The 144,179-nt window shown below is 42.0% G+C and overlaps 2 protein-coding genes and 1 long non-coding RNA gene across 5 annotated transcripts; 2 read left to right on the top strand and 1 right to left on the bottom strand.

Moving 5' to 3' along the window:
* The first annotated feature begins 881 nt into the window (after positions 1–881).
* On the top strand, positions 882–67,884 carry AGPAT2 (1-acylglycerol-3-phosphate O-acyltransferase 2). The gene is made up of 6 exons (XM_063432857.1): positions 882–2,040; positions 41,819–41,952; positions 49,247–49,422; positions 53,019–53,114; positions 65,043–65,115; positions 67,350–67,884. Exons 1-6 carry the CDS (start codon positions 1,853–1,855, stop codon positions 67,511–67,513), a joined length of 831 nt encoding a protein of 276 aa, XP_063288927.1. The 5' UTR covers positions 882–1,852; the 3' UTR covers positions 67,514–67,884.
* A 4,498-nt stretch (positions 67,885–72,382) lies between these two features.
* EGFL7 (EGF like domain multiple 7) lies at positions 72,383–104,924 on the bottom strand. Of its 3 annotated transcripts, none has more exons than XM_063432860.1 (11): positions 104,725–104,924; positions 102,630–102,686; positions 97,937–98,027; positions 91,593–91,774; positions 87,968–88,090; positions 87,154–87,266; positions 85,260–85,355; positions 83,986–84,165; positions 82,284–82,348; positions 79,028–79,187; positions 72,383–73,654 (listed from the first exon to the last, which is right to left on the bottom strand). In XM_063432860.1, the coding sequence occupies exons 4-11, from the start codon at positions 91,670–91,672 to the stop codon at positions 73,632–73,634; spliced, it is 840 nt and encodes a 279-aa protein (XP_063288930.1). In that variant the 5' UTR covers positions 91,673–91,774; positions 97,937–98,027; positions 102,630–102,686; positions 104,725–104,924; the 3' UTR covers positions 72,383–73,631. The 3 variants fall into 3 exon arrangements, with proteins under 3 accessions (XP_063288930.1, XP_063288931.1, XP_063288932.1); XM_063432861.1 differs by having other exon boundaries at positions 97,933–98,027; XM_063432862.1 differs by lacking the exon at positions 97,937–98,027.
* On the top strand, positions 97,570–98,898 carry LOC134573246 (uncharacterized). The gene is made up of 2 exons (XR_010085311.1): positions 97,570–97,697; positions 98,418–98,898. It is a non-coding gene; the product is annotated as an uncharacterized LOC134573246 (long non-coding RNA).
* Positions 104,925–144,179: the final 39,255 nt, after the last annotated feature.

The raw sequence follows: 144,179 nt of genomic DNA on the forward strand, positions 1-144,179 counted from the left end.
CCTCCTTATACACAGCAACCCTCTCTCAAGAGACTGCTCCCTCCCTCCTTATACACAGCAACCCTCTCTCAGGAGACTGCTCCCTCCCTCCTTATACACAGCAACCCTCTCTCAGGAGACTGCTCCCTCCCTTATACACAGCAACCCTCTCTCATGAGACTGCTCCCTCGCCATCTTCCAGTGCACTCTCTCTCCTTGTCATTAGACTGCTCCGTTTTAGTATTTAGACAACCCCCTCCCGGTAACCTCCCCTCCATTACAATGTAACCTGCCCTTCCCGCTGTTACAATGTATCCCCCCGGTAACCTGCCCTCCCCGCTGTTACAATGTACCCTCCCCTCCCGGTAACCTGCCCTCCCCGCTGTTACAATGTACCCTCCCCTCCCTGTAACCTGCCATCCCCGTTGTTTCAGTGTATCCTCCCCTCCCGGTAACCTGCCCTCCCCGTTGTTACAATGTATCCCCCCGGTAACCTGCCCTCCCCGCTGTTACAATGTACCCTCCCCTCCCGGTAACCTGCCATCCCCGCTGTTACAATGTATCCCCCCGGTAACCTGCCCTCCCCGCTGTTACAATGTACCCTCCCCTCCCGGTAACCTGCCCTCCCCGCTGTTACAATGTATCCTCCCCTCCCGGTAACCTGCCCTCCCCGCTGTTACAATGTACCCTCCCCTCCCCGCTGTTACAATGTATCCTCCCCTCCCGGTAACCTGCCCTCCCCGCTGTTACAATGTATCCTCCCCTCCCGGTAACCTGCCCTCCCCGCTGTTACAATGTACCCTCCCCTCCCCGCTGTTACAATGTATCCTCCCCTCCCGGTAACCTGCCCTCCCCGCTGTTACAATGTACCCTCCCCTCCCCGCTGTTACAATGTATCCTCCCCTCCCGGTAACCTGCCCTCCCCGCTGTTACAATGTAACCTCCCCTCCCTGCCCCTTCCTCTCCCCCTCCATGTGTTCTCCTCCCCATGTCCTTCCGTGATCAGCATGGACAACTTTGAGAACTGAGTGCTTTTATTTTTGTTTTTGACAGGACTAGAAGAACCCCGGGGATTGTGAGAGAACACCCCCCATGCCCCCCACCTCTCTCCGCAGTGACCTTTCTGCCCCCTAGGGGGATCTGATATCTTCTGCTTTGCAAGCTGCCCCATGTGACTTAGCTCTTGGACCCTGCAGGCTGCCCATGTGATTTACCCTCTTGTGTCCTGCAGGCTGCCCGTGTGATTTACCCTCTTGTGTCCTGCAGGCTTTCAATGTGACTTACCTCTTGGACCCTGCAGGCTGCCAATGTGATTTACCCTCTTGTGTCCTGCAGGCTGCCCATGTGATTTACCCTCTTGTGTCCTGCAGGCTGCCCATGTGATTTACCCTCTTGTGTCCTGCAGGCTGCCCATGTGATTTACCCTCTTGTGTCCTGCAGGCTGCCTATGTGATTTACCCCCTTGTGTCCTGCAGGCTGCCTATGTGATTTACCCTCTTGGACCATGCAGGCAGCCCCATGTGATTTTATTTCTTGTGCCCAGTAGTTTTCCCTAAATGCTGTTTTATACCATACACTCTACCCTCAGTGGGGTTTGTTTCCTGTACCCTGTGAAGTGCTCCATTACTGCTCTCAGTACCTGAGTTTCTGTACATGTCTGCAGTGCACACCTTGCCTCACCTGCCTTTTGTCTCCTCCTAATTTACACCCCCATCCCTCCCCAACTTACCAGCTCTGTCTGCCTTACTTAGCAATACCCACAAAGTTCTACTGACACTCCTTGCTCTATCTGTGGCTCTTCTGACCAAGTCTGGTCTCATCCCTGTTCCCCTGGGCACTTCCTCTCTCTCTCACTTTGTATGGTTCCACCACCATGGACCTCTGGTGGGTTTTCTGGGTGTCTATGATGTTTCTTGTTCCTTTCCTGCTTATGGAAATCAGTCCTGCTTTCAAATTTCATTTTAAAATCACCTCTTACTGCATTCTCTGCCTCATCCTTTCTGCGTTAGCAGCTCCTGTGTGCTTACTCAAAAGTGGCGGCAGGAACGTCAATAATATGAGGCAAGTTACACAAAATCCGAATAATATTTTTATTACTATATTTAGTGATCAATTTCTGGTAGAATGCGTCATTCTTCTATGTATGTACTGTAATTCAAATCATAGTTTTTTCTAGTCTGCTGTTTTTTTAACAATTTTTATTTTTTACAATTTATTATAGTTTGTTCTATTAATCATTCTCCTAGCATACATATTAACAAAATATGATTTGCTATGTGTCAGAGACATAGATTTTTTTTTTTTTTTTTTAAATTTAAGCTTGCGGAAAACTATGCATTACGCAAAGATAATTCTGGCATACATAACCGAGTTTACAAAAGTTTGGACTGTTATCCTCAAATGAGTTGTTAGGCTTGTGAGCTTACAATCTAGTAATTTTTAAGTTGCACCCGTTTTATTGCCCTTGAAGAATAACTTGTATAACATTGGCAAATATTCTGTAAAAAATAAATACAATTGACAAACATGGCTGGCTTGGTTGCAAAGGTAATTTTTGTATTTTAGCATAACATGGCTTAAAGAAAAAAATATATAATAATAATAATTTATTATAAACAATATAAAAATGCTAACATTTTTGAACAAATAAATATATTTGGAGATTTGCTTCCTAAAAGATAACTGTGCAGATCTCTACCTAATGATGTGCCTTATGAATTGTGCAAATTATTATTAAATTATTCAATATTTTGACATGTCCAGCAAGTTGTGAACGTTGCATTGTGATTTTTAGATTCCACGCCTATAACAGGAAATGACATTCGTGCCAATGACACAAGATGCCATCTCCCACACATAGCTGCCAACTTTCTTGAATTATCGTATTCAGTCCCTGATTTTGTACGTTTAGTCGGTACACATTCCTGAATGTTAAAAAGTGAATATTAAAGGGGCACTGCCGCGTCTCTAGAATTTACATGGCCCGTTTCACCTACTGTTCCCTTGTGTCAAACATGTTTTGTTAGCATTTATCGTATGTCTTGTTTTATCTGTTGTACGGCACTGCGGAACATGTTGGCGCTATATAAATGTAATTTTATTAAATAAAACCATTGAAAACCATCTGTAACCAGGAGTATCCTCCGAAAACTAGCTGTCAGATTAATACACCTTGCTCTTCCCAAAACATTTTAATATCTTATCCGGTTCGAATTTGTATATAATTTGTTTTCTATAGTTGTGTGTGTTCTGTATTGTGTACACACTGTTCTATGGGGTTTATTTGAAAACTGCATGTTGTGTCGACTTAAAAATAGATGTGCAAAGTATGGTCAGGAATAGAATAAAATGTCCTTTTCTGTTGAATTGCAGATATTTTTACAGTCACGCTTTTAGGTGTTAAATTTGTGTATTGTTCCCAAACGCAAACAAAGCTTGGTATTTAGTAAACAGAGCGTTGTGACTGGGCCCTATTTAGCATATCTATTTCAGAGTATTTTCTAACAGACAGCTATAGTGCCTTTCAAAGGCCCAACCAGAAAAGCCTAGTCAGAGGAAAATCTAACTCGCATCAACCCAACTCATATTGACTTCCTCTAGTGTGCTGGTTAGTGAATGAACCTGTATTAAAAAAAATAGATAGTTTATGGCAAAAAAAAATGGAATTGGATATTCACAGACAAAAAGCCACGAAACCGGCCAAAAACAAGAGCCAAATTGTGCCTACTACCTCCACAATCGAGATGGGGCGCAAAAACAGAAAATCAGCCTACTCAGAAAGCCTTTACCAACCTGACATCCGAAGATCCTTCGACGGACAGAGGCCTCAGGCCCAATCCAAGATGGCCCCCAGCAGACCACGAGACTCCAGCACTTCGGAGGGCTCCGAGGGGGAAGATGGATCCGTGGCCTCACAGGCGAATAGCGGAGTGCACTGCAGGGCGGACTCAGACGCCGACACAACCCCAGCCACTAAAGGGGACATTAAGAGGCTGTTACTGGACCTCCGCGCAGTGTGGAAGACAGACCTAACTGGAGTGCAGGCGGAGGTCGGCGCACTAAGTCGCCGTGTGGATGAAGTAGAAACGAGAGAGGGAGACAGGGACAGCCGGCAACTTGGGACCCAAGCACAGCTGGAAACTATGGCCCAACAGATCCGAAACCTGACCAGGACAGTCACCGCTCTCGAGGCCCGGCACCGCAAGAGAAACGTGCGGATGCGAGGGATTCCGGAGACTGTGAACCCGGAGGCCCTAATGGACTTCACTGATAAGGTCGCCAGGGCTCTGGGCGTACGGGGGGACAACAAAGCACCTCCACTGATAACAGCATTCAGGGTGCGGAAAGCTCCCACCGCCCCTGCTGACGCACCACGAGATACAATAGTGGTGACGAGAGACATTGCGGTCAAGACGGCCATCCTCACCCGATCCAGAAGCCAAGCCTCAGTGACCGTGGACAACTGCCAGATTAAAATATTTGAAGACCTACCTTTCGCAATACTGGCAGAACGGCGCCGGTTCCAGCCGGTCACCAGAACACTACGAGACCATAATATCAGATACAGGTGGGGAGCATCTGGAACCCTAGTAGTGCCCCACGAAGACACAGTGCTGATCCTGTCTGCAGGGGAAGACCCTGCAAAGCTCCTCAACACGTTACAGCTACCGCCTGCAGCGCTGCCAACACAGGGAACTGCCGAAGCTGCCAACGCTAAGACCCAGATACCGAGAAGGGTGACCCAGAACAGAGCTCGCAACTCGCCACAGAATGGCCCGACAGACGGAGAACAACCCCCGTGAATAAGAGAGGGGCCCCGCATCCCGCACAGGTACCGCACGGACAGCATGAGAACTCTGGTACCTACCCTGTGGCCCACTGGGACTTGACTCTTTTGTCCGAGGCCCTTACCCCTGAAGACTCACCCGCCAAGCTGTTAAATGTGAGCAAAGTAAACTTTGCAAAGAGCCAGACTAGCTATAAAGGCAACACATAACTGCCCCTTACTGTTTTAGTATACTGTTCATCACTTATCGATTGCTCTAAACGATGGTTGCTGTTTTTTCCTTTTCATTCCCTTTTTCTTTTGTTACTCATATATGTATATCTAGCATTATATATGATGTTGGTCATGCGGATGCAGGGGGGGGGGGGGGGGGACAGAACACGTAGCAACACACATTGAGATGCCCAGTACCCCCCAAATAGCACACCAAGGCACACGTTCTCACGCCCGCTGAACATAGCCGGGCTCAAGCCGACAATCACACCATGGATATTCCACATAGCGAGGGCAAGCCCCAAACTGGTGGGATCACCCGCACTACAGGGTAACGCTTTATACATCAAATTTTTATTTTTTAAACCCGTAACTACAGGCACGCAGAGCAGTCTTTCCGATGTCACTGCAGCCGGACTGCTAAATATAGTGATACCGGAGAAACTGACGGAAGCCAAGCACAGAGAGATGGACACAGGTTTCTTCAGGAAGGAAGAGATTCTTTATTGGATCACCGATCGGGACTCAGAGGGACTAGCGTCACCAAAATACAGCAAAGTCTGAGTACTGAATACATAGAGTACATTCCTTATATAGCACTGTAGCTCCTCCCACAATTAACTACACCCACACATACCCTTAACCTATTTAATAAATAGAGTCTAAACTCATCCATCCGGTCTAACCACGTGGCTCATCTGATACAAAGGAGAGGGACGCGTAATTCCAGTTCTTACATTCCTGCACCTGGTCAGTACAGTGATAACAGTATCTTAGCTACGTGTAATTAACTAACTGATACTACAAACACATATACATACATATGCCTTGTGGCAATCTTAGCCTGCTAAACTTGTATTTTACTGGAATTACATCACATTCCCCCCTTTGATGCCTCTGATATTTCACAATTACTTGAGGCATCACTTAACCTTGGTTTGCATATACCTCAGGTTACCATGAACCAGACCAGACTTATCTTATGATGTGAATCTTTTAACACTCATCTTCCTGCATTGGTTCTCCTTGATCTAGAGCCTTATACTTATATATCGCCATTATCTGTGCAGCAGCCTTCCTCTCTGCTATACTTCCTATCAGGCTTTGCACAGACCTAACTACTAAGGGTATAAGACACGGTAGGAGTAGACACAACAGTAAAATCAGTAGGACTCCACCTACCACTGCCTTAAGCCCTCCAAACCACTCATACCAGCTACCAAACCAACTACTTGGATTGTACCCTTTCCATACCTGAGTAGGCACATGCACTAGTTTAACCATATGGCTAGTAAGCTCAGCTATTGCTTGCCCTTCGTCATCTATTTGAAGACAGCAATTGCTCAGGTTAAACTTCCCACATACACCTCCCTCTACTGCCAAAAGGTAATCCAAGGCTAATCTATTTTGGTACACTGCTGTCCTCATCCTGGTATTATGCTTCGCTAGAAGATTGAGTGCTTGTGAGGTCTCATTAGTAATAATCTCAACCACCGCCTGTAATCTTATAATACGGTTGAGCATATAAATTGGGGTTCTATAACCAAAGGTACCATCTTCTGCCCACGTGGCTGGCCCATAATAATCTATGATACGCTGGGGAGGCCATTCATTATCTTCCCAGGTGCCTATCTCTAAGGGTCCCCTTTTCTTCCTATGATTCACATCATACACTTTAACACCTAAAGTCTCACCTGTTTCAATCGGTAACAAGAAGAAGGATGGTTTGAGCATACCCAACACACATGCCCCTTCCCAGTCCTGTGGCAACTCCGAATAGGCTTTCTTACCACAGATCCAGTACAAATTTGCTGGGGCTCTCCAGGTAGATGTGATGGATAAATCAAACCACACATCCTTTAAACTGGCATATCTAGCAAACGGGTTAGATGGTTCTGAGACATTTGAAGCCGACCACCAAGTTGTATTTTTAGTATCATCATCATAAGCTTTTTGCCCTAGACAAGTTAATTCTCCTACAGAAGTATTATACATTATTCCTTTCCTTGCTATGCAAACATAACCTATGATGGAGGTCTTTAATCTCCACTCAGATTTACCTCTAACACTCAAATGATAATCGGCTTGTGTAGATATTAGTTGGTCAACTGCCTCAGAACCGGACATTACCTCCTTTGCTTCCCAAGGCCATTGGTCTCCCATGTTAGTACCTCCACACACATAGCAGTTGGTAACATTAAGACTACCGGCAATACTTTCAGCTAGGTCAATGAACAGGTTTTTAGCGTTATGGGGGATCTTATTATCTATACTCATCTCTTCATAAAAGGAATGGTATACTTGATGAGTCTGGGAGGATACCGTATCAGTCTCTATTCCTATAAACAATAATGTCCCAGGATCTAAACCCGTCCCGTATATCTGAAACCCAAATAAATTTCCATACTTATCTAGGAACTTGTCGGGGTTATTAATAAGTATATGGACTGGGTTGCATTCCATAGACTTACAATAAGGGCTAGTCGGCAACTTAGTCACTATCATGTCTTTATCTACTGTCTGTCCCCAAGTCGCCCACCCCACACAAGACCAATATGGACAAAAGTTATAGTCTTTATTTGGGCATCTAGGACTCACATATTTATTTTTACTACTGGGACAAATATATTTATCATTAGACCCATACGTCCTCTCCCATCTAAGATCCCCACATACATTCCACGGTTTTCTACCACTTGATATCGCCTTACATGCATCAAATAGCAGAACACCCGAAGAATGTACGGATTCTAACACCGTCTTATTAATTAGGGTCCCCTGAGGATCTCCATTCCTGAGAGTCAACCAAATTGTACGAGGTTGATACTCTGGACTGAAGCACTTAGGTTCTCCTACTCCTAAATGGCACACACTATAGTCTATATTTAGGTATCTACATCTTGATACCTCTCCTTTACATTCGTATTGTGAATGCCAAATTAGGGTTTGGGAAATATGGTTACCTGTTCTCGTAGTCTTAATGCATACCTCACAGCTAGGAGTGTCGGTACCTCTACCTTCCTGAATATAAAAACACATATAAATAAACACAATCAAAAGCACATCTTTCGCCGTCATCCTCAGTCTTCGTCCGTGCGATGGAACCTCAGCTTCCAGGATGTGAGGGCTGCAGGGAATGGAGTTCTGCTCGTCTTCACAGGTGTCCCTTCGAGACTTTCCTGGCTTATACACTATGTGTTGGTAAGCGGACAGGCTTTATTATGGCCTTCTCACTCACACCTGTAACAATAAAATTTGTAATCCACAATAATTCCTCGTTACTCCGACTGAGTAGTGCGTTTCAACCGGATCTTGCAGGGATTCTCTGGATCTGCTGTAATTTGCCAAGAATCGACTGCTGCTGGTTTAACCCTGGAGTGATGTATCCACGGAGTTACTTCGGCTACTTTTATCGCTGTAGGGGTAGACAAAAGAACAACATAAGGACCTCTCCACTTGGGCCCTAACGGTACATTATTCCACTCTTTAATCCACACTTGGTCTCCTGGATGATAACTATGAACAGGGGGATAAATATTCACAGGTAATCTATCTTGTACCCATTTCTGTACCTCCTCCATAGTCTTACCCAACTCTACAACCTGCTGCCGGGTAATTCCTTCTCCCAACTGACTCAAGTCCCCCCTTAAGTTACCAAGTACGGGAGGTGGTCGCCCATACATGATTTCAAAAGGAGAGAGGCCCATCCTTCTGGTAGGGGTACTGCGGATTCGCAATAAAGCTATGGGTAAGAGAACGTTCCACTTAAGTTGGGTTTCCTGACACATTTTAGCCAACTGGTTCTTTATAGTTCTATTCATTCTCTCTACCTTACCAGAACTCTGGGGTCTATATGCAGTATGAAGCCTCCACTTTATACCAAGCATATGAGTCAGTTGTTGTAGGCACTGATGAACAAAAGCTGGACCATTGTCCGATCCTATAGAACAGGGTAGTCCATATCGGGGTATTATTTCTCGTAGCAGGAATCTTACAACTTCTCCTGCTTTCTCTGTACGAGTAGGACATGCTTCTACCCAGCCTGAATAGGTGCACACAATTACCAACAGGTAACGATGTCCACCCGATTTAGGCATTACTGTAAAGTCTATTTGTAGATCGGACATGGGGAGTCCCCCCATAAACTGGACTCCTGGTGGCTTTACTGGTCCTTGTCTTGCATTATTCTTAGCACACGTTACACATCTGCGTACAATGGCCTGAGTCAAGTTGGACAATCTTGGTATGTAGAAATGTTTCCTGAGAGATTCTTCAGTACTGTCTCTCCCAGAATGTGTCCCGTTGTGATAATTTTGGACAATTTCTACCGCTAGTGATGCTGGTATGACTATTCTTCCATCTTCTAGCTGATACCACTTGTTCTCCAAATACTTTCCCGGTTCAGTCTTTAACCACTCCTCTTCTTGAGCTGTATAAACTGGAGTCCATTGGGACAGTGGAGTTGGTATAAGAGCAGCTATATGCCCCACATACTCCTGTCTTCCTGATTCAGCAGCACGCTTAGCTGCACTATCTGCCATCCGATTTCCCTTGGTTACATCACCATCTCCTCTCAGATGCGCTCGACAATGTATGATACCGACTTCTTTCGGCTCCCACACTGCTTCCAATAGTTGTAGGATTTCAGCTGCGTACTTGATTTCTTTGCCTTCTGAATTCAGTAGTCCTCTTTCTTTATACAAAGCTCCGTGGGCATGAGTGGTTAAAAACGCATACTTAGAGTCCGTATAGATATTTACTCTTAAACCTTCAGCCAATTGTAACGCTCGTGTTAGTGCTATTAATTCTGCCTTTTGTGCTGATGTTCCTTTCGCCAGTGGCCGAGCTTCTATCACCTTGTCTATTGTTGTCACTGCATATCCTGCATAGCGGATCCCTTCTTTCACATAACTACTGCCGTCGGTGTAATATTGAACATCGGGGTTCTGGATGGGAAAATCACGAAGATCTGGTCTACTTGAAAATACTTCATCCATTACTTCCAAACAATCATGTTGACTTTCAGTAGGTTGCGGCAAAAGGGTAGCTGGATTTAAGGTGTTTACAGTCTCTAAATGCACTCTTGGGTTTTCACACAACATTGCTTGATACTTGGTCATACGGCTGTTACTAAACCAATGATTTCCTTTGTAATCCAACAACGTCTGTACTGCATGTGGGACTCGTACATAAAGTTCTTGACCCAGAGTGAGTTTATCGGCTTCAGCTACTAGCAGGGCGGCTGCAGCTACGGCTCTTAGACAAGGTGGAAGTCCGCTGGCCACTGCATCCAGTTGCTTAGACATGTAGGCAACAGGTCTTTGCCATGATCCCAAGTACTGTGTCAATACTCCCACAGCCATTCTTCTTTGCTCGTGTACATATAAGTAGAATGGTCGTGTGTGATCAGGTAGACCTAATGCTGGGGCACTCATCAAAGCCTTCTTCACATCTTCAAATGCCGTTTGCTGTTCTTGGGTCCATAAGAAGGGGTCGTGCTCTGTACCTTTGATGGCTGCGTACAGAGGTTTTGCCAGTATCGCATAGCTGGGAATCCATATCCTACAGAAGCCTGCTGCCCCCAAGAATTCTCGCACTTGTCTTCTATTCTTGGGTATTGGTATTTGGCAGACAGCTTCTTTTCTCTCTGGCCCCATAATCCTTTGACCTTCAGAGATATGGAATCCCAGATACTTGACAGTTGGCAAACACAACTGAGCCTTCTTCCTGGACACCTTGTATCCTGCCTTCCAGAGAATATGTAGTAGATCGTGCGTTGCTTGCTGACATTTTTCTTTTGTAACTGCTGCTATCAACAAGTCATCTACATATTGTAACAATACACATTCTCCTGGGATAGACTCGAAATCCAGTAGATCTTGACTTAGAGCTGAACCAAATAGGGTAGGTGAATTTTTAAACCCTTGGGGCAGTCTTGTCCAAGTCATTTGGCGTTTTGAGCCCGTTACAGCGTTCTCCCATTGGAAAGCGAAAATACATTGGCTTTCTGCGGCAATTCGGAGGCAAAAGAAGGCATCTTTGAGATCTAAGACTGTGAAGTAAGTAGCCCCGCCCGGAATTAAAGCAAGCAGGTTATATGGATTGGGTACAACTGGATGTATGCTAACAACCGCATCATTGACTGCTCTTAAGTCCTGTACAGGTCGATACTCATCTGTACCGGGCTTTTGAACAGGCAGCAATGGGGTGTTCCAGGGGGAAGTACAGAATTTTAGGATACCATACCGTATGAACTTATCCAGATAGGATTGGATGTTCTTCTTAGCCTTCTGCGGAATGTGATATTGTCTTAGGCTCACTGGATAAACCCCATGTTTCAGTTCAATTTTTATTGGTGGAATATTGCGGGCCAGTCCTGGTGGGTTGTTCTCTGCCCAAACTCCTGGTATGTTAAACAATGTCTCATCACTCCTAGGGTTTTGGCTAGTCAACACTGTATAAAGTCGCCACTCTTCTTCCTTTGGTACGGATAAAGTCATAATACCTGAAGGTCCATTAAACTTTAAGGATGTTGTTCCATTTGGTAGGAACGTAATCTGCGCTTGTAATTTTGATAGCATATCACGTCCCAGCAATTGGACTGGACATTCAGGCATATAAAGGAATTGGTGTTTTACTACGTGGCCTCCCAATGTACAGAGTCGACTTTTAAGAACCGGTTTTTCAGCACTTCTTCCAGTTGCTCCTATCACAGTAATAGTCCTTCCAGATGGAGGAGCAACTAGATTAGTCACCACTGAATGTTCAGCACCAGTGTCGATCATGAACGCACTCCTTTTCCCCCCTATTGATACATCGACCATAGGCTCCGCTCGACCAAGGGGGATGGAGCCCGGTCGGTATCAATAGTCCTCCATGACAGTGTCAGCCAATCCTACAAAGTCCCTACCTTCTCTATCGCGGGACCTTTGCGCTGCTGGAATATACCTGTCTTCCCTAACACTTCCTCTGTTCCCATTACTCCCTCTATAACCATTACTCCCTCCGGGGCCTCCTCTACCTCTCGCTCTACCTCTAAAGTTTCCGTAGCCTGCCCTGGGTTGGTCTCTCTCGTACTGCTCTCTTTGCGGACATTCGTTCCTCCAATGCCCTTCTTCCTTGCAATACGCGCATTGATCCCTACTCAAAGGCTCCCTACTCCATCTATTATTGCCTCTATCTGGGCCCCGTTTATCTACGCCTGCGATCGCTACCGCTAGCATATCAGCCTTTTTACGCATCTTGCGCTCTTCCTCTTTCTTACTTTCTGTATCCCTGTTCATATAGACCTTATTTGCTACCTCCATTAGTTGGGTGATGGACATACCTGCAAACCCTTCTAACTTTTGTAGCTTGCGCTTAATATCTCCGTATGCTTGGCTGACAAAGGCGGAGTTAACCATTCGGGAATTGTCTGCGTCTTCCGGATTAAAGGGGGTATACAAGCGGTATGCCTCCAATAATCGGTCATAAAAGACACTGGGCGCTTCATCGCTTTTCTGGATCACCTCAACTGTCTTCGACATGTTAATGGCTTTCTTTCCTCCGGCTTTCATGCCAGCAATTATAGCGTCTCTATAGGCTCTGAGTTGAACCATATCAGCACCATTTACGTTCCAATCGGGATCGGTGTTGGGATAGTGTGTCGCGGCCCATGCTGCTGGATTGGCTTGGTTCAAAGCACGGGCTCTATCCTCTAATGCTTTAATGGCTGCTTGATTTATTCTTGTCCTTTCCTCATTGTTAAATAAAGTCATTAGTAACTGCTGGCAATCAGCCCATGTCGGATTATGCGTCTGTACTATTGAGGTGAACAGATCAGTCATAGCTTGTGGTTTCTCAGTATACGAGGAATTATGGGTCTTCCAGTTTAAAAGATCGGTTGTGGTAAATGGGACATATACGAAGACTGGGTCAGCGTGTGCCATTTGACCTGCGGCATCGATATAAGCTGACCCGGGATTCAGACGAAGAGGCATCTGATAGTGCTTTAATTGTTGGGCACCAGTCAACTGTCGGGTTTGGATGGGGCTACGTAGAGAGGCGTCAGTCATGGGTTCCGGTCGGGGAGAGATAGGGTATGGGGATGTGGGAGGTCGGTTTTGGGAAAAGGTCGTAAATAAAACACTTCGAGCCGAGCTAGATGAAGCTTGACCGGAAGTCTGAAGTGGCGCCAAATCAGGATATTCGTTTCTAATGGGGGTGGATTCTGGTTCCGGAAGGGGAGATTTAGTACGAGGGGGGGTGGATCCTGTACTGGAGGAGGAAGCGGAAGTGGATGAGGGTAATGAGGGGAGGGGTGCAGGACTTCCTGCGTTTGCGTCACTTCTTCTTAACGGAAAGTAAGGGGGCGGCAAAGGGATCTCGGACTCAGGGGGCGTGTCCAAAATGGGCCTAACACCAGTCCTAGTGGACGAGCAAGTCCTAGCTACCATGAGGCGACACTGCTCCTCGTGGCATGTCTGGAGCCATTTTGGCGAGTCATTTACGGCCTGTCTCCAACAGTCAATATAAGGAAACTGGCCGTAAAGTTCAGGCCTACCCGATACAGCCACGTGTAAGCGCTGTACCAGAGTTGGATCCAAACTGCCACGTGGCGGCCATGCCGCAACCAAAGTAGGCCACTCCCTAGTACACAAAGTGACCAAACGTACAGGAGACATCTTTACCCCAAAATCACAAACTTTGAATCCCTTTTTAAAATTCTTAACCATACATCCTAAGGGATCCGGAATCGTTGACTGCGACGCACCCATACTTAACAATGGAACGTCGTCGACAACGAATACTATACACGCGTACTATTCAACAGTCACACCCGTTTCCTCTGGCAACAGCACCACGTGGTACGGTTACCAAGTGAAACGTACACAATAACAATAAACACTCAGGGAATTCCCGTACACACACAGCTGTTACACCAGTCACTATATAATCAATATTATGCCCTTTGGCGTAACTATACAGTCACCCACGCTATAATTCTCTATATACGAATTACCCGTCTATAACACACCCCAGTAACATCGTCTTTTACAAATAGCGGTTACAGTACGGTTAGCATAGGTCAAAGCACAAGTTAAGGTCACAATACAATTATTAGTGGTTATGGTGTTAAACATGCAATGGACGACAATGATTAGTACTTATTATATAATGTCAGTAAATATACAGGGTTATGGTACCGTGCACTATAATACAGCAACACACTATTAACACTCTCGCTAGACGGCTGAGCTCGCGCTATCTAACAAGATATACACTTTACTAAAACAATCGTTAACACATTTACAATTCCCAACTAAACTATTGGCCAGTACCTTGAATGGACTACCTAAAACTATATACACCCGTTTTGGTTAGCCACACTGCCCAATCACCACATATATAGCGAGCTAGAGAACCGAATTTACACAGGCGCCTCTTAGTCGCACTATCAAAAGTCTAGTGGGTTCCAAATTTACACGCCTTCCCACTTAGCCCAGATAGGATGAGAACTAGCGAACCGAATTTACACAGGCGCCGCTTAGTCTCCCGGTCCCTCCGACCTAGCGAACGTAATATACACCCTAGAACGCTAGTCTAGACAAGACACCGGTGTCCGGCTAGGGCTATTTACACCAGGACCCCGCCTGACTAACCAAATCAAACGGTCTGACTAAAGAGCGTTCGATCGAGCGGTGCGCCTTCGCTCCTTCCCTCCGACAGAGGGGGCAGATACACAGATTCAAAACCCCTTTGGGCCTACCGCACAATCGGTATACCCCTAGTGGGTCCTGCCGTCTAAAACAGCAGTTGTCTTACCTCCTCGTTCCTGAACCTGAGTTCACACTCATCGACGGGGACACCCCAGCACTTCTCACGTAGAGGCCGATGATCTCCTGGACAACAGACCAGTGGCGCCGAGACGAAGGGAGGTCCACGCAGAAGTTCAGGGGTGCAGCCGTAGAGAACGTGGGCAAAGATAGACCGTCTCACGCCTCTGCCTCTCAGCTACCGTTGAACGATGAGCTTCCCGGCCAATGCACCAAATGATACCGGAGAAACTGACGGAAGCCAAGCACAGAGAGATGGACACAGGTTTCTTCAGGAAGGAAGAGATTCTTTATTGGATCACCGATCGGGACTCAGAGGGACTAGCGTCACCAAAATACAGCAAAGTCTGAGTACTGAATACATAGAGTACATTCCTTATATAGCACTGTAGCTCCTCCCACAATTAACTACACCCACACATACCCTTAACCTATTTAATAAATAGAGTCTAAACTCATCCATCCGGTCTAACCACGTGGCTCATCTGATACAAAGGAGAGGGACGCGTAATTCCAGTTCTTACATTCCTGCACCTGGTCAGTACAGTGATAACAGTATCTTAGCTACGTGTAATTAACTAACTGATACTACAAACACATATACATACATATGCCTTGTGGCAATCTTAGCCTGCTAAACTTGTATTTTACTGGAATTACATCACAATAGGAACCACTACCCGAGACAGGTCCTCCTAGACGCCACACTATGTTTGCTTTGCTGTAAATAGGCTTAATCTGCAACATAATTTAATATAATTTAATGTAATTTAATTTAAGAAGACAACATACCAATGGCCACAAGAGATGTATGTGGCCCCCAGTTGAAAGCAGGCCTATAGCCCTTATTAGATAGCCGTAGGCATCGTACTGTGCCCACCTACCAGCCATGATTAGTCTATCATGACCGACCTTAATACTATTGCATTTTACACACTTGAGGTCATTCAGAGTACATATTATCTACCCTAACTTGTGACAACATAATTAGACGTATAACCAGAAATACGAACTGAAAATGTTTTTCAATGTGTATAACGTTTAGAAAGATTCGAGCTTTCCGTGCTTACAATGATGTTAATACTTCATAAGATATATACATATATCTAGTCAACATTTATTTTATCCTATGCATTGTCATTACTCACCATTTAAAATGTCTGACAATTTTGCTTATATCCATTTATAGTTCACTTTTTAAAAAAAAATGTGCACAGCTATCTTTATAACATGTTATGTACTGTTATCCAATGGCTTACTGCAACTGTTGTGGTTCAGAAAGCCAAAATGTTATATCATGCACTAACAAAAATAAAGAATTAAAAAAAAAAATAAAAAAATGGAATTGGAGTAATCTGTAGACTTGGCAATTCCCAGTGTTTATTCAGCCCATAACTCTTATTACACACAGCCAGTGGTAGAATGAAATCTAAGGGTGCTGGAGCAAATGTTTCACAAGATTCTCCCTCAATTATCTGCCATTTAGGAGTTTAAAGGATGCAATTTGTTTTGATGGGGAGGGGGGAGGATAGGAACATGGAAGGTCTTAGATTCTAAGGCAAGAGAAAGGGGGTAACCCTGAATAGAGAATAACAAATCGTATTAATTTAGCTAAAGCAGAGCGTTTTATATATTAAAATATTGCTATTAGTGAATCAAAAGTTACCAATATTTTTAATTAATATATTAAACGTTATGTTTTAGCTAAATTGATACTATTCGGCAACTACTTCTCTATTTGTTATTAAAGTGATCTTGGTGTAGTGTCCCTGCCCCACTTAGTCCTGCAATGTTTACATCGCAGTACTAAAGTTTCTGGGAATTTACAACTTTGTATTCCTAACTCTATGGTATCTCTTTAAACTATTTTGAATATGTTGCCCTAGTCACACCTCCGTACATGCGACTTTCACAGCCTTCCTAAGCACTTCCTCTAAAGAGAGATCTAAGGTTTAAACTTCCTTTTTTATTAAACATTTAGTTTAAAGGGACTCTCCAGGCACCCAGACCACTTCGGCTCATTGGAGTAATCTGGGTGCCTTGCCCCTCTCCCCTTAGCCCTCTTGGTCAAAACACTGTGGTTTTAGAGAAACCGCAGTGTTTTGATTACAGGGCTAATCCCACCTCTAGCTGCTGTCTCTCAGACAGCCGTTAGATGGTGCTTCCGGCTTCTTAGAACACAAAAAGTGTTTTAAATGACGCAGGACGTCCTCACGATATGCATGAGGACCTCCAGGGTCGCCGGAATCCCCATAGGAAAGCATTGAATAATGCTTTCCAAAGGGGAGGCCTAATGCACGCGCGTGGCCTTTTATGCGCATGGCCATTAGTAGGAGTCAAGTCCTGGGGAATAAAGTGTGGGAACTCACTCGAGTTCCACCCCCACCCCACCACCAAAAAAAACCCAAACCTTGTATGCATATATAAACGCGTACACACAGACACATACACAGGTGCACACATACACTTACAGACACACAAAGACACACACAAACACAGACACACACACACAAATTCACAGATAGACACACACACACAAATTCACAGATAGACACACACACACAAATTCACAGATAGACACACACACACACAAATTCACAGATAGACACACATACACTCACAGAGACACACATACACTCACAGAGACACCCATACACTCACAGACACACCCATACACTCACAGACACACCCATACACTCACAGACACACACATACACTCACAGACACACACACACTCACAGACACACACACATACACTCAGACACACACTCCCAGACACATATACACACACACACATACATACACTCACAGACACACAAATACACATACATACACTCACAGACACACACACATACTCACAGACACACACACACTCCCAGACACACACACTCCCAGACACACCCACACACACATACACTCCCAGACACGCAACACACACACATATACACAAGAATTATTTGTATATTTTTTTTAAATTTAAAAATGTCCACCCAGCCTCCCTACCTGGAGAGCTGGCGTGGACCTGTCCCTGGGGTCCAGTGGGGCTTCAGTGCGGCCGGCTCTTGTCTCTCTCTGTCAGACGCGGCGAGGGAGCTGTGTTCTCTCTGCTCCCTCTTGCCGCGCGGGCTGTCTGCTGATGCCGGGAGCCGGAAATTACGTCATATTCCGGCTCCCAGCATCAGCAAACGGCGCGCGGCGAGAGGGAGCAGGGAGAACACAGCTCCCTCGCCGCGTCTGACAGTGAGACAAGAGCCGGCTGGGGGGTCCTTCAGGTGGCCATTAGGCCACCTCTTGGGCCCTCCATGACAGGGGGAACACAGGGGCATTTGGGGGCGGCATTTTTTGCCGCCCCCTGAGTGCCTGCAGGACCACAAACGGGAACGGCGTTCCTGCTCTAAAAAAAGTGCAGGAACGCCGTTCCCACGCGTTCCTGCATGACTCGAGCCCTGGATTAGACCCTGCTCATCGCAGGACAGGAGGAGGCGGAGCTTCGACCCAGCGCTGAGAGGCATCAGCGCTAGGATCAGGTAAGTAAATATAGGGTTTTAAACCCTTTATTTACCCGGGAGGGAGGTGGGGAGGCAGAGGGATCGGTAGTGCCAGGAATACAGATTTGTATTCCTGGCACTACAGTATCTCTTTAAGTTAGAATTGTTTGTCTCTGCCTTCTAGACCCTGCAGGAGTCTCCTGTGTGTGAATAAAGTTACATTTACAAAGCAGGAGATACACATTTCTAAAGTAGGTTAAGATGTGATTTAAAATTATACAGTTTTTTCATGCAAGCTGCATACCTCCTAACTCCGGTGTCTTGAAAATTGGGATGCCGGTGGGAGAGAGGTCAAGGTGTTGGTCCCAGTGATGCAAAAAATGGATAGGTTTGGAAAGGTGATATGTCTGCCCAAGTTAATGGCAGGTCAGCATGGTGTGAATGCAGTCCGGCCCACTGAGGACAGACTCAGTGCCCTTGTGCGAGCACGTCTATTGATGCGCTCATGCTATGATTGTTGGGGACAGTTACCTAGTGTTCCTAAACGGGACACCAAGGAAGAAAGGATGGTGCGGCAATCCCCCCAGTTAATTATTTTGTTGGATACCCTATCATGGGGGACCTGTGCCAGGTCCCACTTTATTGAATTAGTGAGTCACTAGTTTTTTTTTTTTATGACCGCGAGCAGCCACTTACTGTTTAGTAGACATGCCCCTACTCACGGCACAGTGGTTAGGGGCAGGAAGGCAGATTTTACCTCCTTTATACTAATATAATATAGTGAACCCCATAAGCCTAGTGAAGTGAAGTGAGACATGTAGAGATTTAGGAAACTTCTATTTTTAAAGGAACACTATAGTCACCTAAATTACTTTAGCTAAATTAAGCAGTTTTAGTGTATAGATCATTCCCCTGCAATTTCACTGCTCAATTCCCTGTCATTTAGGAGTTAAATCACTTTGTTTCTGTTTATGCAGCCCTAGCCACACCTCCCCTGGCTATGATTGACAGAGCCTGCATGAAAAAAAACTGGTTTCACTTTCAGATGTAATTTACCTTAATTGTATCTCAATCTCTAAATTGAACTTTAATCACATACAGGAGGCTCTTGCAGGGTCTAGCAAGCTATTAACATAGCAGGGGATAAGAAAATCTTAATTAAACAGAACTTGCAATAAAGAAAGCCTAAATAGGGTTCTCTTTAGAGGAAGTGTTTATGGAAGGCTGTGCAAGTCACATGCAGGGTGGTGTGACTAGGGTTCATAAACAAAGGGATTTAACTCCTAAATGGCAGAGGATTGAGCAGTGAGGCTGTAGGGGCATGTTCTACACACCAAAACTGCTTCATTAAGCTAAAGTTGTTCAGGTGACTATAGTGTCCCTTTAACTATTACAAGGTGGGAGCCGCCAGCCAGTCTGGTAGTCCTCACTTTATAACAGACCTGTTTAACGTTGACTTGGGGCTTACGACCAGCTCTCTTGCGCGGGGATTAGAGGGATTCCCCACGTTAGAGAGCTGGTTTATACATAGAAAAGAACATAGACAAGTATACTAGAGCAGGTCAGATTGGAGGTATTCCCTGCTCTGGTGCGTTTGTCTATTTTTCGGGGAAATTTCCCTGAACATAGACCTGCACTGGTGCACATGCTCTGTATCGAATTCTCACTTACCGACCAATTCGTTTTACAACCGAGTAACTGAAATGAATGTATGAATGAACAGCTTGTACAGATATAATTTTGTCCAATGAGCAATTCGTTCTTCGATTAATTGGCAAGAGTTTCCATTTGTCTTTCGCACAAATGGACGAACTGCAAAAGATTCTAAAATTTTGAGTTTTATGCTATAAGCCAGGCATAATATTTGCTCACCACTGCCAGGTTGGAGGGTCGGTGGCACACTTATCAGGGTGGAAAGTTAATTCTCACAGCAAGCGGGCGAGTGGACATTTTGAGTGTAACATTTGATTTGTAAAGGGTAAAAGCAATCTATGCAGACCGTGTTTACAAAGCCGCCAGCGGTTATTCTGCAATACATTAGACTTCCTGTCTATAACAATCGTTGGTTAAAATGTATTTAATTTAAATCTGCACAAGGCAACCCTTCCACCCTCCAAATGTGAGTGAGAGGGGCTTGCAGGGAACGGCTGGACTTTGACAGAGTTGTAGAAGAATGCAAGCTTTGTTTTGTCAGAAGGGTGCAGCGTGCGGAGCCTGTTAGGTGACAGTTTGAAAAACAGTCAGAGTAGTGATATATCACAGGAATGCTGTGGAGATGTAAGTGTTGCTATGACAAAATGTCACAGCGCTCTAACAGTGGAGCAATCATTGTGGTGCCAACAGAACATTTTTTGCATGGGTATCCATGGTAACTGTATAATATATATTACTGTTGTGCATCACTGCATATCTCAGGAAACTTTAGAAATCGAATTTACACAACACAGTACCTCCCAACTGTCTCTATTTAAAAGGGGCAGTCCCTATTCTAGCCCCAAATCCCTCTATTCTTCTTCTCCATCCTAATGTCCCTCTTTTCTAGGAGCTCCATGTTGTTGGCGCAATAATACTCCCAGTAATGTGTCTTAGTGTATAACAGAGCTCCACAGAAATAATACTCCCAGTAATGTGTCTGAGTGTATAACAGAGCCCCACAGCAATAATACTCCCAGTAATGTGTCTGAGTGTATAACAGAGCTCCACAGCAATAACACTCCCAGTAATGTGTCTGAGTGTATAACAGAGCTCCACAGCAATAATACTCCCAGTAATGTGTTTGAGTGTATAACAGAGCTCCACAGCAATAATACTCCCAGTAATGTGTCTGAGTGTATAACAGAGCTCCACAGCAATAATACTCCCAGTAATGTGTTTGAGTGTATAACAGAGCTCCACAGCAATAATACTCCCAGTAATGTGTCTGAGGGTATAACAGAGCTCCACAGTAATGATACTCCCAGTAATGTGTTTGAGTGTATAACAGAGCACCACAGCAATAATACTCCCAGTAATGTGTCTGAGTGTATAACAGAGCTCCACAGCAATAACACTCCCAGTAATGTGTCTGAGTGTATAGCAGAGCTCCACAACAATAACACTCCCAGTATTGTGTCTGAGTGTATAACAGAGCTCCACAGCAATAATACTCCCAGTAATGTGTCTGAGTGTATAACAGAGCTCCACAGCAATAATACTCCCAGTAATGTGTCTGAGTGTATAACAGAGCTCCACAGCAATAACACTCCCATTAATGTGTCTGACTGTATAGCAGAGCTCCACAACAATAACACTCCCAGTATTGTGTCTGAGTGTATAACAGAGCTCCACAGCAATAACACTCCCAGTAATGTGTCGGAGGGTATAACAGAGCTCCACGGCAATAATACTCCCAGTAATGTGTCTGAGTGTATAACAGAGCTCCACAGCAATAATACTCCCAGTAATGTGTCTGGGTGTATAACAGAGCTCCACAGCAATAATACTCCCAGTAATGTATCTGAGGGTATAACAGAGCTCCACAGCAATAATACTCCCAGTAATGTGTCTGAGTGTATAACAGAGCTCCACAGCAATAATACTCCCAGTAATGTGTCTGGGTGTATAACAGAGCTCAACAGCAATGCTCCCAGTAATGTGTCTGAATTTATAACAGAGCTCCACAGCAATAATACTCCCAGTAACGTGTCTGAGTGTATAACAGAGCACCACAGCAATAATACTCCCAGTAATGTGTCTGAGTGTATAACAGAGCTCCACAGCAATAACACTCCCAGTAATGTGTCTGAGTGTATAGCAGAGCTCCACAACAATAACACTCCCAGTATTGTGTCTGAGTGTATAACAGAGCTCCACAGCAATAATACTCCCAGTAATGTGTCTGAGTGTATAACAGAGCTCCACAGCAATAATACTCCCAGTAATGTGTCTGAGTGTATAACAGAGCTCCACAGCAATAATACTCCCAGTAATGTGTCTGAGTGTATAACAGAGCTCCACAGCAATAATACTTCCAGTAATGTGTCTGAGGGTATAACAGAGCTCCACAGCAATAATACTCCCAGTAATGTGTCTGAGTGTATAACAGAGCTCCACAGCAATAATACTCCCAGTAATGTGTCTGAGAGTATAACAGAGCCCCACAGCAATAATACTCCCAGTAATGTGCCTGAGTGTATAACAGAGCCCCACAGCAATAATACTCCCAGTAATGTGCCTGAGTGTATAACAGAGCCCCACAGCAATAATACTCCCAGTCAGGGCCGGATTAACATAGGGGCTGATGGAGCTGCAGCTCCAGGCCCAGGCCCATGGAATAGGCCCATTGATTTAAAAAAAAACAAAAAAAAAACATTTTTTTTTTTTTTTTTTTTTACACACTACTCTTAGGGATTCCACCTGGCTTTTATTTTATTGGCACAGCCAGTATTTGAGGCTGCCTGGCTGGTTCCAATATTACAGTGATACTGGCAATACAAATGCTGGTATTTTTCTCAGTATAAACAAGAGATTACTATGCAAAACCAGCACTGGCCAGTAGGGGTCGCTGTTTATGGAGAGAGGCAGGGATAGGAAGTTCCAGCATATCCCTCCCTGCCTATCTCTAATCACTGATCCGCAGGGGAGCAGCTACAGAGAGTCCAGACAGCAGCTCCCACCCTGCAGAGACAGCCTACAGCTCAGGGAAGTAAGGGATGGGGGGAAAGGCTGCAAGGAGACATACACTGAGACACTAAGGGACATTGGGAGACATTATGACACAGAGACACATGGGGACACAGAGTCCCCATGTCTCTCAGTGTCCCCATGTCTCCCAGCCAGTGTCCCTGGCGTCTCAGTGACCCCTAGTCTCCCAGTGCCCCCAGTCTGCCAGTGTCTCACTGTCCCCATGTCTCCTAGTGCCTCCATGTCTCCCAGTTCCTCAAGTGTCTCAATGTCCCCATGTCTCCAAGCTAGTGTCCCTAGTGTCTGTGGCCCTGGTGTCTCAGTGTCCCCATGTCTCCCAGTGCCCCCATGTCTCAATGTCCCCATGTCCCCCAGCCAGTGTCTCTAGTGTCTGTGTCCCTGGTGTCTGTGTCCCCATGTCTTCAAGTATCCCCTATTTTCCCAGTGTCCCCATGTGTCCCAGCCAGAGTCCCCTAGTCTCCCAGTGTCACTGGTGTCTCCGTGTCCCTTGGTCCCCCCGTGTCCCCAGGTCTCCCCGTCTTCCTAGTGTCCTAGTGACATGGGGACCCTGGGATACATGGGGACACAGGGAGACATGGGGCATTGAGACACTGTGATACATAGGATCACTGGGAGACCTGGGGACACGACACTAGGGACACTGGGAGACATGGGGCACTGAGACACTGATACATAGGAACACTGAGACCTGGAGTAATCGACACATGGGGGCACTGGGAGACATAGGGGCACTGGGAGGTATCCATCTAAACAGCAGAATCAAACTAAGTAGTTTTTTTGGTGATTTTACAGCATTTTCTCTTATGTCACTCCTTGTGATTTACATCATGTGATGTCACCCATACATATTTAATTATGCAAATTAGCAAGGCCGATATGTTTTTCCAAGAAAGGTGGCAACCCTAACTACTTTTCACATACTCTTACTTAAGTATGGAAACTTAAGAGGGATGCATGGGAACAAAACTTGTGTGGACTGGCTGACAATGAATATAGTTAAAGGGGCACTATAGTCACCAGAACAACTATAATTTATTGAATTTGTTCTGTTGAGTAGAATCATTACCGTCAGGCTTTTTGCTGTAAACACTGTATTTTTAGAGAAAATGCAGTGTTTACATTACAGCCTAGTGATAACTTCACTGGCCACTCCTTAGATGGCTGTTAGAGATCCTTCCTGGGTCATGGCTGCCTAAAATGTATCCAAACATTCAGTATCTCCTCCCTCTGCATGCAGACACTGAACTTTCCTCATAGAGATTCATTGATTCAATTAATCTCTATGAGAAGATACTGATTGGCCAGGGCTGTGTTTGAATCATGCTGGCTCTGCCCCGGATCTGCCTCTTTGTCAGTCTCAGACAATCCTATGGTGAAGCACTGTGATTGGATCAGGCCACCACTTCTAATGATGTCAGCAGACTGCTTGTTTTTCTGAGTCTAACAGCATGCAGAGTTACAGCTTCAGGCTTGAATACAGTAAGATTTTGCTATATTAATGGAGGCATGAGGGGCTCAGGGGGGCTAGATGGTGGTGTTAACACTATAGGGTCATGAATTCATGTTTGTGTTCCTGACCCTATAGTGATCCTTTAAGGTAATGCAGACGTTGGTCTCTCTAACACTGTGGCATGTTCCCTTTCACTACATACAGCTTTTCTCTGTCCCAGACTATATACCAGGAGCTTCTACCTGCTAGTAAGAAGGTAAGGAGACAAGTGGACCAGCGAGTGCTAGGGGACAGTCTCTAGAAAGCGTTGAGCGAGCGCATCATTAGATGCATTTATGCCAAGCTCGGGTGCTGTCTGCAGAGTATGCCCTTAGTTGGCCAGCTGCATGATTGTCAGGCAGCCTGACATGCATTCATGCCAGGCTGGCCTAATTCTTTGGGCAGACATGTCCTCTTTTTGGGCATGTTCGCCCCTTTTGGCAGGTTACGTGATTTGTGTCAGTGGCACACCCTTTTACCGTGCCCATTGACTTCCTGCTTGACTGGACACTGCTGTTAGGGGTTATGGATTTGCTTGAAAGATGAAAACATAAATTAGTGAGAGATTAGCCTAGGGTATGTGTTTTTTTATAGCTGCTGTTTTCTTTCTCTCCAGCACCATCTCCATCAGATACATGACGCTTGGGAGTGTTTTACTGTTTTTGGTCGATATGATCCTGTAATTAGGCCCATCATAATTGTCAGCACCAGGCCCATTGGGCTCTTAATCTGGCTCTGCTCCCAGTAATGTGTTTGAGTGTATAACAGAGCTCCACAGCAATAATACTCCCAGTAATGTGTCTGAGAGTATAACAGAGCATCAAGTGCAGCCTTCATTCTCATTACATTCCTGCCCGTTACCACACCCCCACGCACACACACACTAAAATTAAAGCGTCTCTATTTGTCCATTTGAATGTTGGAATGTTATACGTCTTTATCAAAATTCCCAGCTTCACATTCGCAGTGTTTACTAACTCTGAATGGAGACGCTGAATGTTCCCAATAGAGATGCAGTGATTCAAAGCATCTATGCAAGGAGAAGGTGAGTGGTACAGCATGGTGTATTGCTGCGCATGTACAATAGCCTCACAATGCTTTCCTATAGGGAGGGAGGGGGTGAAGCAAAGGTACGTTTAACACCTTTTTAAAAAAATATTTTTAGAAAAGCTATTTGAGTGGTCCGGTGAGCTAAATAATTAGATTAACATTATAGTGGTCTGTGGTGGACCACCTGGTTCCCCGACTTGGTACCTCCGCCAAGCACGCTTCCTAGCTATCGCCAGGACACCATACCCACTCACAGCCCCTTAGCCACTACAGCTTGGCTGGGGTCTGGCTGTCTCTTCCCACCCTGGATCTGTGTCCTGGATCCAGCTCCCAGTGGTCAGAACTCTCCTCCAGAGAGTATTGCAGTAATTATCGCCAGTATCGTATATCCCCCCAAATGAGCCGAGGCTTAATGCTGGGAAGGCACAGTCACAGAATTTTTACAAACCGTAAACTCCACCCCTGTGCCTGTGAGATAATTGAGTCAGGAACTGTACTCTATTATCTCCAGGTACCGAAAAACATACAATTAAATACACCTTAAAAGTACCCCCAAAATCAATTGAAACCCCACAAGAGTCATATCCTCGGATAGCCCCAATCTGAAAAACCAACATATCCAAGAATCACTCAGATCAATTCAGTGGTTCGGATTTTCCATGGAAGTCAACTTTTGACTGACCACATACGTGGCTTCTGCCCAAAATAGTTCCAAAAGAAAAGCGGTAGCGGTCGGTCAATTTTGGGAGGGTGAAACTAATAAACTATCAAATGTAATCCATAGTTGTAATGTGGAACTTGTTTACCTAATCCATGCGAACAATTCTACCAAACAGTGTCCTTCGAAGATGTAAAGAACCGAATGCAGGAGATGATGGAAGTTCAGTGGTGTTCGCGAGGTCGAGTGTCTAATTTTAGTTCCATGCACTCGACGACCAAACACAGCTGCCTGCGTTAGTGCGAACAAGATGGCAGCGGCCACCCAGACAAACACTTAGAACACTGAGGTGTTAATCGTTAAAAGGTATCATTATGGCTTAACAATCATCTGGGTGGTCCTTAGTTCGTGGGTGTGTTCCCGAACCATACACAGAAATTCTACGAACAAAGTCTTTTAGCATGTTATTTACAGAGCCTATAATCCTTGGGCAGGAGGCTAGCCAGCCATCTGGGCAGTGTAGCGCAGGACTGATCCATGCGTACTTGCCAATGTTCCCTGCCCATCTTCTGGGACAGATGTGGACTGGGAAGCGAGCAGACTCCACAGCGTACTCTGCTAGGGGCATGCCCACCTATCCCCCCCTAGAGAGTGTGGTCATGCTTTCAGCATGCCCCCTCAAAGGAAATCATACATAGAGCAATGCTGAGGCCCTCTGTGCATGGTCCTAATCTCTACTAGTGCCTCAGTTGTTGGATATGCTCTAGCTCGTCATATTATTGTTTATGCCAAGTTTTTCGCCATTACCACCCATTGCTCAACTTCCTGCTGTAATCTCTTGAGTTCTTTTAGGATTATAATCTCCTGCCTCCTGCCCTAACCTGTGGATTGTTTATCACCTCGGACTGCGATGCTACCTCTCTTACCCAAGCATACGATTCGGTTCCATTCTTCCAAATCCCTGCAGTGCATGCAGTTAGCCCAAAATACCTTACAATGCAATCTTTTCTCAAAAATGGCAGCCTTACATAAGGTGATCATTTTCATTTTAATTATGCTTTCCTTTAATTTCTTTATTAACTATCTTATGGAGTGGCATCTCTGTTCTTCTCGGGTTCTTTTATGTTTAACGTGTAGTGTGTCCCATGACCGATTCTTCCAGTGTGCAATTAAAGACATCGCCTTGTAGATAAATGTTCCGTTGTGTGATCATTGCTTGCATGCACGCTCTCCTTTATACCTGTAACTGAACAGAATAGATAGACAGGTCTAAAGTCAAGACTGGCACACCAAAAATACTCTAATGAATATCATGGGGAGATAAGGCTTAACCGTAGAATATTAATGAGACCTCACATTCTAGATTTCGCCCAATGGGACTGTAAACGCTTTCAAGATTTTAAGATTAAGAACGCTTGAGGCAACAAGGATTGTAATCATTATGCATAGTAAATACATTCTGTATCCTTGGATACATTCTAGAAACCTCTTAATTAATGCGGACATTGGGAGTTAAATTTAATCCATAATGCAGTTTATTATGCATGACAGTTTTTTTTTTTGTCCCTGGTCTTATCTAATATCCAGGATAGCGTTATGTCTATCCCACGTAGAAACATAGATTGTGACGGCAGATAAGAGCCATTCGGTCCATCTAGTCTGCCCAATTTTCCAAATGCTTTCATTAGTCCCTGGTTGTCTATGCTAGTTAATACGTAGTTACATGAATGTTGCGGTTATCCTTCTGTGAGCATCCATGAAACTGGCGATTCAAGATAAGGGACTCCCAAGCAGGATATTCCTAATGGTTTGACTACTTAACGGGAGGGCGCCAGGGCACATCTGGAACTATAACCACTGCAGCGAGCTGTAGAGCTTATGATGCTTTGGAGTGTTCCGTTAAATAGTGGCAATTTAAGAATGTTGCTGAAATTCTTGCACTTAAGGGTATAGATTATTTTATGGAAGGCTCTGACAACTTCTCGTTGCCAGTCATAGAAATTCCACGGCCGTAGTAGTTGTTCTCGCGCATGCCCATTTGCGCAGTGATGTAACTGGTGACATCACATGTTCAAAAGTAACTCCTTAGGGAAAAGCAGCAACAAATAGGGAGGCATTACAGAGTGTCACTCCGGGTAGACGGGGTGACCACGCCAGCAACACTGTAACCAAAAACAATGGAAAATGAACACAGGAAATGTACTCAATTTTCAAACAAATTGCAAATTTTAGGCTAAAGTTGAGTTAAAGAATTGTTCCAAAATCAACTGTTTTGCCCAAATATGACCATTCGGTTTCCCGTTTTAGTACAATTTGATGTTTAGTAAAAAAAAACCTAAAGTGTAGCACAGGTCACTTTGAACTCCCTGCTTGTAGTGTAACATTTACACGACTTGGGCGATGTTGAACTGATTTGTAAGAATTCCTTATTGAAATAATTGAATCTGCTAATTTTTCTAGAACTAGGTGGGTTCATCTATCTACCAAAATGCCTGCACAAAAGGCAAGTGGGCGTTTAAGAAATTCACGATCTAGAAAGGGCTGTATATCTGATCAGTGACAAAACTCCCACGTAACCTTTCTGCCCATTGTACCCAATTAACCGCAGATATCTTATCGATTCCACAACCTTTGAAATCTGTCCTAAGGGTTGTACTTCAAGATTCTCCCCTGGAAGACAGATTAAATGTTATTTGGTTTAGATACAATATCTGTATGACCCGCCCATTTCTGTGAAAACATTTTTTGGTGTCATTTGTCTTAAGGTTTCTTATTTAATCATTTCTCGTGCTTCTATTATCACTAAGAGTATCTCTCCACACCCATTAAGCACTTGAACATGCTGCCTTCTGTGTGAGAAGTATCCTATCTTAATTGCATTTTATAAAACGGTCTGTTTCTGTGAGAAATCGGCCCTTCTATCAAACGACTAAGTAACACCTCCCTGGCTGTCAGTCAGAGAGCCATGGACGATTTTCGTTAGCTCCACTGAGGTGTCAAGCATACTTATGTCAAGCATGTTATAGTCGTAGTGAACTTGTGAGCGCAAGTCTGCAGGCTCATTATATTTTGGGTCTCCATCTCTTAAAGGTTCCTCTGGCTCGCTTCCTCTTCTGGCCCTTCCCCGTCGCCGCACACCCTCGTGACTAGAACTCAGAAGACTTTGATTGGCCATTTCCCAGAACAAACTGAAAGTCTTGACTGGGTAAAATAGAGGACAATAAGAGCTTCTGTTTTTCCAAACTTTTTTTTTTCCCCACCCAATGGACTGTTCCTTTCATATTCTGCCCATAGTAACACTTTCCTGTAGCCAAGTCTACAGCATTCCGATAAATATTTTCTAGACTGGTGCATCCAGTTTCAAATGAAATTGTAATTCATCCAAAATTTTGTACTCCGAATCACAAAACTGAGAAAATGTTTAATTTATTTCTCGATTCATAGCAGTGTCCGTGCACAACCGAATTTTGCACTGTGCACAAGTCAATTATTGTCATCTAACTTCACATTAGTAAGGTGGGCTATAATATCCTTATAAAGTTGCAGCCAATTAAAACCTGGAATTCTTATGAGTGAACTAATTCTTTCCCAGAATACCAATGTAAAATTTGTGACTTTTGGTTCTTTTAGTTTACTGTTAAAAAAAAAAAAAAAAAGACTCCAACAGATATAAAATTGATAAACACAAACTTCATTTACTTAATTGTCAGGAATTCAAAGTGAAGTTAAAATTTTATTCCGATTCCAAAATAGCTGAATTGCAAATTGGTGGCTTGTTTTTTTTTGTTTTTTTGTTATTGTGGAATAACATTTTAGATTCTTGACATTTCACACGTTAGTGTATGTTCCTATATTCCTGCACATGTTGAAATTAATGCTTTCTCTACAGATTATAGAGGCTGCAGGAGGGAAGGGCAGGCATGTAACAACAGATTATGTTCTTTATATAAGATGATTTCGCTGATCTTCCTGTTTTGTGGCTTTTCTCTGTCTGCTGAGTAAAACATTGTGTTTTGAAGTTACTGGATCCCATCCAGTTATAGATTAGACGTGCGCACACAAAAGTTATAATTCCTTAAATTGACCTTCAGATCTCACGATGGTCTCCTATATTTTAGGGATATTCTATGCAACATAAGTACTACAGTTTATACTTAAGTTTAATATCAAACTGTTAAGTAAACTGGCTCCAGATCGTCTTAGCTGCACTGATAATGTATAATTAACAGTTCTGTATGATCTTGTCCATTTTGACCAACCTGGATGGCAGTGATTGGCAAAGAATGCTGTGGTGGGTTATCCTAGCAATGTGTAGGGGCTATATTGAGCAGAGTGCTCTTTTAAGATAATTTTGATGCCTGTTTGTAGTGTAGGACACGTTTTGTGATGTTCAATACTCTTCCAGGATGTTTTGAATCTTCCAGGTGTCATGGTAACACCGTCACTATAGCAACGGGTACCCATTCTGCCATGATGAGTGGGGTCTGCAGAATCTGTATATGCAAAGTGCTATTCTTTCCACACAACTGTGCTTCAATTGTAAATTACGAAAACAACGGCCTATCCTATGGAATAATTACATCTATATTTGAAAATGAGATAGTATGGTAGCTTTACTACTTAAAAACAGACCAAAATATTAAGACATCCGGGCTGTTCTCTAAAAAGCCCAGCAGAGATTGCGCCCGCTATTTTGAGAATACGATAAATTCTCATGAAGATTTGCGTCTTTTAGTAAATAGTTTATTTTTTTTTAATTTTTGCTCGTCTGTTTCATCCAAGATTCAGTACCGGTTCAGAAAAATTAAATATCTAATGGTCATTTACAGAAAGTAATTGGCAAACATACCTCTGCCAAGTGTCTGCAAATTTACTCAGCGTGAAGGGAATTATTTGGTCGGCAATTAATGTTTCGCGATTTTGCAATTCTTTGCAATGGTTTCATACGGAGTTCTTCACGTATTTCGAAAAGGCTGATAAAACACACTAGGAATTCTCAGCTGTGTAATAAAGCAACCTATGTCTACAGTGTTTGTGTGTGTGTGTGTGTGTGTTTGTGTGTGCGTGTGTATAGTTTTTGCAAATTATATGTGCTTTCTGCATAGTTCGTGGTGTAAGGAACTAAATTTCTCCATCCATCTTCATTCAATTCATTTATTCCTGGAGTGAAGATGTCTCATGCCCCCAATGACGTAATAAAGGAGGTTATTCCTTACTTTGACCGTATAAGCAGGCAATGATTTGTCCAGTTTTTATCATAGGTTTATATTAGAGGCTAACAGCACTGTAAACATGCGCAGAATTTCTTCCATTAACAAACGAAACGTAATTGCAAGCAAAGAAAAAAAACTGTGTTGTGGCTTGTACTAGCTTTCTAAGTAGTTTCATTCATATGTTTTCATGAAAAAAAGTACTACTCACAACTGCTTAACGATATATCCACTGCACTTCTACTGGGAAGGGAAATTGCACAGCTCTGTCAATGAAATGTAAAGGAACACCAGGGTTATCTGCTATAACTGATCCAATTCCTGATCTCTAATATCTGCACAAGCTGAAAACTTGCTGCAAAGAGATAAAGCTTTTCAATGTTCTTTTGTTAAAGGAACACTATAGGGTCAGGTGTCAGGGTACCTGAGGCCTCTACCTCTAAGGGAGGTAGAGACTTGGTGGTGTATCCGTCCAGGCGAGCTGTCCCCTCCGTTCCTCGCGGTTCATCCAGTCACTTAAACACCGGCCGCGAGGAATCCACGTCCTTTTCTAGCAGGACGCTCAATACGTGACGTCATGACGCTAGCACGAGCTATCTGTCACTCAAGTGTCCGATATCCAATCGGTACTTGTCAGAGGCGTGATTACCATCCAGAGCCAGGGTATTTAAGCTTACTTCTCACTTCAGCTCATTGCCCTGTCGTGGTTCTAGCTTGTCTAGTCACTCAGTGCTCTGGTATTCTAGTTTGCTCTATTTGGTTTTGACTCGGCTTGTTGTACTACCCTGCTTCTCTGTTATCCCTTGACCCGGCTTGTCTCTCGCTTATCTGTCTTCCCGTTCCCTCGACCTTGGCTTGTCTCTGACTATTCTCTATTACTCTCGGTACGTTAGTCCGGCCATTCTAAGGCCCGGTATACGTACCTTTCCACTCTTTGTACTCTGCGTGTTGGATCCCTGTCCCGATCCTGACATTACGACAGGGCCAATGGATCCTGCAGGTACAAACAGTCAGCTTGGTTCTTCGGATCCCAGGTTTGACGCCATGGAGCATAGGATGGATCAGATGGCTTTGGCACTACAGGCACTTTTGTCTCGTGCTAGTAATCCACCTGAGGAGACACGTACTCCTTCTATCTCTCCTACAGTCTCAGGTCTAGAGGTAGCCACTGTAGGTGCTTCTTCCCGTATTACCCCACCAGTACGTTATGGCGGGTCACCGGAGAAGTGTCGTGGCTTTCTGAACCAGATTAGCATCCATTTCGAATTACAACCCCGCTCTTATCCTACAGATAGAGCGAAGGTTGGATTTGTTATTACTTTACTCATTGAGAAAGCTCTGAGATGGGCCAATCCTTTATGGGAGAATGATAATCCACTAGTCTATAATTATAATGCCTTTGTAGCTGCGTTTAGAAGAACTTTTGACCCTCCTGGTAGAAAGGTCAATGCAGCTAGATTACTGTTGCGCCTTAGACAGGACAATCGAACACTTGTGGATTATGCACTAGAGTTCAGGTCCTTGGCGGCAGAAGTTAAGTGGAACGAACAGGCTTATATAGATGTGTTTCTGAATGGGTTATCAGATATAATTCTTGACGAGGTCGCTACTAGAGAACTCCCTGAGAATTTGGAGGATTTAATTTCTTTTATATCTCGTATTGATGAACGCTTAAGAGAGAGGCAGAACACTCGAGATAGGACCCGTAGACCCTCCTTTAAACTAGCGCCTACCTTTCAAAATTCTGAGTTCGAGGACTTACGTATTCCTGAACCTATGCAGATAGGCAGTACTCATCTCACAGAGAGGGAGAGACAGTACAGGAGAAGGGAGGGTTTATGTATGTATTGTGGAGTCAGAGGTCATTTACGCCTAAATTGTCCCAATCGTTCGGGAAACGCTCGCACCTAAGTTTCTCTAGAGGACAGGCCTTGGGTGTTTCTACTTTGTCCTCTATTCACAACTACAAAGAGCTCAGGCTTCTGTTACCCGTTTCTTTAAAGTGGGAGAAGGGAGTAGTTAAGACTATGGCACTAATCGATTCTGGAGCTGCTGAGAGCTTTATAGATCAGGGTTTTGCTGCCAAGCATGCTATTCCATCCCAGTTAAAAGAGACACCACTGGCTGTTGAGGCCATCGATGGTAGACCGTTACTTGAGCCTGTTATTTTCCATGAGACCATACCGATTAACTTAACTGTTGGCATCCTACATAGAGAGGACATATCCTTACTGCTCATTTCTTCTCCGTCTATTCCCATAGTCCTGGGGTACTCCTGGTTGAGGAGACATAACCCTATTATTAATTGGGAGTCAGGGGAGATAGTTTCGTGGGGACAGAATTGTCAAGAAAAATGCTTGCGGAAGGTCTCACCTCTCGGATTAACCAACACATCGGCTAACTCTGACAATCCTACAGAGACACAAATTCCGCCTCAGTATCTAGATTTAAAGGCAGTATTTGACAAAAAGAAAGCCGATACCTTACCTCCACACAGGTCCTTTGATTGCAAAATTAACCTACTCCCTGGTACCATGCCCCCCAGAGGTCATGTATACCCATTATCTACGAAAGAGAACTCAGTTCTAGAGGAGTATATTCACAAGAATTTAGACAAGGGATTCATTAGGAGGTCCTCCTCCCCTGCCGGGGCTGGATTTTTTTTTGTTAAAAAGAAGGATGGTTCTTTGAGACCTTGTATTGATTATCGAGGCCTAAATAAGATAACCATTAAAAATGCCTACCCGATTCCCTTGATCACCGAACTCTTCGATCGTTTGAAGGGCTCTACAATTTTCACCAAGTTAGACCTCAGAGGGGCATATAACTTGGTGAGAATCCAGCAGGGACAGGAGTGGATGACGGCATTCAATACTCGCTATGGCCACTATGAATATACGGTTATGCCTTTTGGGTTATGCAATGCACCAGCTGTATTCCAAGATCTGATAAATGAGGTTCTTAGGGAATTTCAGCAAGAGTGCGTCATTGTGTACCTAGATGATATACTTATACATTCTAGTGAGATTGAGACTCATCACAAGCAAGTCAGGAGGGTTTTGCACAAGCTTCTTCAGCATGGCTTGTACTGCAAGTTGGAGAAATGTAGCTTTGATCAAACCCAGGTAACCTTTCTCGGCTATGTGATCTCTGGGGAGGGATTCAAGATGGATCCGGATAAACTCCAGTCCATTCTAGAGTGGCCTTTACCTAAAGGACTTAAAGCCGTACAGAGATTTATTGGTTTTTCTAATTATTATAGGCGCTTTATTAAGGGCTATTCTTCAATTATCGCACCTATCACTAATATGACCAAACAGGGGGCTGATACTAAGAATTGGACTACTGAAGCTCTTCTTGCGTTCAAAACTCTCAAGGAGCTTTTCGCTTCCGCTCCAATTTTAGTTCACCCCGACACTTCCCTGCCTTTTCTACTTGAGGTAGACGCATCAGAGACTGGTTTAGGTGCTGTCCTATCTCAAAGGTTGGGTGTTGACAAACCATTACATCCATGTGGATTTTTCTCTAAAAAATTGTCCGGTACTGAGAGCAGATATAACATTGGTGACAGAGAATTACTGGCGGTTATCAAGGCTTTGAAAGAGTGGAGACATTTATTGGAAGGTACTTTACATCCTGTTACCATTCTAACAGACCACAAAAATTTGTCTTATATTGGAGAGGCCAAGCGTTTGTCCTCCAGGCAGGCTCGTTGGTCGTTGTTTCTTACCCATTTCAATTACGTTCTGACTTACAGACCTGGCTCAAAGAATTCTAAAGCCGATGCGCTATCTCGCCAATTTGAGCCTTCTGCTTCAGTTGAACCACTTGTGTCCTCCATTGTACCCAAATGCAATATTATTGCTAATACCAGTCTTAAAATTCATTCTCCGCTACTTGACCAGATCTTGAAGTCACAACATCTAGCTCCCGGAGACACTCCTGAGGGAAGAAACTTTGTTCCTCCTGAACTTCAACTGGAACTCTTACAATGTTTTCACGAAAGTAAAATAGCTGGGCATCCTGGTATTCGCAAGACATACTCTCTGATATCCAAGGATTTCTGGTGGCCTTCACTTCGAAAAGATATTGAGGAGTTCGTCGCAGCTTGTGAGACTTGTGCCAAGACTAAACTACCTCATGCTTCTCCATGTGGCCTGTTACACCCCTTGGACATTCCTGAGAAACCTTGGTCCTGTTTGTCCATAGACTTTATCGTTGATTTACCTGCTTCCAAGAGACAGACTGTTATTCTCACGGTGGTGGATAGATTTACTAAGATGGCTCATTTCGTGCCATTACCTAAACTTCCGACTTCTCCTGAATTGGCGGAGATTTTTGCGAGAGAGGTTTTTCGCCTACATGGGATTCCTTCGGAGATTGTTTCTGATAGAGGTTCTCAATTTGTCTCACGTTTCTGGAGATCCTTTTGTTCTCAAATGGGTATCAAATTGAACTTCTCCTCTGCCTATCACCCTCAGTCTAACGGAGCTGCTGAACGTACCAATCAAAAGATCGAACAGTATCTACGATGCTTTGTTTCCGAACACCAGGACGATTGGGTCGGTCTGATTCCTTGGGCGGAGTTCGCACACAATAACCTTGTTTGTGATTCAACTCGCTCTAGCCCTTTCTTCATGAACTATGGCTTTCATCCTTCGATTTTTCCTTCGGTTTCCTCTTCTCAGGGGATACCGTCGGTTGATGATCATGTCGCCAACCTGAAGAAATTATGGGATCAGACTCGGCAAATTCTGTTACATAGTTCTTCATTGTTCAAGAAACACGCTGACAAGCATAGAAGAGCGGCTCCTGTTTTTGTTCCTGGGGATAGGGTATGGTTGAGTACTAAGAATATTCGCCTAAAAGTTCCATCTATGAAATTTGCTCCTCGCTACATAGGTCCTTACAGGGTTCTCACTCGTATCAACCCGGTTGCGTATCGCCTTGCTCTGCCACCTGCCTTACGCATTCCTAACTCTTTTCATGTCTCCTTGTTGAAACCCCTTATTTGCAACAAATTCTCCTCTAAGGTCTCCTCGCCTCGTCCTGTTCAGGTGGAGGGTCGGGAGGAGTACGAGGTCAGCTCCATCATTGATTCCAGAATTTCAAGGGGAAAATTGCAATATCTGGTCAACTGGAGGGGATATGGTCCTGAGGAGAGGAGTTGGGTACCTCAGGAGGACGTTCATGCTTCTCGCCTTCGCAGAGCATTTCACCTCCGCTTCCCATCTCGCCCCGGTTCCTTCCGCCCGGTGGGCGTATCTGAGAGGGGGGGTACTGTCAGGGTACCTGAGGCCTCTACCTCTAAGGGAGGTAGAGACTTGGTGGTTTGCCCGTCCAGGCGAGCTGTTTCCTTCATTCCTCGCGGTTCATCCAGTCACTTAAACACCGGCCGCGAGGAATCCACGTCCTTTTCTAGCGGGACGCTCAATACGTGACGTCATGACGCTATCACGAGCGACCTGTCACTCAAGTGTCCGATATCCAATCGGTACTTGTCAGAGGCGTGATTACCATCCAGAGCCAGGGTATTTAAGCTTACTTCTCACTTCAGCTCATTGCCCTGTCGTGGTTCTAGCTTGTCTAGTCACTCAGTGCTCTGGTATTCTAGTTTGCTCTATTTGGTTTTGACTCGGCTTGTTGTACTACCCTGCTTCTCTGTTATCCCTTGACCCGGCTTGTCTCTCGCTTATCTGTCTTCCCGTTCCCTCGACCTCGGCTTGTCTCTGACTATTCTCTATTACTCTCGGTACGTTAGTCCGGCCATTCTAAGGCCCGGTATACGTACCTTTCCACTCTTTGTACTCTGCGTGTTGGATCCCTGTCCCGATCCTGACATCAGGAACACAAACATGTATTCCTGACCCTATATTGTTAAAAACACAATCTAGCACCCCTGGTCCCCCCTTGCCTCCATAAATATAGTCAATTCTTACTTGTATTCAAGCCTGCAGTTGCTGCCTCTGCCCCTGACCTGCCTGCTTGGCTGACATCATCAGAAGTGGTGCTCTCAGCCAATTGGAATGCTTCCCCATAGGATTGGCTGAGCTTGTCAATGAGGCTGATCAGTGGCAGAGCCAGCACAATTCAAACACAGCCCTGGCCAATCAGCATCTCCTCATAGAGATCCATTAAATAAATGCATCTCTATGAGGAAAGTTCAGTGTCTGCATGCAGAGGGTAGAGAGACTGAATATTAGTCACACTATGCAGCACTGCCCAAGGAAGCACATCTAGCAGCCATCCAAGGAGTGGCCAGTGAAGTTATCACTAGGCTGTAATGTAAACAACGCAATTTCTCTGAAAAGACAGTGTTTACAGCAAAAAGCCTGTAGGTAATGATTCTACTTACCAGAACAAATGCAATAAGCTGTGATTGTTCTTGAGACTATAGTGTCCCTTTAATCGTATTCTTTGGAGTTGTTGTAAAGTGGGCAACAGCTTTGAGTGGCGTGTAATAATCTCAACACAACAAGGCCAAACACAACTTTCCAGCACAGTTTTATGACCAGTAGCCAACAGATAATCCCACTTCCTTAAGTTTACACATCCCATGATGCATTGCCATCTTATATCATTGTTGATGTAATTATTGAACAAATGCAGAGTTGATCTGCTGGCGTGTTAATCCTATTTGGATAATGTCTGAACAATAGGGCAAGTTATCTGCGTGTTTAGCCAATCCTCAGCTATATTGATTATTTCCATTTTATAACTTTTTAAGCCCTTCAGGGTGTGTATCTAAATGTGGCTATGCCTGTCTCCATATTATTATTATTATTATTATTATTGCCATTTATATAGCGCCAACAGATTCCGTAGCGCTTTACAATATTTTGAGAGGGGGGGATGTAACAATAAATAAGACAATTACAAGAAAACTTACAGGAATAATAGGTTGAAGAGGACCCTGCTCAAATGAGCTTACAGTCTATAGGAGGTGGGGTATTAGAAACATTATGAATGGTATATGTTCATTTATCCTTTTACTCTGTGCCGAATTAGTCACTTTGCAGTTATGCCAATCTTTACAAAACGATGGCGTGGAACAAATATTGTCTGGTTTTCTAAACATTTGCTTTATATACACTGATCAGCCTCAACATTAAATCATCCTGCATAATGACATGTAGGTCCCCTAGCGCTGCCAAAACAGCTCTGATGTGTCAAGTCATGGACTCCACAAGACCTCTGAACGTGTCCTATGGTACCTGGCACCAAGACATTAGATGCAGATCCTTTAAGTCCTGTAAATTGCAAGGTGGGACCTCCATGGATCAGATTAGTTGATAGAGCGGATTGAGATCTGGGGAATAAAGAAGTTGAGGCCACAACTTGAACTCTTTGTCATGTTCTTCAAACCATTCCTGAAGAATTCTTGCAGTGTGGCAGGGTGCATTATCCTGCAGAAAGAGACCACTGCCATCAGAGAACACCATTGCCAGGAAGGAGTGTGCATGGTCTGCAACAATGTCTAGGTAGGGGGTATGTGTCAAAGTAACAACCACATTAAAGCCAGTACCCAAGGTTTGCCCAGAGTATAACACTACCTCTGTCGACCTACCTCCTTCTTATAGTAGATCCTGCTGCCGTCTCTTCCCCGGGTAAATGACGAACATACACCTGCTATCCACCTGATCTAAAAAACATGAGTTATACAAACAGACAACCATCTTCCATTGCTCTGTTGTCCAGTTCTGATGTTCATGTGCCCATTGAAGGCGCTTTTGGCAGTTGGCTGAGGTCATCACGGGCACTTTGAGCAGTCTGCGGCTACTTATCCCCATACGCAGAAAACTGTGATTCACAGTGTATTCTGACACCTTTCTATCATGGCCAGCATTACATTTTTCAACTATTTTAGCCTTGGGCGCCCATGACGTCGGTTCACAGGTTGTCCATCCTTCCACCACTTTTGGTAGGTACTAAACACTGCATATCGGGTACAACCCACAAGACTTGTCGTTTTGGAGATGCTCTGACCCAGTCGTCTTGCCATCACTATTTGGCACTTGTCAATGTCACTCTTGTCAGTCTTTTCGCTTGCCCATTTTTCCTTCTTCCAACACATGAAATTCAAGAACGGACTGTACACTTGCTGCCTAATATATCCCACCCCTTGACAGGTGCCATTGTAACGATATAATCAATGTTACTCACTTCACCTGTCAGTGGCTTTATTCTTGTGACTGATCACTGTATAAATTAAACCTAAACTATTTAAATGTAAACATACCAGGAATATGGGAGATATTTGCTAAACGAAGGAAATCATGTTTTTAAAACTTTTGTAATTGCTTTCAAGTTGATCAATAGGAATCTACACTGAAAACGTCAATTTTCACACTTTCATATCTAAATTGTTGGCAAAGCGTCATGAGAGGTTTTGTCCTACAATAGCTGGGACGATTTACTGGGGTGAAGGAACAAGGAACCGTCACGTCTCCAAAAGGGACAATTTCTCTTTAGCCCTTAATAAAGTTGGAAAAATGTGTGAATCGCTTGTGCAATATTCCACTACTGCAAGCACCTATTGTCCTTTTAAATCGGGGGTGCCCAAAAGGTAGATCCCCAGATGTTGTAGAACTACGACTCCCATGATGCTTTGCATGTCTTTAGAATGACATGGTATCATGGAAGTTGTAGTTTTGAAACTTCTGGGGATCTAGCTTTTGGGCACCCCTGCTTTTAACTACAGATGTTGTTATATTCCATATTGAAGGGTGTTTACCCGGTTTGACGTGTTCTTGCTTCCCTCACATCTGCAGATGACTCAAACAGTTCAACTCAGGTCAGCGTTAAATTATTTCACGTTTACCTTCCTTTCACTTGGAATATAGTTAGCAGAGTTTAGACATTGGATGCAGGCCATAGTGCTTGGGGTTCCAACCTGCGTGTGAACGAGTGATTTGCGACATTCCAGCATTGAATCATAAGAATTTGGGGCTGCTCAGGGCTGTGTGTGAATTGCATTGACTGATATATATGTAATGTTTTATACGTTTTGTCTACAGTAGACAAATACGTCCTAATTGTCCCTATTTGGTAGGGGCAGTCCATATTTTGGGCCAAAATTCCTCTGTCTCTCTTTTGTATCCTAATGTCCCTCTTTTCTAGGAGCTTCATATTGTTGGTGTGTCTGAGAGTGTATAACAGAGCTCCACAGTAATAATACTCCCAGTAATACTCCCAGTAATATAACATATAACAGAGCTCCACAGCAATAATACTCCCAGTAATGTGTCTGAGTGTATAACAGAGCTCCACAGCATTAACACTAATGTGTCTCAAATTAATTTCACCCCAGTAAATACATAAATCGAGTTAACAGGCTGAATAAACTACAAATAGAATTAAAAAAAAACAAAAGAAACAGAACGTAGCAAAGAATTAGAGATGCTAGCATTCTCATGCACAAACTACAAGCAACTCAAACACAAAATCCACCTTGGAGTACAAGTGTATCTACATAAAGAGTAGGAATGTGCATGGGCAAAAAATTAGGTTTGGAAATTCGTGTAAGTAAAAAATTGTGTCTGCTTCGGCAATTCAGACCAATGTCGTTCGGTTCAGAAATGCCCAACGGTTTCACTTCGTAACTTCAGCACTTCGGACATTTGTAAGCATTCGAATGTCCGAATGGCATGAAATTCGCATACATGTACATTCGTAACGAAACGAATTGCACATGTCTACTTTATATATCCTATATAATAATTGGTTATGGATGTTTGTCCAATGCAGTCATGCGGAATAGAGACTGCGAGAGACTGCATGGGACAAACATCCCATGCCAGACAGCGAGGGAACAAAGTACTTACTGTGCTCTTGCACATTCCTCAGGGACGGCTGGCATCCGCTATGTGACGCGTACATGATATGACATCATTGCACAAAAGGAATTAGTTTATTGGTCAAGATTCCTATCATCATTCACGTAATTGTCCCTCCCTCTCTCTTGTTTTGCCACTTTTCAGAAAGCTGAATTGCTTCGGCACTAACGAACGTTGGACATTCATAAGCATCTGAATGTCCGAATGACATGAAATTTGGACAAATGTACATTCAAAACAAAACGAATCGCACATGTCTAATAAAGAGTGACCTTTTTATCTTCCATAAAAACATGTTGGGTGTAACATACTTCTCGTAAGGGATTAAATGGATAAATAAATATTTAGGGAATAGATGGATGATTAGATTAGAGGAGCAGGGTCCTCTTCAACCTATTGTTCCTGTAAGTTTATTTGTAATTGTCCTATCTATAGTTAAATCTTTCTCATAATATTGTAAAGCGCTACGGAATCTGTTGGCGCTATATAAATTGCAATAATAATAATAATAATAATAATAATAATAGATATTTACACTGCTGTTAATGTCCTGCCACAAAAGACACCTATCATGAGAATGTAAATTCACTTTAACCGTTTCTCTTTCACAGAGTAATCAGTATGTTTGTACGTACCATGAAGTATGTCTTTGGGCTGCGTTTCGAGGTAAAAGGTCTGGAGAATTTTAATGTTGATGGCCCATGTGTCATTATATCCAATCACCAAAGTATCCTTGACATGATGGGTAAGTAGAACACATACTTTTTTGGGGGGGCAAACTGGAATGTGTTGTTGGGTTTGAGAATATTATTTTATTTTAACATTAACGCTTCAGACTGACATCTTTTATCCTTTACTCCCCTCCCCCAGCTTGGCATATGCAAATTGCTTATTTGCAGAGAATCATAGGACATTAATATCCTGGTACACATGTTTACACACTGGGATAATGGCAGCACTGATCATTCCAAAAGTAAACCAAAAATACAACACAATTGGCTTACAAAAAAAGGAGATTTCAACTCCTATCCTCTCCTAGAACACGACTTTTGAAACAAAAATAAAGGGATATGCTCTATATATTATTATTATTTTTTTTTTTCAACAAAATCTTGGCCATTCATCTGCTATTTTACTGCATGTTATTCTGGTTAGCATGGGATTGTGGCTTCGTGCAACATCCCGAACGCCATGTAATGATCTGTTTTAACTTGCTAAGCACTGTATTTCCATTCGACCTATTTTGTTTATTCTGTTTCATAAATATTCAGTAAGAGAATTTATTTAGATGCATCTTTAGTTATTCTGCTGGTTTCCTTAATATCCCTTCTATTATATTGAATATATTTAGCGAAAATATATTGTCTGCATGAGTAGTTTTAGAACATGTCGCTGATTGCAACACTCACCTGGCAGATTATGACTCATCCCTATTTTTATTTTAAAACCACAGAAATAATAATTTTATTTTATTTTTAAAATATTCTTTTGAAACCACTGAAAATGCTTACGAGATGAGGCCAATTACATGTGCAATTATATGGTAGGAAACTCATTTCGACTTTGTCCTATTTTACAAGCGGAAGGGCCATCTGCGCACCTTATTGTGTTTGCACGAATCCGCAGCGCTGTGATGTAAAAGCCATATGCGCACAGATGTACTGAACAATAAACTTGAATTTTTTTTTATCACTGCAATGGTTTTTAGATAAGATTCAATGTTTTGGACTATTAACCCCTTTGAGGGCTAAGAATCTCAGATATTGCTTGGCTTTTGGGAATAGAATCAATCACGGGAGTAAAATCCATTTTTAAGTCCAGTACTTGTTTTTTTGTTTTTTTTCATAAAACCGATATTCCTTTTCATCTAATTAAAGTAATCTAAAATTAACTTTTGCATTTGTTATGAATTGAATACTAGTGTCTTGCTTTACACACAAATCCTCCCATGTTTGCTGGTCGTCAGTGTGTCTCCATTGAAAGATCCCTTGAAAATGTAGATCCTTTATAGTGTAACATCTGCTATGCAGTTTAGACTGGGAAGTGCTGTATATTAGCAAAATTTAAGTTCTACTTTAGCCAGCCCTGACGGGATTTTCTGTAGTGTTGCATTGCTAGCGGCCCTAATCCACCCACCATGCAGAAATCAAATTTGAATCCCGAGTCTGGTATCTATAAAAACTACTGATACTTTAAAGAATACACGCTAATCACCACAATCACTACAGCTCATTGTAGTGGCTATGGTGCTATACGTGTGCATGCACCATCCCCTGGTTTTCGGTGAGGCCATTTTTGGAGCGGTTTGAGGGAAACATTCTCTCTTGCACCCATACTATACTCCCTCTGCAACTGGTGTGGGAAGATGGTATCCCCGATACCTAGTGTAGGGGTGGACTGTCTTTGAATGATTTCCTCCCAGCAGTAATCATGTGAACTTGTGATGTCATATACCCTGATACTCTGGATTCTTGTTGGTCAGACACTGAAGCTGTCTCTGCTCCCAGAGCATGCAGAGAAAGCTTTATACATTGTAATATCGAAGGCAACAACACAGTCAGTTGAGATCTTTTGATAATCCCTGGCAGGTCCATTCTGCACTGCACATACCTTCCTTTCCATTATGACCATTCTACCGAATAAGTTATTAATCTATCTTAAAACCCTACATATTACTAAATTAGAAACTGAATCACGTTTTTGAGTGAATGAAAAGGTTTATACTTTTTTAATAAAATTGCCAGCTGTGGTGGAGTATACAGGGCTGATTTATTTTTATTTTTTTTGGAAATCTCGAACGGTTTAGAATTTATTTAAATTATTTTGTAATATCCGCAGGAAGTCAAAGCTAGATTCATGTTTTACCTTATTAAAGCTCCAGAATAGAAATGAGAATTACTTAAATGATTAACCCAAACACTGTGACCACAGCAATGATTTAAAGTGGTCATGGTGCCTGGAGTCTGTATGTGCACATACAGAAATTAACACCTTTGCTTCTGGAGGTGCAACATCAGGCAAGGAGGATCGGGCTGTGGGGAGAACGTGGGCTCCACAATGCAGTGTAGGTGAGTGTTAGCTTCTGTTTGTTTATTTTTTTACCCGATTGGCCGATCACCTCCAAAAGGCTTATTCTAACCAAAACCAGTGTTTTTTTTGTTTTTTTTGTTTTTTTGTAGTAACGCTTTAAAATAACTGGGCTTACTGCATTCTTTAATTACAACTTAAATCATGACTTAAAAGTAATAAAATTAAAACTGAAATATCTTTTTGTTATATTGTAACATTTTGCTACTAACTATCCAGTTATCTGAGGATAAATTATTATGCTCTTTTAATGCAGATTTTTTTTGCTAAATTTGTTGAGGCTCGATATATAAAAAATAAAATAAACACTTCACTATGTATATTCTATTGAAATAATGGTGATCAAGCAAAAAGGTTAACAAGTAGTTATGTAGAAATATGCTCCTAATCTGTCATCTTTGTTTCTAATTGTACACAATAGCTGTCACCAAGGCACAGCGGGAGTCTATAAGAGGGCCCTCGGGATGTGTGTTTACATTCAGGCTGATATATTGACAGAACAGTGAAATGGGGCATGAATCTGGGGTCATTAAATAAAAGCACGGAGGTTATTTTTAATGCCTAAAGGTACACTATGTCCCAGAATATTGTGCTAGGCTGGCAGAGTGTCAAGGGAAACCATTCACAAACATATGTGGTGTCAAGGCCAGCTGTCACTGTCTGGTTTATTCACTGAAATGTATATTGCAGGGATTTCAAATCGTAAGCCACAATATCCAAACTAAAAATGATTTCCATGTCATCTGTGTTTTAACGTCGCCTGAAACTTTTAAAATTCACTTTTGTGTTCACACTTTTAGTGAATAACCGTGCCAGTGTTTACGGAGCCATTTTGTCTCCATAAGCTCCGCCCCTTGTCTTTTCCATCAAAAAATTTCCCCACCAAGGTTTTGGGTTAAAATATCCAAACTTTGAATACCGGACCATTAACACTTTGCTGAAGACCCCTGTTGTATTCTAGATGAATACATTTAATTTGTTGTACTATTTACTGTAAAATTTAATATTGAGTAATTCTCCAGATGACCTGTTTTTCGAGTTTGACTATTTTAGCCTAGATCTTCAGTCCCCAGTCATTTTACCACCATTTCTAGTTGAATAACTACATCCTTCAATGTACCTAGAGATGAGACTGTCCCTCTAGCTTCAAACGTTCCTTGTTTTGGATTGTTAGAGGCTCTAAAGAAGATGCTATATTGTAAACATTACTTTTTGGTTTCTTTCATTCAGAATATGTGTAGATCACCTTTGTGTAAGTGATGCAATCGTTGGTGGTTGTAGTATTGGATGTGAAAACACACACACACACACCCCAGCCCTGAATTTGAAAGGATTCTAAAGTTCCAATAGTAACAGTTTGGTCATTTTAGTTCGATTTCTGCCATTCTCGTTGGCCTTGTGCACAGCAAAAACATTTGTACAGGGATACGCTATGGGCTAAACACACCTGTATGGACCGCCACTAAGCACACCTGTACGGACCGCCACTAAGCACACCTGTACGGACCGCCACTAAGCACACCTGTACGGACCGCCACTAAGCACACCTGTACGGACCGCCACTAAGCACACCTGTATGGACCGCCACTAAGCACACCTGTACGGACCGCCACTAAGCACACCTGTACGGACCGCCACTAAGCACACCTGTACGGACCGCCACTAAGCACACCTGTACGGACCGCCACTAAGCACACCTGTATGGACCGCCACTAAGCACACCTGTACGGACCGCCACTAAGCACACCTGTACGGACCGCCACTAAGCACACCTGTACGGACCGCCACTAAGCACACCTGTACGGACCGCCACTAAGCACACCTGTACGGACCGCCACTAAGCACACCTGTACGGACCGCAATTAAGCACACCTGTACAGACCGCCACTAAGCACACCTGTACAGACCGCCACTAAGCACACCTGTATGGACCGCCACTAAGCACACCTGTACAGACCGCCACTAAGCACACCTGTACGGACAGTCAGGTTTAAATTACTCCTACATTGCAAGACATTGAATGTCCTATTATGTTGCTTCGAATGCTTTCCACCATAGATAAGCATTGGATCCACTGATTTGGAATAGCATACTGTGCAAATACTGCGCATGCATGGAGAATTTAGGGGGCTGCCAGGACTGTGTCGCAGCACTGGAAAATAAGTAAGTAGAGGGTTGTTATCTTTGAATTTTTGGAAGTAAAAGGTGAATACGTTAATGATTACACAGACCTGTTTAATCATAAAGAAAAAATGTACAATACAAACATCATTTTTCACACTACAGTTTCCATTTAATGTAGCAACTGTAACGCCTGTCCCGACTGCAGCTTTTCCCAGTAAAGTGAACTGTGGACTCGTTTCCAAGGTTGTCGGTCAAATTTAGGCATTGCGCAATTAGATTATAGACAGCAGGCAGGCAATTGTAGCTCAAACGTGCCGACTAGTTTCTTTGGTCAAAACTTGCTTGTAACTTCTGCTCGATACCTGTCTGCTTCACTGATCGCTTCCAACGCTTGGCGTTCACGGTTATGCAGCTTGAACGTATGTCACGAAAAAGGCAGGTATTCAATTCATGACTATAACAACTCCACCAGGAATTTTTAAAAACCCTTGGTAGCTGCTAGTTACCTGTCTCTAAACTAATAACATTTTGCAGCAAGGAAAATGGCAGTAACCGGAACATTAGAGACATCTATTTTAATAATTAACAACTTGTCACTAAATGTTACAGACAACCATGGAAACTAACACCAAAATTATTAAATAGAAGAACATGTGTCTATATATTATTATTATTATTATTATTATTATATTATTTACATAGCGCCAACAAATTCCGCAGCGCTTTACAATGGGTGGACGAACAAACATGTAGTTGTAACCAGACAAGGTGGACACACAGGAACAGAGGGGTTGAGGGCCCTGCTCAATGAGCTTACATGCTAGAGGGAGTGGGGTAAAGGGACACAAAAGGTAAGGCTAGTATTAGACTAGTCAGAAAATGGGTAGAGGATCAGCACTGAGTGATCTAAAGGGAAAGGAACAAATTGAAAGCTGCAACCTATGGGTATGAGGTTCCCTCCAATGTCCCCAAAGAAGAAATAGCAAAAAACACAAAAATAGGTCGCGCTAAACAGAAAAAGTAAATAGTAATCACATATATTAGAAGTATCAATATAGAATAAAAATAAACACAAATATGAACAATATAGTCCTGATATGTAGTAGGCTTCTTGTGGGTTCCAATAGGCTAGTAGAGACTTGAGTATATAATGTATTCAGTGGGAAGCTGGGTCTTCTATGGCTTGGGAAATCTTGACTCAATGATGGATATGCAAATGAAAAAAACAGAGAAACTCCAATAGTGCAAACTGTGTTTGAGTAAACAAAATAGGATAAATATTAGGGAGATATTGCACTCACCTATTCGAGAGCATATACTCGCTCAAGTGTGATAAGCATTCAGTGGCGTTTTCCCCCCACTGGTGGGATATAGGTGTAGATAAATCCTCGGTATGAAAGAAAAATAAAAGCCAAATATAGTGCTCACTGTATAAGTAATAAAAATGAGTCTGTAAAGTAAATAAAGTACTCACATTTGTATGAGCAGGATATACTGCTCAATATGATGGCATGGGTGGTATAATCCCCACCTAGGATTCTTTGAACGGCTGTCGGCTCCAAAGTGACTTGTGACCAGGTAGAAAAATAGATTAAAATAGAGGTATAAAAATAAAAAGTATATGGCAAGTATATAGTGTAAGAGCCAATACTACTTTATTAATTTAGTAAAAATATATAAAAATAGCCAAAACTTTGCCAGTTGATAAAGCCCTGTGTGGCGAAACGCGTTTTGGCTATTTTTATATATTTTTACTAAATTAATAAAGTAATATTGGCTCTTACACTATATACTTGCCATATACTTTTTATTTTTATACCTCTATTTTAATCTATTTTTCTACCTGGTCACAAGTCACTTTGGAGCCGACAGCCGTTCAAAGAATCCGAGGTGGGGATTATACCACCCATGCCATCATATTGAGCAGTATATCCTGCTCATACAAATGTGAGTACTTTATTTACTTTACAGACTCATTTTTATTACTTATACAGTGAGCACTATATTTGGCTTTTATTTTTCTTTCATACCGAGGATTTATCTACACCTATATCCCACCAGTGGGGGGAAAACGCCACTGAATGCTTATCACACTTGAGCGAGTATATGCTCTCGAATAGGTGAGTGCAATATCTCCCTAATATTTATCCTATTTTGTTTACTCAAACACAGTTTGCACTATTGGAGTTTCTCTGTTTTTTTCATTTGCATATCCATCATTGAGTCAAGATTTCCCAAGCCATTGAAGACCCAGCTTCCCACTGAATACATTATATACTCAAGTCTCTACTAGCCTATTGGAACCCACAAGAAGCCTACTACATATCAGGACTATATTGTTCATATTTGTGTTTATTTTTATTCTATATTGATACTTCTAATATATGTGATTACTATTTACTTTTTCTGTTTAGCGCGACCTATTTTTGTGTTTTTTAGTATTAGACTAGTGACAGTTGCAGAAGAAGAATCAGTTGGGAGCTATTAACAGTTTAATTGATACGCTTTTATGAAGAAGTGGGTTTTTAATGATTTTTTTGAAGAAGTGGAGACTGGGCGAGCATCTAATGGAGGAGGGAAGTGAGTTCCATAATATATAAAATGTATGCGTTTTTTCATGCTAAATTGCATTCAGAACTGAATGAGCACCTTGATAATTTTTTCTTTTACCAAAACACCCCTCAAAATTGGGCGCAGTGTTGCTTCTAATTAGCGGTGCTGGCTTGGCTTTCTATCTGGCCTCGTTACTGTATATATCGCATATATTGCCAGCGAAGCAGCTGATGCAGCCCTTTTCTTTAAGCAACGATATTGTCTCTCTGTTTTAGGTTTGATGGAAATCCTGCCAGACCGTTGTGTGCAGATTGCTAAAAAGGAATTGATGTTCGCCGGATCCGTGGGCCTGATCACCTATCTCGGAGGCGTCATTTACATCAACAGGAAACGAACAAGTGATGCCAAGAGTATAATGGCAGATGTTGCAAAGGCCATGATCGATGATAACGTACGTACTGCCAAATGTTAACCGCAAGATGTACCGGCATGCTTTAATGCGAGCATGCATCAAACATTCTAAGCTGCATCACTTAATTACGTAAAATGCTTTCCAAGTGCCTCTTGTATCCCATAGAACAAAAAGTGAGTGTGCAGGAGAGCTACTGATAAGCTGATTTAGATCTGTGGTTTAAAGGGGAACGTGCATGGAAATGGGGTCTTTTCATAGGTTGTGGAGTGAGCTGATATTGAGGGTTTTAATTCTCCCTTCTAGTCTCTCTTATGTCTGTGTCCCCCCCTCTAAGCAGTGCAAATACGGCTGCTGCCACTGATTCAAACAGTTAGACAGACTGCTGTCTGTAGAATACTCGGGAAACACAAAAGCTCACGCTTAAGGGTGGGCAATTAACCAAAACCACAATATATTTTACACTGAATGGACATGGACATTACAATGTAATTGCTTTCTGTAGAATAGTTGGTGCACACCGTATCTTTTAAACTGAAAGTCAAAGCCTGATGCACATGCGCGGCAAGGGTCACACGCGTGCTCAATGTTACTCTTAGAAAAAGATTAAATCCAATGCTTTCCTATGAGCGACCACGACACGTGACCGACACATCGATCAGTGCAGTGTAAGCACCTCTAGTGGCTGTCAATCTAACATAAATACTTGCAAAAACATAACATACAGGGATATAATTTCTAATTAGTGGGGTAATAACTGCTTGATCCAAGGAGACATCTGACTGCTATTTTGGGGTCAAGAATTAATTCTTCCCTAGTTTGTTGCAAAATTGGAAGCGCTTCAGGCTGGGTTTTTTTTTGCCTTCTTTTGGATCAACAGCAAAAACATATGTGAGGAAGGATGAACTTGATGGACGCAAGTCTCTTTTCAGCTATGTAACTATGTAATGTAACTATCCATTTGAGCCGTATTTTACACTTTAGGGTAAACATTGTCCTTTTTTTTTTTTGCAAAACGGCAGTGTTTTACCTTGGTTGGTAAACATACAGGACCACTGCACCCAGACCACTTCATTGAGGTGAAGTGGTTTGCTTGACTTTAGTGGTCATTTAAACAAACCACACAGGTAGTGGACTGTGTTACTTTTTTATTGTTTTATGTTTACATTTAAATTATTGCACTCCAGTGTCACAACTGCCTTCTAAAAAGTCAAGCTTAAAATTAGTTGAAGGACCACTATAGTCACCCAGAGAGTTTCAGAGAAACTGCTACGCTTACATTGCAGGGTTAATCCAACCTCTAGTGGCTGTCTTCCTGACAGCCGCTAGAGGCACTTCCCAGACGCTCAATGCAAAAATCGCATTGAGCACGCAGAACGTCCATAGGAAAGCATTGAGAAATGCTTTCCTATGAGCATTTTTAATGCGCACGCGGCTCTGGCCGCACATGCACATTCGGCTCCACTCGGGAGCTAACGTCGGAGCGGGAGGAGAGGTCACCAGCACCGAGGGAGCCGGCGCTGGATAAAGGTAAGTGGCTGAAGGGGTTCTAACCCCTTCAGCCCAGCAGGAGGGAGGCCCTGAGGGTGGGGGGGGGAAACCTAAGAATTATATAGTGTCAGGATAACGGATTTGTTTTCTTGACACTATAGTGATCCTTTAATGCAAATAACTGCTCCATAACTCCCAGTTGATAGGACGCTCCCGAAGTTCAGTCTCCATTGAAGTCAATGTGGACACATCTCCTCAACATTCTGGAATTGTCACCAAGTGTGTTGGAAACCACCATCAATTAAAATGGCAGCATCCCGTTCATTACTCAGGAGATGTTTGATTTTCTAACGTCTCATGCTTGTTATTTTAAAACCAGTTATGTTTACATACTTTTACTAGGCCGTGCACACTACAAAATATCCAGGGTGCCAGCAGCGGAACCTCTCCTTTCTGCTATTAACAGAAACAAATTAATGAATTTCGTTTCATAATCTCTTCTCTTGAAATGGACTTAAAGATTAACTAATAAGCTCCTTCAGAATTTCTTTCATGTCCTTGAAAGAGCCATGCGGGGAGGCAAGCGAAAATCGCTAAAATTCTTTTTACATTTCTTTAATCCTTGCCAGATATTTCTCCAAATGAGGGCCCGTTGGGTTGCACTTCTGTGGAATTAGGCATGTAAAAAGGCATACTATTCTCCATTGTAGTGAATTCGCATCGGTTGAACCGTACTGGCCATCTGCATGAAGCCGTGTTTTTTGCAGAAACTGCAAATATGACTTACGGCCAGTAGGAACTTTCGTTGACTTTCTCCTCTGCTAAGCAAGTGATTAAGCCCCTTTCTAATACGCCTTCGACACTCATCAACTTCAAATAATGAATGAATTGAATTGAAACTGCCTGCAAAGGTTCCTTGTTTGTAGTCTGTGGATGCTGAGGCTGTCCATATAGGCATCTTGCTGTTACCCCTTACTCTTGCCTTGGATGTCTATAACACCATGTGCAGATTACGCAGGGATTGGCTGGGGTTTCTCAGCTAGTTGTTTACCCAATGTGTAGCATATACCCAGAGAATTGGATAAAAACAGGGGGGTAGGTAGGTGCAGCGCTTCAGTAATCCTTGACAAGGTATATGTGAAGAGAACCAGAGAAGGAATAATAGTGTAGTATTTAAAACTGTAGTGGTGATAAATAAAATAAAAGATGTGCACTCACACTTTCCTAGAGCTTCAATACAGCTCCAGTGTATGCGCCTAGGCGGAATAATCCCCCGTCTATGGATCAAGTGGAGAGGCAATTCTTCAAATTATAAAAAAACAAACAAATAAAAATCGTATATGGTGAAGTATGTAGAGCTATGAAGCAAGGGTAGGTAAAAACTATAAAATGTGCACTCACGTGTAATGGAGCAGTAAAACCTGGCTCCTCTGATAGCGCTTGAAGTGGTATGATCCCCACTCAAGGATACAGGTGTAAAAGCAAATTCTTCCCTCCGTGTATATGTGGAGATAAACAAACAGAACTTCCGCGCTGAATTTATTTTTGTGTGATTATATATCCAGAGAAACCTACAAAGTTGGGACAATTAAAGGGAAGTATCAGGAAGCCACAGCAATGATGCAGTGATGGCTTTTATAATATACTTTCTATTATAATTACTATTTTTTTTATAGTCCATTTTTTTTTTTAGCAGAGTGCATTTTAGTATTAACAAAAGTGCCCCAGTTTTCTTTACAGTCACTATAACTGTAATTATGTATCCGTTAGCATAAACGTTTAGCTAATGAAATGATTTTTTCAAATCTGGTCAGTTTATTTTTATTCATTTTTTTCTTCTCAAAAATGTGGTTACCTCTGCAGTGTAACTTGACAGGTGGCTGAGTTGGCTAACATTTACATAATATTGGTTCTAAGGAAAGAAAGCGTAATCCCTAGAACACAATTAATGTTTTTATTACTGGGCCATCTTGAGGTTTCAGAAAGCATTCTGATGAGATAATCGTTATAATAATAGTTGTAAAATAGCATGGCAAGATTTTAATGAAGAATTGGATCATACCAAGTTCTAAAACCCCAAAGGGCTGCTTTAAAATCGCTGGTCTTTGAAATAGTCACTTTGTCTAATTACCTTTCTTTTTTTGTAGTTAAAAGTCTGGGTCTACCCCGAAGGAACAAGAAACAACACCGGAGACTTGCTTCCGTTCAAGAAGGGGGCTTTTCACCTGGCACGGCAGGCAGAGGTAAATCAACATCAACATTTCACAATTTACTGGCACATTAACACTTTCAAAAGATCTTAAAGGGATGCTGTAAGCAGTTTTAGTGTAAAGATCATGGCCCTGCAGTATCACTGCTTAATTCTCTTTAGGAGTTAATTCACTTTTGTTTCTGTTTAGGCAGCTCTAGTCACACCTCCACGTCCGTGACTGACACAGCCTGCATGAAAACAAAATGGTTTCCTTTTTTAATCAAACGTGTCAGCACAGTGTGTTTCCTTTAGATGCTTTTGTCTCCTGCTCTGTGAATTAAACTTTCATCACATACAGGAGGCTTCTGTAGGGTCTAGACCGCTTTTAACAGAGCAGGAGATAAGAAATTCTAAATTAAACAAAATGTGAAATAAAGGAAGTATAAACATTACATGACTGTTACAGGAAGTGTTTAGGGAAGCTGTGGAAGTCACATGCAGGGAGGTGTGACTAGGGCTGCATAAACAAAGTGATTTAATTCCTAAATGACAGAGTATTGAGTAGCCAGACTGCAGGGGCATGATCTAGATCAGGGGTAGGCAACCTACGGCACTAGTGCCATGCACGGCACTGGAGGTGTCTTTGCACGGCACTCAAGGCTGCAAGAGTCAAACAGGCTCTGGCCTATCAGGAGTCCCAGTGAAACTTCAGATATCTGCTAATACAAAGAGGTAGTGAAGGACAATCCTCAATTTATGCATTGCAGCACGTAGAGGTAGTGATCTCAGATCACTTCCTCCCAGCACTTGTGAATAGGAAGCCACACTGTAGTAGAGCAGCTCACAGTTGCTGTTGCAGCTCCTGTCCTTGACCTGTACCTGGCCAGCCTGGTCCCCACTGGAACCCAGGGAAGCCACCCACACTGCTAGATATACAGAATCTTGCATTCCTGTGTAATCCCTCATACAAATAGTATGGACAGCCCACACACAAACATATACATAATCCACACAAACGCAACACCACTAACAATCTACATATATGCACACAACCCCACATGCAGTCTCTCACATGCAATACCTCAAACAGCCCCCACACACACTACCTAACACACAATGTGACATATCCATTCACACAATTCCACAAGCAGCCCCCATACACAACTCACATTCATATGTATCATACACAATACCATAAACTACTCATGAACATATACAATATAATAGCTAATATACACAGGGCCGTCTTTAACGCGGGGCAAACTGGGCAGCTGCACCGTGAGCCCCGCTGGCCTCAACTATTTCTAACCCCCGGCCGGTAATCCGCACACTAAGGAGGCCCACCGGGTGGCCCGTGCACAAAGGGCCACCCGGTGGGCTTCTGTCAGCAGGGGCCCGGTCACACGCTGAGGTGCTTTAACAGCGCGAGCAGGCCCCTTGCTTTTTGGCAACAGGCTGGGAGGAAGTGACGGCCGTGCATCACTTCCTCCCACAAAGAGAGGAGCGTGCGGGAAAGAAGAGTAGGCAGAGTGGAGGGGGGCTGGCCGAGAGAGCCAGACCTCAACTCCCAACACCTTCAGCCACCAGCAGGAAAGGTAGGAAACTGGAGGGTGGGTTTAAAAGTGTAATTTTTGTGTGTGTCAGTATATCTGTGTGTGTGTATGTCTGTGTCAGTATGTCTGTCAGAGTGTGTGTTAGTATGTCTGTGTGTCAGTATGTGTGTGTGTCGGTATATCTGTGTGGGTCAGTATGTGTGTGTCAGCATGTCTGTGTCAGTATGTCTGTCTGTGTGTGTGTCAGTATATCTGTGTGTCAGTATATCTTTGTGTGTGTCAGTTTGTTTGTGTGTCAGTATATCTGTGTGTGTGTGTCAGCATGTCTGTGTGTGTGTGTGTTAGTATGTCTGTGTGTGTGTGTCAGTAAATCTGTCTCAGTATATCTGTGTGTGTGTGTGTCAGTATGTCAGTATGTCTGTGTGTATGTTTCAGTGTGTATATATCTCTGTGTGCGTGTATATGTGCATACATCTCAGCATTCACACACTAACACTACACACAAATACACCCCGACATTCAAATTTCAACACTACGTACAAACACATGTCTGTGTTACACACCAAAATTATATGTAAATACACCCCTGAATTCAAAAACCAACACTACACAAATACATGCTTGCAGTCACGCCAACACCACATACAAACATATTCCATCTTTACATTCGAACACACAAAAACCGCTTAGTGCTAAGACCTGGAAACATGGGTAAATGGTAGAGCCCCAGCACTCAATGCATTACTGGAGTTGCATGACAGATGGGGATCTACCTTTTAATCACTCGTGCAACAGGGAGGCCCAAAAAAATTCTTGCACCTCTCTACTTTAGGTCCGCCACTGCGTTGAGGTGGAGGACGTGATTGCACGCCTGGGGAGGGGGGACAGGGTCCAGGGGGCCCCAAAAAAATGCTTTGCCCAGGGTCCAGTCAATATTAAAGACGGCCTTGCATATATCCACAAACACAACGATACAAAGCAATTACAGTAAAAATAACACAAGCAGGATACGGCAGCATACACACCTCATTTTTTTTTTAAAATAGGACCGGCACTCTATGGGACATCACAATCCTATATCGGCACAGTGCTGCTAAAAGGTTGCCTACCCCTGATCTAGATAGATGTCTGTAGGGCATATTGAAGATACTGCACATTTTTATATTTTTATGTCAAAAGGCAAAACACATATCTAGGTACTACGTTGTATTGCCACTGATACTCAGAGAGGGTCATCTACACAAGATAAGAGGTATCTATAGAGTAATATGTGAAAGTGAATATGCGAGTCATCGTAAGTTTTAAGAAGAGAATGTATGCATGCTGGAGAAAGGTTAGACTAATTAAAGGAAGAAAATTTGCCATGCATAGGTTAAAGGTAACATGTCGGGCTAAATGACCACGATAGGTGTGCCACTGAGACCTCCTGCACCAACTTGTCACTGCTCTGCTCAAAGTAATCCTTTCTCATACCCTCCAAACTATAATGGAACTGCCCCAAATTATAAATATAGAAGCATAAACATAACAAAAAGAGAGTTCACAACATATAATAAGTGTATGCAAAGAGATGTCAAATGGCGTCAGTGGTCATCCATGAGACTTGATAACATCCCTGGTAGTAGGCCTTGGAAGGAAAGTCCAGCATCAGCTGACACCAGTACTTGGGAACCAACGAAGGCGGTTAAGCTGGATTGCGAGCCAGGAGCACATGAAGGCTTACCTCCAGCCCCAGGCCTTGCTGAGGGCCCGTGTATTTGAACTACTGACTCGGTAACTCGTGGCTGAGTCCAAGTTTTTCTTGAGGAGGAGAGCGGAAGCTCCGCGTGTTCCGTCTCCATCTGCGGCGGTGGTGCTTCGGCCTCTGTGGTCGACGCAGATGGAGTGTATACCTGCTGTCTCTCAGCCCATTTGGGCTAGTGTGAGGAGGGGCCCACCTACTCCTCGCCCGTCTCCATCCTGCTCCCTTTTCCATCTCCAAGCTGGTGCTGCCAGCATTCGGGCTTGTAGCTTCGCCCAGAAGTGATCAAAAGTCTAATCGATGCGTTGGATCAGTCGATCAATCACGCTCTGTCGGGGCCATACCGTTTGTGTTGGCCTGTGCTCCTGAGATAAGTCTGCCATCTTGTTTGCCTCTGCTTTGTCAGTGGCTTGCAGACAGTCAAGGCAGGATAAGTGGGTCTGTGGGCACCAGGATAACCCCCACCAGTCCGAAGGGGGGAGGGGGTACAGCTAGAGACAGGGATCACACTGCTAGCCATAGAGCCGTGAGAGCGACCGTCTCCCCACGGCTCAGACTTATGTAGACAACAGGCCTCAATTCGGACTATCTAGCACATCCGGCCTGCCAGAGAATATTGTTTTTATAATACAGTTTGCATACTAAACGTTTCAACACTGAATCGTGGATGTTCAGCTCATAATTTCTGGGAGGCATGCCTTGCGAAATGTGATTCTTTACATCAAAGTCGATGGTGAAATTCACAATTTTTTTATTTTTCGGTGTATAGTTTATTGAAAATTGTTCAAAATATTAAAACATAACAAGTATAAAAAAAAAATCTATACTTGAGAGAATTGTCATTACACAATCGAAAGGAATACACGATCACATATCATTCATAAATCAACAATTGCTGGAAGTATTGTACAGACAAAGTAGGAAAAAAAAGAAACTGGGATTATGGGCAGTGTTTAAAAATAATTAAAACCGTGAAAATCGAGAGAAACTCCTAAAACAGTATGAACAAAACATCAATACAGCCATGCTAAGATTGCGAAGAAATGGAATTAATACAAAGACAGTGTTGAGGAACATAGAAACAAAATAACTATCTATGAATATATAAGACAAAAAGCCAGTGGAGAGGAGGAGAAGGGGAAAAGGAATGTTTGTTTTTTGGGATGAATGTAGTGTCTCTAACCCTGATAGTGAGGAATTTTCCCTTGCCATGGTCTTTTGTATCAATTTGCAACTCTGTATTTCTCCTTGTCCCCAAATCATACGGTGAGACGCCCCCAATGAACGATACAAGACAAAGTAAGGTTCAAAGTGACTTCTGAGCCTTTAATGAGCCGTGTAACAGGTTTATACAGCAGGAAACGGGGGTGGTCGTTACAAGCATTATCCAATCCTAATAAAGTCCTCTATCTTATCTTAACATCTTAACCTATAGCAAGCTTGCAGGTGTATCTTCATGTTCGGACCTTGCTCAAAGCTAAGTTTCACTATAACTACGCACTTCAAACTAAAATGCATGCGCACTACGAATTTAAAGATATTTACTACTAAGTTCTAAATTAGACATTACTATGCAGTTATGATCAAAGGGAGAAACACAGGAAATAAGGCCGACAGACAGAAGAATACAGGATATAACACCTTTTACTTGATACATGATGTTCTACAGCACTTAATTGTCTAGGGGTATATTCACTAAGCATTGGATATAGATAAAGTATATTATTGCAAATAGCTGACATGTTAACCAATTTTAAACAGACTGGCCAGCCGGTCATCTGTATCGTAAGCAGGGCCGGCCTTAGGCATTTAGACACCCTGTGCGAAAAATCTTCACAGCGCCCCCCCCCCCCCCCCCCGTCATCCATGTATGCTCTAATGTTTGTGTTGTCTGTGTTTGTGATAGTAGGTGTGATGACTGTGTGTGATATGTATGCTATGTGTGATATTTGTAATGGGTGTATTAACAGTGTGTGATATGCGTGTATTGGTTGTATGTGACACACACACACACACACACAGAGTCAGACGGCCATACACACACACACAGGAAGACATCCACACACACAGGCAGACAGTCATACACACACACACAGACGCACAAAGGCAGACAGTCTCACAAACACACACAGACACACACAGGCAGACAGTCAGTCATACACACAGACACAGACAGTAATACACACAGACACACAGAGGCAGACAGCCATACACACAGAGGCAGACAGCCATACACACAGAAGCAGTCATACACACAGAAGCAGTCATACACACAATCACACACACAGAGGCAGACAGTAATACACACAGACACACACACAGAGGCAGACAGTAATACACACAGACACACAGTGGCAGACAGTCATACACACACACAGACACACACATGCAGATAGTCATACACACAGAGGCAGACAGTCATACACACAGAGGCAGACAGTCATACACACAGACACACACACAGAGGCAGACAGTAATACACACAGTGGCAGACAGTCATATACACACACACACAGACACACACAGGCAGACAGCCAGTCATACACACAGACACAGACAGTAATACACACAGAGGCAGACAGTAATACACACAGACACACACAGTCATACACACACACACAGGCAGTAATACACACACAGAGGCAGACAGTCAGACACACAGAGGCAGTAATACACACAGGCAGACAGTCATACACACAGACACACAGAGGCAGACAGTCATACACACACACACAGACAGTAATACACACACACACACAGGCAGACAGTCATACACACAGACACACAGAGGCAGACAGTCATACACACAGACACACAGAGGCAGACAGTCATACACACAGACAGTAATACACACAGACACACAGAGGCAGACAGTCATACACACAGACAGTAATACACACAGGCAGAGAGTCATACACACACACACAGACAGTAATACACACAGACACACAGAGGCAGACAGTCATACACACACACACACAGACAATAATACACACAGGCAGAGAGTCACACTCACCTGACAATCACACAGTTACCTGTGGAGTTCATTGTGGAGGCAGTGCAGCTCCTGGTGACTGTTTGGTGGGGAAGCAGGGACTCCTTCCTGCTTCCCCTGCAGCAGTTTTCCGGCGCTTTTAGCTCCGCCCCCGCCGCACGGTAAGCTCCGCCCCCGCTGCAAATTAAAAAAAAAAACTTTTTTTTTTTTTTTAAATCCCTGTGCGGCCGCACGGCGCCCCCTGCTCCATGGCGCCCTGTGCGGCCGCACAGCTCGCACACCCCTAAGGCCGGCCCTGATCGTAAGCCCTGGGTAAATATAGGCAAAGTGTATTATTCCCATTTCCCAACAAACCCAAAGAAAGAGAGTGGATCCAGAGCAAACACAGATAAGAAACCGAGACATTTCATATTTTGGAGAAACGTCTTGTAATGTTTATAAAATCCTCTTTTTTCCGTGATAAATGCTGAGCCTCAGCTGCCATCCTAGTTACTGAGTGTTTCCAGGCTCAAACTTGGACAACTGCTTAGAGAGGCTTTGGAGGAACTTGTCTGAACTTTTGGATAAATGACCAGCAAATGGGGAGGAGTCACATTGCACAGGCAGTTAGACGGGTTAATGCAACTGCGGAATGGTATAGAGGGAGCTGTGTTTAACCCTGCAATGCAAAGCTTATATAGTCTATTTCCTGTACAGCCGGGTTCTGAATGCCTAGTGGTGCCCACTGTTACCATTAAAGTACCCGGGCACCCGGCGCCGGCTGACATAATTTGTAAATAGGTAAAAGAAGAAAAGTCTTCCCTACTGATTTCCAAGAACCCCTAAAAGGGCCACAGTTATTCAAATAATGAAAATGTAATAGAACCAAAGTATTTACATATTCCTTTGAAAGACTACCTTTAAGTTACAGTTTAATCAGCGTATGCAACATATTTTACCATTTACATACCATACCATACCAGTGACATCACTGCGATGAATCTCCATGCTATACGCACAGAAAACATCAAGAAAATCTGGTTAGATGGCATATTTCTTTCTTTCAGTTTTGAACGTTCTTCATTTCCTTGCCCCCACATTGCCTGTTAGGGAATTCTTGCATTACTTTAGCTATGACTCCCTTGTTTTAGCTATAAAAAAAATAATAATAATTTGACATCTGGAACTGCCCTGACGGCAAAATTATTTTACTCCGGCGGCTCTTTGAAATGTTTCTGAAAAAGAATACGTAGTGTATAAAATTCACACTGGATGTCATGATGGCCATCATTGGCCAATGTTTGGTTACAACTAGACTTCTTCTATGTAATTGAAAGAGACTGGGCTTCGTTACCGTATGGGACCTTCTAAGAGAAATAGTGTTTTTAAATGTCATTCCAACAGACAGATGGATGGATTTAATAGGAAAGAGGACGTTTCCTTTCCAGTCAAGCCTTATGTTGCCGTGGGAGAAACTCCAAGAATTCTATGAACTACGGGAAATTTGAGCCAAAATTACCTTCATAAGCAACAAATCTAGAAAATGTTCCAAGCGAGCTGCTCTAACATTGTATCTGTGAGGTGTTCATGTAATAAACGTAGTTCCTAATTGCAGGGATTGGTTAATGCATGGCCCGTTGGCTCGATGTGCGAACCAATGCCTTTTTTATAGCTCCCAAGCTCCATGTAATGTGTCGTTTGTAATATCCTCGTTCTAAAAGAATTCTAATGTTCAAAAAGTCAAAAATGTTATGTAATCAGCTGCCACATAAACTGTTCTTTACTTTCCTGGTTTTAAATATGCCTCATACCAAAAGGCATGAATAATATCTTAATCTAGCCCAGTTATTATAAATTTAGCTGAAATTGTTGCTTCAAGAGCTGACGGGTTTCAGAGTAGGAGTGGTCACCTTGGAATTGCAAGCTTTTTATAATTCTATGTTTGCCGACTTTTGTCCAATACAAACCATTAATACAAAAATATGTAATAATGCATAGAAAGAATAAAATAAAAAAAGAAATACAATGTGTCGTAATGCAACATTCATGGGCGAATCAACTATGTGGTACCATGAAAGAGTAAGCAAAGTGAAAGTACTATTACTTTCACAGAATACACTAAAAAAAAGTTAAACATTAGGTCAAAAACTTAGCATGTGGGGGGCGGAGCTAGCAGCCAAACGGAGCGGCCACACTTTTCCCGAGCTCCGAGCTACGGAACTAAAATAAAGCAATAAACACACGGAAAAGAGCCAAGAACCGACACCAAGCTATCACATGCCCACATAAGAGTGTGATGGGTCGGAAAAACAAAAAACAGAGGGCGGATAGAGGCCCCTTTTGCCATGATATCGGTGAGATGCTGCGAGGCCCTCAAAGACAAACATGGGACAAAATGGCGTCTGGAGACGAAGGTTCCTCATATTCCTCTGAAGATCTCTCTTATATCCCTGGGGTGGGGACCTCAAACGATCAGCCAATAGAGCCAAAAGTTAGACCACCGGCTGCCAGTGACCCGGTCACAGCTGCCCAACTTAAGGACATGCTCTCGGAACTGAGAGCGAATATAGCGGCAGATATGGCCCATTATAAAGACGCCATAGACGAAGCAGTGCAAAAAATAACCCTACTGGAGGTAAAGACAGACACACATGACTCACGACTCACGGCTGTGGAACACGCACTGGCGGAGCTTCAACAGAGGCAAGACGCCACAGCGGACAGAATGGAAGCCCATGAGGAACGCAAGAGGCGCACGAACCTGAAAGTATGGGGCATCCTGGACTCGGTGAGCTCGACAGATCTACCACACTATATAAGACGCCTGCTTAATACCCTGCTGCCGCCGAAACAGGCCAAGGCAGTCAAGCCAGAGAGCATGTTCCGACTGTCGAAACCACCTACCGCACCAGCGGAGGCGCCAGCAGACCTGATCATCAGGTTTCAATCGTTACAGGACAAGATCTCGATCCGTGCAGCAGCCCGAGGACACACTCCCTTGGTGTTTGAGGGGTCCACCCTATCACTGTACCCGGACCTCACCAGAGGCACCATCACATGGCGCAAGACCCTGCAGCCACTATTACAGACACTAAGGGCCAAGGACATTCCTTACCATTTCATTCACCCATCAGGGCGAGACATACAGGGCAACGACTCTCCAGGAGCTGGACCAACACATGCAACGCCTGAGCCTGAACGGACCGGTGAGATCCGCCACGACGGGTCTGGCGGGTATAAACCCCTCCACCATCCAGGAGTTCACCCCTCGCACAGCGCAATGCAAACTGCATGCCAGAGGAGAAACCTGAAAAACACAGCTCTAGTAGCTGAACTCTCTACTACATACCAGGTCCACAGACTGATTAAACTAGGTTCTGAACTCAGATCTAAGATACCGCAAAATGTTAATGTTACTACCTTTTTTGTTGTTGTTTGTCTTGATGCCCCGCACCACTATAGGTGCAACACGCCTCCCCACCACACGTAACTTGCTATATACGGTCGTGCCCATTTCAGACCCACCACTAAGACCCACAATGTACCCGCATTAATAGGGGACCAGCCCGAGAACCACGATGAGAGCCCTCCCGAATCAAACGAAAAAGCCACCACACCTCCACCTCGACCCAGGAAGGGGACTTACACTATTCACACACGTAGGGACTTTGCCACACAAGCCTACTGATTCACCTGAGGGAACTCACTGAGACCCCCCCTACATGTGTCTCACATGTAACGTTCATGTCACATCCACCCGCCAGTACAGCCTTGTGCCCCTGGAGACTCCGTTACCAGGCACCCCTATAGCCCTAAACCAAGGTCACACTAGCCATATTATACTAAAACATAAAAAAAAAAAATATGCCACTACCTAAACTGCATGCACCTGTCTGAATACGCTGTTGTGGCATCCTGACGACGACGATGCAATTGTTGATAACCCTTTGCAGTTAATGCAAACAATTTCTACCCGACTAGACATATTTGTCTGGTTTACTTATGTCTTTTTCAAAACAAAAATGTGCAAACCTTTCATGTCATGGTTTATTCTATGTTTAAATACATAAGCACGCTGTTGTGGCGTATGACTATGCTTTGTAATCACCTGCACGACAAAAATAAAGAATTGAAAAACAAACAAAAAAAAAAACTTAGCATGTATTAAAAGCTCACTAGTAGTAACAGACAGATATCTTGTCTGTCAATATTACAAGAAATTAAATGGGAGAAAGAGGGGGTCAGATGGTACAAAAAGACGCATAGAGACATTAAAAGGGGAAAACGAAGGGGAAAAAATGGGGTGAGAGAGAGGGCTTAGGCCCTAAAAGTTGTCCAAGGGAAATCCCAAACTTTTGAAACTTTCAGAGTTTCTAATTTTTTTTATTTATTTTTTTTATGGGTAGCTAATCAGAACCTGAGATGTTCGTAGTTGAACGGATTAACTCCAACATTCCACCATATGGGAAAGAGATAATCTTAAAAAATTTAGTTTTTAATATATTGATCAATACTTAGTAACAATGTAAACTGTCCCTACCTTGTGTTGATAGAGGCACTGCAGCACTGCTTTCTTGTTACAACATGCTGTCATGGTAGCTGTTACCCTTACACACAGGAAACAGGATACCCATAAAGTGTGGGTCCAAAAGCCGTATTACTGGGACTTATCGTAACAGACAGAATCAAAGTCAGGAATAGCCAAGGTCAGGAATACAGAAATTCGGATATACGAAAAACAAGCTGGGTCAGGGAACCAGAAATACACAAATTAATATACAAGCCGGGTCAGGATACCAGAAATACACAAATTAATATACAAGCCGGGTCAGGATACCAGAAATACTGAGGTCAATAAACAAGCTGTCTCAGATATCAGAAATACACAGGCTGGGTCAGGATATCACAGGCCAGGTCAGGATACCAGAAATACACCGGTCAATCTATAAGGTCAGGATATCAGAAGTACACAGGTCACTATACAAGCCAGCTCAGGATAACACAAAGTCAATATGAAGCCAGGGTCAATAACGGGAGATTACAAGAGAGTTGCTGAAGCACTTAACGTGTAACTGTACAGAAACCACGATAGGGCAATGAGTAAGGGCCTAAACAGCCCTTAAATAGGTTCACATGTGTTCTGATTAGTCCACGTCATCTCTGCGCCTCCAAACAGCATAGGGTCTACTAGATGACGTGGCTCCTTTAAGGGTGTGATATCATAGTTTTTAGGGATGTGCATGGGCAAAATCTGGGTTCGAAAATTCGGGTAAGTAAAAAAAATTCAGAACTTTGGAATTCGGAACATCTGTAGGGCTCCATAACCCTACCCTTAACCCTTTTTGTCATTTGTCTGCCTTTTGTCATTCATTTTAATTTATATATTGTTTTTAAATAACTCTACATATATCTTTGGAAGTACACGTGGTATTTGAAGTAATTTTGAGTGTGAGAAATCCACTTATTTATAACAAAGTTTTTACTTCATAATGTGACCTTAGAATAATATTGACATTAGTTGTGTGCATTATAATAATTATAGACAGACGTTATTGATGTTATTGTTGTGCTTCACAACTGGATGTTTGTATTTTATTGATGCTAACTCTGTTCACCCATCTAATTTCCCAGACAGATTCTGAAAAAGTCATCTCAAATTCCTACCAAATATAAAACACAGCGAGACACAACCTCTCTTTGTTTTTATTTTAGGTTCCCATCATCCCAGTAGTTTATTCATCTTTTTCCAGCTTTTACAACCAAGAGAAGCATCTATTCACAGGAGGTATGTAAATACACGCTACCCAGATGCCATGAAAGCTTGTGATAGCAGAAGGGGCTGTTTTTAGCGGTTAGATTTTTAAGCTTGTTTTCTGTACAGCATCTGCTTGCTTTATCTCTAGCTTATGGTGAATCAGAGATTATCGTCTCTTTGCTGCGGTGTGGTCCTGGAAACGTTATAACGCTTTAAGCTGCTCCGGGTAACCTGCAATGACTCGCCTTGCACAAACAGAAAACAAACTGACTGCGATGGGGCAGCTCATGGGTCCCTTTTTGTAGACACTATAGCCGTGTACTGAGTTGTTATTGCCACCTACTGGATACAATTGGTATTAATTTTTTTAACAAAGTTTAATGTGGTAACAAACCTTGAAATGGGAAGCCATAATGGTGAAATGATCCCCTACGTTTTAATGCATTGTATAGATAGTGAATTAAAAAAAAATGCAAAACATGAAATGGATAAAAAAAAAAATAGGTTCTATTTAAAGTTCCCCGCAGATACAATCAGGAGTGTCTTTCTGGTCTATGGAGTATGTTCTTGTCCTAGAAGTATAAGATTCTTTATTCAGCATGGGTTTAGAAGATGATGATTTCCACTTATCACATGAGTGAGAATGCTCTGTAAACCGACAGTGCCGTACATTTATACTGTGCAGTGTAAATACCAGACTACAGAGACGGATTGGCTAAGCCATGCATGTGGAGTTTTAAGATTGACTCTCTTTCTGAGAAAGTTCAACTCAAGTTGTGTGTTGGACATGCTGGTTACCTGAGGAACTGTTTTTATACTGGTGGTGGTTTATTTTTTTTTGCTGCAGTTATTGGCCGCGCAGAGCTGTGAGTGTGTGCATTGAATACAGACATCAATGGAGTCAATTGAGTGCTAATACTCCAGGGTTGATTTATTAATTTATTTGTACTTTTGTGTGTTTCTTTAGGGCTGTAAAATTTACAAAGCCTTAAAATTAAGTTTAAGCTCAAGAGATATGGGGTTTGTTATATACAGTAAATTGCTACACTTGGCTTCTGCTCCTGGCATGCACACCTAATGTCATAACCACCATATAAATACTATGCCGTGCCCCCTTCTGCAGCCGTACAGATACCATGCCGTGCCCCCTTCTGCAGCCGTACAGATACCATGCCGTGCCCCCTTCTGCAGCCGTACAGATACCATGCCGTGCCCCCTTCTGCAGCCGTACAGATACCATGCCGTGCCCCCTTCTGCAGCCGTACAGATACCATGCCATGCCCCTAGTGCAACCGTAAAGATACCATGCCCATAGTCCAGCCGTACAGATTCCATGCCGTGCCCCCTTCTGCAGCCGTACAGATACCATGCCATACCCCTAGTGCAACCGTAAAGATACCATGCCCCTAGTCTAGCCGTTAAAGATACCATGCCATGCCTATTACTCTAGCTGTTAAGATACCATGCCATGCCTGCCCATTTTGCAGCTGTACAGATACCATGCTGTACCCCTACTGCAGCCGTAAAGATACATTCCGTACCCCCTACTCAAGCTGTTAATATACCATGTGGTTCCCCCTACTCCAGCCGGGCAGATACCACGCTGTGCCTACTACTCTAGCTGTTAAGATACCATGCCATGCCCCCTTCTGCTGCTGTACAGATACCATGCTGTGCCTCCTACTGCAGCCGTTAAGATACCATGCCAAGCCCTGTACACCAGGCATGGTATTTGTATGGGTTTACAGAAAATTCTTTACTTGTCGAAGTTCATCTTTCTAACTTGAGAGACTCCAATCAATGACTTCTCTGGTCCTTATGCAATATTGCCATTACAACAATTTTTAGAAAATCTGGATATTAGCCTACTGCATCACTGACATAGATTCTAAAGTATTTTCTGGCCACACGTTTTCAATGCATTATCAATATCAACTCCATATTGCCAAATAAACACAGAGTACGAAACTGGGAAAGAAAATTTAAAGATACACTCTAGCATTTATATATATATGGAAAGAAATGCCAAATAATAGCTGCTCACCGGTCTTTTAAAATCCAAAAGTTTTATTAAATCATATTAAAATCTGTGACCAACGTTTCAGTCCCCGCTCGGGACTTTCCTCATATATATATACTAGAATAGATAGGTTGCCTCTTAAATTGGTCTCTATACCTACAGGCCGTTTGATAGATCAGCGATGGTTTTGTTGAAATTGCTTTGTTAGAGTAATGTTTAATGACAGATACTCGCATTTCTCCAGGTACCATTAAAGTTGAAATCCTTCCAAAAATAGACACATCCGTCATTAAAGAAGAAGACGTCTCCGTTCTGACGGAGAGATGTTACAATACTATGCGACAAGTGTTCTTCAGACTCTCTAACAAACCATATAAAGTCAATGGACAGACTTCCTCAGGACTCTAGAATATGCCAAATATCCCAGAAAGGCAACGTACCAAAGATTGAGCTTATTTTCCTAAGGGACATACTTTGGACTCTAGAAGACCCTATTTTTCTGCTATTTTGGTAAAAGATTATATATGTACAAAAAGAAAATCACATTTTGTACAAGTATTGGTTATATCAGATTGTTTGTGCTGTTTAATAAGTATAAATATTAAGTACTTAAATGTGTTATGTTCTAAAATGACCTAAATATGTTCTGTACTCTAGAACCATCAGAATAGTTTTCTTTGCTTTTGCCCAAATGTGTAGTAACACTGGTCTGTGGGGTACATCAATGTCTTGGCAACAGACAAAAATAATTATCAACAAATTGCATAGAATCCCTTTAAGATTTTGTTGTGTATTTTTGGGGGGGGGGGGTTTTCGCCTCCTTAATTTTTTTCCGTCCTAGGTGACTTGTACTTGTCCTGATGCTCCCGATACAATTCCAAAGCACTTCATTTGCAGTAGATACGTTAAAGACCTCAGGAAATAAGCAAAACTGGCTTCAAAGTAAATGATGCCAGTGACGGATTATTGCTACAATTCATCTAACAAAAACCGCGCGCAGCGCTACCACCGCCGTGTGGCGGCCCCATTGTTTGGTAATGTTTAGAACGGCTTCAAACACAGATGTTGCTCCTGTTGTTTTTAATACTCAACCCTACAAAACAGATGGAGAGATATGATCTCCCCCCAACAAAGGATATAAAATAATCTCAAAATCTCACAGAAACATGTTATAATTGACACGTACATATTACACCACGCAAACTCATGCAGTTTGCTGGCACCACATTAGTTCCATGGGTAAAAAAAAAAGTAATTAAAATTTTTATTTGATCTATTTATTTGTCTAACTGATGCCTGCAATTTTTTTTATTTTTTTTTTAATTATATAAAGATTATTGTGTACATAGTTTGATTGAAGAAATGGCTGCTGATAGCAGCTTTTTTTTGTTTGTTTGTTTGTTTTAAAGCGACATTATGCTTGCATATTTTAAAAATGTTCTTTAAACCAAAGGATACCTGTAGCGGGATTACATTTTTCTGCAAAGAAAAAAAAAAAAAAAGATAAAATATCCTTCTTTCAGTGTTTTTGATTGGTTGCTTTTTTTTTTTTCCCGTTCTCGTGCAAATCCGGGTGTGTAAAAAATAGTGCCTTAATTTTCTTAAACAATGTCTGTTATTCTATAGAGCAGGTCTGTGCTCTACATTTTGTATGATGTTATGAACATAAATCCCCATAATTCTCTGCCATGCACAGTTTATCTGGGTAATGTTTTTTGTTGTTGTTGTTGTTGTTTAAATATATATATATTTCTACAAAGGGATTAACCATGATTCTCTGGACACATTGTTTGCTACAACAATATTTCTATTGTTTTTGTTTTCAAAGACCAAAACTGCTATGGCAAATCAAATTCTTGTTGAAATGGAATATTTTGAAGAGGAAAAAAAAAAAAGATGAAAGGCGTTCAAATCCAGTTTCTAAGGTTTCCTTGCAGAAATTGAAATCAATAAACGGTTCTCCTAAGAGCAGTCTCATAACTATTTCTTAAATTGTTTCCCTTCTATAAATCACAGTATTTGTTCAGTATTTTGTGAACAATTTAAGTTTTTTCCCCCTTTATTATATTTTGAGGAATTATGCATAAAAAGCCACTGTGAGACAAAGCTCTGATAGTGGAGCAATTGTCGTGGAGACAGTTGGAATGTTCCTGTTGTTTCTCCATCCTAATGGTTGCCATGGCAATTGGACCACTTTTTAACTTTGCTTCCGTTTGCTCTTTATTAATAGCCCTTACTGGTTTTAAAATGTATGTGGCATGTAATACTGAATAATATAATGGAGCGGCATGCTCTGTCTGTGCCTTATATTTGTTCTTGGGTTTGTTTGTTTTTTATAGACAGTATTATTGAGTAGAACGTTAATTCTAACTCACAGCCAGACTAGTGTTCCAGGTTTTTGATGCTTTGTACTTTCGGTTCTATGCTGTTATGTAGCATCCCAGCAATTTCAATGCACCGTCAAATAATGATACCAAAGATACATGTGGTTTTGCCAAAGAATTTACTGTATTTGGCTCAATTGTTTTCTGCCTTTTTTTATTTTTAATTATTGTTTGCAAACTATACTCACAAGGTATGATGACTTACCCGAGGTCCTCAAGGTGCTCGCTGCTGTCTCCTCTGCAGACTGAGGTTCCTTCAATGAGCTAAACCCAGCGGTGCAGCTCAGTTAACCTAATAGAAGCTTTTTGCAGGAGCTTTCTGTCCCAGGGGTGACACCGTGACAGCAATGCGTGACTGGCGAGTTCCAGGTAACTTGTCAAACTGTTCTAAAATGTTTTGACTACTTGCTCTGGGTGGGCAGCAGAGCACTCCTGGTACCATGACCACTACAGCGGGTTGCAATGCTTATACTGCATTCGAATGTTCCTTTTAATGATTTGTCTTTTGCACTGTTATAGGAATCATTATGCACACAGTCATTGCTTTTCAACCCGTAAACACTTTAAATAGCTCGGCACGTTTTTACTTTTTTTTACTTTTTTTTTTAATGAGGCTATTTCTGCAATACATTAAGCCCTGTGTCTAACCAGCTTGATCCGTTTAATAAGTCTGTCTTTAACCGAAGCATTTGTGCAGTTTATACTTGGCTTAACTCCAGGCGTGAGATCCTGTAGACTTCACGCAGGCTCACACACAGTACCTTCTGATTCACGTTGTATAACTCATCACTCACACGAACAATCTCCCAAAGCACCACAAGGGATGGTTGCTACAAGCTGAATTTTACAGCCATGTGGAGATTTAATAAAGGCCTGGGATGTAATCGCAGGTGATAATTCTATAACATGTTCCAACAGGTGGTTTCTTATAATACTCTGTAGTTCCATGATATAGGACAGAGGTAGTCAATCTTCGGTACGTTAGATGTTTTTGACTTTATCTCCCATTATACTTGTACAGTCCTAGTCCTGGCAAAGCATCAAGGAAGATATAGTCCACATCATTTGGGGTGATGACGGCCGGCTTCCCCGATAGAGTACGTTGCAGACCCAAACTCCTAAACTATGAAGAAGATAGATGTTAGAATGTTAGAAAATACTAAAGTGTTTTATTCATTAAAACCCTATAGGGTTATTCTGTTAATTGTGAATTGGTTGGAACAGAAAGAGACTTTCACATTTTAGACCTCCTTGGCAAAACTAAAAACCTATTTAAACGGAAAATCTCCTCTAAACCAGGATGTTTCGTAGAAGTAATTTTATCTACCATTTCAACTGAAATAAAATAAAAAAGATTGCCAAAGGTTGCCAAGAGAATTGCCACTCTAAGGCCAAAATAGCCCTTGCCATTTCTTCACAATTCCTACATTCAGTATTGTGATATTCCAGATCCTACAGCTGGCCATATACATGTGTGAACAACTTGTTATGAATGTTCATATACATCTATTTGTACGCAGACATTGGCTATTATTAAAATGAACCTATAGTCCGGAAAAATCAATAGTTTTTTGGGGGACTTTAGGTTCCTTTCTATCACTGTGACCACTGTCCACCCCTTTTGCCTAGTACAATTGTAAATTAGATTAAGATTACTTGCCTTATTTCCATCAGGAAATGCTGGTGTCTTCTGTGATTCCATCCAATTCTATGCTTCTCAAAGAGAGGCATTGGTGGGTGAGCACCATTTGATTGCAGGACAGAGTTTGACTCAAGTTCTAGAGTTGAAGGCACCTCTAGTCATGACGACAGCCACCAGGTGTGTGTTTAACACTTCTATGTAAACATTGGATGGTTAAAATGACAGGACCACTTCGTTGGGATGAAATTTTCTGGGTTACTTTAATGTCTGTTTAAACATTTTATCTTTACATCGGTTAATTGAATGACTGTTAGCAGTGCATTACAGTGTACATTTATTGAATTTAATTCTAACCTTTGCACTCTTCCTAACACCCGGCTCTTTTTAAAATTTCTATCCACCCATGTACGCTGTATTTTAGTTCATTGTAAACACTGTAACGTTTCTATATTACATCTCATCCTGTTGATAGTAATTAAGATATGTTTGTTTGAAGGTAAGTGTTTTATTCTTTATCTGACAGACACTTGAAATCTGTTTTAACGTATTCCATTTTATCTCTGTCTATAAACATTCAAAGAGTCCGTCTATTTGTCATCAACTGATCCGCACCTCCTAGATATTTTGTTGGTTTTGTTTGTGTAAATCTTATCTATAATGTAGGCCTGTTTTTTGTTTTGTTTTGTTTGTTTAAATTAAACACTTTGAAAATTGATATTTTTCTGGTTATCTACATCTTTTATGGCTTTGATCATAATAAAAATAGTTTTAAATAAATTTATTTGGAAACCCTAGAGGTGTTTGTTTGTTTTTCTTCTTCTTATGAACAAATCTTGTCCTCCCCCCCCCCCCGCAAAAAAAATAGATTTACCGGGTAAACTACCTGGAAGTAACAGGTCTAGATATATAATTATAAAATTAAGAAGAGGACACATTTTCACATATAAATCATTGCAGCAAGGTCTTCAAATATTTAAAGGTTTTTTTTTTATTGTGTGTGTGTGTGTGTGTGTGTGTATATATATATAAATAGCGAGGGCTTGCACTCCTGGTGTAACATGTTTTGTCCTGATGAAAGCTCCATGTGGGAGCTGAAACGTTGACTTTTTAAATGGATTGAATAAAAGTTCAATTTTATTTGAAAATCTCTATAAAGTCCTTGGAGTGCGGTCATTTCTGCTATGTCTATATATATATGTGTGTGTGTGTGTGTGTGTGTTTTTTTGTGAACACAGCATCAAACACAAACTGTTTAATTGATTATTTTTATTGTGTAGTCACACATAAAACAGAAAATTACATATCATTCAACTTGCAATTGCACTTCATAGAATACTTTACTATCACACTTTATTGTACCATTGAATATTTAACAAAGAAAATATTGTGTGCTTGGAAAAAAAATACAGTATCAATGTGAGTAAAATCACATTCCGCTCTATGGAATCATGAGAGACCTCGATCAGCTCAGCATTAACTGAAACAATGCAGTACAAAGAAATATGGCCGCCCTACAGAACATCAATATGATGTCAATGGAAGGGCAGTTCAGAGTTTTTGGGGGTACATATGGCCAAATACACGTAATCAGGTGAATACCCTTAAAACAGCTAACTGTATCTTTTGATAGTCAATGAAACTCCAATGGCATATCGTTGTGACACAGGTCAATTTTTAACAATTACAATCAGAAGAACTCGGAAACTTGGGATTTTCAAAACTAAATCTAGTTTCAGAAACCTTTTTGTATTTTAACTAAAGGAAATCCCAGGAGATGACAGGCACTCTCTAACCGTTAAAGAGAGAGATGATTGGATGGTTGTCCGCACCTTTGTAGATACTATCAAAAATGACCCTTAGGATTTTTGGAAAATTTTCCTCTAAAAGACTACCTGTTTGCCTATATAGAAAAACCACAGATGACCATGGTATAATAAGAGAAGTGTTGGCCTTATTCTGGATATTTTGTCTGATGATGAGCCGTAAAATCTCAATGAGAACTTCAACCATAACAACCAGTTACGCTAGTGAAAAGCACGTATGTGGATTTGCTAGTAAGTGCCAAGAGGTAACTATTGCTGGATGTTTTCAAGCTGATAAATAGTACATTATACCTCAAATAAAACAGAATCTGTGGGCATTCAACAAGGTTTCAATCTTAAGACGCGCTACAGAACCACCCGATTTAGATGCAAAAACAAAAAAGGGATTTCTTGAGCAACATCAAGAATTTTTACTCTTTAACTTTTCACTTTTGAGTAATATTCTTGTGGTTTAGGATAAGAGCTAGATAGTTCAACAACGATCCCAATGTCACCGCAAGATTGTGATCGATAATGTAGTAGAACCCATCACAGCCAAAACCCATCAAAAATTCTCTGCTCATCCTATGGTTGTGAAATGGAAGACCTGTATTCCATGTCATTATTGTTTATATCATGACAAAGCCAACTTCTCCTGTAATCAATGTGACATCTGCCCATCTTGCACTGGCATCCAATCAAAGTGTGTTCTTGCATGAACCTAGTGGAAAGAAGATAATAAATCTGTATTACATGTGTTCTCATTTGATAAACATGAGCTATGCAATAATGACTTACCGTATATACTCGAGTATAAGCCGACCCGAATATAAGCCGAGGCCCCTAATTTTACCCCCAAAAACTGGGAAAACTTATTGACTCGAGTATAAGACTAGGGTGGGAAATGCAGCAGCTGCTGGTAAATTTCTAAATAAAATTAGATCCTTAAAAAATTATATTAATTGAATATTTATTTACAGTGTGTGTATATAATGAATGCAGTGTGTGTATGAGAATGCAGTGTGTGTATGAGAATACAGTGTGTGTATGAGAATACAGTGTGTGTATGAGAATGCAGTGTGTATGTATGAGAATGCAGTGTGTGTGTATGAGAGTGCAGTGTGTATGAGTGCAGTGTGTATGAGTGCAGTGTGTATATGAATGCCGTGTGTGTGTGTATGAGTGCAGTGTGTGTGTGTATGAGTGCAGTGTGTGTATGAGTGCAGTGTGTGTATGAATGCTGTGTGTGTGTATGAATGCTGTGTGTATGAGTGCAGTGTGTGTGTATGAGAATGCTGTGTGTATGAGTGCAGTGTGTGTGTGTATGAGAATGCTGTGTGTATGAGTGCAGTGTGTGTGTATGAATGCAGTGTGTGTGTATGAATGCAGTGCGTGTGTGTATGAGTGCAGTGTGTGTGTATGAGTGCAGTGTGTGTGTATGAGAATGCTGTGTGTATGAGTGCTGTGTGTATGAGTGCTGTGTGTGTGTGTATGAATGCAGTGTGTGTGTATGAATGCAGTGTGTGTATGAATGCAGTGTTGTATGAATGCAGTGTGTGTGTATGAATGCAGTGTGTGTGCATGAATGCAGTGTGTGTGCATGAATGCAGTGTGTGTGCATGAATGCAGTGTGTGTGCATGAATGCAGTGTGTGTGCATGAATGCAGTGTGTGTGCATGAATGCAGTGTGTGTGTGTATGAATGCAGTGTGTGTGTATGAATGCAGTGTGTGTATGTGTGTGTGTAATGCAGAGTGTGATGCAGAGCCTTGGTGGGGGGTGGGCATTTTTATTTTTTAATTATTATTTTAATATTTTTTTTTGTTTCATTACATTTTTTTTATTATTATTATTTTTGTATTTTATTATTATTTTTTATTTTATTATTATTTTTATTTTATTTTTATTTTTTTTATTATTATTAATATATATATATACACATTTTTTCGTCCCCCCTCCCTGCTTGCTAGCTGGCCAGGGAGGGGGGCTCTCCTTCCCTGGTGGTCCAGTGGATGGGCACTGTGTAGGAGGGGGCTGTGGGGGCTGCAGAGAGATGTTACTTACCTTTCCTGCAGCTCCTGTCAGCTCTCTCCTCCTCTGCCGGTCCGTTCAGCACCTCGGTCAGCTCCCAGTGTAAATCTCGCGAGATTTACACTGTGAGCTGACAGAAGAGCTGAACGGACCGGCAGAGGAGGAGAGAGCTGATAGGAGCTGCAGGAAAGGTAAGTAACATCTCTCTGCAGCCCCCACAGCCCCAGTCTGTATTATGGCAATGCAAATTGCCATAATACAGACAATTGACTCGAGTATAAGCCGAGTTGGGGTTTTTCAGCACAAAAAATGTGCTGAAAAACTCGGCTTATACTCGAGTATATACGGTATTTGTTTTTATTATTTGTAGAATCTATGCACTATCCTCACTGGCCATGTTTGGCCAGAATTGGACAGATGACCTTAATGGAACATGCTAGCGTTAGGAATACAAACTTGTTTTCTGAACACCATAGAATCCTGTAGATGTTAACGTGTCCACCCCTTGCGCCTCATTGGCTGAGATGATCAATCTTGATGATCTCAACCTATTCAGTGCTTACCCGAAGGGAAGCATTAGGAGGCTACTGCGCATGCAAGGAGCAGCATTTAATTTAAAACAGAGTTTGACTTGGTCCTCACAGGGGAATCACCTCTAGCGGCTTTTAGGAAGATATAGAATTTTAAATAAAAAAATAGCGAAATTGGAAAAATGATCCCTTGCAGGCATTTTTGTTTGTTCTGCTGTTTAGGTATAAAATTAAGAAATTTCCATGTAAATTTTCTACAATTCCTAGATAAGCAGACATTCCCCAAGGCAGACTGTTTCTCAACGTAAATGAAAGGAGAAAATATATCGAACGAAAAGAGACGAATGCCCAGGAAGGGTTTTTACAAAGTTTCGTATCATCTGTGGATACAAGTTTATCTCCCCTCTAACTCTGTAACACTGCATACAAGGTGAATTTCTTGGTTTGGATTAAGTTTGCCCTAAAAATGACGGATTTGCGTTTTTCGGGATGTGGTTTGGCGCAGTGCATCAAATGGGGGATGTTTAATAATTGGCATAATTAACGAAGCTTTCAAGGTTATTATAGCTCATAGGTGTATGCAGATAGCAGCAGTCAGATACATCTACATTTTTTTTCATTTTATTTTTTGTAACGTGTCCAAATTAGCTGGAAATAAAACCTGATTTATCTTGAAGAAACAAAACTGAATACAATCTGTGAAAAAAAAACACTTCTTTTGAGCAAGCTGGCAAAATGTAATTCTAATGACAAAGGGGATTTAAATAATAAGCCAAATTCCTCCCTGTGTTCCCTAGAACACTAAATATTAATATACATTTCCATATACAAATAGATAACTTGTATTTTCATCTACTGAACAATCATTTTCCATCTGAGCGTTTATTTTCCTACTGCCGGATTGAACATAGAGATGTCTGTCAGTTGTAAGCGTCAAAGAATTTAATGTGTAACTGTTCGAAAATTAAAGTGAATATACAGGGGGGTATTTTCATTTCCGAAGTCTATCGTGAATCTGCAACTTAGCACAAACATCCATCTGTATTACAGGGGTCATTTACAATTCGCAAAAGCAATCTATGAATGAGTGAGCTTCCTACCGGCTTCCTGAGTATCATAGGATATGTATTTCACAATGACCTGTAGTACCAAAGTTGTAGCTGTGTACCAGTGGTTCAATTAATTAAACAATACTATATACTAATTAAACTATAGTCACAAGACCAACTACAGCTTAATGTAGTTGTTCTGGTGTGTACTGCCTGTCCTGCAGGCTGGGTACTGTAAACGCTGCCGTTTCCAGAGAAAAGACAGTTTTTACATTGCTGTCTAGTAACACCTCCAGTGGCTGTCACTCAGACGACCACAAGAAGGGCTTCCTGAATCAGTGCTGCTCTGCATAGAGGTGCTGAACGTTCCCCTTAGAGATACATTGATTCAATGCAACTCTACGAGGAGATGTTGAGTAGCACAGTGGTTTGCTGCGCATGTGCAATAGCCTCCCAATGCTTTCCTATGTGAAAGCATTGGATTGGCTGAGATCATCAAAATTGAACATTTGAGTAAAATCTCCTTTTCAGCGCAATTGGAACGGGGTTGGGGGCCTACACAGCAACGCCAGGACTGTAGTGTCAGGAATATATGTTTGTGTTCCTGGCACTATAGTGTTTCTTTAATCTCAAAAGATTGGCAGTATTTAGTTAGAGTTCATATCCGGTAGCAATGTCCGACATTACGCTGAATGGCTAATGGCTAGCAATGGCTAAATGGCAAATCTGTCCTAAATGAAGAAACCATTGTTCATGGGAAAACTGGACAACGATTGTGTATATGAAGGGCCTTGTTTGGAAATGTGATATCCTATAAATATAATCACAACTTAGGCCGTGGTTGAAAACCATTCAACGCTAAATTCATTTTTCTTGGTTAAAGAATTGTATTGATTTATTTTTGCTTTAATAGAATTCTGTAGAACTCCTGTTGCTAAATATTTAAGGCCGTCCCATGCTGTCACAGGTCAAGTTGCTTAAAGAATATTTATACTACTTTCCTTTTTAAGGACATAGAGCAATAAACTGCATTCCTGTAATGTTTCTCTGAGAATTAAGAATGCACATTGTCTATTTCCCTGGAGTGTTTTTTGGGGTGAGATCTGAAATCTCAGAGGAGAGGTTTGTGAGTTTATTGCAGTAATACATTTAAAAATTAAACTGGTGGGAATGAATCACTTTTTTTTTTTTTTTTTTTTTTTACACAGTGCTTCTTGTGGTCAGACCAGCCTTCGGCAATTAGCAGAGCCCTCCTACGGATTTTATTCCCACAATGCAGAATATTCATGTAATTACTTAACTGTAAAGCTCCCAGAGAGTTCAAAATACCTTGTCTCATTACCAGGTTTTAAATGACAGCCTTAATAAAAAGTGATTATGTCATGAAAACCAACAATGGTGACATTTCTGCCTAGATTCTGGCTGAGCGTCCTTGGGAGTGTAGTTTCCAAGAGTCAGCAATGCCAAGGTTAACCATGAACGCCAATCTGCAATGCACCTATTGTTGGAATCAAACTCCCATTACTCTTTGCAAAGGCCAAGATTAATATTCATATAGCTGCAGCTGATTCAGGGCAGTATAAAGAGCCGTTATTTATTCACTAATAAGGGAATTGAAGAGAATTAAAGGAACTTTATAGTGTTAGAAAAACAAACCTGTATGCTTAAAGGGACACTGCAGGCACCCAGACCATTAGCGCACGCTCGTCGCAAGACTTCAGAGGAGGCGGAGCCAAGACCAAGTGCTGAGGGACATCGCGCTGGGGTACGGTAAGTAAATAAAGAGTTTTTAACTCTTTATTCATGTTGGTTGGGGGGGGGGGGCCAGGGGTGGAGCGCGAGGCAGTTATAGTATTTCCTTTAACGCTATTGTGTTACTGTCCCTATTTAGTTTAGTCGTCCCCTTCTGTTCGTCATAAATATAATTTAAAGAAGGATTGCTGCTTCCCTTTTTTCCAGTGCCGAGACTCGCTGGGTGCTGCTCATCTCTCTGATGATGGTCTAGAGGAGGCGAGCACATCCAAGCTTCCCCATAGGAAAGAACTGAATTCAAGCTTTTCTACAAGCTTCAATTGATGACATTCGACGCCGAACACCACCTGTCCCTGTTTTTACACAGTGAATGCAGCAGACGCACCTCTAGCGGCTGTCAGCAAAACAGCAATGTTTTAACTTGAAGGGTTAAAATGACAGGACCACTACACCCAGACCATTTCATCTCAATAATTGGCCTGATTGACTTTAGGGGTCCTGTAACAATCATATTGCAAATGTTAGGCCCTAATAGCAAAGCTGGAAAAATGTGCAAATCTACAATTCTATTGTCAATTTTCCAGAATTCAGACGTTTTAGAAAACAACCTCCCAGTTCGCTGATTTTTACAGCACTGTGATCTTCTCTAGTGTCACTGAATAGAGGCAGTTCAATGCCAATCTCAGTGTGGGCACCCATGATCCCATTTGGCCACCACCCATAGCATACTCACAGGTCCCAAGTCGTTCCTCCAAGAAGGAGATCTGCTCACTGAGAGAGTCTATCCGGTCCAGCTGCTGGAAGGAGTGCGTCAGCAAAGCGATGGGATCTGTGCCGCCTTCACTAAATAGGCTGGTGAGGCTGGTAAATGGTGCCAAGATCAGCTGCAGCTTCTGTACAGAAAGGACAGAGGAAACGTCAGGTCACAACACAGGAAACAAATTATTGTATCTCATTATTTTACAGAGGTAAATAATGGATTCTAACCACTCTTAATGCCACTGCTACATAACCAGATTCTATATCGGGGACAGCCTTTCAGTGGAAGCAGTAAAAGCTAACAAAATATATACAAAAGGTAGTAGATACCCGGAATGGCCTTCCAGTGGAAGGAGTAAAGGCTAACCGTGATGTAGAAAAGGTAGAAGATACCTGGAATAGCCTTCCAGTGGAAGCAGTAAAGGCTAATACTGATATAGAAAAGGTAGTAGATACCTGGAATCAGTGGCGGATCCAGAGCCTGATCTCGGGAGGGGCACTTGTAGATTATTTAAATAAATAATCCAGACACAATAACCACTACAGCTCAGTGTAGTGGTTATAGTGCCAATAATGCCAAGACCCCCTCCCAGAGTAAGTAGTCAAACTGTTTAAGAACTGTTTGACAACTTACCTGAGGTCCTCTGGGGAATGGGGCTGTAGTAGGGCAGAGGAGCAGTGGTATGTGTGAGTGGTGCAATGTGTGAGGGGTGCAGTGTGTGTGTGTGTGTGAGGGGGACAGTGTATTAGCAGTGTGTGTGTGTGTGTGAAGGTTGCAGTGTGTACGTGAGGGCGGCAGTATATGTCAGGGGTGCAGTGTGTGTGTGGGTCAGTATGTGTGTGTGACAGTTACAGTGTGTGTGTGGGGCAATGTATGTGTGTGGGGCAGTGTGTTTATGGGGGGCAGTGTGTGTATGTGGGGCAGTGTGTGTATGTGGGGGCAGTGTGTGTATGTGGGGCAGTGTGTGTATGTGGGGGCAATGTGTTTATGGTGGGCAGGGGCAATGTGTGTGTATGGGGGGCAGGGGCAATGTGTGTGTATGGGGGGCAGGGGCAATGTGTGTATATGGGGGGCAGGGGCAATGTGTGTGTATATGGGGGGCAGGGGCAATGTGTGTGTGTGTATGGGGGGCAGGGGCAATGTGTGTGTGTGTATGGGGGCAGGGGCAATGTGTGTGTATGTGTGTGTATGGGGGGCAGGGGCAATGTGTGTGTGTATGGGGGGCAGGGGCAATGTGTGTGTATATGGGGGCAGGGGCAATGTGTGTGTATATGGGGGGCAGGGGCAATGTGTGTGTATATGGGGGCAGGGGCAATGTGTGTGTATATGGGGGGCAGGGGCAATGTGTGTGTATATAAGGGGCAGGGGCAATGTGTGTGTGTGTGTGTATGGGGGGCAGGGGCACTGTGTGTGTATGGGGGCAGGGGCAATGTGTGTGTATGGGGGCAGGGGCAATGTGTGTGTATATCGGGGGCAGGGGCAATGTGTGCGTGTATGGGGGGCAGGGGCAATGTGTGTGTGTATGGGGGGCAGGGACAATGTGTGTGTGTATGGGGGGCAGGGGCAATGTGTGTGTGTGTGTATGGGGGGCAGGGGTAATGTGTGTGTGGGGGGCAGGGGCAATGTGTGTGTGTATGGGGGCAGGGGCAATGTGTGTGTGTGTATGGGGGGCAGGGGCAATGTGTGTGTGTGTGTGTATGGGGGGCAGGGGCAATGTGTGTGTGTGTGTATGGGGGGCAGGGGCAATGTGTGTGTGTGTGTGTGTGTATGGGGGGCAGGGGCAATGTGTGTGTATGTGTGTGTGTATGGGGGGCAGGGGCAATGTGTGTGTAGAAGAAGGATAGGGGGGGGGGCTTTTTTTTTTTTTTAATGTGTGTGTGTTTTTTTTTTTTAAACATTTAATTAAAATTAATATATAATTTATGTCCCCCCTCCCTTCTTACCTTTACTGGGAGGAGGGGGGACATATTTCTTTCCCTGGTGGTCCCAGTGGGGATTCCCTGGTGGTCCCAGTGGTAGGAGTGAACTCTAGCCCGCGCTCCAGGGCTAGAGTTCACTCTCGCGAGATTTGGAGCGTTGCCGTGGTAACCGCGGCAACGCTCCAAATCTCGCGAGAGGAGGACCCGGAGGAGCTGCTGGTAACAGCTCCCGGGTCCTCTCTCCCTCCCCTGCCGGTCGGCTGTCAGTAATGTGCCTGCAGACCGGGGAGGGAGATCACTGATCTCCCTCCCCGGTCTGCAGGCACAATGCAGGGCTGGCACTTGGGCAATGTCAGCCCTGCACTAGCCGGCAGGGGAGAATCTCGGGGGGGGGCAATTGCCCCGTTGCCCCCCCCCTGGATCCGCCACTGCCTGGAATAGCCTTCCAGTGGAAGCAGTAAGGGCTAACAATGATATAGAAAAGGTAGTAGATACCTGGAATAGCCTTCCAGTGGAAGCAGTAAAGGCTAACAATGATATAGAAAATGTAGTAGATACCTAGAACAGCCTTCCAGTGGGAGCAGTAAAGGTTAACAGTGATATAGAAATGGTAGTAGATACCAGGAATAGCCTTCCAGTGGGAGCAGTAACAATGATATAGAAAGGGTAGTAGATACCTGGAATAGCCTTCCAGTGGGAGCAGTAACAGTGATATAGAAAGGGTAGTAGATACCTGGAATAGCCTTCCAGTGGAAGCAGTAAAGGCTAACACTGATATAGAAAAGGTAGTAGATACCTGGAACAGCCTTCCAGTGGGAGCAGTAAAGGCTAACAATGATAAAGAAAGGGTAGTAGATACCTGGAACAGCCTTCCAGTGGGAGCGATAAAGGCTAACAATGATATAGAAAGGGTAGTGGATACCTTCAACAGCCTTCCAGTGGAAGCAGTAACAGTGATATAGAAAGGTTAGTAGATACCTGGAATAGCCTTCCAGTGGAAACAGTAAAGGCTAACAGTGATATAGAAAGGGTATTAGATACCTGGAACAGTTTTCCAGTGGGAGCAGTAAAGGCTAACCGTGTTATACAAAGGGTAGTAGATACCTGGAGCAGCCTTCCAGTGGAAACAGTAAAGGCTAACAATGCTATAGAAATGGCAGTGGAAGCATTAAAGGCTAACTATGATATTGAAATAGTAGTAGATGCCATGAATAGCTTTCCAGTGGAAGCAGTTAAGGTTAGTAATGCTGTGTATTGGGAGGACAGGCATAGTGAGGGACTTTTAAAAAAAAATCAATTTCTAGATTTACCTGTTCTAAAACCTCGATCTTGTTCTGGAGTTCTTTCATTTCTTCTCTGACAGTATCTGAAACAGCTGAGTCAGAAGAGAAGAATATTTAGCAAGGGATGTAAGATCTGGGCAAATCTCATACTATCGTCCGGATATGTACATTGTATCATCTTGAAATACATACATTAAAGAGATAAATCAGCTTTGTACGTCATCAACACAGTGCAATGTTAAGATTCCATTTCAATTGCAGGATTCACAAAACACTGAATTATGGGGAATCAAGAAATTTAGAATTGCAAATACAGACTAAATTAGTTGAGCTGTGACTCTAAGAAGATTTTTTTAAATCCACTATTTTTGCCTTAATTTTGCTATTGGGATTTCAATTCGCTACAATTCAGAGTTTGGTGAAAGCCGTGTTGGAGGCGCGTTAGCAGTATCCCTGAAATGACAGACCCATAGAGATTCATGCGCTGTGATAAATTCTAGCGCAGTGTGTGCATTTCACATTAACATTGAAACTCTACCAGAGAATAAAACCAGCTCTCTGCTTATGTAAATCCAAATCCAAATAAAAGTCCTGTTAGTGCAAACGTCCCTGACGCGTTTCGATGGGAGAATTAGCGTCTGCGCATTATTACTCACGGTACGAGTTTGATGTGTCACAGCGCGTACCAAAAGTAATAATGAACAGCCACCAACATATGACGAGAGTTCTTTCATTCCGCAGGGGCGCGTCAATCCGGGAAGACACTTTCTGAATAGTATAAATGCAATTAAGTGAAGATACCTCTGTTGGGGTCAAGAAGTTAATGTTAAATAAGAAGAGAGAAGTTTTAATTTCCTTATTTTCTGTTATTAGCAAACTGTGACATTGAAATCTAATCACAAATTTAAAAAAATAAATTAAAAAAATGTAAATTGCAAAAATTCTTATGATTGGAGAGATTAAAAAAAATCTGAAATGCAAATGGTTTGTAGAAAAAAACGATATTTCATCGTGAGGGATATATTCCGACTTTTAATACAAATTGCATGGAGCCAGCTTTAAATCCTAACCAGATGGGCTGAAGATGAGGTGACAGATACAATTTCTTCAAGTCATTTTTATACCCGATTCTCTATGCATACATAAATCCTGTCCTCGTTTTCTAAAGCTTAGCATGTATTAAGACTGGTATATAGACAGGCTAGGGCTGAATTTGTAATACGTGCATTGTTACAGTATCATACATTTGGATACAATGTCTGAAAGGCTCAGAAGCTTATGTTTTCCAACCAAAGAGCTTGCAATTACATTTTAACAAGCAGCCAATGAACGGTTCTCTGGTAACCTGTTTATTAACAGGACCCTACAAAGGGCAAAAGGTCACCTGTTTTGACTTGAAGAAAGGAGATTTTCTTACAGTAAGAATGTGTGAAACACATTAATCAGATTAACTAATAGTTGTTTGGTTTCACCTCTCCCCATGATATCTCGCAGGCATGAGCATTGGGTCACAGCCATCCCATGATGCCATGCATGAGAACCCATGCATTGAGCACATAGGATCTTAATGGCAAAGCATGATAGTAGTTGCAGTTTTACAACATTTGGGGATATCACTTTTGGCCAAGCCTGCAGTACACTGCTATGGTAGTAACGTGAAAGTAGGTTTGCCTTATGACCACTAGGAGGAGCTAGACTATTAGGCTTAGTGTAGTAGCTCAGCAGTTACCTGTTACATTCTTTGTTGGTGGGACAGTGAGTGCTGGCTGTGTTGGAATTTCCACTTCGAGACAAGTCCTTCTGTCCTCAGCGAGCGTGAATCCGTCCAGACACTGGCAGCGGAAGCTCCCAGCTGTGTTAATGCATTGCTGGGCACACAAAGTGCTTCCAACTCGGCACTCGTCAACGTCTGAAAAAAGGGTTTAAAATGCATAAGCACCACTTACTAGACATGGCTCCATACCAAAACAAAGTTCGCAGAGATCCACTGATCACTAAGGACGACTGCAAGAACTCAAGTAGACTGAAGTACGCCGAGCACTAATACAACAAAACAAAGCTGGGGACGTACTGCAGCCAAAACACATCGCTTTCCCCTCAAGATGTTCAAATTTAATTTTATTTACTTTAATTCCCATGATACAGTGCTACAGAATATGTTGGTGCTATAAAAACAATAATAGTGACGAGACACTATGGTCACCAAAACAACTTTAGCTTAATGAAGCAGTTTGAGTGTATAGATCGCGCCTCTGAAGTCTCACTGCTCAATTCTCTGCCATTAAGAAGTTAAATCACTTTGTTTCTGTTTATGTAGCCCTAGCCACACCTCCCCTGGCTGTGACTGACACAGCCTGCATGAAAACAAAATGGTTATATTTTCAATCAGATGTAACTTAATTTAACCCCTTAAGGACCAAACTTCTGGAATAAAAGGGAATCATGACATGTCACACATGCCATGTGTCTTTAAGGGGTTAAATGGTTTTATCTCCTGCTCTGTAAATTGAACTTGAATGACATACAGGAGTCTCCTGCACTTACTAGCAAGCTATAAACAGAGCCAGGGATAAGACATTGTAAATCAAACCCAATTTACAATAATGTAATGTAAATATTAGATCTCTCTTTACAGGAAGTGTTTAGGAAGGCTGTGCAGGTCACATGCAGGGAGGTGTGACTAGGGCTGCATAAACAAAGCGATTTAACTTCTAAATGGAAGAAAATCGAGCAGTGACACTATACATCAAAACTGCTTCATTAAGCTAAAGTTGTTTTGGTGACTATAGTGTCTCGTTATGATTGATGTAAGACTCTGATCACGAATTAAACATACACTCAGGCACACACATGCCACGCTGAGCAGGTCTGAATATCCATGATGTCATCACTGTATAAAAGCTATACCTCAGGCAGTCACATGGACTGAGATCGGTCAATATGTTACAACATTGAACACAAAATGCGCACTCACACGCTACATGTAAAGATGGCAAAGCGTACCTGTCTGGCAGAATCTCCCAGTCCAACCAGCGGGGCACTGGCACTGATCAAACCCAGAACATTTCCCTCCATTCAGACATGGTGACTGGCACGACACTGAAAATAAAAGTGAATTTTTAAAAAAAAAAAATTAGTAGTCGGCTAAAGAGTAATATCACACAAACAACCACTCCGAATAAAGAGGAACCACGAGGACTCGCACTTGGAGTGTATGATCCAAAATAAAACAGCAAATGAAGGGAGAATTGGACGGGAGCAGGAGCAGAATCGTCTAGCATTTTGTCTATAAATTCACTATTTACTGAATGTTCTATTCGGTAGCTGAAATAGTGCTACAGCTGGCCTGCATGAATTGAGTTTACAGGAAAGCCTCAACAGGGCACTTCAAGTACCAGAACCACTGCAGCCGATAGTGGCGCAACCCCTGGTTATGGCACTTGCCGGCTCCTGGTACCATCCCCACTGTTTTTGAGCAGTTTGACGCAAAGTAAAGGTCCTCCTGCCACGATGAACTCTTAGAGAGATGTATACATTACTAATTAGCCAACTCCCATCGTTACAGACAGGACGATACTTTATTAGATACATTGATACTAACAATACAAGAGGAAATATGGGACCTAGGGTTACCAGATCTGCCATATTTTCCTGGAAACCTATAGCATCTTTAAGATTATAGACATGATATGAATAGTGCGGCCCAGCAGTATGTAGCTTTATGCTGGAGGCTCCCTCTTCCATGAACGATGACCTGATTTCCTTCTGCCCATTACGATGTATAACTGATCGGGTGTCCATGAAAATAATAAGGATCCCGCAGCCGTAACAGCTGAACGCCAAGAGTAACAACGTAAACCAGTCTGTATTTTATTTTATCTACTCTGTAATTAACCTGACATGACTTCCTCTCTCTGACTGTGTAGTTCTGAGAAACCTGGTGGCACCTTCACCTTCTTAAACGCCTTAAGGACACAACTTCTGGCATAAAAGGGAATCATGACAGAATATTTGCGGCATGTGTCCTTAAGGGGTTAACAACTAAGGAAAATAGTAGCTAAGGTACAGGATGGTGGTTTTATGACCATTTCCACTCTATAATCATCCACTGCTGTTCTACATAAACATCAAAGCCTTGTCCAGTCAGTCTACTGGTGGAATAAATGTGCCATCACCACTGAGAACACGGACCTTCAACGCTCGAGTAAACACTCAATTACAAGAGTCTGCAATCAGAAAATGTGATAGGGGCACATTCAAATTCAAACTCCAACTGGACTATAGTTTAAAGGGACACTATAGTCACCCAGACTACTTCAGCTCAATGAAGTGGTCTGGGTGCCAGGTCCCTCAGGTTTTAACCCTTCAGATGTAAGCATAGGGTTAATTGCAGGGTAATCCAGCCTCTAGTGGCTCTCTTCTTGACAGCCGCTAGAGGCGCTTCTGCAATGCTGGATGCAAAATTCGCATCCAGCGTGCAGAACGTCCATAGCAAAGCATTGAGAAAGTCTTTCCTATGGACTGTTTGAATGCGCGTGCGGTTCTTGCCTCGCATGCGCATTTCGCTCCACTCGGGAGCTGACGTCGGCGGGGGACGAGAGGTCACCAGCGCTGAGGGAGCCCGAAGTTGCATTAAGGTTTTAACCCCTTCAGCGCCAAGGGAGGGGGACCCTGAGGGTGGGGGAGTCCTAAGGGTGCTCTAGTGTCAGGAAAACGAGTTTGTTTTGTGGACTGTCGAGAATTAACAGGGAAATTGTACATTTAGGCCAAAATAGCATTGGAGAAATATTTTAATGCAGTTATTTTTGCCTTAAGTCAATCCCACACAATACATGGACAGTACATATGTTATGGTTTTTTTATTCTTTTTATTTTTAATTCAGCCTGCGGCTGGTACCTTTTTGGCAGCCGTGGGTGTGGGCCTCAGACCTCCTCCAACCGGGACAGCAAGAATAAAGTGGAAAAGATGTCTTTTTAGCCATTTGTCTGTAAGAAACTTTATACGTTGTTCTGGGGGGAAAAAAAAGAAACACATAGAAACAAGATAAATATAACAACTCATTTAAAAACGATTTCTCTCGTAGGTGCTGCATGCCTTGGCAGAGCCGTACATAATTAACGCAACAATCTGCTACAGCGCCGAGGAGAACAGACGACAGACGTAAAACCACGATTCTCTAATACAGGGAGTTGGGAGACATACATATTGTTCGGAGGAGGGATTGCGGGGGGGGAGTGGGGGGAGTATTTATGGCCTGCATACGGCAGCAGCGGTAATCAAGCCAGGCAGTGCCTGTTTTAGGGATTTGTCCTTCAAGTATTTTGAAACATCAATCTGGTTCTACATTAAATTTGTTTTATTTAAGAGCAGCTGAGATAGTTTATCTTCCTTAAGAATTACATGAAGTGGGAGATAAGAGCACTTTGCAAGTCACTGTACAAATCCAGTTTCATATGATATTTACATGTAAATTTATAAACCATCTACTTTAACCCCTTAAAGACACAGCTTCAGAAGCAGAAGGCCCGGCATGACGGAAAATTTCCGTCGTGTGTCCTTAAGGGTTTAAGAAGTTTGATAAATCAGGGATATTGTTATCTCATAGTTGCCAAAATTCCCAAATCCAGTGAGACAGTCACAATTTCAGACCCTGTCCTGCCATTTACAGTGTGTGATGCAAATTGTGGGTAAATAAAAAAAACAAACAAACCTGTACGTACTGCAGACCTTTTGTCCTTCGCACATGACCATTAGTGGCTTATACACGGGCTGAACAAACGATTGCGTCACTGACACTGTCTCAGGCCGAGCATTGGACGAGCAAATCCTGCGACTTAAAATGAGAAGAATGCATTATTAAAATAATAGACTAACAGCTTCAGAATATTGATTGTTCATTAAATCCCTCAGAGAAGAAAAACACAAAAATACTCAAATCCAAAAACCTCACGTTAGTCGACAAAACATACAAAATAGTCTACAAACAATCTCATTTGTCCATCCACTAATTAACTACTTTTGTTGTTGTTGTCTAAAAGAGAGGATTCTGGGAAATGTAGCAAAACAACAGCTGGCGGGTCAAAACACCTATGGCCTAAATGTAGTATTGAACTTTTTTTGTTATGTCTTTTAATTTGCATCTGTCTCTTCTGTTTGCAGTATCATATATTTCAGCAAGCATTTTTGTAATTTTTTTTAACAGGTGCAAGACTCTGGATTATATATGTGTTGGGCTATATTTACTAAACACCGAATGTCATGGAGTTGAAAACAAACGTGCCAAAATTTAAACAAACTTGCCAAAATGCAAACCAAAATAGCTATGATATTAAATAATGTTCAACTCATTCAAAGTAGGGGTCTTTTTCTATCATTATTTGGATAACATTTTGGAAGTTTGCCAACTCACTATATTTTCTCATCGAAGGGTGTATTTACTAAAACCCAAATTGTAGCAAATTAAAATCCAAATGGCAAAATGGAGGCTTAAACAGACAAAGATCCCTTTTGGAATCAGATATGTTTGCTTGAATTTTTCCATTTGGATTTTATTTCAATTCAGAATTTAGTGAACAACTTTCTCGTGAATATATAGACAAGTCTAAAATGTTCTGGGAGAAGGCATCAGGTCTATTTGTAATAATTTGTATATAACTCCATAAGAATTGCATGTTTGTGTGTGTCTGTGGAGTGACAATTGTGAAGGAGTTAAAACAAAGACACAGTCGCAAACTGAAGACAGGTCGAAACTCATCATTGACCTGACTTTCTATATGAGCAAAAAAACACAAGTCTCCAGACATATTGTATGTTTCTCATTTAGAGTGGTGTCCAATCGTGTTGGCCATCAAAATCCTTTTAAAAACCTCTGTCTGTCTTGTCGTTTCCCAAAGACTTACTGCTGAAACCCTGAATGTGTAATGTTAAACGACAGTATCAGATTCCAGTTCAACGCCAAAATCTAGCCAGGCTGCTCTAACAGACTAGGCCCTCCACCGATATTATGGAGTGATGGCGAGGACTTAATAGAAAGACATATCTGAATCTTTACATTGTTCTCACGGACGACAAAACAGTTCATCTGCCTGTATAATAATTTAAAATATAGGTGGCTTCAGTTTCTTGCAAATCGTGTAGTAAAGCTCGATTTATTGTCATCTTATGAGCTAGCGTAATTATGAGAACTGGATGGATTAAGGCAATATATCTAAAATAATGCACATTTCTAAATGCATACACAAAGCTATATGTTTCTACTTCAATAGCCTTTACATCTGTAACCGTTTAAAGAGGAATGCATGCCTCGATTAATATACGGTATTTATTTACACAGAGTGAAGGTATCTGAATCAATCGCCATTCTTTTTTCGTACGCCGGGTAATATTTTCTGACATTTTACGGATAGAAAATGTGTGATGACCAATCAGAACAACAAAAAAAATAAAAAAAAATGTAAAAACGGAACAGATGTGGCGTTAACAGGTTGTAGCACTTAACCCTTAGCCGTTGGACCAGCCATTAACACGCTGAGATGATTACTTCGATAGTTATTCTTCCCTTAGTGCGCGTTACACTGCCGTTAATTAACACACGTGTAATCAGCACAAATTTGATGTAATTATAACGTCGCTTTGTAAACTCTTTCCACTCAAGTATCCATCAAGGCAAATAAATATTGTCCGATAAGCGTACATCGGAAATTAGTCGCCATCAGTGGTAATTGCGTTCATTAAGTAGTTTTAATTATGGGGAAAAAAAATCCCTCTGTAAAAATTAACCGGTTAGTACCAAGACAGTAATCAGAGGTCAAACGAAAAGGTTAACGTTTTGTTTACTGCTTCATATTTTTTCTCTTTGGTTTCAAAAATTTTATTTTTGTGTTCTATTTAGGTTTAGAATGGTAAATGTCCACTTTATTTACTTACGTTAACACGTATCCCCATTAACCCCTTAAAGACACATGACATGTGTGACATGTCATGATTCCCTTTTATTCCAGAAGTTGTGGAGCTCTGTTATACACTCAGACAGAATACTGGGAGTATTATTGCTGTGGAGCTCTGTTATACACTCAGACACATTACTGGGAGTGTTATTGCTGGGGAGCTCTGTTATACGATCAGACACAATACTGGGAGTATTATTGCTGTGGAGCTCTGTTATACACTCACACACATTAATGGGAGTATTATTGCTGTGGAGCTCTGTTATACACTCAGACACATTACTGGGAGTATTATTGCTGTGGGGCTCTGTTATACACTCACACACATTACTGGGAGTATTATTGCTGTGGAGCTCTGTTATACACTCAGACACATAACTGGGAGTATTATTGCTGTGGAGCTCTGTTATACACTCAGACACATTACTGGGAGTATTATTGCTGTGGAGCTCTGTTACACACCCAGACACATACTGGGAGTATTATTGCTGTGGAGCTCTGTTATACACTCAGACACATTACTGGGAGTATGATTGCTGTGGGGCTCTGTTATACACTCAGACACATTACTGGGAGTATTATTGCTGTGGAGCTCTGTTATACGCTCAGACACATTACTGGGTGTATGATTGCTGTGGGGCTCTGTTATACACTCAGACACATACTGGGAGTATTATTGCTGTGGAGCTCTGTTATACGCTCAGACACATTACTGGGTGTATGATTGCTGTGGGGCTCTGTTATACACTTAGACACATACTGGGAGTATATTGCTGTGGAGCTCTGTTATACACTTAGACACATTACTAGGAGTATTATTGCTGTGGAGCTCTGTTATACACTCAGACACATTACTGGGAGTATTATTGCCGTGGAGCTCTGCTATGCACTCAGACACATTACTGGGAGTATTAATGCTGTGGAGCTCTGTTATACACTCAGACACATTACTGGGAGTATTATTGCTGTGGAGCTCTCTGTTATACACTCAGACACACCAACAATACAGAGCTGCTAGAAAAGAGGGGCAGAGGGAGGGATTTTGCCCAAAAGAGGGACTGTCTCTCCTAAATAGAGAGGGTTGGGAGGTGTGTATAAGATATGTTGATCTTGTTTGGGGTCTGGAAATTGAAAACTGAAATAGGCTTTGGGAAACTCGTCAGCTATTTCAGTCTAAATATTGCAATCTGTATATCAATTTACCAGAACTCCTGATCCGGTAAATTAAAAGTCAGCTCTCAAACAAAAGGAAATAAAGTCTGTAAGAGGGATGGAATAAGCGAACTTGCCCCTGTGTTTTGTTCTGCAGACCGGCTGTTGTTTAATGAGTTCATTAAGGTCTATCGGTGGGATCTGAGCGAGTGTTACGTAAACAAAGAGCAGGCTTACCCTGAGTGATAGAAATGATCTGTGCTGGCGACTCCAAGGACCACGAGGCATCCCGCCAGCAAACAGCTGACTCCCCACATTCTCTCTTAGCCTTGGGGTTCCTGCTGGGAATTATTGTCTGCAAGCGAATTCGCTGCCCTCTCCCCGTCTCGCTGCTATATCAAAAACTTGTGCGGAATACCCTGAAACACCAAGCACAAAAGCCAGTTAGTTAAATTCAAATTTACCCTTGTTACATGTTGTTTCTTTATAGACCCCAGAGGTATCACTTTATTCTGCTTTATATTAGCACTGTGAGGTAAATAAAATAATGTAAAAAAAAAGTATCAAATGGTTACACACAAAGCAACAACATATATCACTGCGCTAAAGAATAGAATTTAGTTTAAGCGTTTATCGTAAGGTAAGTATGTTCTATACCAGGGATAGGCAACCTTCGGCTCTCCAGATGTTTTGGACTACACCTCCCATGATGCCTTGCCAGCATTATGTGTGTAAGAGCATTATGGGGGATGTAGTCCACAACATCTGGAGAGCCGAAGGTTGCCTACCCCTGTTCTATACCTACCTCTACTGCACTTCGCACCTTACTAAGCACTTGTTAAGTGTTTTTTGAGGTGAGAAAATGAAGAGAAATGCTAGTTCCTTTACAAGGAGCAGTTGTGGGGCAAATTTATAAAAGTGGAGCAGTCACCATGGAAACTGCTGAAATGTTCCTGCGAATTGTTTAACTTCTAGGACACGTTCCCCAAAATTGCTCTGTATATACAGAAAAATTGCCAGAAATTTGCAATGCATTTACGCATCTCCAATAACTGGACTCGTTATCAGAATGGGAGTGATATAAAATGGTCGCAATACAGAACAACAAACTGGCGTAGCATTGCATTGTGGGAAAGTAAAAACATACAAACATGAAAATACAAGGTACTATTTGAATTAACAGGGGGTATACTTACTAAACAGTAAGTTAACACGAGAGAGACGAAAATAGCCAATATGAAAAAATTATCTGATTTAAAAAAACCTGGATATTTTTTTTCTAACTCTATTTTGGCCTTACTTTTAAAAGCCAATTCGCAAGCCAGCAAATTCCACTATTTAGTGAAAAATCTCCCTAATATGAGGACAAAAGGCCCTGCCGTGTCTTCTTTTCGCATGTATAGATGCAGTTCATGCATTTTTAACCATAAAAGAAAGCAAACATTCTAAAATGAAGGCTTAGGGGCCCATGCGTAGCGATGAATTACCTTCAAAATGAACTTCTACGAGAACAGGCAGAAGTAAAAAAGAAAAGGCCATTAAAATTGACCTTCGTGGAATAGTCTAGAGATTAGCAGGATTATCTGTGGCATTCGAGGAAAGACTTCATTTTATGGCTCATATAACAGATAATGAAAGGGAGCTAATTCAGGGCACAAGCACAATGATGTTTAGGTTCTAAGCTCTCAGAAAAAAAAAAGAGATCATTAAATCCCAGTTTAAATAGGATTCAATTGCCATTAGAGATATTCTGTTTATAAATAGGGTTATGCATTAAACATGGATTCCGAACCCCATTCATCAGGGTTTTGGCAGAATTTTTTTAAATGATGATAATGAACACGCTTTGTTTTGGTACGGTAGGTTTATTTACTACTGTGTGCATTTTAACCCCTTAAGGACCAAACCTCCGGAATAAAAGGGAATCATGACATGTCACACATGTCATGTGTCCTTAAGGGGTTAAAAGTGAATTTCAAATGTTAGGCCAATATACCCAAAGTTGGCTATTTTGGCTTAACATTTGATATTCACTTGGAAATTCTGGCAAGTCCCAGTTTAGTACATAGCCCCGATAGCTCTGAGAATGTGCGAACCATCTCTAACTGTGACAGATAGCATTATTTAAGAAAAGTGAGGATTCAAAGTGGATTTCTAACGAAAGCTGGCAGAAGCGTTCCATTTCTTCCCTTTTGGATATTATTACCTTAAATTTGAAATTCGCGTTGAATTTTCACTTTGATAAATAGTTCTGCAAGTTGGAATATCTGAAGATTTCGTAACCAGACCTGACGTACCTCTCTATCTATACAGGTGGTAAAACCATTTGTGGGTTGGGTTAGGCAAGTGGGAGCTCTCCAACTGCTAGAACGTTTTTCTAATGCTTGTAAGGCTTGTAAGACACATTTACCTCAGATTTACTTAGAGATGATTGGGATCACCTATTCACAAGATGTCTTATATTCATGTGTATTTGGAGACTGTATTCTTAAAAATTTGTCACATGCACTGAATCATGGGAAGAAGATTAATTTACATCAGATGCCAGGATGTGCCTTGCATTCACTGTAATTAAAAAGCTACATAATACAGCTAATTTCTTAGCGGTGGGACCCCTAGAGGAGTGTAAATCTAGAACACTAATTTATCATTATGTAACACTAACACACACTTACACTTTTGTAAAAAAAAATTATTTAAAAAGGAGAACATTTAAGCAACATTACTGAACTTGTGTATAATTCAATCCATGATTCATATTTGAGATGGTCCCATGAATTAGATAATATCTTGCCAAACTGGCCATTGTTTTAAGCTATAAATTCACTATGCTGTTGGACAGCAAATGATAATTATATCAACTCACCCTTTTATAAAGGGATGTAAATGTAGAAAAATCTAGAGGGAATAAGATATAATGGAAATAATGGTGTAGTATATCTGGACTGTGTGGGTAAGGAGAGCAGAGTTATATGATAACAAACTCACATGGTACAGAGCCTGAAAGGGATAGGCTCAAATCATAAGCGCAGGGGTATTATAAAGCAAATACCAGGCTTCTTCAATAGCTGTATGTCAATCCTCAGAGAAAGGGAGAAAGAAGGACAATGGACCAAAGTCCTAGTGTATTATCCTCAATACAAAACTGGATCTGAACAAATACAGAAACTTGCTCACCTTTAAAGGAGCCAATCCGAACTGGGCTCTCAGTTAAATGGACAATGTGCCTTTAAGAGGGCACTGCTCTTCTTGTTAGCAGGAAAAGTGGATGCAGGTCAAGGACTCAATAAAAAATAAATTTATTGTAAAACACTTACATAAAAATCAAATAAAAAGCTTGACCTGCATCCACTTTTCCTGCTAACAAGAAGAGCAGTGCCCTCTTAAAGGCACATTGTCCATTTAACTGAGAGCCCAGTTCGGATTGGCTCCTTTAAAGGTGAGCAAGTTTCTGTATTTGTTCAGATCCAGTTTTGTATTGAGGATAATACACTAGGACTTTGGTCCATTGTCCTTCTTTCTCCCTTTCTCTGAGGATTGACATACAGCTATTGAAGAAGCCTGGTATTTGCTTTATAATACCCCTGCGCTTATGATTTGAGCCTATCCCTTTCAGGCTCTGTACCATGTGAGTTTGTTATCATATAACTCTGCTCTCCTTACCCACACAGTCCAGATATACTACACCATTATTTCCATTATATCTTATTCCCTCTAGATTTTTCTACATTTACATCCCTTTATAAAAGGGTGAGTTGATATAATCTTTAGCGCTCCACTGGGTCCTGTTTGTTGTGACCTTTCTACTCTCATCACCCCATTATTCTGCATGTTATTGTGTTAAGGTTTGGAGGTACCTTCACGTGTGTTGAGCTGCTTAGTCAAATTAGATTCTTCATTTTACCATTGTTTGAGCGCCTCTATAGCACGGTTTTTTGTTACCAGCAAATGAAAATTGCTGCCTGCAGTACTGTTTGTTATTTTGCGGGATGAAAATTAAAGAATGACAGCTCAGTGGGACAGTCTCTGTTATCCATTAATTAATTTGTTGCTTGATTAGACTTTTAATAGATCCAAACTGTTGATTAAAAAAATAACAAAGACCACAACGAAAGTCAGGTCTTACTTTTTGAGTTTGCATGTTGCGATGCATTTGAAGGGTTAATTAAAGGTTAAAAGGGTTCGCAAAGGGTTGTTTTTGGCATCTGTTCAACATAACAGGCCAATTAAAATCCCAAGATCCAAAGGGAACCTGACACCTCTGTGTTAGCCATTTCACACGACGGTTTACTTAGGAGAAAATAATTGCTCGCATTGCACTATTGAAACGTGTGTTATTAAATATGATAACAGACTGACATCACGGATCTTGGACCCTCCATACCTAGCAGAGAATGAAAATAAACACGGCCATCTGGAATCAGACAAACGCCGTCTTGTATGAAGAATTTCTCAAAGTCCTGTGCTAGTCATTGACCTGTGTACATTTTTGTGCAGAGCCTGGAGGGCGACATTGTATCTTGTTGTAATTCAGTGTTCTATGGCTTTATAGTCTGGGTTTATTAACTAAACAGCAAGGCAGTAATAGACGGGGTTATACATTAGTAGTGTGATTCGTCCAGAATTCAAAGTGAATTTGACATAGGTACTGTGTGTATCTGTTTGTGTGTAGTGTGTGTATCTGTGTGTGGTGTGTGTATCTGTATGTAGTGCGGGTATCTGTGTGTTTGTATGTGTGTAATGTTTGTAGTGTGTGTTTTTATGTGTGTCTCTGTGTATGTGTAGTGTGTGTATTGTGTGTGTGTGTGTGTTTGTGTGTGTATCTGTGTATGTGTAGTGTGTGTGCCTGTATGTGTGTAGTTTGTGTGTACTGTGTGTGTAATGTGTATCTGTGTGTGTAATGTGTATCTGTGTGTGTATCTGTATGTCTGTGTATCTGTATGTGTCTGTGTGTATGTCTGTGAATCTGCAAGCGTATCAGTGTGTCTGTACATCTGTATGTGTGTCAATATCTGCATGTGTGTCAGTTTTTGATACATATACTGACAGATATACAGTTACACAGACACGCTGATACACATGCAGATACATAGACAAACAGATACAATCACTGACACACATACAGATACTGTTATACGCTCAGACACATTACTGGGAGTATTATTGCTGTGGAGCTCTGTTATACGCTCAGACACATTACTGGGAGTATTATTGCTGTGGAGGTCTATGATACACTCAGACACACCAACAATATGGAGCTCCTAGAAAAGAGGGACATTAGAATAGAAAAGAGGGACAGAGGGGTTTGGGCCCAAAATAGGGGCTGTCCTTCCTACATAGGGACACTTGGGAGGTATGCACACAGAGTGGTTGTAAAGAAAAAATGAGAGATAGACAAGTGGGGTCAGTTTGGACACACACTGGGAATACACACAAAAATGGTGGTCATAAATGAAATGTTCCCAATTTTGGGGGGTTGCCAACAGACTCTGCCCTGGTGCCAATGAATCTAGATATATATCTGGATCTGGCATTACCCAGGGCAATAAACATTAACTTTAAGTGATTAAATGGCACACAGTTAAAAAGATCCCAAATGTCATGAAAGATTGCAGTATCTTATCTAATGTAACTAGGGGCCAGAGAATCCTCTAGCTGCAGATGCGTAACTCATGCACTGCGGAATAATATTTAAAAAAAAAAAGAAAAAATCAAACTAGTACTTATATTAAACAAATGAAAAAAACACATTAAGAGCCACATTCTCACACATGTACATTTAATATGCACCAATAAATATACACAGTCATTTATCAATGTGTAACAAACTGAATAATAAACTGAATATATATATCTGGATGTGTGAATTAGAAAGTCAGACTATGAGCATATAATATGTATTTCTTCTGAATTTATACAGTATATTAATAACACATGGTCACATTTAGGGCAAAATAACTGCACTAGAAAACCAAAATCACTTGGAGATATGTTTTGCTAATTTTGTATTTTGTCCCAAATGTTGCAATTCCATAGTAAGTTCACAAACATCCCTATTAATAAACAAGCCTTGTAGTGTTCGTGAGCCCCACTAGGTGGCGATCTATGCAAATAGTAGCTTTTTTTTTTTATAGGAGAACATTTGAAATCACTCCATTTGCATGGTGGGGGGCATAGAGGGGGGCTGAATCTCCAATCCTGATCAACTTACAAATCAGGATCTGAGTGCAGCAGCCCCCCAGAGATCCCCAGAACCTCAAGGCATCTTTCTGCGTCTTGGATACAATTCTTTCCAATACTTGCAACACCCCAGCAAGGATCCCCTCTACTCACTGCAGAGAGGTAGGTTTAACCCTTCCAGTGCCGGCACAGATTGCTGTACTCTGGGAGAGATATTAAATACAGTGAAATCAGCTAGATAATGAATAGGGGGTTCAAATCAGTGAAAGTGTGTGTGTGTGTGTGGGGAAGGTAAGACAAAGGAAACAGGGGGAATCTGCACCTCCTTCTGGCACTTTGAGGGTTAAAGATGAATGCATGCAGCCCTCAGTCTGTGATTAGTTAAACATTTGTTTACTCACTTGTTTTTTCCAAAGGCAGGGGTTCCTCTTATGCAATGTATGATGGAACTTGCTTTTTTTTTCTTCTGACTTCTGACTCAAAACTTTTTCTCTGTTAAAATAAATGATTCCTATGCATTCTTCTGTGTGTTTAAAATCAATAAGCAGTCCCCTTTGCAGATGCTAAATACCTTGCAGACTGACTGAGCTTATTGCTCTCTGCCCATAAAGCTTTAAAAAAAATGTATCTATAGATATACATTGATCTCTACTCTGCAAAGTGACAGGGAGATCAAGGGGGTCCCCTCCCCCCCTACATGCCTGTAGGAAAGCCCCCTCCCTTTTCCCCATTGGATACTGTGCTCAAATTTGCATGAAACCCTCTGAATGGGATTTCACCTGACTCAAACCCAGTCTCAGCCAATCCCTTGGAAGGGTGATGTGAATTTTTGAAGCAATGTATCTGTTCCAACTTATCTGTCTGGCTTTTTCTTCTTAAAAGGCATTACCCCTTCCTAAATGATTTCAGATAACACCGCTTCTTACAAAGTCAAGGACAGGCTAATGGATAACTGTTTGGGAAATGGACACCAGATATCCCAGAGCTCGTCTTGGGTCAGACTGCAAATAAATGTCATTTCTCATTGTGAGTTCCAGCATTTAATAAAGACGATTCCTTTTACCACACTGAAATGTCCCTGACCTGTGAAATGCGTCGGGCAGTAAGGAGCATTTCCCTTTAAGGATCAAAGAATACAGATTTTTGGAAGCTATTGGAGGCAGGTCGGCTCAACGTCATTGTAGGAAGAAGACTTGTAGGACAATTTCCCATAAGATCAATATAATTGTACAGCGCTACGGAATTTGTTGGTGCCATATAAATACAATTATTAAATCTGCTTTGTGTTTAATCGATGTGTTAGTAATAATAAGACAACTTACGTCTAAGATGATGCAATAAAATGTTTCGGTCTGCAACAGTGCATTTTTTCACAGTGGGGCTTATTAACTAAAGACCGAAAACTAGTGCGTTGTAAACCCAATTGCAAAACTGAGCTAAAACAACTGGTATAGGAAGCGTCTATTATTATTATTATCGCCATTTATATAGCGCCAACAGATTCCGTCTATGACGCGTCAGTAGTCAAAGCTTGGCTATTTTTCGCCTACATTTGCAATTCTGTTTTCAATTCACTAGAATTTGGTGTCAAAGATGCTCCTGCTGTAGAACATCTTGGAGAAACTGAGCTGTCAATCAATATTTTGCAGAATAAAGTGGATTAGTTGCAGTTTGAAGGGATTCCTGTATTGATACAAAGGGGTTTATTCACTACACAGCCAAATTGCTTTGCTCATACACCAATATAGCAGTTATTTTGTATCGTATTAACTAAATGCCAAATTGTAATAAATTGAAAACGGACTTACTGACTTTTAGGCAATAAAATCTGATCTAGAAAAATTCTCCAACTCTGCTCTATTCCAATCCTGGATATTTTTTAGCCCAAATATTTGTGAACCAGTTTACAATTCATTCCAATTCGGTGTTAGTAAATTGACCTCGTAGTCCCATTGTACAGCGCTACGGAATCTGATGGCGCTATATAAATAATAAAATAATAATAATAGTGCCATACATGGCTCACCCCTATAGCACACGAGGGGTTAACTCGACCTCCCCCTGTTATAATGTATTTCTGTTTAAATAGTTTAACTTACTACGGTCCAAGTACATTAAGATGCCATTCTATCATTAAAAGCACATTTGCGTGACCCTGGGGCCCAGCTCGGTATATAAATATATATTTTAATAACAATCAGTCTGTTTTGCATTTATGGTCACATTTTACACAAGTTCCTGCTATTTTATATGATTTAAAATCTACTCACACTGCGAGCCATGTATTAAAATCCCAGTGTCTTCATTTTTCATGGTTCTCACTAAACTCAAAAAATGACATCTCCTTTTGCGAACCTCAGAAGATCACTTCTTACTTAAGAAGTATATTGCAAGACGGGGGTATACCGTATACAGTATACCTTTATTTCAGCATCTCCAACCCATTAGCTTACTGTGTTAGAGCAATTAATGTCGACAAATATCACGTATGGCTGCTGTTGGGCAATGTATGAAAAGTTCTGCTGTGCAGTATGTAGCATTCATATGCTGCAGGAGAGAAGCTTTTTAACTAATCAAGGCGGTTTATTCAGGAGGCCTACGTGAGTAATAAACTGATTTTTATTATTTCCTGTGGCAAATAATTGCTTTGTACTGCAGGAGAGCACATTTCCAGCATTACCCAACAGTATTAAAAAAGTGGAATACATGAGTTTTATTCTGTTGTTATTACGTATGTATATCGTGGGGTCATTATTATTAATATTATTTATTAAGGTCTGCCATATTCAGCAGCGCAGTACAATAGTAATAACACGCAAATAATTGCGACAAGGCAAGTTGGACTTACAGGAACAGAAGGTGGAGCGGGCTTTGCGCAAAAGAGCTTACAATCTAAAGGGACATTTCTGTGTATTATATGAATCCTTGCCAGCCACACACTGTGATTTTGACCGGCGGAGGTTTATGGGATTTGAAGTCAGTTAAGATTTGGAGATCTGGTATTTGAACTCCCCCTCCCAAGCACTAGAAGGCATCACTACCTGCAAGGTACAACTAGGGGAGATTCCAAAACACACTGTTGCTGCTGAGTTATAATTACGAGTGATATCTTTTTTTGGCTGGGTTTCCACTGAGGCCAGAAACATTTCATATGACGAGCAGACAGAATAATTAATGGATGTCCCTGGGTTCACCCAGCAGATTTCTAGATTATACGATAGCCGTAACAGTGCAAACTCGGGTTATTTTTTTCTGGTTCAAAAGAGGTTATGGATAAAAAGCAGTTCTGGGGCAAAGTTCTAGAAGTGGAAACCAATGGAATTTTTGTGCTGATCACTCAACTTTTGGAACTTTAACCCAGGCTGCATTTAAAAAAAGGGTGTGGGGGTACATGTGAAAAAATATTAATCTTCTAGTTGACAGCTCCTTCAAAACTACAGCTGCTGCAGATCCTCTTGGGAATTGAGCTGACTGTCTTTGTAATGTTTCAAGGGGGCTGTAAACCGTCATGTGAAATAATTCTACTTTTAGTTGTGTATGTAATAGACATGGGAGAGTCATCATTGGACGTATCTAAAGGGCATTTACAGCATTTCATCCTGCCAAAGTAATTAAGCCAGAGGCTTGGTGTCAATGTCCAGGGGTCGAGTAGGATATTTGAAGACACAAGTCAATTGTGACTTGGGTCGCCAAATGTAATGTTTTGTGGACACGTTTCACTTGCTGATGTGCAGGACATGAAAAGTGCTCCCCATTCAGCATGCCACAAGAAGGAAGCACATTTATGTTGGAATTGTTTTGTCATTTAATTATTCTTTTCTCCTGTAATATGTCATTTCTACACACAGGTAGGGCAGTACTTTGTATGAACTGTCCATCATAAAAATCCAGAAAAACATGATGGAGCTGTGCCCTCTGCTAACCTTGCCCAAAGTCATGGCACAAGACACGGGCGCCTCCGTCTGAGCTCCCTGTCAATCATTGTCATAAACTCTGTCCTTTGCACCTGGCTGTCAGGGTAGATCAGACATAGGCAACCTTCGGCACTCCAGATGTTTTGGACTACACCTCCCATAATGCTTTGCCAGCATTATGGGTGTAAGAGCATTATGGGGGGTGTAGTCCACAACATCTGGAGTGCCGAAGGTTGCCTATCCCTGGGGTAGATAGAGCAAACAGAGAAGAGGAGATATTAAACCAGTTTCCAGTTCTTCTATTAATTTGCATTGTGTGCCTTGGCTGTGCCAAGACTACTGAATTGGGATGCCATTATGTTTAATATTTAATTCGATTTTATTTAATAGTGTATTTTCAGGGGCAGTGACGGTTTCCCTGTAAGGAGTTAAATGTATAATGGTTTGGAATTGCCTTCACTAATTACGGCTGAATTGCTAAGCAATCTTTTAAAGGGGTCCCACTTTAGACTGAACATTTGCAGACCCCATTTAATCCCCCAGACATTTGAAGTGCAGCTGTCTGAGTAAAATACCAAAGAGAGAAAACAAAAATTGACACACATCATTATGATTACAAAGTACCAACATCAAAGGGCAAATTAACCCTGCGCGGACTAAAGCCACCTGGCACCGTACTATGGATCTGGGATTGGCAAAATGTAAACCCCCAGCTGTGTGTGTAAAACTACAACTCCCATGATGCCTTGCCAGCTTACTTCCTACACCAATGTCTCTCCTTATAAGAATCCCAGAACATGTGGAGTGTATTAAAAATACCGCAGCAAGAAAACTCAAAGTGATTCTCAAGTGCATGTGTTTATTAATCAATAAATAATAAGTGTATACATTATTTACTGGGGTTTTTTTTTTTATATCCCAATTGTAAACTTGTACAGCGCTGCTGCAATGTTGGAGCTATATAAATGGCAATAATAATTTGTCGAAATAAAACAATTCTATCTTGCTTTAAAAGATTTAGTAGGTTAAAATTAATAGATCCTATATTCCTCCAAAAATTCTCAGTGCTTCCCAACCCCCCACCCTTTACCCCCCAGTTGCATGGGATAACCTGTGCCTTCACCTATTCATTTACACTCACATTGCCAATGTATAAATAACCCCACAAAACTCAACTTACCTTCATTCTAGCAGGAATTGATGCAGTGTCTTCTCAAAATATTTGTTCATCACGTAACTAGATGTGGAAGAAAAGAGAAGGGTTAATTGTGATAATATGGATATGATATACTATGTTAGAAAATAGTTAAACTCATTTTAATTCTTTGAATTGATTTTTTACGAGAGACGTCAATGCAAGACCTCTACCAGACCTGAATTCTGGAGAGAATGGCCCTCTAAATGTTCGATGAAGAGTTGTTGTTTTTTTACCCATGGTATAATACTCCAGAAAATAAATCCTTAAATTAACCAGTAAGGAATGTTACAGTATGTACATTCTTTATACTGCAAGGCAACACTTTTCATGCAGTACCCATCGACGTGATACATAGACAATATGCCAACCCAATATCACACTCACCTCAATGCCACTCAAAGTGTAACAATCATATCTGTGGCATGTAGGCTTGGGTTCAGCACCGGAGAGATCATGGGCAGTATGTATCATTAAAAAAAAAACGTGATCATTTCTGGTGCAATGGAATGTTTTGTTTTTTTGTCACCCTTTTTAAAAATATATTTCTCTCCTCAGCCTTTCAACTGGGGTGTCCAATGAGACACAAGCAATGGCATGATCACCGCAGATGGCACAGAGGTTTGGTTTATATTTAAGCGTTTAAACAATGGCATGTGAGGTTATTGGTTTTTTTTTTTTAATGTTTTTTTAAGTTTAAAGTGATTGGGAAAATTATTACATTCAGCATGCTTTATCACAGTAACAAGGGGATTTTCCTAACTGCGTTCAAGAAGGGGTTAAAGGAATTTTAATATATAGAATGAATACATCAATGCACAGAATACACTGACATAACCGGTACTCTTTGAGCCCTATTGGAGAGTACAGAGTAAGGTTTACCAAATATGACCTGTCGCTTTCCACTAGCAAGTTAATAGTTTGAAAAAGTCAAATAAAGTACATTTAACTTTACTTTGTGCACCTCACTGCCATCTGATTACCCTCGTGGGGACTAAGACATCACTAAAGCTGGTTTTATTATCTGCCCGTTAAGAACTCCCATTGCCTACACCCTTGTTTGAGAACAGGCGAAATAGGAGACCCCCACTTTGGGCAGAATTCTATGCACACCCTCTGCTGTATGGATTGAATTAGAAAAAGCACTATAACTATAGTTTTATTGGTGTGTGCATTACGGGGAATTGATTTAGAAGAATAACATGGACTAGTCATACCGTGCCAGTATACACAAAAAAAATACATTGTTTAGCACACACGCACAGTTACATTTTGGTATTGTACATCAATATATTCTAGACATACATGGATTGCTGATGAAAAAATCAAACAGGTAAATAGTGTGTATTTTACTGGTGAGTGGTGAACAGAAAGTTAAATACCTCCTTACCCTTTGTTCATTATAAAAAAAACAAAAAAAATTGTACACGTCCCTTGTCATTTCTTAACAATTCCAGGTTTTTATAATACACTCAGTTACTGTCATTAATTTAATTAAATATAAAAATAAATAATGATTCTTGCTATATAGCCAGATCGATATAAAATTTTACCTATCAAATTTCTTGCAATATATAAGGACATAAAGTATATGGCAAAATCAAACAAAGCTTAAATTCCGAAAAATATATTTGACAAAATCAAAAAATATCAATAGAATTTAATGTATTTAATATCCAGATTCATTTTCATAAGAAAGAACCAAGGTTGACATAAATTCCTGAAGTTCTGAATAAAATTCTTCAAAAGTCAGACGCCAGTATCGATACTTTTAGGAGCCACAGTCCCTGGGATTTTGTGGACACCTAACTTAACAGGTGCCTTTTTAGTTAGATATTAATTAATAGTGAGACAGAATTAAAATAAAGCCAAGTCATTGTACGGGAAGGAAAAAGTTCCAACGTTATGGAAATCCAAAAGAATTTGCTCAACGTTTCACCTAAAATCTTCAGGAACTTCAGCTGCAAAAATGTGCCTGGTATCTCCAGTTGTTCATGGAAGGTCATAATCTATAATGTTGCTATATCAACTAAGCAATTGCCGATTTATGTATATGTTGAATAAATAAATAAAATATTACCTGCTGGAGACGGAGAGCAGGTCTTGAATGGCCAGCCCAGTTGGTCCCATGGTGAAGGCCTATTGTTGGTCGAGGACTGCAAGCCCTTGGACTGCGTTGCCCGCTGCTCCATCGTCTTAATGCAGAGGTGAGGACAAGAATCCTTCTTCTTGTACCCTTTGCTCTGTCCTTGTCTTGTGCGATCCCGGCACTGATCTAAAGCCTCGGCAGTGTTACTTTAAATGAAAGAAGGGATGCTTTTATGCAACTCTTCCTGTATAAATCAGGATTGGGTTGGACAATCCAACTGAGGATATCCTGTGTGTGTTTGGGGCTGATAAAGACTTTGGGTAGTACAAACACTTGAAGCTGAACACACAAGGACAGCGTTTAATGAGGTGCAGTCAGCACTGAACTTCTAAAACACCATGGATGGGGGGGAAGTGGATCAGCTTTCCAGGACGTAGAATTCCATGTTTGTGTTAGGAGCTAGATGTCAAAGAGGAAATAGAAACAAGTAATCAATAAAGAGCAGAATAAGCTGGCATGTCCGATCATCAATTCGCTGACCCTATCCCTAAATTCAAAGCTACGCTTTTCAATGTGATGCCTGTGTAATATATGCATGCCGTCGCTGTAATACTGTGCCAACATGTCTGGATTTCCCTTGGGCTTTAGATCATTCTATAACTTTAAGAGGCATCTGGACTAACGGCCTAAAGAACTGGCTAAACTTTTTGCCTTTGCATATTCTGACCAGAATTATGGGTTAGGTTCCCTTTTATTACCATAAGAAAGGGGTTTGAGTAATATATTAATTACAGGAAAGCGTCTTGGATCGTTTACAGCATAACAACATTACAGCTAGTGTGTTTACGTCCAATGTTAGAGGGACACTGTAGGCAAAATAAGTGCAACACTTCAGTATAGTGGTTATAGTGCTGCTATAATTATTGTCAAGGCCAGGTTGGGTCATGGAATTGACATTGATAATGCGAACGTAGGAATGATCTCCATGGGCAAAACTCAGAGTCGGATTTACATCTCGAGCACCTGCAGGCACAGATTTCTTAATAAATAAAAATTTTAATTGACTGTTTATATATGATAAAAGTTGTTGTAAATACACATATTTAGAGTGAGCGCGTGATGGCATGTATTAGGGTGTACGCCTGTGTAGTAGTGTGTGTAAATGTCTGAGTGCATGTTGACGTGTGTATGTATGTCTGTGTATGTGTGTGTCATTGTGTTCTTGTGTAAAGTGAGTGTAGCAGTAAGTGAATTTAACATTGTGGGTAGCAGCATGTGTTGTGTTGTTTGTGTAATAGTGTGGGCAACAGTATGTTCAGTAGTGTGTATATAACAATGTAGAATGTAGTAGTATGTGCAGCAGTGTGTGTAGTAGTGTGTTTGTACATTTGTATTGTACTAGATAGCAGTATGTGCAGTAGTGTGTAGAGTGTGTGTGTCTGATTAGCAGTAACTGCGTTAGTGTGTAGCGTTTGTGTGTGCAGTGTGATTAGCAGTATGTGCAGTAGTGTGTAGAGTGTGTTTGCAATCTGATTAGCAGTATGTGCGTTAGTGTGTAGTGTGTGTGTGTGTCTGATTAGCAGTATGTTTAGAAGTGTTTAGTGTATGTGTGTGTGTGTACAGTCTAATTAAATTCCCTGGTGCCTAGAATTGAAAGAAACACACTAGGTACTGTAGCCTCGTCATGTCATTGCAGTGGTTATAGTGTCTGTAGTCACCTGGCGCTGTCCTTTCATTCAGTGTTAAACCATATTTAATGCTTTAATGCGAAACAAGAGATATCAGTAGCCCATCCCCTCTGTGCTGCTTAATGAGGAAACATTAACCTGAGCGATAATGGGCTGGCTGGAGAGTGCCAGCTGACTGCTTTCAGTCTATCACAGCGCCCATTGCTGGTATGAATTGCTATGGCTAAAATGGAGTGTGTAATGTCTGTCTTAGCCGCACCTCCAGTGGGGGCCGGGCTGTGGTTGATCAGGAACCTTAATTCAGTGTTAAACTGCTTGGAAATGGTTTAACAATGGATGGTGGGACGGCTCCAGGAGATAATGACACTATAACCAATTCAATAAGATGAAATGGTTATAGTGCTAACAGCGTCTCTCGAAGCCGAAATTCTGTATTTTTTTTAAAGTATGATACTGTGCCCTGATATAAAATGCCACATACACCTTGACCCTATATATAAAACAAACACCAGCAGATATACAAGATCAATTCAAAAAAATATATTATATTTTAAAATGTACAAAATAATGCTACCACTATTACTACAAAAGAAAATATTTATTTTCCTTGTTTCCTGATTTTTATTTCTCTAACCTTCTCGGTGTCCTTCAGTGCATATTTTACATACAATTCATTGAGAAAGAGTTAATGGTTTCATTTAGGTGCCAGATTCACACAGTTTGCCTTCGTCCACAAAAAGCCAAGTCTGGATTTGAACCAGGTTCCCTTGCATCTTATTTAAGGCAACATTGGATCTCTTGAGAGTGAAGATTTTTTATTTTCGGCATACAGTATGGAACGTGAGAGAGTTCCCATGTCCATGTTAAGGTTTCCAGCCCTTAGCACTCACAACATTGCAGACTTGTCTTGCTTTGGGCCAATTCATTACGCCATGCGCAACACTCACACGGACATCTTGTTAATACTCAGCATGTTGATGCCAAGTGTCGTAAAAAACAAGGAAACACGCATTTTTCTTCCTCTGTAATGCAGTCATATATGGATCTTTATATCAATCTGTACAGAAAACACACCCTACAGCCTACTTTATTTCTGTAGCAGATTACACCATATGAGAAATATTTCTCAATGCTTTCTCTATGTTATTAATTGACCCACGCTTCATTCTAGGTGGATAAAACAAAAGGTAGGATTTACTCAGTTTTCTTAAACTACCATTTGGTTTGTATACCGACAAAGAAAAATAAATGCTGTTGTGAAGCTTCTTAAAATTTTATTAACTTGTTCAACGTGTGTAGACACAGCTGTGGACTGGGGTACAAGGACCGATCCAAGTCCAATGTCATAATGGACATTAGTCCAGATTAATTTTGTGTGTCTTGTGAGGCTTCGTAGCTATACACCAACCTCCGCTATATTTTTTCAGTAATGTTCTAGTGCTGAGTGAGCGGACAGAGTGGCGTATATGAGGTTACGCCCGACACAGGCTCGTCTTCCTCCAATCACAGCACACAGTGCCAGAAATACCCTGGAAGATGCAGCTAAGCTAAACGCATTGGAGGCTCTGTTTCTGGCCTCTCCTGACATAGGGGGCTATTGGAATTTTTAATGCTATAGAGAAGACGTGTAGACCATTAAAGACATTGGTATCTCCTGCACAGCTGCCTTGTCTTCCACCAGTCACAGTGTTTCTTACTCTGTCGTTACAGCAGTGGCAAATATCTTGTCAGGACAGGAATATAAAGACACACATCTCACAGATGGAGAGACATGCAACCCAGAAGGAAGAGTAGAATTGGGGGCATCGGCTTACGGTTACTAATCAGACCAACTGTCTGCTGCCCAAAAGGAACAGAAATTGTCAAGAAAGGTCCAGTAAGCTGGCAAAATAGTTGGTTATACAAACTGTGATGTAAGCCGTTTGCCAGTGTATAATCGCATAAGATGTGTTTCGGTCTGATTGCGGGTCTTCTGGTTGTAGTTCTAAGCAGTTTGACGATGTCCTCAAAGATGTCATGTCCATGGTCAAATAGATATTCTCTGAGTAGAAAAAGATTAATGGTAATATATTGATGAGTGTGATGTATCTTAAAAGTGCTGGCAAAATGTGTTACAACATGCAGGAAACAAATACAGCCGCGGGATACACCATGGTTAACTTAAAAAAAACTAACATATATATATATCATTTTCTATATGGTTTTGGAAGTTGGTGGGAAGGAATCTCCAAATTATTTGAAGGAAAATTATTCCGCCCTTCAGACAAGATGGTCTATCTCATGATTGTTAAACTCCAATGTCCAAAGTCTATGTGGACTACAGCTTCCATAATTACCTCCCCATCTGTTTCATTCAAATAATATTGTGAATTGTAGTCCATGAACGTCTGGGAAGCTGGTCTTTGACTAGCTGGTAAGGCTGACTTTTAATGTTTAAAGGGACACTCCACTGCTCAAATACAAAATAAATACATAAAATCACTGTTTAGTATAACATACATTTTATTATGCATTTTGTTATTGGGGGTATGTATAAAAAGTGATTGCAAAAGCAGCAGATCTCTTGTCTGCCGCATTTGCAAGCCCTCCCCTTCTAACCCCGCCCAGACTTTCTGTGGCTGTCCAATCACAGTCTTCCCAATGCAGCTCAATGAGAAGTCTTTCCAAGGCAGGTGCTCTGGGGAATTGCTGCCTCTTGAGTTTAGCTCCACTGAGTAAGAAGCCATGTTGTATGATTGACAAGGTTGTAGCAAGGTTAATTTATAAAAGTGCTAATTTCTATTGAAATCTGACTTTAAGTAAAATGTAAAAAGTAGACACACTCTTCACACATAAAGCACGTCAGCAAACTAAAATGTTTTAGGAGTCCGGAGTGTCCATTTAAGCAAGTAATGCATATTGTAAAGGAGCTGGATATAATGTCTTCACAATCAATGCGTGGTAAATGCAGCTGAATATATATGTTCATGAGAAGTTACAAAGCTATAATTCAAAGTTTGAGGTTTGTAGGTTTAAATGGGATGATAAAACTATAACTCATTCTTTCTTTTCAAAAATCCTAAATATTTTTCTCCACACTGAAGAAAAAAGAAACCAAACGGACCCCTACTTGCTAGACACACGTAACAAATAAATGTAAAAATATTGCAGGGTTCCAGTGGCAGTTTAAATAATACTAACAACCTCCCCAGGAATTGTCTGCCAATATTACGTGTCCAATAATGCGCAGTTAGAAGCAAAGGAGTACCGAGGGTACTTGGCACCCGGGGCGGGAATGTCTGCACCCCAACACTGGATGTTTTGATGTGTGTCACTCTGCACTGCTCCGAACCCCCTTTAGTTAGAGAAATTACACACATGTAACATGTACTTTCATACACTCACACATACATTCATATACACGCACATGCATTCATACACAAGCACATACATTCATACACACGCACATTCATACTGGAGACCGTATCTTCAGAAGGATATTGATACCTTAGAGAGAGTTCAAAGAAGGGCTACTAAACTGGTTCATGGATTGCAGGATAAAACTTACCAGGAAAGGTTAAAGGATCTTAACATGTATAGCTTGGAGGAAAGACGAGACAGGGGGGATATGATAGAAACATTGAAATACATAAAGGGAATCAACACAGTAAAGGAGGAGACTATATTTAAAAGAAGAAAAACTACCACAACAAGAGGACATAGTCTTAAATTAGAGGGGCAAAGGTTTAAAAATAATATCAGGAAGTATTACTTTACTGAGAGGGTAGTGGATACATGGAATAGCCTTCCAGGTGAAGTGGTAGAGGTTAACACAGTAAAGGAGTTTAAGCATGCGTGGGATAGGCATAAGGCTATCCTAACTATAAGATAAGGTCAGGGACTAATGAAAGTATTTAGAAAATTGGGCAGACTAGATGGGCCGAATGGTTCTTATCTGCCGTCACATTCTGTGTTTCTATACATAGACACACACTCACATTTATATACACATATAAGCTCTTATTAACACTCACACGGACACACACATACATACATGCACACCCATATTCATTTGCACACATATACTCGAAATTTAGTTAAATCCTTATCCCTGGGGTTTAGTTGGGACTGCACAGCTCCCTGCAACTCTATCTTGGGGATCGTCTCATTTAAACTCCCTGTATCAGTATCGAGTGTGCGATTGATGACCTTGCTAGTCACTCTGCATATATATCGGCAGAGCAAGCATGTGCCACGTGGTGTAGGCAGATTACTGCTCTGGCCAGAGTGGGCATTCTGTGCATCCGCCTCAGCATGGTCCGGCGTTGCATATTTTCTTGTGTCCTGTGTACACCAACAAACATTTCTATATAGCACCTACAGTGTGTAGTGTTCTATACTTGGACTCTACTGTGAGGGATTATTATGTATACCCTTTCATGACGGTCCTACCTGGGTGCTGTTGTTCTGGAGTTAGTGATCACCCTGAGTGCCCCACTACTCTATCTACCTGTGCATCCACCTGTCACCTGGGGGATGTGGACTGCCCCCCAGTTAGCATGCCACTGGTTCAAAGGGGATTTAGGATTTTGTGAATAAAAGACTTTTCCATGGTATTTCCTACATATTAAGCAATTTTATAAGGTAGATGTATAAAATCAGTCAAATCGAAAGTCCTAATACACCCAGCAACATATATGTCTTATAGAGTTTGTACTTTGTCATACGCTTGTGACGTGGATATACCTGCCAATGCTACCGGATTTACATGTGCAGTCCCTACTTTGGTATCTTTCTTAAATCGTATTTCCCCACAATTTATATCTTCATGATTATAATTTTCTTATTAAATACAATTAAATCTAGGAACCTTAGGACTCCGTTTAATATTGTTGGATAAACTTTCCGAATTATTTAATATTTTTGGACAAACATTTAAAATGATATATTTCAACATATAAAATATAAAAATATATATATGATATATAAAAATATATATTAATATATATATATATATATATATATATATATATATAAACAATTATTACAATATTAATTTTTTAATGTTATTAAATCATTTGGTAAGCTAATCTAGCAATATTCAATGAAGGCCTAAGTTAGATGAGTACTTTAGTCTGTGATTTGAGTGACCGGGAAATGGGGCACTTGGTTGCAATCGACGCTCAGGTTATAAGTTGCTTACTGTGGCTCCATGGAGGTATAAGGATCCAACAAGAGTCATTTCTATTACCTTGTCCTCGCTGGTTCAGGACAGATGCTATCTATCTACACCAATGAGCAGAGATTGTAGATTTTCTGAGTCCAGACTTTGAAACAGTTTACATTGAACCTAATATAAGATCCTTTAAACCAATTAATTGGGTTCTGTTTCCCAAGACCAAAATGGTCATGGACGAGAGGCCAAGTTCGGGTTTATGTCATCGAGCTCCGTTACAATGCCGGACGTTGATTTATGGCTGTTATTTTCTAGGCTGATGTTAGCATTGTTTTCTACAATACGGAGCTAACGGCAGTAATCAATTTGTAGACCCACAGTTGAGAGCTATTAGGCTCTTTGTTCACTGGAACTCTGCTATTCTTGGACCTCTGCAGGTCTCCTTGGAACTAGTAAGAGATCATTGTAAACAAAGAACAGCTCACGCGGCCAGAGAATGAAGATCCTATCCATTTTAATGATGATTATATTTGAGCATGACAGATGTTTTGTTTTGTCACGTTTATTAAATATCCAGTAAGCAGACCCGTCATTCTTTAAATGGGACTACAAACAAATATTTTTCATCCCCGCATTACCCCGAATGACCTATGGACGCTGCGTTACTTTCTCATTAGATTCCGGTTAGATCATGTTTTTTTTATATACTGGATTATACGTCTATGATATCATCTATAGGGGTCACCTGGATACTTGTTTACTCGATACTTTTTGTTACTAAACGCTAGTGCAGGCATAGGCAACCTTCGGCACTCCAGATGTTTTAGACTACAACTACCATGATGCTTTGCCAGCATTATGGGTGTAAGAGAATTATGGGGGATGTAGTCCACAACATCTGGAGTGCCGAAGGTTGCTTATGCCTGCGCTAGTGAAATTCATGTTTGTGGCATCAGAGTTTTTCTGCAGTGTAAAAGGGGATTGGCTTATAATGATATTCAACCGCACTGTACAGGAGATAACATGGCTTCCAGTAGCGAAGAGAGGGTGAAGTCAAGCAATTTATCAGGACTCGTGTACAGGCTGTTACTGTAAGTTTTATTTTAGAAATTAACTAGTTAAACAAGAAGTTAAAAATGTAAGGCAACTTAGACAAGTGTGTCCATAGTGATTTTATTTCATCTGTGTCTCTGTGAAATAAAATGGCCGGGACCGGTAGCAGGTTCTCAGTATCCGACCTACATTACAAGCTAAATGGAAATACTGGGTAGCCCTTCAGCAAAAAAATAAAATAAAAATCTTACAGAAAAGAGACTACGATCTGATTTTCCCTCGGCGATTTGACCATTAAGTGATGAAAGAATTCCTTGAAATATGTGTATTTTAATCCTTCCCACAACTACATTTTTAGAAAATTCTACTGTGAAAAAAATGGTCAAGCACAATACAACTATCACAGTGTATCTAAAAGGCTGGAAGTAGTAATTTTTTTGCTAAAAAAAAAAAGTTTTTATATTATTGATCTTTTTCAAAATCGAACAATAAATATTTTGTAATTTTAAAAATATGCACCTTTTTAAAGTTGTTGTATAAATGCAGCATCTATTATCTATTGTTTTTCCTTAATGCTTTATCTTTCCCTTAAAGACAAACGCGTTGCACACCTTATATGGAACTTGACTGGTGGCTGAGGGCAGCATGAGGTCATCCAACAGCCAAGCTATACTGCTATACTTAAAGGGATACTATAACGCAAATCTGTATTCCTAACGCCATAGTGCGCTATCCCTACTTGTAGTCAGGTGGGGTGTTGCAGAGGTGGACTCTTTGACCCCTTTTGCACTGCAGGGGGAGGGGGAGGGGCACTATAGGGAGCTATAGTTTGCTCTTCTGGCACTATAGTTTCCCTATAAAGCAGTACCAAAATAACTAAGTAGTTTTGGTGTATAGATCATGCCTCATGCAGTCTCACTGCTCAACACTCAGCCATTTAAGAGTAAAATCACTTTGTTTATGCAGCCCTAGTCACACCTCCCTGCATGTGACTTACACTATTCCTGTAAAGAAAGGTCTGATATTTAAACTTCCTGTATTGCACTGTCTATTTAATTTAGAATTTCTTTACTCCTGCTCTGCCAATAGAGCCTACAGGAGTCTCCTGTGTTTGATTAAAGTTCAATTAACAGAGCACAAGATAAAAAAAAAAAAAAATGAAACCATGGTTGAAAATGAAACCATTTTTTTCATGCAGGCTGTGTGAGTCACAGCCAGTGGAGGTGTGGCTAGGACTGCATGAATTGAAACAAAAATGATTTAACTCCTAAATGGCAGTGAATTGAGCAGTGAGACTGCAGGGGCATGTTCTATACACCAAAACTGTTTCATTAAGCTAAAGTTGTTTTGGTGACTATAGTGTCCCTTTAATTACTGCCATCATTTCACCCGAATGAATAGAATAAAGATATCCTAGTACACCCTTTGAGTACCTGGGCTATTCTTTATATAGTTTGTTGGTGGAGGTGCATTGCACCGTGTGGCACGAGGTGTGTGTGTTTTTTTATTGGTTTCCTAATAATGATGGTTTATTCGTTAGCCCTGTAAAAATTGTTTATAACATAGTATATAATTAGTATTATTTACTAAAGTGAGAATTGCCGGCTATTCAAAGTAAATTCAAAGAGAATTTCAAATTTAAGATCAAAATATTGAAATTGGAAAAATTCTTCAAGTCTGCTATGTTTCCAATTTGACTATTTTTTGTCTAAAACTTTAAATTAATTTAGAATTTCCAGCAATTCCCCCTTTAGAGAATAGGCCTGTATGTGTTTTGGTGGGAAAGAGGAAAATTTGGTTTCATTATAATCTCGTTAAAACGCTTTTAAAAAGCCCCTCGTCCTTAATACACTTACACTGCAGAGTTGGTGCTATATAAAATATTAACCCTCCGTTGCATCCTAATCCTCTGTTTCAGAACGCAAGATAGATCAGTTTCCAGTCAATGCAACATCCCCATCGATTTATTTATTTATTTATAAAATATTTTACCAGGAAAGATACATTGAAATTTCTCCCGTTTTCAAGTATGTCCAGGGTCCACAAAACATTGCATTGATACAATAGGGTACAATACAATACAAAATTAATATTAATATATATATATATTTTAATTCTTTATTTTATTGTGCAAGAAGGAACATACATGCTTGCAGTGCCACGACAGCATTAGCAGGCTTAATATAACAGGGTTATACATGTGTGACATTTGAGATAGCTGCACATTTTATAAATGTTATGGGTCAAGAGTGATACAGATATATTCAACAGTAGCTACCTAAACAGGCTAGTACTAATCCGTGATGGTGTTGGTGCAGATTGACAATTACAGTACAATACAAGCTTAGTAAAGATTGGCTTAGCTAGATTAATAAATTTGAGTAGTGTGAGTCTATGCTTGTAATGACACTTGCGGTGCTGGAATAGAACGTAGGTTATATGTGTCATATATGATTATAACAGTATGGTTTTAAGTAGCTTGAAACAGTAGATATTCATCTCAAGCTAGGTATATGTTATGTAAGCTTAATCCAAACCAGCAATGCTGCTAAGCTAACCACATTTTACAAGGGATAAATAGACGTATATAGCGCTGTGTATGAAATCAAGACATAAAAATGATTTTTGCAATGTGGGCTGGGTCAGTCCTGTGGATGAGATCATATAAAGTCCCGAGTGTTTAATATTATGGAACATATTCAAGTTGGACTGTGCATTAGGGGACCAGCGTGGGTTTGTGTAGTCCGTGCCCGGTGCTGTCAGGCTGTTTGCGCCTCACAGGAGAATCCTGGATGTAGGTGCAGCCATTGTAGTCGTTTCCCGGGCGTATAAGGTGGGCACAAAAATAATATTGATACACAATAAATACAAAATTGAACATAGAACAGGTAGGAAATATATAATCAACCATGACAGGTGCATTCTGTTTTGAGGTATGTAGAGAGGGATCTCTTAAAATATTTTAGACTTAGGGAAGATTTTAAAGTGTGCGGGAGGTCGTTCCACAATTACGGTGCTCTGTAGGAGAAGGAGGATCAGGCTGCTTTCTTTTTGTATTGAGGTAAACTAAATAAAGTGGTGATACTGGATCGGAGGTTATGGGAGGTGGGAACAGCCGAGGAGAGCATTCTGCTCAGGTAGGGCGGGAGCTTCCCAGAAAAGCTCTTAAACACAAGGCTGGAAAGATGAAGGGTGCGTCTGGATTCCAGCGACAGACAGTTTAGTTATTTTAGCGTGTCACAATGGTGGGTCCTGTAATTACATTGTAGCACAGATCTGTCTAAAATCCTTGTAAGCGGTTTTCAAATCGGCCACGTCTAAACCTTTCTCCACAAAAAGTACAGATTTGTAGCCCCATGTAGCTAGAGCGCAGCTAAGCGGAAAAAGGCCTTGACAGGGGCTAGGAGGCGGGCTTAGGAGGAAGTAAGCAAGGATTGGATTATGGGTAAGTAGGATTGGCTATTTAAATGAGCAGCCATTTTAGGTGAGTCATTCTAACTTTCTACCCGGTTGAGTTTGTGTTCACCTCGGTGTGCGCGGACTTTGCTCGGTTGGATTTTCTTTGTCTCCTCTGCAGGACCAATGGACGATGTGGAGCGATTGCTGGAGGGGATCAGGTCGGCAGCACGGCATCAGGGTGTGGACTGGCTACGGGCACAGCTCGGCCCTGCCCTGGCGGAGGCGGCGGATCGGGACGGCGATAGCGGGAGACCGGTCAGGGCCCGGAGGCCCCCGAGGAGGCTGAGCCCGGGCACGGGGCCCGGTGAAGTTGTCCCCGGTAGCAGTGGGGTTCCGGTTGCGACCGGCAGCAGGCCCGGGAGCCGCGTGGTCGAGGCCTTGCCTCCCCGCGTGCGGACGGAGCCTCGGACGAGCACTCGGAGGCAGAAGGATGTCGTGGACGGGGGCGCTGCTGCTGTCGGGTCGGACGTGGCCGGGCGGCCCCCTGGCGTTGCAAGACCCACGGAGGGGAGGTCGGGGCGGGCTTCCCCCCCATCGGAGAGTACCGAGGATGACGAGGCCGGATCCGGGAGACCGCATGGCCGGCCTGGGAGGCAGCAGGCAAGTGCAGGGGGCTCCGGCCGGGGCCCTCTTGGCGGGAAGGTTGTTAAGGGGAGCTCTGCCACGGAGAGAGGCGGGAGTAGGCCAGTGGGGGGTGCCCAGGCCTTAGTCCTAAGGGGGGAGGGTCCCGGGGCCCCTAAGCGTAAGCGTAGATCGAAAGGGGTGAGTTCCAGGGGCAGGGGGGGGTCTCGAGAGGTGGCCAGGTCGGAAAGCGGGTCCCCCGTAGGGGTGGTGGGTAGGTCCGGGCTGTCGGGGTCTAGTCAGAAGGGGGGTAAGGGTAGAGGGGCGGTGGGGCTAGGCACAGGAAAAGGGGTTACGGAAGCGGTCAGTCGGAAGAATGCAGGAGGTCGGGGATCGGGATCCTCGGTAGTGGTCGGGCGGCGGGGGGGCCCGGATTCTGAGAGTGGTAGCGATAGTCCATCACCCGTTAGGTCGCAGGGGTCCCGGGAGGCGCGGGGGAGGTCAGGTCGGCACTGCTCCCCCTCGGACAGCTCGGCAGGGGAATGTGCGGCAGCCCCTAGGTATGGTCGGCAGGGGCGGCCTACTAGTAGAGACGGGAGGAGTCGTAGCCCCAGGGGTCCCAGGGTGCCACATGGTGGTAGAGGTCAGCGGGAGGCTTCGGTACAGAGCAGGCGCTCCCGGGGTCGTGACGGGAGGGGTATTGATGTCCGTTACACCCTACCCAGGACTTCTTCTCCTTGTCCTAGGTCTCGGAGCCGTTCCGCCTCCTCGCAGGCTGATCACCGGGTGGGCTCCCCGGTCGGCGAGACAGCAGCGGAAGTTCCTCTTCCTGGATGTCGGGCGATCCGCACTGCAGCCCCCGCCATCCCGGTTTCGGGGGGCTTGGCCGGTGAGTCCAGTGGGTCACTACACTCTAACGCATTAATTACCACACTTCAGGCACTACTCCACTCATTGGGGGCGGGGGGTGACACTAGCGGCATTGGTCAGGTGTGGGCCCCGGGCGTTGGGGCTACGGGCTCTCGGGTTGGGAACTCCACTGGGCCTTGTTCGGGCGGGGATATGGTGTTGCCGCAGGACGTGGGGGAGATTGGGAGCGAGAGGGCTGAGTTGACAGGGGGCATTCCCGACGCGGCTAGACAGCACGCGTATGTGTCGTTTGCGGGCCCGTTGGGGGTCCATCTGAAGCAGGAAGTGAAGGATAAGATATGGAAGGGGGAGTTTTGTGAGATCTTCTCCCTCCTCCCCTTGGAGGACTTTATAGACCTCAAGGAGGAGGATAAGAAGGACGAGAAGAAGGAGGAGGAGGAGAAGAGGAAGCGGTATCGCAAGATTCCGAAATCCTTCGGGAATTGACTGAGGGCCTTTTGCGTGCTGGCTAGCGTGCTCGGCGAGAAATCGCCGGGGTTATGCTCCTCGCTGTTTTGTTATTTGGATGGCATTTGGGAAGCGTATCGGACTTACGGAGGGTTGGCGTGGTGGCGGTACGATGAGCAGTTTAGGCAGCGGCTGGCGGCTAACCCGGGTATGCGGTGGGACCAAATGGACCTGCCGCTCTGGATGAAGTTAATGATGGCGCAAAGGCGCAGCCCTTTCAGAACTCGGCCGGCGCTAGGGGGCAGTCCGCCTCGTCGGCCGCCTTACCAAAGGGCTTATGTTGGCTCTATAATGAGGGCCAATGCAAATGGGGGACCACCTGTCGCTTCAAGCACGAGTGCTCCGGCTGCGGAGGCGCTCATGGGCTCAACCGCTGCTTCAAGAAAGGGAAGTCCGGTGGCGCCGGTGCTGCGGCCGCGGCCGGTGGAGGGGGAGCATCCGCTTCCCCTGGGCTTAACCCCAGTGAGGCTAAGCGCGATGGAGCCATGGCTAAGCCGCTACGTTAACAGGGCGGATGCCGCTGTGCTCCGGGCGGGTTTTGAGAGGGGGTTTTTCATTCCGTTTCAGGAGCGGGAGGGGGGATCGGGTAGGCTGCGCAACCTGAAGTCTGTGGCTGACTTCCCGGACGTGGTTAGGGAGAAGCTGGGCAAGGAAGTCGGGCTAGGCCGCATGGCGGGCCCATTCACAGTGCCTCCGCTGGAAGGCCTGCGGATTTCCCCACTCGGGGTGGTTCCCAAAAAGGAGCCGGGTAAATTTAGGCTCATTCATCATCTCTCGTACCCGAAGGGTGAGTCGGTGAATGACGGTATTCATAAGGACTTGTGCTCGGTGTCTTATGCGTCTTTCGACCGGGCGGTCGATTTGGTCCGGCGGGCCGGGCGTGGGGCTCTGATGGCGAAGGTGGATATTGAGGCCGCGTTTCGGCTGCTGCCGGTCCACCGGGACTGTCATCACCTGCGGGGGTGTTTCTTCGAAGGGGACTACTTCGTGGACTTGTGCCTGCCCATGGGTTGTTCCATCTCGTGCTCCTATTTTGAGAAATTTAGCACTTTTCTCGAATGGGTGGTACGGGTGGAAGCAGGGAATCGTTTTATTGTACATTATTTAGATGATTTTCTGTGCGTGGGGCCGGCTGATTCCTTGGAATGCCTGCGCCTGCTGCGGACGGTTGAGTGGGTGGCGGGCCACTTCGGGGTTCCGCTGGCGGCGGACAAAACTGAAGGCCCGACCACGTGTCTGAGTTTCCTGGGTCTGGAGATTGACTCTGGGTTGGGTGAATGCAGGCTGCCTCGGGATAAGCTGGACAGGCTTCGAGGGGCGGTGGCCGCTGTGGCGGGGGCGCGCAAGGTTACTCTGCGGCAGCTCCAGTCTTTGATTGGGCTGCTCAATTTTGCGTGTCGGGTAATCCCGATGGGAAGGGTTTTCAGTCGCAGCCTGTCGGCTGCTACTGCGGGGGTTCGGTCTCCGCACCATTTCATCCGGGTGTCGGCGGCCATGAAGGAGGATTTGGGCATTTGGGATGCCTTCTTGCAGGATTTTAATGGGACAGTGTTGTTCAGGCAGGAGGGCCAGTCATCGGCCGAGCTTGAGCTTTTCACGGATGCTTCGGGTAGTGTGGGTTTTGGGGCATACTTTGGTGGCTGTTGGTGTGCGGAGAGGTGGCCGGACTCTTGGGGTCCGAGCCCTCTTATGCGCAACTTGGCTTTCCTTGAGTTATTCCCGTTAGTGGTTGCGATGGCACTATGGGGCGACAGGCTGCGTAATCGGAAAGTGGTCTTTTTCTCGGATAACATGGCGGTGGTTCACGCGGTGAATCGTCAGTCTGCGGCCTCCAGGCCGGTGGTTAGGCTGCTTAGGCGATTGGTATTGCTGTGTATGTCTCGGACTGTTGTTTTTCGCGCGCGGCATGTTCCCGGTTATTTGAATGAGGTGGCTGATGCTCTGTCTCGTTTTCAGTGGTCCCGATTCTGGCTGGTGGCGCCGGGGGCTTCGAAGGACGGGCAGGCTTGCCCGGACGAGATTTGGCAGCTGGGAACATCCTGCTTGGAGGACTTGTGAAGGCTTCTCTGGCACCGGCCACTTGGGCCTCGTACAGTAAGGTTTGGGGCCTGTGGGAGCGGTCGCTGGACGGGCTGGCCGTGGACAGCGGGGAGGCCCTGCGGGATGCTTTCCTGTGGTACACTTGTCAGTTGCTGGCAAAAAGGGCGTCACCTGCCATGGTGGACAGGTCCATGGCGGCGATGGCGTTTTGGTTCAGATGGCATGGGAAGGAGGACTTTACTAAGACCTTCATTATCAGGCAGGCCCTGAAGGGCTATCGCAAGGGACGCAGGTCGCCGGATACCAGGCGCCCGGTGTCGGTTCGACTACTGGGGGATTTGGTGTGTTTGTTGCCTGAAATCTGTTTCGATGGGTTCGAGGCTTCTCTGTTCAAGGTGGCGTTTATTTTGGCGTTTTTTGGGGCATTCCGAATTGGGGAATTGGTGAGCGCTAATAAGATGGTGCAAGGGGGCTTGCAATTTTCGGGGGTTCGTGTCTTGGATGGGAAGGTGGTGGTGCACCTGGGCAGCTCCAAGACGGATGTCCGCGGCGTGGGCCGGGACGTGGCACTGAGGGCCTTGCCGGGCTCGGCTTTGTGCCCGTTGGCTGCTACGGCAGAGTACCTGGCACGGAGGCCAGTGATGGGGGGTTCCTTGTTGGTGCATGCCGACGGATCCTCCCTCTCTCGGTTTCAGTTCACGAAAGTTTTTCGGTTGGGCTTGGGCAAGTTAGGGCTTCATGCTGAACGATTTGGAACACACTCGTTCCGTATTGGGGCTGCCACGGAGGCGGCTCGGTTGGGATTGGGGGACGAGGTGGTGAAACGGATCGGGAGGTGGGAATCAGTAAGATTCCGTTCCTATGTCCGATTGGGTCTGTTGGAATAATGAGTTTGGGGACCGTTTTATGCAAAAATAAAATAAAAAAAAATGTATATATGCTGGGGATGAGCGACTTGTAACTGGCTGTACTGTAACGGTTCTCTGTGTTATTTGGGCTGGGGTGGGGGTCTCTGTCGGACTTCCCTCATCATTTGTTTTTTCCCCCCAGGGCGTGAGGCATGGATCGTGGGCCATTCGTTTGTCTTCTGGGCCGAGAGGAGGGCCGCAGCTCGAGCGCAAGGCCAGCAGCTGGGTTTTCCGAGGGGCCAGTTGGCAGTTCGCTGGTTTGGGTATCGGGGTTTCTGCTGGGGGGATGTTTGTGGTAAACTGTTTGGGATGCTGGCGGCGGGATACACGCCGGACTTACTGGTCCTGCATATTGGGGGTAATGACCTGGGCCTTACGCCGCAACGACGGCTGGTGAAGTGGATGAAGCAGGACATCAATAAGTTGAGGGGCCTGCTTCCGGGGGTCATGTTGGTGTGGTCGGAGATTGTCCCGAGGCGCCGGTGGCGGCACGCTCGGGATCCGGTAGCTATGGATAGGTGCAGGAAGAAGGTAAATAGCTTGATGGCAAGCTTTGTGCGGAAGGTTGGGGGTGTGGTAGTAAGGCACCTGGAGCTGGAGGAAGGGTTGCCGGGATACTACCGCTCGGATGGTGTTCACCTCTCGGAGGTGGGTTTGGACCTGCTCAACTTGGGTTGGCAGGATGGTATCCGGATGGCTCTGTTTCTTCGGGGTGGCGGAGCTCAGACAGCTTAAGGGGTCAAGGTCTGAGCTTGTGGCGGGACGGGGAGCCGAAGGAGAGGAAATAGGCTCCCCTGGATGAACGTGAGGTGGAATAACAGATTGTGGTCATCGGTGGTTGAGAGGTTTCGAGTCCTGGAGGTGACTCAGAACCTGGTGTGGCAGGGGTATCCGGGTATACCCCTGCCGTGGTTAATGGTTGGTTGGCATTTTGGAATGTTGGTGTATGTTATAAATATGTTATAAATATGTATAGGTGTTATTATATGGGGGTCATTGCCTTTTGTATGGTAGCCGAAGGAACAGGATGCGAGGGGGCGGAGTATGGGGGGCAATGACCCATGTTGAATATGTTAATTTATTATTGTTATTATTATTATTATTATTATTATTATTATTATAATTATTGGTTAATAAAGCTGTGGACAAATTTCCCCATAATACTTAGTGTCCGTGTGTTATTGGGTTAGGTTATGGGGGTGGTTTGTCCTGGATTCCGACTGCCCAAATGGCGACTATACACCTGTCATGTAGCCCCATGTAGCTAGAGCGCAGCTAAGCGGAAAAAGGCCTTGACAGGGGTTAGGAGGCGGGCTTAGGAGGAAGTAAGCAAGGGTTGGATTATGGGTAAGTAGGATTGGCTATTTAAATGAGCAGCCATTTTAGGTGAGTCATTCTAACTTTCTACCCGGTTGAGTTTGTCCCACCCACCCTCCCTTTGTTTGTTATGTGTTTATTTAACCCGTTTCTTTCACAGCGGCGGGACGGGGAGCCGAAGGAGAGGAAATAGGCTCCCCTGGATGAACGTGAGGTGGAATAACAGATTGTGGTCATCGGTGGTTGAGAGGTTTCGAGTCCTGGAGGTGACTCAGAACCTGGTGTGGCAGGGGTATCCGGGTATACCCCTGCCGTGGTTAATGGTTGGTTGGCATTTTGGAATGTTGGTGTATGTTATAAATATGTTATAAATATGTATAGGTGTTATTATATGGGGGTCATTGCCTTTTGTATGGTAGCCGAAGGAACAGGATGCGAGGGGGCGGAGTATGGGGGGCAATGACCCATGTTGAATATGTTAATTTATTATTGTTATTATTATTATTATTATTATTATTATTATTATTATTATAATTATTGGTTAATAAAGCTGTGGACAAATTTCCCCATAATACTTAGTGTCCGTGTGTTATTGGGTTAGGTTATGGGGGTGGTTTGTCCTGGATTCCGACTGCCCAAATGGCGACTATACACCTGTCATGCACTTCCGCTGCTAAGCGCTAATAAAGGCTGGATAATTAAATACATCTATCTGGTTAAAATGTTAAGCTTTAATTGTAACAGAATGTTGGGAATTCCGATGAATCAGTGATGGATTTAATTACTCTTATGATTGAGGCCAAAGCAGAAAGCGGCCTGGTTAGTAGTTGGACTTGAAAATAAGAGAAGTTACTTGGTCCCCAATGGTCAAGGTTAAAGAGGTCAAGGTTAAAAATGCACAAAGTAGTTCAAAAGCTAGTTATAGTGAGCTGACCACCAACTTGCAAAATTATAGCAAACCTGTAACTCTCTGGGATGTTCTTATATTTGGCAAAGACCCTCCATGGTGACTTCACTGCTTGGTGTGCAGTAGCGGCTGGGTGCTTGGGCAGGTAAGTATTACTTAAATGACGCTGTCCCTTGCAGCCACCACCATCAGCGTCTGGTGGGTCCTATTCAGCTCCTGGCACCTCATCCGGCAATATCTAAAGTCAGTGCTGTACTGTTGCGCATGCACAAGTGGTCTATGGAGGTTCCTGCTAGACTGCAGTGACAACTGGGAGAAATTACAAATCTTGACGGCGATATAGCTCCGCCTCTTGTCAAGTTTTGTCAGGCGTAGAAAAAATGCATAAGACAAAGTAGTCCCTACTTTGCCTTGTAAATTTTAGGAGAAATACAAGAGAAAAGAAGAACTGATTGACGTAGGGACGTATACCGTGACAGAGCCTCGTTAAGTCCAAAACTCTCCAAATCCGATAATTCTGCTGACTTTCAAATATTATTGCACAGGTCAATGAGGTATAGTCACCTATAGCATGATTCGGAACCCCAGTATTGCCATGAAGTATTGGTTTTAGAAAACATCCAAAACTCTGCCAATAGCCCAATGGAAGAATGGGTCTGCCAGGCTTGGAGTTCTGGTAATCCAAGCACCATAGTACCATGCCTGGATTCTGTGCGTAGACAATGGCCACACAGAGATTGAAATTTCAAGCTATAAGTTCCTACTCTGGCTCAAATACATGAGAAGGTCAAACTATGTTTTCCCCTGACTGCACGCGGACATTTACGGGGTATGTATAAAAATGTGTCCGGAATTTCAGATTGAGAGCTCTCTGAAGAGACGGTTCTAATTTTTGTCCTCTATTCCAGCTGTCACCAACCCAGTCCTCATGGACCACCAACAGTCCAGGTTTTCTTGTCAGTATTTGTATTAAAAAAAAAGAAGGAAAAAACATAAATCCTGGACTGTTGGTGGGCCATGAGGACTGGTTTGGGGACCACTGCTATTCCACCCGCACGTTACAGCCTCATAGTTGCCAAAGTTGGGAAGTATGACTGTATTGGACTAGCCCCCTTAAAGTTCTATGAAGGAAATGGTACTGCTGCTGAATCTATAGCCTCCTTCATGAAAAAGCAAAATGAAGATATTGGTAAGTTGAGAACAACCAACCACAACCACTGTCACCCTGGGCTGCAATTTCAGTAATGTCTTTGCATGAATCAATATGCTAACAGTGCTGAATTAAACTGCTAACAGTGCTGAATTATTTATGTTCTACCTTGAAACATAAGGTGCCAGGATTGGCTGAAAAGATTTTTAGATACTTCTTGGTCTGTGGCGAGCTCACTGCAGAAGCTGTAAATCCAGATTTTGCACAATAAAGGGGAAATTAAAATGCATATTTATTTTTTTCTACTGAACTATTTATATCAAAGGTGCCCAAAATGTAGACCCCAGTCTTAAAACAGGCAAGTTATCACTGGGGTTATGGTCCTACAGCAGCTAAGTTGAAAACTCTACCCTAGAACTTCCATTGTTGCCTTTCAAACCACAAATAGCGGCCAGAAAATGATAAATATTCAAAACGAATGAGTACTGTGCGATCAAACGGGTTACAGTGTATTCTCATTGCACAATGCAATAAAAATGGCCAATGTATAAACACTAGAAAATTGCTGACTGTGCTTGGCCGAGTTCAGAATGGATTATAAATAAATATTCAACGGATCCAGTTTCCAGACTGTTTGATCTTTTTCAGAACAAGGTTCCGAAAGCACTCTGTCACTTCCAAGGTCTGTTTATGCTCAAAGGATTTTTTTTCCCATTTTCTTAAATGTCAACGACCGGTAAATTAATGTACAACATTCATGGCAATTTTTTTTGCTGTCTACTCTACAAATCCTCTGCAAACGCCTTAATGGAGGGGACTGGAGGATGCCTCTTAGAGTAAAGGGCAGATACATTGCGCAGATTACCGCACCAGTTAAATAATTTAGATAGAGAATTTCAATAATTTCTTGTAAAACATTGTTATAGACTATCTGAATGAAATGAGGAGCCTTTAACGCGTTTACAAAAGAAAAACTAAAAAACTTTGTTGAGTTCTTTAGAACATCAGTACCCAGGGAGAGATTTACTACAACCCATTGTACAGCGCTACGGAATTTGTTGGCGACATATAAATAATAAAATAGTAATAATAATAACTAAATGGTAAATAGTGTAACAAACTAAGGCTCCTTCTACGAAAAATGGTGGTTACTTGTTTATTATAATTACTATCATTCTCAGCCACACACCCTCAGCCACTTACCCCTCAATCCGTCACTTTCTTAACTTGCATCCTTGCCACGGCTTCAAATCTTGTACTGCACGGCACGGCCAAAATTCTGCCTAACTTATTAAATTAAAGATACAGAGTACAGAAAAACCCAACATTAAGTTGCCCCCTAACTCTAAGCACCTCCAAACCCTAAAGACCCCCAGTCCTTCACCGTAGTGGAAGTGGCGCATATACAATCTCAATATTTTTTAAATAAAAAGTGAATTTTGATAATGGAAGTGTATAAGAGACATGTACCATATTTAATTTCTGGTTTGTAGAGAATTAACCTCATTGAATTCTAGCTGCTAAGCATTTCACTATATTTATCCACCAGCTGGCCATGTAATCTCAGTAACTGCATTGCACTCTACAGTCTTCCCAGACTTGAGTTGTACATGCCCAGACTGCCATTGATGCATTATTTTCCAGTTCTAGATCATAGAGTGGTCTTCATTTCATGTTTAGAACCCCCAAACCATATTTCTACAATCCGTAGGAAGTATGTAGGAAGCATATATGAGAGAAGCAGACTTTGGATAGGTGACAGTCTAAGAAGTGGGATGTTTTGTAGCCAGTCCTTACAATGGCCAGGACTCAAATTAATTAAAGACTGGACACAATCTGGACACCAGACAGCAGAAATAGAACAGATGCTACAAGATCTGTGGGTCTGTGCAGGCAGTAGATATGAGGATTGAAGGAACAATGTTGGAACTGTGGAATTTAATCTCATTGAAGTAGTTATAGTGTTGTAAGTCCCCTGGCACTGTCACTCCTTTCAGTGTTAAACCATGTTTGAATGGTTTAAGGCTAAACATGGGTCCCAAGCAGCTGGCAGCCAGTACTACCAGACTGATAGGCAGCTGCACTGGCCATCTCCACTCAGGGCTACCAATGTCGAATGACTCTCTTATAGGGGATATCCCCAGAAGCGGGACACCAGAGATTAAACCACTACTGAAAGAGACCCTGTAGGCACTCTAACTGCTCCACCTCATTGTAGTGGTTATAGTGTCTGGAGTCCCCTGGCACCATTTTTAATGGTTTAATGCTAAATGCAGCAGCGGGCAGATGTGATTGGATGAGAGTACCAGCTGATCGCCTTTCAGGCTATCATAGTGCACATTTACGTATGAATTGGTATGACTACAAGGAAGTGTGTAATCTCTGCCATGGTCACACCTCCAGTGTGGGTGGAATGTAGGAAGCCACCTTCATTCATTGTTAAACTGTTTGAAAATGATCTACCACTGAGTGGAGGGACAGAGCCAGGCACTATATTCAATTCAATGAGATGTCCCTCTAAACAAAAAAAATCAAGGTAAACTTCATGAACAGACACACAGAAAAATATTCTCAGGTGTAAGAAAAAGTCCTCAAGAGTCATTTGGTGATCTGAAACATATGTACAGCGCTATGGAATGTAATGGCGCTATATAAATAATAAAATATTAATATATTTATTACGTGTTGAGATTTTTGTTCTGGATATAATGTTTCCTGGAGGAGCTATTGCGGTTTGGGTTTTTGGGGGGCATAAGTAAGGATTTTAGGTCAGAAAAGCAACTCAAAGACTACTAGCTCTCAGAACAGCCCGGCCCCTTAAATGAAGGTGTCCCTCTTTGTCCTTTTCAATTGTTTGGGAGGTATGGGACTAACGGAATGTGTCCATTAAGACTTTTTATCTCCATGATGTTTCATTAACATAAGACACAGATAAGTATTGATGCCAGGACTTTCCAGCTGAGCACAGGACACTTGGTACGTGTGGAAATGCTAACAGCACATTTTCCTCTCTCTGCAAACATAAACACAATACAATAAGCATTGATAATTCACACCAGAAAAAAAAAATCATAGGTAAATCTCCCCTATATCCCATCAGGCCATGTTTCCATGTATGTTTCTATCAGATCTATAAAGACATATTAGACTGACTTTGTGGGTTAATGGATTCAAGTAAAAGGCCATGGGGTATAAACGATGGATTATAGTAGAAGGTCGTAGGATATAAACAATGGTTTATTGTAGAAGGCCGTGGGGTATAAACGATGGATTATTGTAGAACGCTGTGGGGTATATACAATAGATTATTGTAGAAGGCCATAGGGTATAAACGATGGATTATAGTAGAAGGTCGTAGGGTATAAACAATGGATTATAGTAGAAGGCCTTGGGGTATAAACATTGGATTATTGTAGAAGGCTGTGGGGTATAAACGATGGATTATAGTAGAAATCCGTGGGGTATAAACGATGGATTATAGTAGAAGGCCGTAGGGTATAAACGATGGATTATTGTAGAAGGCTGTGGGGTATAAGCAATGGATTATAGTAGAAGGCCGTGGGGTATAAACGATGTATTATAGTAGAAGGTCGTGGGGTATAAACGATGGATTATTGTAGAGGGCCGTGGGGTATAAGCGATGGATTATAATAGAAGGCCGTGGGGTATAAGCGATGGATTATAATAGAAGGCCGTGGGGTATAAACGACGGATTATTGTAGAACGCCGTGGGGTATATACAATAGATTATTGTAGAAGGCCATAGGGTATAAACGATGGATTATAGTAGAAGGTCGTGGGGTATAAACAATGGATTATAGTAGAAGGCCTTGGGGTATAAACATTGGATTATTGTAGAAGGCTGTGGGGTATAAAAAATGGATTATAGTAGAAATCCGTGGGGTATAAGCAATGGATTATAGTAGAAGGCCGTGGGGTATAAACGATGTATTATAGTAGAAGGTCGTGGGGTATAAACGATGGATTATTGTAGAGGGCCGTGGGGTATAAGCGATGGATTATAATAGAAGGCCGTGGGGTATAAGCGATGGATTATAATAGAAGGCCGTGGGGTATAAACAATGGATTATTGTAGAAGGCCGTGGGGTATAAATGATGGATTATTGTAGAAGGCCGTAGGGTATAAAAGATGGATTATAGTAGAAGGCCGTAGGGTATAACAATGGATTATTGTAGAAGGCCGTGTGGTATAAACGATGGATTATTGTAGAAGGCCATGAGGTAACAAACAATGGATTATAGTAGAAGGCTGTGGGTTATAAACAATGGATTATTGTAGAAGGCCGTAGGGTATAAACGATAGATTATTGTAGAAGGCCGTGGGGTATAAACAATGGATTATTGTAGAAGGCCGTGGGGTATAAACAATGGATTATTGTAGAAAGCCATGGGGTATAAGCGATGGATTATTGTAGAAGGACGTGGGGTATAAACGATGGATTATAGTAGAAGATCATACGGTATAAACGATGGATTATAGTAGAAGGCTGTAGGGTATAACAATGGATTATTGTTGAAGGCCGTGTGGTATAAACTATGGATTATTGTAGAAGGCCGTGAGGTATAAACAATGGATTATAGTAGAAGGCCGTGGGGTATAAACAATGGATTATTGTAGAAGACCATAGAGTATAAACAATAGATTATTGTAGAAGACCGTGGGGTATAAACGATGGATAATTTTAGAAGGCCGTGGGGTATAAACGATGGATAATTTTAGAAGGCCGTGGGGTATAAACGATGGATTATTGTAGAAGGCCGTAGGGTATAAACATTGGATTATTGTAGAAGGCTGTGGGGTATAAACGATGGATTATAGTAGAAATCCGTGGGGTATAAACTATGGATTATAGTAGAAGGCCGTAGGGTATAAATGATGGATTATTGTAGAAGGCTGTGGGGTATAAGCAATGGATTATAGTAGAAGGCCGTGGGGTATAAACAATGTATTATAGTAAAAGGTCGTGGGGTATAAACGATGGATTATTGTAGAGGGCCATGGGTATAAACGATGGATTATAATAGAAGGCCGTGGGGTATAAGCGATGGATTATAATAGAAGGCCGTGGGGTATAAACAATGGATTATTGTAGAAGGCCGTGGGGTATATGCGATGGATTATTGTAGAAGGCCGTGGGGTATAAATGATGGATTATTGTAGAAGGCCGTAGGGTATAAACAATGGATTATAGTAGAAGGCCGTAGGGTATAACAATGGATTATTGTAGAAGGCCGTGTGGTATAAACGATGGATTATTGTAGAAGGCCATGAGGTAAGAAACAATGGATTATAGTAGAAGGCTGTGGGTTATAAACGATGGATTATTGTAGAAGGTCGTAGGGTATAAATGATAGATTATTGTAGAAGGCCGTGGGTTATAAACGATGGATAATTTTAGAAGGCCGTGGGGTATAAACAATGGATTATTGTAGAAAGCCATGGGGTATAAGCGATGGATTATTGTAGAAGGTCGTGAGGTATAAACGGATTATTGTAGAAGGCCGTAGGGTATAAACAATGTATTATTGTAGAAGGCCGTGGGGTATAAACGATGGACTATTGTAGAAGGCTGTGGGGTATAAACGATGGATTATAGTAGAAGATCATACGGTATAAACGATGGATTATAGTAGAAGGCTGTAGGGTATAACAATGGATTATTGTTGAAGGCCGTGTGGTATAAACGATGGATTATTGTAGAAGGCCGTGAGGTATAAACGATGGATTATACTAGAAGGCCGTGGGGTGTAAACAATGGATTATTGTAGAAGACCGTGGGGCATAAATGATGGATAATTTTAGAAGGCCGTGGGGTATAAACAATGGATAATTTTAGAAGGCCGTGGGGTATAAACGATGGATTATTGTAGAAGGGCGTAGGGTATAAACAATGGATTATTGTAGAAGGCCATGGGGTATAAATGATGGATTATTGCAGAAGGCCGTGGGGTATAAACAATGTATTATTGTAGAAGGCCGTGGGGTATAAATGATAGATTATTGTAGAAGGCCGTGGGTTATAAACGATGGATAATTTTAGAAGGCCGTGGGGTATAAACAATGGATTATTGTAGAAAGCCATGGGGTATAAGCGATGGATTATTGTAGAAGGTCGTGAGGTATAAACGGATTATTGTAGAAGGCCGTAGGGTATAAACAATGTATTATTGTAGAAGGCCGTGGGGTATAAACGATGGACTATTGTAGAAGGCTGTGGGGTATAAACGATGGATTATAGTAGAAGATCATACGGTATAAACGATGGATTATAGTAGAAGGCTGTAGGGTATAACAATGGATTATTGTTGAAGGCCGTGTGGTATAAACGATGGATTATTGTAGAAGGCCGTGAGGTATAAACGATGGATTATACTAGAAGGCCGTGGGGTGTAAACAATGGATTATTGTAGAAGACCGTGGGGTATAAATGATGGATAATTTTAGAAGGCCGTGGGGTATAAACAATGGATAATTTTAGAAGGCCGTGGGGTATAAACGATGGATTATTGTAGAAGGGCGTAGGGTATAAACAATGGATTATTGTAGAAGGCCATGGGGTATAAATGATGGATTATTGCAGAAGGCCGTGGGGTATAAACAATGTATTATTGTAGAAGGCCGTGGGGTATAAACGATGGATTATAGTAGAAGATCATACGGTATAAACGATGGATTATAGTAGAAGGCTGTAGGGTATAACAATGGATTATTGTTGAAGGCCGTGTGGTATAAACGATGGATTATTGTAGAAGGCCGTGAGGTATAAACGATGGATTATACTAGAAGGCCGTGGGGTGTAAACAATGGATTATTGTAGAAGACCGTGGGGTATAAATGATGGATAATTTTAGAAGGCCGTGGGGTATAAACAATGGATAATTTTAGAAGGCCGTGGGGTATAAACGATGGATAATTTTAGAAGGCCGTGGGGTATAAACGATGGATTATTGTAGAAGGCCGTGAGGCATAAACAATGGATTATAGTAGAAGGCTGTGGGGTATAAACAATGGATTATTGTAGAAGGCCATAGAGTATAAACAATAGATTATTGTAGAAGACCGTGGGGTATAAACGATGGATAATTTTAGAAGGCCATGGGGTATAAACGATGGATAATTTTAGAAGGCCGTGGGGTATAAACGATGGATTATTGTAGAAGGCCGTGGGTTATAAAATATGGATAATTTTAGAAGGCCGTGGGGTATAAACGATGGATTATTGTAGAAGGCCGTAGGGTATAAACAATGGATTATTGTAGAAGGCCATGGGGTATAAATGATGGATTATTGCAGAAGGCCGTAGGGTATAAACAATGGATTATTGTAGAAGGCCATGGGGTATAAATGATGGATTATTGCAGAAGGCCGTAGGGTATAAACAATGGATTATTGTAGAAGGCCGTGGGGTATAAACGATGGATAATTTTAGAAGGCCGTGGGGTATAAACAATGGATAATTTTAGAAGGCCGTGGGGTATAAACAATGGATTATTGTAGAAGGCCATGGGGTATAAATGATGGATTATTGCAGAAGGCCGTGGGGTATACGTGAAGACATTGTTGTACTTAGTTTTGGTTTTTCTAATATCTGGCTCACCCTGATCTCTATGATTTTATCTGTCCTGCCAGGAAGTCTCTATCACCACATATTAATGATAACAGCTTTAGAGTATGAACAGAGGGTTTTCCATTCTCTAGCAGGTTAATTTACTAAACTGTGAATTGTTCTGATTGCAGAGTTTTTAGGCTAAAGTTAAGAAAGTTAAAACACAGACATTTTTTTCGAATTCAGCTATCTGGTCTAAAATTTTAAATTCACTTTGAATTCCCCACAATTAAGACATCATTGAATAACCCTGTGTCTGCTAGATTGTCCTGACATATGACATCTCTCTTTTCTCATGAATGTATTTAAAGGGACACTGTATGCACTATAACCACTACATCTTATTCTTACAAGTGATTATGGTATCTGGATTCCTTCACGAATTAACTTGACTTACTCATTTGCAGTTTAAAGATGTAGCTTTATAATTTAATATAAAGCAATCTACCCCATCAAGAAAAGTGCGATATTGACAACCCGGGGAAATGGTCACGTGAACACCCAATACTCGTTGACAGTATCAACAGGTACTTTACCGAGGAACAACTGATTGATTAAAGTAATGATAATGTTGGAAACGAGTCCTAAATTGCAATGGAATGAAACTCAAACTGCAAATTATAGACAAAAATAGCTAATATGGAAGAATTTCTCCAACTCAAGCATAGCTCGGATATTGTAGTCTCAAGTTTTCAGTTTGGTTTTTATATCACTACGATTCGCTGTTCGGTGAATAAGACACATATACTCCAGCAGACGGCCTTGGGTCTTTGAAAATCAGAACAAAACGGAGGACATTGCTGTTTAAAAGGCTGTACCACTCAAGGTGATTATAAATGTCCTCACCTTTTTCTTGTTCTGTCTCCCCTCAGGGCTGAAGTAGGGTTTGCCCTGTTTATGTGCTATAAAATATCCTACATAGACGTGAATGCCATGCACTTAAAGGTAATAAATCACTGATTGGGGGGCTGATGGGAATGAAGGTGTTTTGGGTTTCTAACAGACAACAGATGAGAGAATTTGTGCAGCCCAAGGGAAGGCTATTTCAACCCTTTTTTTTTTTTTTTACTAATCATGATCTGGTAACATTTGTCACATAAACAAAAAGTAATTTGTAATTGTTTTCCATCTGATGATACTAAATGCAACACATTCCCCATGTCCCCCCACAATACTTGTGGCACCAGGTAATGTACTGGCCCAGCTAGTCTGCCCAGTACGAAATCTCAAACTTGATATGTTAGCATTTACTGCTCTACTGGGAGGTTATTTCATGTATCTACTACCCTTTCTGTATCACTGCTAGCCTTTACTGCCTCTACCGGAAGGTTACTCTAGGTATCTACTACCCATTTGTTATCATAGTAAACCTTTACTGCTTTCACTGGAAGGCTATGCCATGTATCTACTACCCTTTCTATTTTATGATTAATGTGTACCGTCCAGGTCTCTACTGCAGATTCTGCCATATTTTATATTGGTGGCCAATGGTAAATCTCCAGGTGACCATAAGGTAGGTAGAGCATCGTGTTAGATGTAAGAGCCTTAGCGGGCAGCATTAAATAGATACAGGGTCTCTTGTCGTCATGTAGTACAAGAACTTGTATGGGTTAGCTAGCAGGGCATGGACATTTTGGTGCTGAGGATTTTTCCCAGCTGGACTGAAAACTCTTTGACAAGATAAAACGTAACAATGGATTGCATCCGTAACTTCAAAGCACCATAACCACTGCAATGAGCTATATTGGATATAATGTTGGGAATGTCCGTTTCAATGTATATTAAAAAAAAAAATAGCACAGTCTAAAGAAAAAACTAACACAACATCTATAAATTAATTCATGTTCCAGTTGAGAATGCTACATTTTATTGGTGACTTTAAACTTTAAAGAAAATAACTTAATTAGCATTTTATGGAGCTGGGGAAAAGCAATGGTGCATAGCTGGTATTTTCTTGGAAATTTAGTTACTGTGAAATTGGCTTCTATTTGGCTTCTTTTTGTCCTGAGTGCTACGGAAAAAGGAAGATTAAAAGTTCTTTGTTATGCATGAATGCAACTCAAAATAGTTTATAGCTCCCCGGTTCCTGGCTATTTCAGTGTCCCTTGATAAACTTTGTACGTTCCCCCCCACTGATTAAAGTTCACAAGCACTTGTACATCTTCGAAAACCCGACATTGGCACATTCAGCACACCAAGACATCGAGTTTCCCTCCACTTTGTAAGAGAGCAAGATTTGCAGAAGGTTTTGCTGCGTTGGCTGCGGAGGTATTTATGAATTAAGTTCACATGCTAGGGAATCTGTACTTCCTGCCGCACAGGAAATAGGAAGTGGATGGAAAAGCAAGATTTGAGCTGTGCGTTTTTAGAACAATGAAAATCTCATTCTGGGAGGAAACGGATCTGCGTCAAACGGAAATTCACATTTTTGGAAGGGATGAGAGAATGACCTTTCATTTGAATTCCTTCAAAGAATAAAGACACATTGGGATTGGGATACATTTTAGCAAGAGAGGACAGATTCATACAAAGCAACTTGTGCTATACCAGCAAAAATGGAGTCACGAGGATTGCAAGATAAAATATTTGGGAAACATCTGGCAAAATCTTATTTAATGAATAATTCAAAAAGTTAACAAATTAGAATTGTGAAATACTTAAATAAAAAATTGGGAGTCAGGAAGCAGGCGGTAGTGTCACGGAAGTAATGTACTGAGGTTGCCCACGTTTTGCCAGCCCATTAGCATTCGGGAAGGTGACATTGAACTCAGATTGGAGAATTTGGACAGGGAGGTGTAGCAAAAGGTAGCTCCTCAGGTTTTTGTAGAACTACAACTGTTGAGATGCTTTGGGATCTTTAACAAGAGTAAGAGCCGTAGTTATTTACTAAACCTGGAATTGAGGAAAATTGGTAAGGGGATGACAATTTTATGTAAAAATGGGAGAATTGGAAAAAAAAATGTAGCAAACTTTTTTTTAATTTTTCTATTTTTCCTGTAGTTTCTTGGGTTAATAAATAATACATTCAGCATCTCATGTGTAAGCCAACAGCAGTGGCAATGGTCCTCTGTAGCCCTGGTCCCCATGGCATCCACCAGATGTTCTATGGGGATACATGTTTTTAGTAGGTCAGTAGAATAATTATGGAAATTGTAGTTCATAATCTACAGAGACAAGCTTTTTTTAGTTGCCTTTAATAGGTCACACATGTTTCTTATGACTCCTGACTTATATAAAGTTTAATATTTTACCATTTCTTTGCTTAACAGCGAATTGTATGATGCTCCCAACTTTTGCCTATCTGTCTATCTGTAGGACTGAAGAGACTCTTTAGGACTCGAACCTTTCATTTTCCTACTACAGTGTCACTCTTTTTAAGTGCATTTATTATGATTGTATCACAGAGCTCCACAGAAATAAAACTCACATTGATAGGGTACCAAAGAGCTTCACAGCAATAACACATTCAGTAATTTGTGGGGAGTATGATTGTATCCCAGAGCATCACAGCTATAAAACTCCCGGGAATGTGTAGTGGCTATAAGAGCTTTTTAGAGGGACAAAGGTTTAAAAATAATATCCGGAAGTTTTACTTTACTGAGAGGGTAGTGGATGCATGGAATAGCCTTCCAGCTGAAGTGGTAGAGGTTAACACAGTAAAGGAGTTTAAGCATGCGTGGGATAGGCATAAGGCTATCCTAACCATAAGATAAGGCCAGGGACTAATGAAAGTATTTAGAAAATTGGGCAGACTAGATGGGCGGAATGGTTCTTATCTGCCGTCACATTCTATGTTTCTATGTTTAAGAGTGTATCACAGAGCTCCACAGTAATAAAACTCCCAGTAAGGTACAGTGTGTATGAGTTCATCACAGAGCTCTACAGCATTTACATCTTTAGTAATTTCGAGTGTGTATAATTGTATCACAGAGCTCCACAGCAAAAAAACTCCCAGTAATGTGCAGAGTGTATGGGGCTATCACAGAGCTCTAAAGTAATTCAACTCCCAGTAATGTGCAGTGTGTATGAGTGTATCACAGAGGTCCACAGTAATAAAACATTTAGTAATTTGTGGTGTATATACATTTATCACAGAGCTCCACTGCAATAAAACTCCCAGTAAAGTGTGGTATGGACTGTATCACAGAGTGATGGGAGTTACAGGCCTCAGTATCTCCATATTCATACGTGGTTATAGCACATTCTATTAGGGGTTCACAGTTGTACCCCAGTATCAGGATACCTGGTTAAAGTGTGAGGTGTAATTAGGTGGTCAATACAGGACCCTAATTATATTCAGCATTTTTGATGTTTGCTTGAACTATTTTAATTAAGATTAAATAATAGTGTTCCTCTGAATGCTGAATACACTTTGATATCCACCATCGGCAGGCAGAGAGGGGTTATTTACAGGATCGGTGACGGTAGGAGGGGATCAGACGGTAACTTGGGCATCATGTTTATTTCCAAAGCGGCAAAGTCCGTCGAGAAGAAGAGAAATTAATCGACCACTTTTTGCGTTATAGAAAAAATAACAACACAAAACAGGAAAAGTTGAGCGTTCCTTGAAATTTATTATTTCCACGCTTGTTACAAAATACAAATTGCCTTCCATAACTATTTATATATTGTTTCCAATCCTAAAATAATTTGTCCTACAAGAAGTTTGTTTTGTGATGCTGTAAACTAGTTTTCATAGCATTTCTAATCCAGAATCACGGGAGTTATCGAGACCAAACACTAAAATCCTACACTTTTCAAATATCCTTATCTCAAAAACCACATTTCCTGTTTTATGTCGTCAAACAAAGGAGGCTTGGGTCCTGCATAACTGCTGGTCTAAAACAATCAGACTACTGCAAACGCATCTATAAATGCTATATTCACAATTACATACATATACCTCCTCCCCCCAAAAATGGGGTGGCTCGAATGGTTTACTCCCTAAAACTCCATCCTTGCTTATATAGTGGTATACCTACCGCCCTTGACAGTTAAATGTTGCACTGCGCATGTGTTTGAAATCTACAATCCCCATAATGCCTCTCAATTCTATCCCCATACTTGCGAAGCATTTTATTTAAGCAGCCCTGATTAAAACAGCAGTCTTACTATTTATTCGACTTAGATATTTCTTTCTGTTCCTACATATAATTAGGAAATCATCACTTTGTGGCATACAATAGGGTCAGATTTATTGGAATTCAGCGGATTTTGAGGTTTCATATCCTTTCCCTGTCCAGTGTTTGATAACATGTTGTCACACAGAGGATACCGGCTTTCTATTCCAGTAAACCTGATTGATTTTAATTCTGTTGTAAAAAGCACAAATTATGGCCTCAATGAAACAAGTTTCCTGTAATTTATCAAAAGTAACTGAACAGGCGGATGAAAAAAAAAAAAAAGCCCGCCACTAAAATGTATAAGTAACTGAGGCCTATAAAGCCTTAGTTAGATTGTTTTAGGAAGGCACGGTTTGTTTGATATCTGACAATTTCCTCGTTGAGAAGTCTAACAGGATATCCCGGAGGGGCTTTGCCCTGTAGACACTGCTCTTTAGAGGGGGGAAGTAAAAATAGGTATATTGATCACTTTACTTAGGACAGAGGACTTAGATATAACACTACTTATCAAGTGTGAATTCTATTTTAATGCAGATTTAATTTTCACCCCATCGTCGTTTAAATCCCTCCATTGTTGAGGTGTTAGAGCTGAGCAGTGTCCGTATCTGGGATTTAGAACTAGTCGTACATCGTAATAGTAAGATTAGCTGAACACCTGTTTAAAATCCCTGCTTGCATGTAGTTGCAAATTTTTTCGAGACCTTATGAAATGTGATAACGTACAATTAGCGACCGCTCAAACACTGTGAAACAACATAACTAATGCATACATGCGCAGCAGTTATATTTAAATCGCCGGCTGTGTGCGAACCACTGCCACACAATGAAAACAAATCGTTTACCTTGAACTAAAACAGCCAGGAAAAGAAGTGAGAAGGGTTTGGGAATGAATTAAATAGTTTAATAATAATAATAATAATAAATGAATAATGTAAATCAATAATTTACCTTTACCGCTGTCATGGTCTACGTCAGATTGACTAGCTATATTCAATGCTACACTCCATTTAAGATGCAAAGTTATATGGGAAATATAGTTCACTATGCAAGAACAATTGGACTCTAGATCAAAAAAGAGAATAACATCTACCGGTATTTAACAATTATTGTGCGCCTGGAGAGAATATACTATATTTTATGTACTGGTAACATTTTCTAATGTATATATTACATTTTAATTTATATATCTATTTTCTATTACTTTTACATTTTTAAGTTTTTTTTCTTCTTTTCCTTTTTCGATGTTTATCATGGGTGTGTCAGTCGTTCTTTTTGATGGATATAACTAGAATTTTACAGCCAACCAAATTAAATACTGCTCTCATCTATGAACGATCCTGCTTTCTTGCGGGAGTTTCCATAGATCCCCATTTAGTATTTTTACACATCGCCTATTTCAGTGAAGGCACGGGTTTAATTTAACCCCTTAAGGACCAAACTTCTGGAAACAAAGGGAATCATGACATGTTGTGTCCTTAAGGGGTTAAAACTGGATCATTTCATTACAGCCCAATCCTCTCTGCTTCCTGCTTCACACAGTGATACTTTCTGTGTGCCTCGCCAGGGTTTTTAGAGATACTTTTTGATGTGTTTCCAATCCATTGCCGTTTCTGCTTCCCTGCACTGCAACTCCTACCACTCACATTCTGCAGCTGAGAATATGTCCTTTCTTCTTAATGCCCCACGTGATCCTCTTGGGATCACCTTTGGCCAGATTAGTATTTTTCAGGGCAGATTTATCAATGTGTTCAGAACTGAAAAGTGTTGCAAACGTATACAAGTGAGTCAATCAACGATTTAATGGACCGGCTAATTCCATTGGTTCCTATGGCAACTGCCCCACTTTAAGAATTTTGTAACACTTTTTAAGAACTTGATACATTGGTTCATCTCCTCCTAAACTTAGAAGAAGAGAGAGAATTAAATGAGTAAATGTAATGCTTTGACTTGCACAGAGTCATAATTCAGGCCTGGGACAGGATGAAAGAGTAGAGACAGGAACATTTCCTGCGTTGGACGAGCGAGAAATGAAAAATAACATTCAGCACGATGCCCCAAGTGTACAGCAAAGATAACGCCAAATATCGCCAGCATCACTTCCGCCCTTTGTCTGTGTATATATGGAGACCTTCCTGAGCCTACAGCCATCTATTAGAAAGGAATTGTCGGTTTCAATGCTCACAAGTTAAGAAAGAAAAGGAAATTTTACAAAATCCAGTTAACCCATTCAGGGCAAAAATGATGGGCTAATTACAAAATAAAAATGCCTTTATTTATAAATTTTTTGGACAAGAGGAACTTCCTGGATAATGAAGTATTGCAGCATCTTTTAATATTGTTTTCATTGGACTAACAAAAATTTGTGGTGACAAGCTTTTGTGAGTTCCTCTGTTTAGACTTGATCAAATCCCAAAAGCATGTCACTATAAAATTCTGCTAGTCAATAGAAACATAGAATGTGACGGCAGATAAGAACCGTCGGCCCATCTAGTCTGCAAACATTCTAATACTTTCATTAGCTCCTGGCCTTATCTTAAATCTAGGAAAGCCTTATGTCCCTTCCCGCGCCTGCTTAAACTCCCTCCCTCCATCCCAATAAAAAATATAATATAATAAACTGCAATACTTCATTATTTCGCATCAGAATAAATTAGGATTTTTGTAGACAATCAATGTGAGAATCAGTTACATAATGTTTAGTCAATGAGTTAGACGCAATACTGCTTGCTATCCTAAAATACATCAGACACCCCACCCAAGCCCCACCCCTGTGGAGCACTCATAACTGTTGACACCCTAATGTTATAAATTAATTGGCATGTCATAGAAAATGTGTACATTTAAGATGCAGCCCACCTATGCTGCTAAAAGGGACACTTTGCAATTAAATATATTGTCCAAAACACTATGCTCATTTCTTTTGAACGTTTAAGCTCTGTTACAAAATTATTATTAATTTGCGTCAAATAACATTCCATTTATATTTATTTCGTAGACCAGATTAAATAAATCCTCTGACCATGTGAAATTAGGAGTAGGCTGTGGTACGTAAGAAACGTTTGTTGCTGTAGCAGCAGATAATGCTTTTAACTCATTTTTGTGATTTTAATTTTTTTAATGCCATGGTATAAAGTGCGCTACACTACGGTGTATTAAAGTGGTTATAGTGCCCGAAGTGCCCTGGCGTCCCCCCAATATGAGTAGTCAAACCACTGCCAGTCTCTGCTCCCTGTCTCTCTGGAGCTGGAAGCTCTGCTAATCTAGAGCTAGCTCTTTTACTGAGAGTGTCAGCTGATCGCTCTCAGCCAATGAGCTAAACCCAGCACTGCCAGGCTTAGCTCTGTAAAGAGAAGTTCTGGGTACAGTAAGGCAGGGAGCGGCACTATGCTAGAAGTTACACTGTTAGCAAACGGGTTGACTACTTACATTAGAGGTGGTGCCTTGGCACTTGTGGCGCCATAGCCAACGTTCTGTAGTGGTTATGGTGCTCGGAGTGACCCTTTAATGGTTTGACCCTTTTAAAAGATATTATTAATAATCCGTTTTTTTCTTGCCAGATGCAATTCGGGGTTCTGGTTTCTGCGGTGGACTAAGCACCTTTCAGATGATGGGTTAAAGAATTGTCACTTGTTAACTTGTTATAAATACAATGATCTATCCTTCTGAAAGGGTTACAGGAGACTGGCTTCCCGTATGCGTTCTTTTTACGAGATGCATTACTGCTGGGAACAGTGCAGGATATCCAGCCCGGCTGATCTCGGACTGTTTTACACACAGGCGTCCAATCTGTGGGACCAGAGACTTCCGACTGGCTCACCCCAGTGACAGATTCATACTTCATTTTTTTTATGTACCTCAAATATACATTTCTCATTCCTGCTGTTGGTCTGAAGAGGAAAAAGAGATCAGCCTTAGTGTTAGCTGACAATGCAGATTTATCTTTGGATATGTTTTAGCAGAAGAAAAAAAAAATGATTTCTTTCCACACTTATCAACAAAAATATGTTACAAATTATGAAATAAAAAAAAAAAATTGGAAAATGAAAGGGAGAGTTGTAAGGAAATCAAAGTGAGTTTGAAGTTAATTTCAAATTTAAGGCCAGAGTAGCCGAGATGGAAGCATAATGTGAGACGTTTTCCAATTTGGCTAGTTTGCCCTTAATTTAAAAAATTCAATTGAAATTCACTCTGAATTCTCTGCAATCTTCACTTTAGTAAATACATCCGATTCATTGCACATTATAGCGTTTTAAACCCTAAGAAAGGGTTGTAGAATTTTGTGGGATCCAAGTTTCTGAGTGCATTCAGCTAAAATAAAAAACGTGTTAGAACTGACACGAGGATTTGTAAAGCAAAATAGCCATAATGGGCAAATTGGTGGGCTTTGCTGATTCTGCCAATTTGCCCTAAAATTTCGAATTCCTTGCTCAAAATCATGCTTACTGAAAAATCCTATTGGGATCATTTTGCCTTAGAATTTTGTAAAACCACGTGAGTTTATTTCGATTTTCACAAGTGTCTAGAATTTGTGGCATTGATGAATACACCATAAACGTTACAGAAAATCAATTCAGTTTCCAAGCTGCGGGTACCTCTAGCAACAGATAAAATAACTCAGAAGAATTTATTCCACCATTAGTAAACTTGGACACAATTATATTTCTAATCACATACTGTTACAACATTGCTAATTTTATTTACAATATACAAGTTTTAGGGCAGAGCACTAGCTTAGAGGGACAGTTCAAGCACTATAACCACTGCAGCGTATCTCAGGGAAGCAGATGGCTAGGCGTTGGAAATGGCAAGGGAAGCACTGGTTTATATCAGACCACTCAAATTAGTTTGACAGAAATTAAAGGGAATGCACCCAAAGACTCTTTGCTCCATGATGCCCTTTTAAGCTACTCAGTACCCTCTCTTCCCATCTCCTATTGGTGGATTTTATGCCTGCCTTTTCCCACTATGTATTTATATGCAGCACTTAAAGGGACACTCCATCTATCACATCGCATAATTATCCAGCAAGTTTTGTATTTAATTAGGACTCCTACCCACCTCATACATGCTGTTTTTTTTCAGTTTGAGATTTTCAACAGCCAGATCTTTTCAGTTAAGAACTATTTAGAAAAATAAGTAATTTCTAATAGAATGTTCAGTTGCCTCCTGCCCTGAGCATCAGATGTCTTGCACATTCTTTGTGATGACATCATGCCTGTGACATACCCATCGCCGTCACACAGTTCTTGTGACCTTGAGTTCCCCAGATAGTGTTTGATTGTGCCAGCATTCCAATCCATTTTACAGAGTACAGCCTTTACACCAATTATGTGTCCTTCTTTTCATTTACCAATTTAAATATCAGTGTCCTTTTAAAGGGAAACGGTAACACCACAGGATTTTTTAATATCACCTTTACTTATCCCCTATACTTAAAGGAACCTATAGTCCTGACAATAACAATAGTTTTTTGAGGACTATAGGTTCTCTTCTCTCCACCATCCTTTGTCCAACCCTCTTTCCATTAAAAAAAATAAGCTAAAGAATGATTATCTCGTTTCCTGTGCTGGGACTCCACCATTGCAGTCTCCCACTCCACCTTCGAAGACAACAGCATGCCTCGTAGAGGATCCATGGATTGGAGGTGCAAATGCCGTGCTCCTCAAGTCAAATGCTGCTTTGGAGCCTAACTTTCTAGTGGCGCCATATGTGATGAAATAATTGATACTTAGGGTTAAATTCTTTGTACAGTTTCATTAAAGTGACACTCCACTGCCCAAATACATAATAAAGATCATTGTTTAATGGATATACCCCAAATGAAAAATGTGCGTTTAATTATGCCTATTTTCATTGGAATTATATCTAAAAACAACATGCAAAATCTGCAGATCTCTTGTCAAACCCTCCCCTTCTAAACCCACCCAGACTTTCTGTGGCTGTCCAATCACAGACTTCCCAATGCAGCTCAATGAGAGGTCTTTTCACGGTAGGTGCTATGGGCAATTGCTGCCTCTTGAATTTAGCTCCATTGAGTTAAAGGATCACTATAGTGTCAGGAAAACAAAGTGGTTTTCCTGACACTTTAGTGCCCTGAGGATGCCCCCACCCTTAGGGTCCCCCTCCTGTGGTGCTGAAGGGGTTAAAACCCCTTCAGCAGCGTACTTTATTCCAGTGCGGGGCTCCCTCGGCGCTGGTGACCTCTCCTTCCCCGTCCGACATCAGCGGAGCTGAATGCGAATGCTTTCCTATGGATGCTCTGCGCGATGGAGGCATACTATGCCTCCAGCGTCACAGATGCGCCTCTAGTGGATGTCCGGAAGACCGCCACTAGAGGCTGGATTAACCCCAAATGTAAACATTGCAGTTGCTCTGAAACTGCTATGTTTGCATCTGAAGGGTTAAAACCTGAGGGACCTGTCACCCAGACCACTTCATTGAGCTGAAGTGGTCTGGGTGACTATAGTGTCCCTTTAACCAAACCAGGAAGTAATAGGGCCTGATGTCTGATTGAAAAGTCAGACGGTGTAACAAGGTTCATTTATAAAAGTGTTGATTTCTTTTGAAATGTGCACTTTTTGCAAAATGAAAACAATAGGACACCCTCTTCACACATAAAGCTTTAGGGGTCTGGAGTGTCCCTTTAAAGAGAACCTTACCTTGTTTCCAGTGCCGGGTCTTGTCTGCTACAGCCACCCGCTCCACCTTTCCGCAATCTGCTCCAATCCAGTGCTTCACTCAGTTCTTGAGGAGGAAGCATCTCTAGTGACTATTAGTAAGACAGTCACTAGATATGTATTAAAAGGGACACTATAGTCACCAGAACAACTGCAGCTTATTGTATTTGCTCTAGTGAGTATAATCATTCCCTTCAGGCTTTTTGCAGTAAACGCTGTCTTTTCAGAAAAAATGCAGCATTTACATTACACCCTAGAGAAACCACCACTGGCCACTCCTCAGATGGCTGCTAAATGTGCTTCCTGGGGCAGTGCTGCACACTGTGAATGGAATACATGTTTGTGTTCCTGACCCTATAGTGTTCCTTTAACCCTGCAATGCAAAGGTTGACATTTCTACAAC

Source organism: Pelobates fuscus, chromosome 9 (assembly GCF_036172605.1).
Source record: "Pelobates fuscus isolate aPelFus1 chromosome 9, aPelFus1.pri, whole genome shotgun sequence".
NCBI classification, from domain to species: domain Eukaryota; kingdom Metazoa; phylum Chordata; class Amphibia; order Anura; family Pelobatidae; genus Pelobates; species Pelobates fuscus.

Coding starts and splice junctions, on each gene's coding strand:
- AGPAT2 (XM_063432857.1), top strand. CDS start 1,853: ATGGACCTCTGGTGGGTTTTCTGGGTGTCTATGATGTTTCTTGTTCCT. Junction 49,423..53,018: donor AGGCCATGATCGATGATAAC/GTACGTACTGCC, acceptor CTTTTTTTGTAG/TTAAAAGTCTGGGTCTACCC. Junction 53,115..65,042: donor ACCTGGCACGGCAGGCAGAG/GTAAATCAACAT, acceptor TTTTTATTTTAG/GTTCCCATCATCCCAGTAGT.
- EGFL7 (XM_063432862.1), bottom strand. CDS start 91,672: ATGTGGGGAGTCAGCTGTTTGCTGGCGGGATGCCTCGTGGTCCTTGGA. Junction 82,349..83,985: donor ACCAACAAAGAATGTAACAG/GTAACTGCTGAG, acceptor CTTCTGACTCAG/CTGTTTCAGATACTGTCAGA. Junction 79,188..82,283: donor AGATCGAGGTTTTAGAACAG/GTAAATCTAGAA, acceptor CTTTCTGTACAG/AAGCTGCAGCTGATCTTGGC.